The sequence below is a fragment of the Stegostoma tigrinum genome, chromosome 4 (genome assembly GCF_030684315.1).
Source record: "Stegostoma tigrinum isolate sSteTig4 chromosome 4, sSteTig4.hap1, whole genome shotgun sequence".
Lineage (NCBI taxonomy): Eukaryota > Metazoa > Chordata > Chondrichthyes > Orectolobiformes > Stegostomatidae > Stegostoma > Stegostoma tigrinum.
Genome location: NC_081357.1, coordinates 77,840,254 through 77,984,432, shown reverse-complemented (window position 1 = coordinate 77,984,432; position 144,179 = coordinate 77,840,254). Strand labels below are relative to the sequence as shown.

The 144,179-nt window shown below is 43.0% G+C and overlaps 1 protein-coding gene across 5 annotated transcripts; it reads left to right on the top strand.

Annotated features, from left to right (window-relative positions):
- Positions 1-34,128: 34,128 nt before the first annotated feature.
- On the top strand, positions 34,129-143,750 carry ccm2 (CCM2 scaffold protein). 5 transcript variants are annotated; one of them, XM_059645444.1, is made up of 11 exons: positions 34,129-34,560; positions 67,620-67,688; positions 83,761-83,937; positions 90,239-90,322; positions 93,039-93,222; positions 100,060-100,187; positions 108,717-108,852; positions 112,686-112,740; positions 119,146-119,275; positions 130,156-130,294; positions 140,382-143,750. In XM_059645444.1, the coding sequence occupies exons 1-11, from the start codon at positions 34,546-34,548 to the stop codon at positions 140,660-140,662; spliced, it is 1,398 nt and encodes a 465-aa protein (XP_059501427.1). In that variant the 5' UTR covers positions 34,129-34,545; the 3' UTR covers positions 140,663-143,750. The 5 variants fall into 5 exon arrangements, with proteins under 5 accessions (XP_059501427.1, XP_059501426.1, XP_059501429.1 ...); XM_059645443.1 differs by having other exon boundaries at positions 34,129-34,568; XM_059645446.1 differs by lacking the exon at positions 67,620-67,688 and having other exon boundaries at positions 34,131-34,560.
- Positions 143,751-144,179: the final 429 nt, after the last annotated feature.

The window sequence follows — 144,179 nt, the reverse complement described above, 5'->3', positions numbered from 1 at the left end:
GGGTAAGCCAAGCGGCGGCTTGGGGACCGCTTTGCAGAACACCTCCGCTCGGTTCGCAATAAACAGCTGCACCTCCCAGTCTCAAACCATTTGCACTCCCCCTCCCATTCTTTAGATAACATGTCCATCATGGGCCTCCTGCAGTGCCACAATGATGCCACCTGAAGGTTGCAGGAACAGCAACACATATTCCGCTTGGGAACCCTGCAGCCCAATGGTATCAATGTGGACTTTACCAGCTTCAAAATCTCCCCTTCCCCCACCGCATCCCCAAAGCAGCCCAGTTCGTCCCCTCCCCCCACCGCACCACACAACCAGCCCAGCTCTTCCCCTCCAACCACTGCATCGCAAAACTAGTCCAACCTGTCTCTACCTCCCTAACCTGTTCTTCCTCTCACCCATCCCTTCCTCCCACCCCAAGCCGCACCTCCATCTCCTACCTACTAACCTCATCCCACCTCCTTGACCTGTCCGTCTTCCCTGGACTGACCTATCCCCTCCCTACCTCCCCACCTATACTCTCCTCTCCACCTATCTTCTTTTCTCTCCATCTTCGGTCCGCCTCCCCCTCCCTCCCTATTTATTCCAGAACCCTCACCCCATCCCCCTCTCTGAAGGGTCTAGGCCCGAAACATCAGCTTTTGTGCTCCTGAGATGCTGCTGGGCCTGCTGTGTTCATCCAGCCTCACATTTCATTATCTTGGATTCTCCAGCATCTGCAGTTGCCATTATCATATTACATTCGTTTTCTTAATTATGGACTCTACCTGCAAGTTAACCTTTAGAGAATACTGGACCAACACTCCCAGATCCCTTTGCACTTCTGATTTGTGAATTTTCTCACCATTTTAAAAAATAGTCCATGCCTGTATTCTTTTTTCCAAAGTGCAAAACCTCACTTTTACTCACATTTGAATTTCATCAGCCACTTCCTGGACCACTCTCCCAAACTGTCTAAATCTTTCTGCAGCTTCCCCATCTCCTCAGTACTACCTGCCTGTCCACCTATCTTCGTAGCATCGGCAAACTTCGCCAGAATGTCCCCAGTCCCTTCATCCAGATCATTAATATATAACGTGAACAGCTGCGGCCCCAACACTGAACCCTGCGGGACACCACTCATCACTGATTGCCATTCCGAAAAAGAGCCTTTTATCCCAACTCTCTGCCTTCTGTCAGACAGCCAATCCTCAATCCAAGCCAGTAGCTCACCTCGAACACCATGGGCCCTCACCTTGCTCAGCAGCCTCCCGTCAGGCACCATATCAAGGGCCTTTTGGAACTCTAGATAGATAACATCTACTGGGTTTCCCTGGTCTAACATACTTGTTACCTCTTCAAAGAATTCTAACAGATTTGTCAGGCACGACCTCCCCTTACTACACACCATGCTGACTTGTTTTAATCTGACCCTGCACTTCCAGGAATTTAGAAATCTCCTCCTTGACGATGGATTCTAGAATTTTACCAACTATCGAGGTTAGGCTAATCGGCCTATAATTTTCCATCTTTTGCCTTGATCCTTTCTTAAACAAGGGAGTTAAAACAGCAATTTTCCAATCATCTGGGACTTTCCCTGACTCCAGTGACTTTTGAAAGATCACAACAAAAGCCTCTGCTATTTCCTCAGCCACCTCCCTCAGAACTCTAGAGGATGTAGCCCATCGGGGCCAGGAGATTTATCAATTTTTTTAGACCCTTTAGCTTTTCTAGCACTTTCTCTTTTGTAATGCCTACCGTACTCAACTCTGCCCCCTGGCTCTCCCTAATTGTTGACATACTACTCAATTCTTCCACTGTGAAGACTGACGCAAAGTACTTATTAAGTTCTTCAGCTATTTCCTTATCTCCCATCACTAGCCTTCCAGCATCAATTTGGAGCGGCCCAATATCTACTTTTGCCTCTCGTTTGTTTCTTATGTATTGAAAGAAGCTTTTACTATCATTTCTAATATTACTAGCTAGCCTACCTTAATATTTGATCTTCTCCTTCCTTATTGCTCTCTTTGTTATCCTCTGTTTGTTTTTGTAGCCTTCCCAATCTTCTGATTTCCCAGTGCTCTTGGCCACTTTATAGGCTGCCTCTTTTTCTTTGATATATTTCCTGACTTCCTTTGTCAGCCATGGCTGTCTAATCCCACCCCGGATAATCTTTCTTTTCTTTTGGAATGAACCTCTGTACTGTGTCCTCAATTACACCCAGAAACTCCTGCCATTGTTGGTCTACTGTCTTCCCCGCTAGGCTCTGCTTCCAGTCGATTTTCGTCAATTCCTCTCTCATGCCCCTGTAATTACCTTTCATTTAACTGTAACACCATGACATCCGATTTTGCATTCTCTCTTAGTCTCACAAACCACTCTGTTACGTATACACAGCAGTATTGGTGGCAATAAACCAGACTAATATGGGCAATATGAATTCGGTTCTGTTTGAGATTACAAATGTGTTAAATGAATTCTAATATAGCAAATGTTTATTCCTGGGAATGTGAAATGTGCTGATATTTTCCTCACATCATAGCAGAACATATCAATTAAATAACTGATCACAAGAGATCAACTTAACTTTGGATGGAAAACAGACAGCATGTGTAAGCAACCCATTGTAACATGAAAGGACCTGAATATTGATAAAGTCTGGGCTTCATGTCACTAGATCAGGCAAGCCGTCGATGCCATGATCACATGTGGGAATGCACTGGATCTAGGATGGTGCAATGGTCTGTGGGCCTGCAGCTGCCCAACCAGTACTTAGGAGGCAGGGCAGGTGTGCCAATCACAGATCATGGTCCTTTTGAACGTGGAGATGTATTTAAAAATTACTCCATTGGGACTTCTTCCGCTGAATAGTAAGTAAAAATAGGCAAAGATTTCATGGCACACACTCTGACTTTTCAATAAAATGGCAATCAGTATCAGTTGTAGGATTCTGCAGAAATAGCAGTGGTCAGAAGTTTGACATTAGCTAGGTTGTCAATTTCAAAGCTATTGCTACATCATTGACACCAATTTTGTCAAATTGAAATTCAAATTTCAAGAGCTGGTTTTATCTGCTGAAAATAAAGTCCTTCATTTCTTGATGAATGCATTATTGATTTATACACTTAAGCCGACTCCCAATGCCATTTGATATCACACATTAGATTTAATTTAAAGTTTGTCAATTTCCTGTTATAATCACAAATGCTGAGAAACATTGTGATTTTCAGTGAGGTCACACGACTAAGTCTTATATTGTGACAGGACAGATGAGAAAAATGAGGAGAATTTGTTTTCATCTATTCACCAGTTTCGGAGGAAGGACATTACAGTCTTTGCCAGGCTGATTTCAGCATAATAGTTGGAGATGATACCCTACCCTACCTTCGATGTCTCTTTATTTGAGGACTATGTAGCATCAAGGAAGTCAGCACAAACCTACAGAGAATGCTAAGTGGTATCTGGAGAAAACTATATACCATATAAGTATTCAGAAACCAACACAGGTGCTGTGTATCAGGAAGCTCTGGAGAGATGGGAGCTGGGAAATAAATGGAGGGAGGAGGAAGGAGGATCAGGGATTCCCATCCCCTACCTGCACCCACTTCTAGCTGGCGGATCCCCACCATTCCCTTACCTGCACTCACTTCCAGCTGGCCGATCCCCACCACCCCTCTACCTGCATCCAATCTAACACAACCTTACTATTTTCTCTCCCACCTATCCACCCCACCCGTCCCACTGACCAATTCCCAACGCCTCCCTACTTGCACCCACCTATCACCTATCTTCCCCAGCCACATCCCTCCTCCTTCTATTTATTTCACAGCTCGCCCCCCCACCCCTCCGCCAGTTCTGAAGTTAGGCCCTGATCTGAAACAACAACTTGCCTACTCTTCTGATGCTGCCTGACCTGCTGTGTTCCTCCAGCTCCATGCCATGTTAGACTCTGACTCCAGCATCTGCAGTTCTTGCCAGCTCAACTCAGTAATGCTTTTAGACATGCATGAGGTTTTCACATGGTTTTTATGCTCACTGCACAATCTAGAGGTGCAGAACCTTTACATTTTAGTCATATACAAAATTTTTGTGCATAAGCCAAGTCCTGCAAAATAATTGTGATCAAATTAGCATCTTTATTGCAAGAATACCTTAAACACTAGAATTGTTATTACTCATGCAACAAAGACTTTAACAAAATCAAAACTGTCACCCAGGAACGATCAACATAAAGCCATACATGCAAAACCAGGCCAGGGAACATAATACAAATTTTGCAACCTGTTTATGGGCATAGAACACTATTTTTTTTAATCAACTTGTTCAAAGCTGTCAGTGCAGGACTCACAAACAAGTAGTACTTGAACCTGAGCCTCCTGGCTCAGAGGTAACTACACTATGACTAAGCCACAACACTTCTTTCACATTCAAACATTTTCCATTGAACAATTTCAAACCCAAGTCCCCAGAATTTTGCCTGGATCTCTGGATTTTAGCCTAGCAATAAAATCACCAGGCCATCACTTCCCCTAGTGGACAGTCATAGAATGTGACATTTTATGATCAACCTGTTCAGACATGTTACTGTACACCCCTGGAGCAAATAGGACTTTACCCAGGGCTTCTGGTCCAGAGATAGGGGGACCACAAGAGATCTTAGTCATGGAATGTGATTTTTTTTTTGAAAAACCAACCTATTTTTCTAATCAATCTATTTAGAAATGTTATTACACACTTCTGGAGCAGATGAGACTTAAACCTAGGCCTCTGGGTGCAGGGCTAGGCACACTACCACTGTACAAAAGTGCCCAGTCATTGAAAGTCATATTTTCCTAATTAACCTATCCAGAGACATTATTACACACAATTAGGAGCAGGTAGAACTTGAACCCAGACGGATCAATTCAGGGGTAGGGACGACACAATTGTTCCACAAGAGTCTTGGTCATAGAATGTGAAACGATTCTCACCTGAATAGAAAAGGTAGGTTTTACCTGATAGACTCAACATAATTCAAAGAATTAAGAATTCAGTTCCTTGAAATCTGCCTGTTGTAATTTCAATATTTGTTATTGAAAAAAAAACAGCTTCCTAACTATCAATCTTGTTCCTTAGCAAACTCATTGTTTTGGATTCAAATTTTGTAGCAATATTTTAACAGGTTCTTCCTTGAGGGTGAGTTTGTGCAGAAGATTTCCCACAAAAGTTAGACAATGCAGAAGGCCTGTTGGATATAGACTTATCATCTCTATTGTCTACAAAATCAAATTGATGTACTCTTTTTTCGATTTACCTGGCAACAGCTTTTCTGGTGCATTTTATTCAAATGTACTGACCCTTCACTTTTTTTACAAGAATAGTTTCCAAACAATAAATTGTGGTAAAAATTTGTCCATGTCACTTTGCTGCATTTAACCAACTCCATCAATTAATCCACCCATCTCTCCAATGCCACCCATTCCACGTTATCCCCTCTTTCCGGTACCATCCCATATTGTGTTATTCCCATCCCATTCCTTCCATTCCCACTATACTTTTTATCTTCAACATTACTTTCAATCCCATCCATCCCTCATGAAATCAATCTCCTTAGCTAGGTATGGTAAATTTGTAACATTGTTGTTGGGATACATTTACCTCACGCTCTTTTAATTTCCAACAAACCAACCCTCTGCCCACTGACCCTATCACCCCACTGCACTCTCCCCAACAACTGACAGCCATGTGCACTTGACCATCTGCCACATGGCACATCTGTGGTGGCTTATTGGCAGGCACCACCCATGAAACAAAGCAACCAACAAATGTGCCTCTTAACCTGCCTGATAGAAATAGTCTAGATATTAAATATTGTTAATATTATTATAGATGAGAGAATACAAAACAATGACAACATATGGCAAACACAATAGCACTATGTATACAGGAGATGGGAAGATGAGAGGCGGAAGGGAAGAATTGACAAAACGGAGAAAAGAAAGGGGAGGAATGATGGGAGATGGCAGAGTAGCTAAAGGAAGGGAGTCAAAGAAGTAAAATAGTGAGAGGAAAAAGAGGACATAAGGAAGGAGGTACATCTTAAATCTGAGAGAAATATTTTTAGTGAAACCTCTGCAAAATCCCAACGTTAGACCAAGGTGCTTCAATATCAGTGTCCTTTCTCAATTCTCAGCACAAAAACACCAGTCATGATCAATCAGCCATAACACATAACTGTATTGCCCACATGGTAAATAGCCCCAAAGCTGAATGCTCTGTACTCAGCAAAGGTCTCAGGTTTATTTCTCTGCGTCCCCAACTTAACGAATTTCGGGCATGATATGACATTGAACTCTTCTTCTACTGTCTTCAACTCTGTGCCCATTTCTTAGGACATGAGTCCTCTCCCCATCCCACAGTCCCCTTTACCCAGTTCCAATACTCTCCCTCCATCTGGACCCTTACTTCTGGCCTTTTACCTGTACTCGATCTGTTCATTGAGAACTGTTGACGTGATAATGTTTGCTTCAATTTCTCTGTCCCTCTGACCAAATCCAACACATCTCTTTCCAAACTGATTGCACTCTGTGCACTTAGATATAACCACGACTTTATTACTAAGCTGCCAATAAGGGTGGTGCTGTTGTCGTCTGCCGTACTGACCTCCATATTGCAGAGGCTGAGTGCCAGCTTTCAGATACCTCCTCCTACTTTCCAACCTGATAGTCACCCAGCCCTCCACAAACAGGACTGCCAGGGCAGGTGCATTGTTTCAGCCTGCTCCTGCCCCACAGAACTCATCTCTACCTACCATGACACAGTTGTCGTGCCCCTGATCCAAACCCTGCACACATACACCCGTGAGTCCTCTGAATCTTTACGCAAGTTTCAAAACTTCCTGTTTGCAGGTTCCAGCCGCCTCCTCTTTGCAATGGAAGTCCAAACCCTTTACACGTCCATTCCTCACCAGGAGGGTCTTAGGGCTCTCCATTTTTTCCTGGAGCAAAGACTTGAAACATACCCACTCACCACCACCCTCCTCCATTTGGCCGAGCTCACCCTCACCCCAACAACTTCTCTTTTAACCCATCTCATTTTCTTCAGGTCAGAGGGGTACCTATGAGTATATACGTACCAGTTATTCCTGTCTCTTTGTGGGGTATGTGGAGCATTGCTTGCTCCAGTCCTATTCTGGCCCCCATCCACAACTCCTTCTCCGATACATCAATGATACCATCAGTGCTGCTTTCCTGTCTTGTCCGGAATTGGAAAAGTTCATTGATTTCGCTTCCAATTCCCATCCTGCCCTCACTTTCACCTGGTCTGTCTCTGACTCCTCCCTTCCATTCCTCGACATTTCTGGGGATAGACTGGCCAATAATATCCAGTGTAAATCCACTGACTCCCACAGCTACCAGGACTATACATCCTCATACCCTACATCCTGTAAAGACTCCATCCCAATCTCTCAGTTCCTCTGTCTTTGTTGCATATGTTCAGATGAGGCCAACTTCGACCTGGGAGCTTCGGAAATGTCCACCACCTTCCTCAACCAAGGATTCCCTAGCACCGTTGTTGACAGGGCCTCAACCGGGTCCGATCCATCTCCTGCGCTACCACCCTCACCCCTTGTCTTCCATCCTGAAACAGCAATATGGTTCCCTTTGTCCTGACCTACCATCCCACCAACATCCATGTCCAGAAGTTCATCAGATGCCATTTCCATCACCTCCAGCAAGATGCCACCACCTGTCATATATTTCCCTCCCCTCCCTTGTCCACCTCCCGCAGGGACCATACCGTCCAGATCACCCTGGTCCACTCTTCTTTCACCCTCAACAAGCCCCCACAGCCTTATAGCAACTTCTCCTGTAACAGCAAAGTTGGAACACTTGTCCATTCACCACCTCCCTCCCCACTACCCACGGGCCCCAACATACCTTCCAGGTGAAGCAACACTTCACCTGCACTTCCCAGAATCTAGACAACTGCATTTGCTACTCACAATATGGTCTCCTCTACTTTGGGGAAACGAAGCATAGACTGCTTCGCAGAATATCTATGTTCTGCTCACAAAAAAAACCCTGCGCTACCTGTTGTCTGCCACTTTAACACACCATCCTGTTCCCTGGCTAACATCACTGTCTCTGGCTTGCTGCAGTGTTCCAGCGAAGCTCAATACAAGCTGGAAGAACAGCACCTCATTTTCCGCTTGGGGACCTTGCAGCCCTCCAGACTTGAGTAGTACAATAATTTTAAGGCCTAAACTCTCCCATGACCTAGCCCCCTACCCCACACACAAGGCCTTGTTATCACATAGCCTGCCATTACACACTACCAATTGTTAAGATCTAACAGGCCCCATTAAGAACTATTCGCCCTCCTAGCCAGATCATTATCAACTCTCCAATTGCTCTTCTCTCTGTTCGGGCTGTATCCTATTGTTTACTCTCAACTCCATCCCCCTCCCTATTTTCAGCATATAAACCAATATTTTCCCAGCTACCATCAGTTCTAAGGAAGGGTCATTGGGCCCAAAACATTAACTCTGACTTTTTCTTCACAGATGCTGACAGACCGGCTGAGCTTTTCCAGCAAATTCCATTTTTGTTCCTGATTTACAGCATCCACAATTCTTTTGGTTTTTAATATTGCCCACATGCTTCACATAAGGCTTCCAAATACAAGCTCTCTTAATCTGAGCTTTGTGACAGCAAACAGTTACCTGGAGAGCAGAAAAAAATTCTTCAAGGACATTCTCAAAGCTACCGTAAAAATCCAACATCCCCACCAACTCACAAAAATCTCTTGCCAAAAATTATGCAAACTGCAGAAAAAGCATCCGTGAAGATGCTAATTATCTTGCACATCTCCAGTATGCCCAGGTAGAGTCCAAGAGCAAACAACAAACAAAGGAACACGCAAAAACCCAAACACCCTACACATACATTGTTATCACAATTGTCCTGCCTATGACAGGACCTGCAGGCCCAACAATGGACTGTTCAGTTACCTCAGGACCTACAATGCTAGAGTGGAAGGGAGTCACAAGGGATGTCTGAAGAAGAAGAGAAGAAAAAAGGAAACGGGAAAAAGGACAGTGGTAACAATGGAAGAAAGATAGCAGTTGGCAGATTACAGAAACATACAGTAGGAATGATAAAGCAAGCAGAAGGTGAGATCATTGGCCTGGAGGAAATAGAATAATGAAGGAAAAAGGTTTAAGAGATAAGGAAGAGGGGAAGGGGAGAAGATGAGAGACAGATGAGGAAAGGCAAAAAGCAGAAATATAAAGTAGAAAGAAGTCGAAAGAGAAAGTAAAGTGAGGCATGAAAAGAAGAAATGGAAATTGTGAGTAGAGATAGAAAGGAAAGGGTCAGAAGGGGGAGAAATGAAAGAAAGGAGAAGGCCGAAGACAGAATAAGTTGGAAAGGAAAAAGAGAAAAATGTAGGGAGATAGGAAACATAGAGTAAGAAAAGCAGGGACAGTGGGGACAATGACTAGATGGGATATTGAGGAAATAGATGAAAAGAGGAGAAGGATGACTAAAAGAAAAGAGGAGGAGAGAGGGAGGAAACTGTAGCGAAAACTGAGAAATTTGGCAGAATAATGGAAACAGAGAAGGAAAAAGAAGGAGAAATGGAAAAGTTAAACAATGCCCGGGAAAGGATACTATAAAACTATTAGAATTAAAGGTTGACAAATCACCGAGCTTGATTGACTTTATCTTGGGGTTTTATAAGAAGTGGCTGTTGAGATTGTAAATACTTTTGATGTAATTTTCCAAATTTCCTTTGATTCTTAAAGTTCCCAGCAGATTGTAGAAGGTCAAATGTAACTCTTCTATTCAACAGTGCCGAGACACAGAAAGCAGGGAAAAATAGATCAGTTCACCTCATATTTGTTATTGGTAAAATTTCAGAAATCATATTGATTAATTTTATTAGAGTTATTTCAGAAAGTAACAAATACCATGGTTAACAGGAAACTGTTGATGTGGGGAGCAATTTTATCTTCCATGAAGTGGTAAGACAGTGGAGAGTATTAGGACTTAATTCATTGGGAAACCAAAACTTTGATTTGAGAGTGACTCTCAAAATTAAGTTTATACTTCTTAGGTTCTCACCATCAGGTGGCAAAATACAGGTATTTGCATTTCATTATTTTCACTACATGCCTATTAACATCCCTTTCCCAACTATTTTTTTCCACAATTGAAAAATTCAATGCCTCCAAAACTGGCCAAAAGTACTAATCGGGTGCCTGCTGTGTTGAATCTTTTGAGTTGAGTTTGGTGAATTAACAGCTAAGTCAACCATCTACTTCTTCATGATGCCATTTCAGTCATGATCAATTAAAACAGTCTCTCTGAACCTTGAATTCATGAAGAAAGCAATGGCATACAACAGTTTCAAAACATTAAGCTATTTCTTTTCTGTCAGGCTCAGGTAGCAATTGTTGGCTTAGAGTTGCATTTGCAGGCAGGGAAACCACTGTCTATTGGCTTAGAGATAATATTTATGGGCAGGAGCAGCCAGGCATTTTGTAGCTTACAACTAGTGCGTCAGCACAGAGGGACAGGAAGGCAGCTCGTAGCTGTAGGAAACTGTACAGGTTAAATTCCTAGTGAGTGGGACAATTTGCGAATATGACACAGCGATGTGCCAACAGTTTGCACACCAGACACAATATTTGTCCATGAGTAGAATGGTAGAGTGTGAAAGTCAAAGTGGAGGAGTGTTTAGTGGGGTGATGGTGGACAGCAATTAGTCAGAGTCAACCACAATCAGTCTAGAGGCTGGCCCAGTTTTATACTGGTTCTTGGCTACTGTCAGGCAATCAGTCTTACAAAAGTATACGGAACCATACTCTTGTAATCCAGCTATTGGGCCAAGATGAATCTTTGTAGTTAACTAAAAACAGTCTGTGGCTGGCAGCTTGGTCACTTGTCAAACTATAATAAAATCAGACCTGAGGGTGGATCACAGTTAGTTGGGGCTATCCTGCCAAGTCAGTCCAGGATATGGGCCATGGTCCATCAGGAGGGGTAAATTGCACATAATCTGCGGTCTTTTCAAGAACCACTCCATCATCAATTCTGTGGACATGATCCAGTCTGGAAATAGCATCAATATACTGAGTTTCGTCGTGAATAGGAGCAAATGGGCAGAGTAGCTTGGTACCTGGTAGTAAACTGGAGGGTCTGCATGGTCTCAAGTGGGCAGGATCCAGATAATTCATGATGATTCTGACCTTACATCCAAAGGGTGCCGAAAGAGTAAGGATTCTTGGAAGCCATTGACTTTAGGAGTAAAGCAACATTACATTATAAGTAACAACAACGTTAATTGTCACATAAAGGACCTCAAACAAAATGGAGGGAGGGTGAACAGCCATACAGGCCACAGGAATCACAACACAATAGATGAGGTGAAGAATGGGGAAGTGTCAATTCAAGGATGACAATTGGAACCTGCAAATCACCCATACAAATGCAAAATCAGAATGTCACTGCATTGATCTGAATATCATCAAGTCTTAATCTGAAAACACTACGATCAACGTGGAAAGAGTAAGTAACTGCATTTTCAAGGTGGCACAGTAAAGCGATACAGACTTGACTGCCGGAAGGGCCTCTTCTGTACCGTGTGATTCTATGAGCATTGAAATGTCAGCCTGACTAAACTCCTTTGCAGCCATCAAGATTCTAATGACTAAACGATGTAATTTTTCTACTTCGAAAGATAGTTTATTTGGATGTCAACATTCTTCAAATACTCCAATTCAGACAGACACTCATGAAGGACTTACACGGAGTACATTATGCCCACTAATTGCTCCTTTGTGATCTCTGAGCACAACAATATTAATTGTAATAACAAGGTATGGTGCTGCATGAACACATCAGGCCAGGCAGCCTCAGAGGAGCAAGAAAGCTGACGTTTCAGGTCTGGACCCTTCTTTAGAAATGGGGGAAGGGAAGGGGGCTCTGAAATAAATAGAAAGAGGGGGAGGTGGTATAAGAAGGTGGATAATGGAGCAGATAGATGGAGAGAAGATGGATAGGTCAAGGGGGTTGGGATGAAGCTAGTAAAGGTGAGTGTAGGTAGAGAGTTGGGATGGGGTTGGTCAGTGAGGAGGGAGGGGCGAGTAGGTGGGAGGGAAGACGGACAGGACAAGGAGGCAGGGATGAGATAATTAAAGGTGAGTGTGGAAGAGCTCTGCAGCTACACTGGCGCTATCTCCCATCTTTTCCTCTGTTACATCGATGACTGTATCGGCGCCAACTCATGCTCCCACGAGGAACTCGAACAGTTCATTCACTTTACTTCCACCCCAACCCTAAGTTCACCTGGACCATCTCTGATACCTCTTCTCCTTCCTGGGCGTCTCTGTCTCCAACTCTGGTAACCACCTGGAAACTGATATTTATTTCAAGCCCACCAACTTCCACAGCTATGTAGACTACATCTCCTCTCACCCATCTTCTTGCAAGAATGCTATCACCTATTCCCAATTCCTTCACCTCCGCAGCATCTGCTCCCAAGATGAGGCATTCTACTCCTAGATATCCCAGCTGTCCTCGTTTTTCAAGGGCTGCGACTTCCCCTCCACAGTGGTCAAAAACACCCTCAACTGCATCTCTTGCTTTTCCTGCACATCAGCCCCATACCCTCTTCCCACAATAACAACAAAGACAGAATTGCCCTTGTACTCACATATTACCCCTTCAACCTCTGGATTCAACGCATCATTCTCCTCCACTTCCGCCATCTGCAATCTGACCCCACTACCAAAGACATTTTTCCCTCCCCACCCTTACCTGCTTTCCAGAGGGACCACTCTCTCCATGACTCCCTCGTCCACTCCACGCTCCCTACTAGCCCCATCACCCCCAGCACCTTTCCCTGCAACCACAGAAGGTGCTATACCTGCCCCTATACCTCCCCCCTCACCTTCATCCCAGGCCCTAAGAAAACCTTCCACATTAAACAGATGTTCACCTGCACATCTGCTAATGTGGTATATTGTATCACTGTTCCCGATGTGGCCTCCTCTATGTCGGGAAAAACAAGCGAAGGCTTAGAGACCACTTTGTGGAGCACCTACGCTGGGTCCATGACAAATAACAACACCTCCCAGTTGCAAACCACTTTAACTCCCCCTCCCACTCCCTAGGTGACATGTCCATCCTGGGCCTCCTCCAGTGTCACAACGACGCCACTCAAAAACTGGAGGAACAGCACCTCATTTTCTGCCTGGGAACCCTACAGCCTAATGGTCTCAATGTGGACTTTACAAGCTTCAAAATCTCCCCATCCCCCGACCTCATCCTAAGACCAGCACCCCCTCTCATCCCCGTCTCCTTGACCTGTCTGTCTTCCCTCCCAGCTATCCGCCCCTTCCTCCTCACTGACCAACCCCCATCCCTACTCCCTACCTACACCCACTTTTACTAGCTGCATCCCTGCCTCCTTGACCTGTCCACCTTCTCTCCACCTATCTGCTCCACTATCCACCTTCTGTCACCGCCTCCCCCTCTCTGTATTTATTTCAGAGCCTCCTTCCCCGGCCCCATTTCTGAGGAAGGGTCCAGACCCAAAATGTCAGCTTTCCTGTTCCTCTGATGCTGCCTGGTCTGCTGTGTTCATCCAGCTCTACACCTTGTTATCTCAGACTCTAGCATTGGCAGTTCTTTCGATCTCAATATTAATTGTAAGCTATTTATAATTTACCTGTTCAAATATGTCTTGACGCACCTCTGTAGCAGTGGGACTTGAACCTTAACCTTTTTGTCTAAAGGAAGAACACTACCACTGCATAACAGGAGTGGTAATACTTAATTTAACGATATATTTGTCATCACATTCTCATTTTCTCAATTGGTCAAGTCACACAGTACTAGGGATAGCAAGTCTACATGTTATATGTTACAATTTTCAAGTCCAGACACAGAACTGTAAGCTTACTAGGATATGCCTACTGACATTGAATGGAGGGTGGACGTGCTTTACGGCACAGTCTCCTGGCAAGTACCTTGTGCCAAGAACAAGCCAACAGTTTGAGGAAGTGTTACTGGGCCGGAAAAGTTAACTCCAATTTTTTTCTTCACAGATGCTGTTAGAACTGATTAATTTTTCCAGCAACTTCTGTTTTTGTTCCTGAGTTACAGCATCTGCACTTCTTTCAGGTTTTATTAAGAGGACAGTTTGTTGGACAACCTGAAATGGGTGAAGTACACTTAATACTAAATATTTGATCAATATGATATAGTCGTATTTGCACAGTTTGAATACTACCAGCTATTAAGAGCATAACATTCAGCTTCATCTCAAAGATTTCTCATAATGGAGAAATGGTCCATCCTCTTCCAATTGTCCGGTTATGATGTGGATGTGCCGGCTTTGGACTGGGGTGTGTAAAGTCAGAAGTCACATGACATCAGGTTATAATCCAACAGGTATATTTGAAATCACAAGTTTTTGGAGCATAGCCCTTTTGTCAGGTGAAGTGAAAGAGAAATACACAGAAAAATTTACAAAAAATTAATAATAAGGTGGTGCTAGAGACAAACCAATTGACTGGAATAACATGATAGGTATAAGAGTCACATGCTGAGGGTCTAACCAAAGTAATAAGTAATCCAGATCTGTACAAACTAGTTAAAGCAGAGAGATCATAACAATTTATCAAGGTGATAGTGTCAAAACAGAACAGTAAGGAAGATTTTACAAATACAGAGCAGTATGGTGGATTTATATTGTATCAGTGATAATGGGAACTGCAGATGCTGGAGAATCCAAGATAACAAAGTGTGAAGCTGGATGAACACAGCAGGCCAAGCTTTTGTGCTCCTGAGATGCTGCTTGGCCTGCTGTGTTCATCCAGCTTCACACTTTGTTGTCTTGGTGGATTTACATGTAGTGCAACATGAGCCCAAGATCATGGTTGAGGCCGTCTTCGTGGGGAAGGAACTTGACTATTAGTTTCTGCGCAGTGATTCTGTGTTGTTCAGTAACTCAAAGATGACCTTGGAGGATGCTTACCCAAAGATCGTAGGCTGAACGTTCTTAGCTACTGAATTGTTCCCCAGCTGGGAGAGAACATTTCTGTCTGGCCATGATTGCACAGTGTTTGTTCATCCATTATTGTAGTGTCTGCATGGTCTCGCCAATATACCATGCCTTGGGGCATTTTTGCCTGCGGTATATGGGATAGACAACATTGGCTGAGTCACATGAGTATCTGACGTGTACATGATGGGTGGTTTTCCCACATGTGATAGTGGTATCTGTGTCGATGATCTGACATGTCTTACAGAGGTTACCATGGCAGGGCTGTGTGATGTTGTGGTTGATGTTGCCCTGAAGGCTGGATAGGTTGCTGCAAATGATGGACTGTTTAAGTTTTGGCAGTTTCTTGAAGGCGAGAAATGAATGTATAGGGATGATCTTGGCAAGATGCTCATCGTCATTGATGACATCCTCACCTGTGTCTTCTGAAGACACAGGATACAACTGATAGAGCCTTTATCGTCCAGCACTTCCCTGGACTGGAGAAACTATCCCATGTTCTTTGCAGCCTTTAACATGTCATCGATAATGATGAGCATCTCGCCAAGATCATCCCTACGCTTCCACATCTTACCTTCAAACAACCACCAAACCTAAAATAGACTGTTGTTCACAGCAAACCACCCAGCCTTTGGGACAACATCAACCACAACCCTGTCATGGCAACCTCTGCAAGACATGTCAGATCATCGACATGGATACTTCCATCACACATGGGAACGCCACCCGCCACGTACACAGCAGATACTTGTGACTGAGCCAATGTTGTTCAGCTAATACACTGCAGGCAAGGATGCCCTGAAGCATAACATATTGATGAGGTCATGCACATGCTACAACAATAGATGAATGGACACTGCACGACTATCGTCAGACAGAAATGATCCCCCCCAGTCGGGGAACACTTCAGAGGTCAAGGACATTCAGCCTCTGATCTTTGGATAAGCATCCTCCAAAGTCGCCTTATAGATACTGAACAACACAGAATCACTGAGCAGAAACTGATACCCAAGTTCCATACCCATGAAGATGGCCACAATTATGATCTTGTTGCACCTCATGTGATCCCACAACACCATTCCATATCTGTCTTCCTTACTGTCCTGTTTTAAAACCATCACCTTGATAAATTGTTATGAACTCTCTACCTTAACTAGTTTATACAGTTTTGGATAACTTATTGCCTTAGCACGTGACTCTTATACCTATCACGTTCAATAGAATCGTAGAATCACTACAGTGTGGAAATAGTCCCTTCAGCCCAACAAGTCCACACTGACCCTCAGAGCATCCCACCCAGACTCATTCCCCTATAACCCACCTAACCTACACACCCCTGAACACCATGGGCAATTTCGCGTGGGCAATCCACCCAGCCTGCACATCATTAGACTGTGGGAAGAAACCAGAGCACCTAGGGGAAACTCACGCAGACACAGGGAGAATGTGTAAACTCCACACAGACAGTCACCCAAGGGTGGAATTGAACCTGGCTCCCTGTCACTGTGAGGTTGCAGTCACAACCACGAAGCCACTGTGCCGCCTCAGTTATTCCAGTCATTTAGTATGTCCCCAGCACCACCTCAATTTTAGTTCTTTATAATTATCTCTGCCTTACTTAGATTATAGGTCCATCCCTTCACTTATTATTCAGCTGTCAACACTTTACTCACACTGTCTGACACATTTGATCACCTACAGAGACTTATTATTCGACACTCCACTCACATCTATTGTATGATCTTTGATTTCTCTACCCTTGATCTCCCTGTTTATAAATTCTTTGTGTGTTCTTCTCTCTCACTTCATCTGCCTTAGGGACTATGCTCTGAAAGCTTGTAATTTCAAATAAACTTATAACTGAACTATAACCTGATCTCATGCAACTTCTGACTTTGTTGTCTGGATAAGAGGACCATGCCATCAGACATGTGCAGTCTGGTCAGTGTTTGCAGCACATGCTGAGACATCATAAAAACTGACAGGCAAATGGTGTCGCAAAAAAATCTCCCGAGTTTCACTAGAGCTAGTGAGAACATTCCATTGTGTCTGTTACTTCACACTCACAGGTACATCATTTATTCTAACTGCACACTGTACATACACCTCAGGGTGATGGACTGTGATCTTCAGCATTACGTGTATCATGTGGACTCATCCTCTAAATCTATTAACCCTGTCTGCTCTTCACACTTCACTGGAGTCATCTCACCACCTTGTATAGTTATGTATATCCTGTACCCATTTCAATCACACTAAAGCCTTCTTTTTATCGCAATGCTGGAAAGATTGTTCCACAATGGGACAAAGAGGCCAAGACCAATGGGATAAGTTGGGGAGGACCATCATGCTCCTCACTCTATTTGAGAAATTAATCTTAGAACTGGAAAGAGAAAACCACTACTGCTCATGTGGTGATATGGAGACAACAATGGGGCAACCCAATAAACAACATTGTGCTCTTTTCTTCTTGGATGAGCACCAAAGCTAACATTTTGCTTTGCGTACGTTTTTTCTCGATCTTTACCAAATAGTTGTCTCTCTTTTCTTATGCAGGCACTAATTTAAATCAGGAAACCTCAGTGAGGAAGAGATCACAGCCTGAGTCCTATTTCACCAGCACCAACTTGGAGGAAGAAGAACATGAAGCCTTAGAGGATGCACTGGCACAGCTCTACCCTACACAAACACCTGGCACATTGTGGTGAACACAGCACCAAAACGTGTCTGCAGCTGGTGAAGAAAGGAACATCCCAGGTCTCTGCCTGTCAGCCAACTGCTAGCGACCGGTGTCACAGCAGGTGTGTCTCTTACCAATGAGTGATATAGTCAATCTGCGATGGCAGGTGTGGAACATCAAGCAGATCTATAAAGGGGGCCTCCATTATCTGAAGTGAAAGTTGGAAGAGTCATTCTATGTTTTCACTGATGTGGTGGCCTGGATATGCACATTTCCGAGGTGGTGGCTAGCAGAATGCTCGTTGGCTGTCTAATATGTTCTGATGCTTTCATTTCATTATTGTATCCATGCTTGCATGGTAGCAATGGCAAGGCAAGATGTGGATGTGCCTATAACCCCAATGCCTATAACAGATACAGCCAAGGAGAATGAGCCTTCACCTGAACTAGAGACACTCCACTACCTACAAATGCTATCAATCAACATCAGCTCAGCAATTCATGCTCAGTGACATTGAGTTTGGGTTCTACCAGGGCCTCTCAGCTACTGACCTCATCACGGCCTTGATTCAAACATGGACAAAAGCACTATATTCCAGCGGAAATGTGGGAGAGAACAGCCTTTGATATCAAGGCTGTGTGTGGCATCAAGGAGCCCTAGAAAACCTGAAGTCAATGGGAATCGTGGGAAAACTTTCTGCTGGTTGAAGTCATATCTGACACATAGGAAGGTGACTGTGGTTGTTGGATCTCAGTCATCCCAGCTCCAGGACATCGCTACAAGAGTTCCTCAAAGTAGTATCCTTGACCCAACTATCTTCAGCTGTTTTAACAATGACCTTCCTCTGTCGCAGGGATGGAAGTATAGACGTTCACTGATAATTACACAATGTTCAGCACCATTTGTGATTCCTCAAATACTGAAGCAGTCCATGTCCAAATGCAGCAAGAAATGATCAATATCCAGCTTTGGGCTTACCAGTGGTAGGTAACATTTGCACAACACAAGGGCCAGCCAATGAGCATCCCCAACAAGAGAGAATCTAACTGTTACAATAAATAACACGTCATTAAATTCCCTGCTATCAACATCCTGGGGTTATCATTGACCAGAAACTGAACTGGACTAAGCATATAAATACTATCACCGCAGGAGCCATCAGAGGTCAGGAATCCTGTAGCAAGTAATTCAACTCCTGACCCCCTAGAGCTTTTCTGCAATTTTCAATGTATAAGTCAGGAGTGTGATGGAATACTCCCCAATTGTCTGGATGAGGGCAGCTCCAACAACACTCAAGAAGTTTGACTTCATTCAAGGCAAAACTGTTGGCTTGATTTGCACAACATCCACAAATGTTAAGCTGCACCATTGCTATGCACAGTAGTAATATTTTGTATCATTTACTAGATCCATTGCAATAAGTCGCCAAAAGTTCCATGAACATCAACTTCCAATCTCATGACCATCACCATCTTGAAGGGCAGTGGATACATGAGAATATGAACACATTCAAGTTCATCTCCAAGCCACTCACTATCCTTAGAAATATATTTCTGTTCCTTCAGTGTCATGGGATTAAAATTCTAAAACTCCCTTCCTAATGGCATTCCGTGTGCACATATATCAAATGATCCGCAGCTGTTCAAAACGACAGGCCACCACCATCTTCTCAGGGGCAATCAGGGATGGGAAATAAATGCTGACCAACCAGTGATGGTCACATTCCATGAATTTTTGTATAGATCAAAGAAATTTTGGTATATTTGTGCATAAACCATTGAAGCTGGCAGTGTAGATTGACAAAGTGGTAAATAATATATTAACAATGTTAAAAATAGGTTAATAAACATACAGAAATCTGTGAGAACCTGTGAAGAAATTATGATGAACTCATTTTAAATACTAGGTTGGCTTCAACTGAATTCTGAACACTGCATCTTGAAACGAATGTTTTGAAATCATTACGGTAGGTATAGAAAGGGTTCATGAGAATGGTTTTGAGGAGGAGAAACTTCACTTGTACAGATATATTAAAGGGGTGGGGCCAATTTCTTTGGAGAAAATTATAGGGAGAGATGAGAGGCTTTTTGAACTTGCATTGATAGAGAGAAACTTTTCAATTCATGGATAGCTTGAGAACTGGAGGACATCATGCTCGGGTAGTTGTCAATAGTAACACTGGGACATGATGTTATAATCTAGTAGTGCCTTTTGTAGCCTGAGACTGTTTGGAACAGGGGATCAAGTATTCGTGTATTAAAGCAAAATACTGCAGATGCTGAAGATATGAAATAAGAAGTAAAAGTGTTGGTAAAACTTAGCAGTTCTGGCAGTATATGTAGAGAGAATAACAGAGTCAAAAACACACTTAATGTTTCGAGTACAATGATTTTTCTTGGGTCCTCTCTAAAAATAGTCAGTAATAAGAGATAAGAAACATAATAAATTTATGGAAGAGATAAATGACAGATGTGAGATTTGTAAGAAATACTGAAGGACACTGTCATGGCCTGTAGTGAGTCTGTCTTTGGCAAGAGATTTCAGTGATGTAGCAGCTGTAGGTTTAAAGTTGTTGGATAAAGAAAAAAAAATGTTGTAGATTTTGCAATATTTTAGTCAGTTAACAATAATACATAGGACAGAATCTTATAAGCAAATGTGTAGCGGAAACAAATGCCAAGATTATCCAGCTTGTGTGCTTTTCAAAATAGTGTCATGAGATTCTCACTGAGTAGCAGCGAGTTGCCAATTGACAGGGATCATCATTTATTATGTTTCTTGTTGATGGCCCACCTCACTTCCTTAATACTCTGCTTATGACCTTACCAAACTTGCCCAACAAACTTGTCATTGGGAAAACCCTTCATAAAAAGTAGAGTGGGTGCTTGGTGGTTTCAGCTTGCTGCTTCCTCTGAATGCCCTCTATGCTCACCATGATGAAAGTGTGCATAATCCACGGTCACCTGCCATAGACATCTTTTCTCCATGAACGTTGGCATCAACATTCAGTGAATTCTAGCCACCATTCTAACACCTTTCCAATACACTGATAGTGAGCTCTAGAAGCACAGAGTCGCATTGCCAGGCATACCATTACCAGAAATGTTCATTTGCATCAGGTACAGTTACCTCATAGGGAAAGGCACAAAGCCCACAGTTTGGTCCAGACTGCCTACCCAGGCTGCACACTTCCTCACTGAGCACAATATCACCTGCCGTTTAATAGCATGTCTACGATCTGCCTTGCCTTGCTGCACCTTGACGTGATGCTTAGCACAGCCACACAGCCAGACGCTAACTATGATGCTCAGCAGTCCTCAGACAAGACTATGCACTTGTTGTCATATGGTGGTGTAACATGTCAGTGCCACACCTGTACAATGTGGCAGCAGTTGTTCATGCTAAACACATTGCATCTGCAGCAAACAGTCAGCCATGTCCAAAAGCCTGTGTGCTTCTGGGAGCAGTTCGTGATCAATCCTTTTTCTCCATGGAGGCTCAGGATAGGTAAACAAGAGTAAGGTTTATAAACAGGTTGTGTAGGGTATTGAGGATATGTAAGGCCTGTAGCATGAGCATTGAGAGAGTAGATGGTGATGTCTGCGGACTCATCAGCTCGCGCAGGCTGAGATCTGGCCTAGAACCACTGTCACCTTTCATCGTGAAGTGAATAGATATATGCAATTGGAAAGAAAACAGTCAGGACCACACTCATCATGGGTATGGTTAAGTGAGCTGATTTGTAAGGAAAAGGATAGCCGCTTTTGGCTTATAAGGGGGAGGAACATAGGTCATGCACTGGCTACAGCACAGTTTTGCAGACTGCCTACTGCCTGGTCATTCTGCAAACCTGACCCTATCTGTGCATTGCTGCTCCCTGACAGAGTCACTGGTGGGGAATTCCTTGAAAGCTACACCTCTGTGTGCATACCCAGTTAAACAGTTGGAAATATCGAATGGTTGTGGGGTGGGAGGGAATGGTGTGCGTAAGGCGTTAAAATGGCCCAATGCCATGGATACATATTGCTCCCCCCCCGTTCCAACATGATGCATTAGGCATTCAGCACACATCCCTATCTGTTGCGCCTCACTGTGCCAATGTGGTGTTGCCAGAGGATGCAACAAATTGTCTGGGCCTTACACAGATATGTGAGCAACCAGATAAATGGAAAAAGAAACATTTCTAATTAATTTCCCAACTCTTTACAGGACAGTTTCACCTGTGACATCAATGTGCCCTCCACCTCTCCCTCTTGCTGTGTCATAGGGAGCTCTCCTGTTCTGCAGCTGGGATGGAGGCTGTCTGCTTGGAAGTGGAGCCTTTTGTCTCCAGAGATTTGTTTTGGCAAGCCCAGAATGTTTGTGTCTGAACTGTCCAGACATGCTGGGGTCTGCGCATTGACTCTTGTCCACCTGATCTTCTAAGGGTCAGAGGTTGGAGGTAGATGATCAGCCACCTCTGCTATATACTGAGTGGAAATTGATGAGGAGCCTGAATGTGTGGCTCTTCCACTGGCAGGACATCTCCTGGCACGGCCTAACTGCATGTGAAAATGGGGTACTTGGACTGAGGTCAAATGCTCCACACCCCGAGGTCACTTTGCTTTCAGTCCTGAGGACTAATGGCTGGTGTGCATCCGTGTATTTATTGGGGAAGAATAGTGGAACAGAGTAGAATAACATCACTTCATCAAAGGCTCCACTGATGATGTCACCAAGATGTGAGAATAGATTCAACAATGGCAGGAAAAGCAATTTTGAAGATTTTCTTTGATAACAAGGTGTAGAGCTGGATGAACACAGCACGACAAGCAGCTTCAGAGGGGCAGGAAAGCTAACATTTTGGGTTTGGACACTTCTTCAGAAATGGATGAGGGGAAGGGGATTCTGAAATAAATAGAGAAAGAGGATCCCCTTCCCCTCCCCCATTTCTGAAAAAGGGTCCAGACCCGAAAAGTCAGCTTTCCTGCTCCTCTAACGCTACTTGGCCTGCTGGGTTCATCCAGCTCTACACCTTGTTATCGCAGATTTTCCAGAGTCAGCAGTTCTTACTATCTTTGAAGTTTTTCTTTGCTTTGTTCGCAAGTAATACTTGGGAATTCGGATAAATTGGCAATAAAACTGCATTTCTGAGGTGAGTTAGCCTCAAAAGGAATGTTACTTCGCACTCCAAATGAAGATCCAGATATAGTGGGGGTCTCAGGATCTAGATAAATGCATATGTGGTCTAAATGATACTTCTAGCATTTAGTATTTCTCACTGAAGTCCATTTTATTAGTAATGGGCTGCGATCAGTTGAAAGTAGACCCTGTCATTCTTCATTGGCACCGGTTTTCGGGCATTGTTGTGCTGCATATAGATGATTTATTTTGTATGGACGGGGGCAGTGAACTTGAAAACATTGTCATAAGTATACTAAAAATGAAGAAAAAAACTACTAAGAAAAATTAAAATTCCCAACAACGATTGCCCTATAAAATAATAAAATAAAATAATCAGAGGGTTAGATAGGGTGGATAGGGAGAGCCTTTTCTCTCGGATAGTGACGGCGAGCATGAGGAGGCATAGCTTTAAATTGAGGGGTGAAAGATATAGGACAGATGTCAGAGGTAGTTTCTTTACTCAGAGTAGTAATGGAATGGAATGCTTTGCCTGCAATGGTAGTAGATTCACCAACTTTAAGTACATTTAAGTCGTCATTGGACAAGCATATGGATGTACATGGAATAGTGTAGGTTAGATGGGCTTCAAATTGGTATGACAGGTCGGCACAACATCGAAGGCCGAAGGGCCTGTACTGTGCTGTTATGTTCTATGTTCTATTCTGTTTGCAGTCAGAAATTTGCTGGCATATCATTTGTATAGCATCACTTCTCATAGATATAACTTGTTATTTAAACAATAATGCCACACCCTGCTTTTCTATTCTGCCTGAAACCAAAATGTTTAGGGATGTAAAGTGCCATCCTTGTCTCTCCAAAAGCCAAATCTTTATAATAATAATGTCATCATGTTGCAATGTGTCCATTTGTGCCCTTATCTCATTGGCTTCATTTTCTTTACTCCTTGTGTTTACAAGTATACCGTTTATTACCTCCATGTGCCTGTACCGTGCATTTTTAACCTTTGTTTTCTCTGTCTATCCAAGTCACTCATTAAATTTCTGCCTCTCATTCCTTACTCTCAATTTGCCTCAGGTTTCCATTTCCCTGCAGACCTAGTTTAAACCCGCCCAACATCTTGAGCAAATTTTCTTGCAAGGATATTTATTCCAGTCCTGTTCAGGTACAGACCATACAGCCTCTTCATGTTCTCAACTGCTGCAGAAATAGGTCCAATGCTCCAGACATCTAACTTCCACTGTCTCACACCAACTTTCCAACTATTTACTCAATCACTCGATCCTCCTGTTTCTCGGCTGTCTAGCAAATGGGACTGGGATAATCCTGAGATAACTGCTTTAGAGGTGCTGCCTTTCAATCTTCTAATTCCCTAAAATCTGCTTTCAGGATTTGATCTTTATTCCCACCTGAGTCATTTGTACTAATGTGGAATCACAGTCTCTGGCTGATCACCCTCCCCTGAGGAATTTCTTTAGCCATTCCATGACATCCTTATCATGACTCTAGGGAAGTAACATACAGTCCTGGAGTGATGTCAATTGTACAGAAATCCCTGTCTAATCCCCTGACATTGGAATCACCAATCACTATTGGTTTATACCATTTTTCACTATTTTATCATGATCATTTTCCTCCCCCATCCCCTGTACCATTGTGCTGCTCATGGTGCCAACTGCTCTGGCTGCACTCTTCTGGTGTTATCCAAAATGGAATACCTATTAGTTAGCAAGATAGATTCAGTGGACTCCTGAAAAACTTGACTAGTTTTCTTTGACATCCTAGTGGTTACCCATTCCATCACTTAAGTGACCAATCTTCCGGCCCCAGGTGGTAGTACCCATTGGTAATTGAGCTCTCCAGATTAACATGAATGCTCTGCCAGTAAGCTTCAGTGTGCTCCTTTTGGCATATTATTTGGCCCACAGAAGGATCCATTGAAAATGATCTGCTCTCATTAAGACCCTTCTCACTCACTGGAACCTGTCTGACTGGTCCTATTGTTCACAGAAAGACTTATCAGAATTTGAGGGTACATGCTCACTAATGCGCCCTCTGCTGCCAGAAGTGGAACCACTCTCTGATTGGATGGCAGGTCTTGGCAACTTGACTAGTCAAGTTCTGGGTGATTATCAAAGCAGGTTTTCCACCCCCACACCCACTGCCCATACTTTTGGGCTCTTTGGAATATTTTTTGTCCTATTATGAAATCCAATCCTATAATTCAAGGAGAAAGACATGTGTAAGAGTAGATGAGAAAAGATAGAAAAGAGAAAAAAAGAATAAATTTCTAAGAGATGACAATGAACATAAAAACAAATGGTCAAGAAGGTGAGAAAGAAATAGAAAGATGCGAGGATTGTGCCGTTGGATCAAGGTTAAAAAGTGAGGGGAGAGAGATGACAGAGAGATAATGAAGTAGAGAGGAAGGAAGACAAAAGTGAGAATAGAAGGACGACAAGGTGGCAAGAAAATGCAATGAAGATGAAGGGTGGAAATGATAGGCCAGAAGAGATATGGAGGTGATAAATGAAGGGGAGGAAAAACATGGCAAGGAGAAAAGAAAAAAAAGCAAGCGTGCGGCAAACACTTTCAAAACACACCAGTATTGATATTTTGTGGACAATGGAAAGCCGGGAGCTTTTGCGGACTTGACCAATTGTAAAATACTTAGCATACAATGAATATCACTGAGAGGTCCACAAGTATTATGATAAAGATTAAACAAAACAGAAATTAGACACAGACAAATTGACAAAATAAAATGCATGGTAATGTAGCAGTGGCAGAGTTAATCAGAAATACAAGCTGTTAAAGAGGAAGAGTGACTCAAGATGTAACTATCATGTGTGCTAAAGGAAATGAAAGTTGTTTGTTTCGTTGGTAGTCCAGCAAAGAAGTTCAATTACTTGGTGAACTCCAAAGAACTGAACTTTTCAGTGTCGTTGACAGTAAAGGAAAAACATTTTGCTCCTTCGAAGATGTATATAGCTTGAAACGTGCCATGAAGTAAATTCAATGTATGCTCAAGAAAATGGAAGAACTTTAGAGGTCAGTAAATAAGAAACAATTTAATTTGAAAGCTCTTTCAGTAGCTCATTGATGTTGCCTTTGAGTTAAAAAACATAAGGCCATGCAGTGCTCAAGAGGATGTGCTTAAGAACATTTTCCTGTGATTACATACAAATTGAGATTACAATTTTGTTATGAGACTGGCATTTAGAACATAGAACATTACAGCACAGTACAGGCCCTTCAGCCCTCGATGTTGTGCCGACCTGTCATACCGATCTCAAGCCCATCTAACCTACACTATTCCATGTACGTCCATATGCTTATCCAATGACTACTTAAATGTACCTAAAGTTGGCGAATCTACTACCGTTGCAGGCAAAACGTTCCATTCCCTTACTACTCTCTGAGTAAAGAAACTACCTCTGACATCTGTCCAATATCTTTCGCCCCTCAATTTAAAGCTATGCCCCGTCGTGCTCGCCGTCACCATCCTAGGAAAAAGGCTCTCCCTATCCACCCTATCTAATCCTCTAATTATTTTATATGTTTCAATAATGCTGTTAAATTAGAAGTAAAAGCAATTTGGCCTACTTCATTTTGTACTTCACATGCCAGTTATATGCCAGTGATGTGAAATTGCTTGGATTTGAGAAATTCAGTGGCAGGTAGAGTATTCTGAAAATGAAACTTGAAAATAATTTGGGATTGTGCTGGAGTTACCAAGATTCTAATAATCTAAAATTATGATATACCGTTTTTGTTGCTTCCGATTGTTATGATTTTAAAGTTGGTGTTTAAAGGATGGGGTGTTGGTGTAATGTGCATAGCCTGGCATACATATTGCATATGGAGTGCAGTAAAGAACAAAGCTTTTTTAAAATCACTCCTGTGATATTGATGTCACTGACTAGGTCAGCATTTATTGCCCATCCCCTGTTGCCCTGAAGAAGGTGGTGGCGAGCTGCCTTTTTGAACCAGGGCAGTCCATATGCTGTAGATAGACCCACTATGATGTTAGGAAAGGAGTTTTGTGGGAGTTTTTGGGATTTTGTCCCAGAAGAAATGGCAATATATTTTCAAGTTAGGACGGTGAGTAGCTTGGAGGGGTACATACAAGTGGTAGTGTTCCTATGTATCTTCTGCCTTCTGAATAGAAGTGTTGAGAGTTTGCAAGGCTTCCGACGGAAGGTGACAATGGTGAGTAATGACACTGATCAGGTAAGCAGGGGAGCTTGAGCTATTGACCAGGCACCCTCTGGACGTCTGGGTGTCTTTGTGAGAAAGAAGCCCCATGGAGAGAGGGAGAAACAGACATTGGATTTCCTCAATCATGATCTGAACTATGGGCTAAAGTCCATGTAAATGCTATATTTTATTTGTTTAACCTTAATTTCCCTTAATTTGCAAAGACCTGATGTCAGTGGAACAAAGAATCCCTGTTTCATGATATTTAGTTGTCCACATTCTTGAATCTCACATTACGTTACAAATTTGTGTGCAATTGTTCCCGATAACAATGAAGGTTATTTCTTAGGTTTAGGGGCGGAAGGGGGCAGAATCAGACAAAAGTGCTCGAATATGTCCTTGCCTCTCACATTCCTCCAACGTTGTTAATGTACAATATGTAGGAGATTATCTCGAATCACCTCAGCAATGAACACTGGTTCATTCAGCAGGCCCTGCACTAGCCAGAGTCAGCAGTCAGGATCACAACGGCACTGACCCAGGAAGGTGTGTCAAACCCTACCAACATGTTACAGAGTGAAGTTGACATTCTATACCACTTTGTGAGTCTGTGCTGTTGTGTGTTCAGATCAGTTATAACCAATTTTATTCAACTTTAATTGGATGATCACCAAAACATCAGCTGAAGAATTGCTACTCACAGGCTTTGAGAGAAGAGAAAAGATCAGAGTAATGACATACATAGGAGCAAATTACTGCAGATGCTAGAATCAGTACAGAAAACAAAAAATGCTGGAGATCACGGCAGGTCAGGCAGTATCCACAGAGAGAAAGCAAGCTAACGTTTTGAATCTAGATGGCTCTTCATCAGAACTTATTATCCTAAACTAATTCTTCATCCTAAAGTTGAAGATTCACTAGATGCTAATAAGAAAATTTTAGAAAAGTTGTCAGATGAATTAAAAGGGTACATATATTAATTCTTTAAGTAAATAATAGTTGATACCCTGCAAACCCTCGCACAGTGTAACACATGCCACTGCCCAAACCTATACTGAAGGAATTGCACTGGCCTGTAGGCTCTCAAGACAGAATATGAGGTGCTGCTCTTCCAGTTTTCGGGTGGCATCGTTGTTGACACTGGAGGAGGCGTAGGATGGACGTGTCACCCAGGGAGTGGGAGGGGGAGTTGAAATGGTTCGCAATAGGTAGGTGTTATTAGAGATAATGGGAACTGCAGATGCTGGAGAATTCCAAGATAATAAAATGTGAGGCTGGATGAACACAGCAGGCCAAGCAGCATCTCAGGAGCACAAAAGCTGACGTTTCGGGCCTAGACCCTTCATCAGAGAAGGGGAGGGGGAGAGGGAACTGGAATAAATAGGGAGAGAGGGGGAGGCGGACCGAAGATGCAGAGTAAAGAAGATAGGTGGAGAGAGTATAGGTGGGGAGGTAGGGAGGGGATAGGTCAGTCCAGGGAAGACGGACAGGTCAAGGAGGTGGGATGAGGTTAGTAGGTAGATGGGGGTGCGGCTTGGGGTGGGAGGAAGGGATGGGTGAGAGGAAGAACCGGTTTTATTGTTTGTTCCGAACAGAGCACAAGTGCTCTACAAAGCGGTCTCTGAGTCTCTGCTTGGTCTCACCGATGTAGAGGAGATCACATCGGGAACAGTGACTGCAATAGATCACTTTGTTGGATGTACAGGTGAACCTCTGTCTGATGTGAAAGGTTTTTGATTCCTTGGATGGAGGTGAGAAGGGAGGTCGAGGGGCAGATGTAGCATTTCCTGCGGATGCAGGGAAAGGTGCCGGGGGTGGGGCTAGTGGGGAGTGTAGACCCGACATGGGAGTCGCAGAGACCGGTCCCTGCTGAAGGCAGATAGGGGTGAGGGGATATATATCTTTGGTTGTGGAGTCAGTTTGCAGGTGGTGGAAGTGGTGGAGAATGGTACGTTGAATCCAGAGGTTAGTGGGGTGACACGTGAATAGAAGGGGAATTTCTGTCTTTGTTTTTGTTGTGGGGAGGGGATGTGCGGGAAGAGGTGCGGGAAATGCAAGAAATGCAGTCGAGGGCATTTTCGGCCACTGACAAGGGTATGTTGTGGTCCTTGAAATAAGAGGCCATCCGGGAGGTTCGGGAGTGGAACACCCCATCTTGGGAGCAGACACAGCAGAGGCAGAGGAAGTTATTTTCTTTAAAGGATCTTGGAGAAATTACAACAGGCAGATTTCAAGTAAATAATATATTTATTCCTCATATAACAGAGTCCATCAGATGCTAGCCTAACTTTTCAACTCAAGAGAAAACAGTTCTCAATAAGACTTAGATAACAAGGTGTGGAGCTGGATGAACACAGCAGGCCAAGCAGCTGTGTTCATCCAGCTCCACATCTTGCTATCTCAGATTCTCCAGCATCTGCAGTTCCTATTATCTCTCAGTAAGACTTGCATATTCTATGAATATAAACAGATTATAAGGTCAGTCTCCACAAAACTTGTATTTATTTTCCTTTGTTTGCTTTGGCATATTGTCAGTTCAATGTACTTTCCAAGTGTTTCCTAAGTGAAGAGTTTCATTCTGTTAAAGACTTTGTTGAAAAACACCAGTAATACTGTAAATGTTGTTGTAATAAAATGCTAATTTGACTGTAAATGTTTTGTGGCTGGTTAAAAACTAATTTCAAGTGATGCAAAAATGGTGGGACAAAATTCAGACACACACACACAAATAATTTGTATGTTTGCAGAATTGCCTTTGAATAATTTATTTTGTTAATTATTAAAGTGCAAAAATGCCTGTTGAATAATCAAGAACTATCCAAACTACGGAGGAAGTCATTTCTTTTGTCATACTGTGGAGGAGATAATGCAGCGGTTAATGCTTCTGGGCTGGTAATCATAATGGCCAGGTTCTGGGCATTTGTGTTTAGATCACACCATGACACCATAGAATTAATAAATTTGGAGTTAAAAGTTAGCCTTGTGTACTGTTTCTGTGGTGTAGTGGGTGTCACATTTGCTTTACATGTGAAAAGGGTGCTGGTTTGAAACGAGCAGAAATGTTTATGTGAATTACTGGTGTCCCAGTGGAGAGCTGTTGCCTCATTTACTCTCGATGTTCCTTATTACGGCCTTCTTGTGGCACAGTGGGAGCGTCTCTGCCAGAGGTCTGGGTTCAAGTCCCACCTACTCCAAGGGTGTATAACAACATCTCTGAATGGGTTGATTAGAAATATAAGTTGCAAGTTCACCTTATTTTTGCATTGCTCTTAATGGGCTCAGCTCATAAACTGAACAACTGGAAACATTGGTGACATATTGCTGGTGGTTAATATGCAAAATTTGTAGAGGTGATTTGGTAGCAGAAAAATCCTTTTAGTTGTGTGATAGAGGATTGAGAGGCTTGGGTTCAAGACCTATCGGCTCTAGAAGTATGCAATAATGTCTCCAAGCAGGTTTAATAAGAAAAAATAGGCTAAATTTAAAAAAAAATCAGTTGTGTGATCATACTTCTTGATGTAAAGTAAATATGGAACCTAGTTGCTCTATAATAGTGATTTTAAGGAAGTAAATCTGCTTTCCTTATCAATCTGAGATAATGGGAACTGCAGATGCTGGAGAATTCCAAGATAATAAAATGTGAGGCTGGATGAACACAGCAGGCCAAGCAGCATCTCAGGAGCACAAAAGCTGACGTTTCTGGCCTAGACCCTTCATCAGAGAGGGGGATGGGGAGAGGGAACTGGAATAAATAGGGAGAGAAGGGGAGGCGGACCGAAGATGGAGAGTAAAGAAGATAGGTGGAGAGAGTATAGGTGGGGAGGTAGGGAGGGGATAGGTCAGTCCAGGGAAGACGGACAGGTCAAGGAGGTGGGATGAGGTTAGTAGGTAGACGGGGGTGCGGCTTGGGGTGGGAGGAAGGGATGGGTGAGAGGAAGAACCGGTTAGGGAGGCAGAGACAGGTTGGACTGGTTTTGGGATGCAGTGGGTGGGGGTGGAAGAGCTGGGCTGGTTGTGTGGTGCAGTGGGGGGAGGGGACGAACTGGGCTGGTTTAGGGATGCAGTAGGGGAAGGGGAGATTTTGAAACTGGTGAAGTCCACATTGATACCATTAGGCTGCAGGGTTCCCAGGCGGAATATGAGTTGCTGTTCCTGCAACCTTCGGGTGGCATCATTGTGGCAGTGCAGGAGGCCCATATTGGACATGGCATCTAGAGAATGGGAGGGGGAGTGGAAATGGTTTGCGACTGGGAGGTGCAGTTGTTTGTTGCGAACTGAGCGGAGGTGTTCTGCAAAGCAGTCTCCAAGCCTCCGCTTGGTTTCCCCAATGTAGAGGAAGCCGCACCGGGTACAGTGGATGCAGTATACCACATTGGCAGATGTGCAGGTGAACCTCTGCTTAATGTGGAATGTCATCTTGGGGCCTGGGATAGGGGTGAGGGAGGAGGTGTGGGGGCAAGTGTAGCATTTCCTGCGGTTGCAGGGGAAGGTGCCGGGTGTGGTGGGGTTGGAGGGCAGTGTGGAGCGAACAAGGGAGTCACGGAGAGAGTGGTCCCTCCGGAAAGCAGACAGGGGTGGGGATGGAAAAATGTCTTGGGTGGTGGGGTCGGATTGTAAATGGCGAAAGTGTCGGAGGATGATGCGTTGTATCCGGAGGTTGGTAGGGTGATGCGTGAGAACGAGAGGGATCCTCTTAGGGCGGTTGTGGCGGGGGCGGGGTGTGAGGGATGTGTTGCGGGAAATACGGGAGACGCGGTCAAGGGCGTTCTCGATCACTGTGGGGGGAAAGTTGCGGTCCTTGAAGAACTTGGACATCTGGGATGTGCGGGAGTGGAATGTCTTATCGTGGGAGCAGATGCGGCGGAGGCAGAGGAATTGGGAATAGGGGATGGAATTTTTGCAGGAGGGTGGGTGGGAGGAGGTGTATTCTAGGTAGCTGTGGGAGTCGGTGGGCTTGAAATGGACATCAGTTACAAGCTGGTTGCCTGAGATGGAGACTGAGAGGTCCAGGAAGGTGAGGGATGTGCTGGAGATGGCCCAGGTGAACTGAAGGTTGGGGTGGAAGGTGTTGGTGAAGTGGATGAACTGTTCGAGCTCCTCTGGGGAGCAAGAGGCGGCGCCGATACAGTCATCAATGTAACGGAGGAAGAGGTGCGGTTTGGGGCCTGTGTAGGTGCGGAAGAGGGACTGTTCCACGTAACCTACGAAGAGACAGGCATAGCTGGGGCCCATGGCCACCCCCTTAGTCTGTAGGAAGTGGGAGGAGTCAAAAGAGTTGTTGAGGGTGAGGACGAGTTCAGCTAGGCGGACGAGAGTGTCGGTGGAGGGGGACTGGTTGGGCCTGCGGGACAGGAAGAAGCGGAGGGACTTGAGGCCATCTGCATGCGGAATGCAGGTGTATAGGGACTGGACGTCCATGGTGAATATGAGGTGTTGGGGGCCAGGGAATTGGAAGTCCTGGAGGAGGTGGAGGGCGTGGGTGGTGTCACGGACGTAGGTGGGGAGTTCCTGGACCAAAGGGGAGAAAATGGAGTCCAGATAGGTGGAGATGAGTTCGGTGGGGCAGGAGCAGGCTGAGACGATGGGTCGACCAGGGAAGGCAGGTTTGTGGATTTTGGGAAGGAGATAGAAACGGGCCGTGCGGGGTTGGGGAACAATGAGGTTGGAGGCTGTGGGTGGGAGGTCCCCTGAGGTGATGAGGTGAATGGTGTTGGAGATGATGGTTTGGTGCTCGGGTGTGGGGTTATGATCGAGGGGGCGGTAGGAGTTGGTGTCGGAGAGTTGGCGTCTGGCCTCGGCGATGTAGAGGTCAGTGCGCCATACTACCACTGCGCCACCCTTGTCTGCGGGTTTGATGGTGAGGTTGGGGTTGGAGCGGAGGGAGCGGAGGGCTGCCTGTTCTGCAGGGGAGAGGTTGGAGTGGGTGAGAGGGGTGGAGAGGTTGAGGTGGTTAATGTCTCGACGGCAGTTGGAGATGAAGAGGTCGAGGGAGGGTAGGAGGCCTGGGGGTGGTGTCCAGGAGGAGGACTTGTGTTGGAAGCGGGTGAAGGGGTCAGTGGAAGGAGGGTTAGGTTCCCGGTTGAAGAAGTAGGCATGGAGGCGAAGACGGCGGAAAAACTGCTCTATGTCCAAACGTGACTGGTATTCGTTGATGTGTGGTTGTCGGGGGACAAAGGTGAGCCCCTTACTAAGGACTGACCGTTCGTCCTCAGTCAGTGGGAGGTCTGGGGGGATGGACTTCCTTCCTTATCAATCTATATATTTTGGAAGCATAAATTCCTGCAACTTTCTGAAATAAGTCAAAACAGATAAAGTTTACAGAAGTGGATATCAGTTGGAAAAATTCAAATGTCAGTTATTTGTATTATTGGTCTTTTATTCTTAAAAAAATCTAGAATTTGATACAAAATGCTTACGATTAACTAGATTGCACGTAAAATGGAAAAGTTCAACATTTGCTCGCCAACCATCACTTTATTTTTCCTCCTGAAGTAACTGCAAAAAGTGCTAGATGAACTTCACGCAAAATCTTACTGGATTCAAACATGGACTCAGTTTCCCTCTTTACATGTGCCGCAAGCTCTGCTGATCTCCAGCATGCACAGTATTTTGTTGATATTTTTATTTCCTCCTTTTAAGGCCTTTCTTTTGAGACCTATCCCTTTTCGCCAATACAAATGAAACAACGTTTAGTTTTGTGAAAAAGATACACAATTTGCATTCAGATCTGGGTTGTTTTGAAGCTAGAAGTAGAATCTAAATAGTAACTGAGACTGAGTGGGAACGTTCGCTTCTTTTCATCATGGCATAGGGAGACAAGTCTAAATTGTACCATTGTCTTCCTGAAGATGGCGCCCTGAAGACGTTTGGCCACTGCCGGCCTGTAGAAAAACCACGATAACAAAGTGTGAAGCTAGATGAACACAGCAGGCCAAGCAGCATCTCAGGAGCACAAAAGCTGACGTTTCGGACCGAAAAACCACGGCGGGCGTGAAACACACGCTCCCTGCAAGCCGGGGGCGGACCTATCCGCAGCGGATGCCCCCTTGCGGCTGGAAGAAGGAGCGTCGCGCCTTCGTGACGTTTGGAGGAGGCGAAGCGGCGGAAGCCTCATGGCGCCCTGAAAAAGGAGGAAGGTTGGCCGCGGAGGCCCCCTGGCGGTTAGGAGCAGGACCGACGGTTAGGGGCCCCTGGTGGACGGGAGGATGTGTTGCGGCGGAGGCGATAGTCCTCCAGAGCTGACCCAATGTGCGCCGGGAAGACACGCCCAAGATGGCGGCAGGATTGAAAAGTTGCTTTCGGCGGTGTGCGATCTGACCGGGGTGGGTAGGGAGAGTGTGGTTGAGGGAAGTTTGTGTCCAGCCCACACAACGAATGGGCGGCTAGGCCCGGGATTGGAGTGGTTGTCCGATGTCGCTGCCGTAATGTCATTGTGGGCGGGAGTCGGTTCTTTTTCCGCCGTTACCCTGGTTGTAAGGAGTTACCGCTGGTTCTTCAGCTAGAAATGGAGGATGATGCGAAGAAAGGTAAAAAGGTGAGAGTTGTGCGCGGTTTAGTTTGGGGTGATGAAAGATCGGGGGAGACATCCCCCCCAGGGTCGGATCTGGATATCGCTGGTATTGGGTGTGGGTCTGTTGAGCGGCCGGAGGGGTGCTCTAGAGCCTGGGCTTCCTTAGGATTGGGGGCCGAAGTGGCCTGTCATCGCGGGGCTGAGGGAGAAAAGGTAAATATAGCTCCAGCTGACAACGAAATTTGCTGTTTGGCCCAAAAACGGAGGGGGCGGGGTTGCTATGGCTTGTAATTTTGGGGCCGCCTTGTCTTAAAATAGACGAGATTTGTCAAAGGATTTACGTTTCCTCAGTTTTTTTTGGAAACAAATGTATTTCAGATGTAGTTCATTAAACTTCGAGATCGTTGAAGGGCGTTTTGTTACTCCTGTTTGGGTTGGGCTGTTTTTCACCGGTGACTTTTTCTGATGTCCGCTGGGAGCTGGAGGCGGAGGCACTTCAGCGGCTGCTGCTGTTGAAACTACTCGAAAGCCACTCCACGGTGTCTTCCCACCCAGCCCGAAATGTAAACAAATTTTCAGCACGCCCTGCTTCACTTTCCAGTGTCTGCAGTACACTACTTAATAAGAGACAGATATTTGACACCCGATTTTCTTTTTGCCGGGAAGAGTTAGTGTACAGCTGCTGAAATAGCAGCTTGACGGAAAATATTGTGGTCAATGTGTTCTTGTTTCATTTCAGTTGATAACGGTGGCGTTGTAAGTTATAATACAAGTCTACAATCTCATGCGAGAGAAATTTTTGTTTTGTGCAACTTGCTTAGGCAGATGTCCAAAACGTAGTGACTCTGCAAACTTTTTGATCCGAATTGTTATTTCACAGCACTTGCCTGTCAGTGTGGTATGTTATGCTCAATTTTTGTTCTGTGTTTTTAGGAGTTTCTATACGCTATAGAAACAAGCTTTTCCATCAGATCTGGTTATGTTCTCATGTGAGAGCTTTCACTGTATTTGCTTTCCAAGCACTGATAATTCTGTTAGAATCCTAGAAGCCCCACAGTCCTCATCAAATCTGCACCAACCCTCCAAAGAGCGTCCCACGCCAAACCTTCTAGTTTGCCGAACCTGTACATCTTTGGACTGTACGCGGAACCCGCAGCACTCAGTTTGAAAATCCGTAGACACCGAGAACGTGCAAACACCACATGGTTGCCCAAGGCCGAAATAGAATCGAATCTCTGGCATTGAGGCAGTAATGCTAACCACTGAGCCACCAGAGCATTCTAAATCACCAGTTATGTAACTGAACATTTTGCATTCTAGTTAATATATATTTTCACTCGCCTACCCTAAACCTTTGCAACCTTTTTGATTTGTACTTTGCTGTGGTCAGCAGTCTTTTTCTTCCATTGTCAGACTTTCAGATAATACAGTGAAAAATGTCCTAATTTTTCAAGTCATGCTATTTATTTTTGTTCAGATCTAAACTGTGCTCTGTATTGAGTAACTTGGGTGCCCAAAGATGGATGCTGGGTTTCTCACTTGTTAGTTATTTAGTGAATTGCTTCTATGCTTTTGTTATTATGCTCTTGAGATACAAAATCAAGAATTCTGTGAAAGATATCAATTTAAAACAAGAAGTTTTTTTTCTTTCCACTGATGCTGTCTGACAAGTGTTTCCAACACTGGTTGGCCCCAACTGCAGTGTTGTGTGTTTGTCAGATTTTTTTATCCACTCATTGATATGTTTTTAATTACAGTTCTGTGCATCAAGGTCATTCTACTCTAACATTTCACTGGAAACTTTGCTGTGTCAGTTTTTTTTTTGAAAGATATCCGCCTCAATTCTGCAAACTTGGAATCTTATCTCTTTGCTGAATTGCATTACTTACAGCATTCTAAAATCCAAGCAGGTTAGTTTAAGCTTTGCAGTTCATGATGTAACAGCAGTTATCGAGATGTACAGCATGGAAACAGACCCTTCAGTCCAACTTGATCATGCCAACTAATATCCTAAATTAATCCAGTTCCATTTGCCAGCATGTGACCTGTATTCCTCTAAACCTTTCCTATTCATGCATCCATCCAGATGCCTCTTAAATGTTGTAATCATTACTAGCTGCTGCCTCCACCCTGGCACCTCGTTCCACGGTCATGCCACCCTTTATGTGAAAAGGTTGCCCCTTAGGCCCCTTAAATCCTTCCCCTCCCACCTTAAACCTGTGCCCCTCTAGTTTTGGACTCCCTACTCTGGAGAAAAGGCCATGACTATCCTCCTTATGCAAGCCCCTCATGATCTTTTAAACGTGGTATAAGGTCACTGCTCAGCTTTGGCTCCAGCCTATTCAGCCTCTCCCTATAGCTCAAACACCCCAATTCTACCAACCTCCTTTTGAAATCTTTTTCCAACTAACAATTGATAATTTTGTATAGACCAATTAATTAAGCCACAATGCATTTGAACTTTGTCTTAAATTCTTCATGCAGAGGCGTCTTAAAATTTGTAATGGCTGGTCTGCTAGTTTTTATGATTCTTTCAACAGATTCAAACAGAATTGTATGTTCCTAGTAGGTGGCTCTAAATCCTCCATAAGAAGCAGGGGGTGGTGAAATCTGAAGTTCAGCTGTGGTTGTAACTCCTAGTTCTGCATTAACCATCATGGACTTTGCCCTGCGCTGCTGTATGTGATGATACTTTGTAGGTATGCCATTATGGGGAAAACGTTCAATGGAAAATACACCGACGTGAAGCATTTCTTTTGACCCTTAGGTCATTGAGTATGACATTTGGAAGCTAATACTGTCACATTTTAAGGCTTCACAATCATTTAACAGGAATCTCATATGATGTTACACTCTGTCTTCATTGCAAAAACTGCAATTGCAGATGCAATGTTCCATGCTCACTCAGGATAGACAACTGTGTATCTTGACTGAGAGAACCCAAACTGCAGATCTACCAAACTTGCATCTTCTGTGAACCCTTCTATATTTGTAAGACAACATATGCTGGGCAGGAAGAAAGGGTTGCATTGTTTCTGACTCTGCTGTTTCAGGTGTATCCTCAACATCTTGAAAGAGGCAGTCACTGACTCTATTCCTGGAGTATGCAGATGACATTAACATGTTGTTATCACCAGGCCAAGGATGTCTACACGTTTCATCAGGTAGCAAGGCTGTGTACCTAATAGTTTTCTATTGTGACGTGGTCACCTGAGTCATGAAAATGGCAGTCATTACCAGTGACTGACTCTTAAGTGTTTGAATCAATAAACCCCTGTGTTCTGAACTCTGGAGGAGCATTAGAAGAGTTGACCGCCTGAAGTATAAACCATCCTTTAAGGGAAGGAAGACCTGGCATCCACTTGTGGTTTGTAGTCAAGGCTGACCTGAAATGCCCACCGTTTTAAAAATTGACAAGGCTGAATCTATTTGTCTTCAGTTCTCCATTATGAACTTTGATCCATATCCATCAAATTTCATCTCCAACCCTAGCCTCTATCCCAGGCTAAACTAAACAGTTTGTAGCTTGTCCTGTTTTGACCTTGAGCTGGCCTAATTCTGTACCAAACCATGAATTCCCCCTGAGATAATAGGAACTGCAGATGCTCGAGAATCTGAGATAACAAGGTGTTGAGCTGGATGAACATAGCAAGCCAAACAGCATCTTTGGAGCAGACAAACTGACCTTTTGGGCCTAGACCCTTCATCAGAAATGGGCTGGGCCCAAAATGTCAGCTTTCCTGCTCCTAAGATGCTGCTTGGCCTGCTGTGTTCACCCAGCTCTACACTTTGTTATCATGAATTCCCTCTCTTGGGATTTCATCATCGCATAAACGTATTGGCTGTTCTTTAAATTGTACAAAATAGTGGTTTGCTAGTATAGAATTAATTGTCAATCTGATCTGTTTGTTATAGTAAACATCTTTCCACTTAATCTTGGCAAGCAAGTCCCTTTTTAAGTCATCACTAGGAATAGTGGTCTCCACGGAGATCCTATTGCTTTGAATAGTAAGAGATTTACTGGGAAATCAAAGGGAAGAAATGTACTGGGGTGGTGAGATGTGAAAAACGGCAGTAGAACCTTAAAGCTTTAATACAGAATGAAGCCATTCAGCCTGTTTATAGAATTTTTAGCTTTTCCCTCTTGACAATTTTTACTGTCTTCAGAAGATTTTCAGCAATGCAAATAAGCAAAATTGAGCTTGCCTTTACTTGTTCAGACAGTACATTCCAGTCTTAATTACTTGCACTTAGATTATTTAACTTATGCTTTTTGTCTTTTTTTTTAAATCAATCTTTTTGCATCCTTGATTTTTCTTCCCCAGAGGGAACAGTTTCACTCTGTCTTCTTCCCCCACCTTGGCCTGGAATGTACCCTCAATATTGAGCTTTGTTTTGAAAAATCAAATTTTTGATCTTTATGGAAAAAGCTTGAGCTAGCAGTTAATCCATACAGAGATAATGGGAACTGCAGATGCTGGAGAATTCCAAGATAATAAAATGTGAGGCTGGATGAACACAGCAGGCCAAGCAGCATCTCAGGAGCACAAAAGCTGACGTTTCGGGCCTAGACTCCTCATCAGAGAGGGGGATGGGGAGAGGGAACTGGAATAAACAGGGAGAGAAGGGGAGGCGGACCGAAGATGGAGAGTAAAGAGTATAGGTGGGGAGGTAGGGATGGGATAGGTCAGTCCAGGGAAGATGGACAGGTCAAGGAGGTGGGTTGAGGTTAGTAGGTAGATGGGGGTGCGGCTTGGGGTGGGAGGAAGGGATGGGTGAGAGGAAGAACCGGTTAGGGAGGCAGAGACAGGTTGGACCGTTTTTGGGATGCAGTGGGTGGGAGGGGAAGAGCTGGGCTGGTTGTGTGGTGCAGTGGGGGGCGGGGGGGGACGAACTGGGCTGGTTTAGGGATGCAGTTGGGGAAGGGGAGATCTTGAAACTGGTGAAGTCCACATTGATACCATTAGGCTGCAGGGTTCCCAGGCGGAATATGAGTTGCTGTTCCTGCAACCTTCGGGTGGCATCATTGTGGCAGTGCAGGAGGCCCATGATGGACATATCATCTAGAGAATGGGAGGGGGAGTGGAAATGGTTCGTAACTGGGAGGTGCAGTTGTTTGTTGCGAACTGAGTGGAGGTGTTCAGCAAAGCGGTCTCCAAGCCTCCGCTTGGTTTCCCCAATGTAGAGGAAGCCACACCGGGTACAGTGGATGCAGTATATCACATTGGCAGATGTGCAGGTGAACCTCTGCTTAATGTGGAATGTCATCTTGGGGCCTGGGATAGGGGTGAGGGAGGAGGTGTGGGGGCAAGTGTAGCATTTCCTGCGGTTGCAGGGGAAGGTGCCGGGTGTGGTGGGGTTGGAGGGCAGTGTGGAGCGAACAAGGGAGTCACGGAGAGAATGGCCTCTCCGGAAAGCAGACAGGGATGGGGATGGAAAAATGTGGTGGGGTCGGATTGTAAATGGCGGAAGTGTCGGAGGACGATGCGTTGTATCTGGAGGTTGGTAGGGTGGTGTGTGAGAACGAGGGAGATCCTCTACAGTTGACTTCTCCTGCTAAAGTTTTTATCCTTCCTCTCATCTTTCAATACCTGGACATTATTATCTGAATCACTACACAAATGTTTTTGTGCATGCCATTGGTTATTATCTTAAATAATGGTTGTGGTGTACAGGTTCCTTGGGATAGTGCCCTATGCCAAAATGTCTTCAGCTGGTTGATCACTTACTTTTATTTGTGTATTATGAAGTCAGAGCTGGGGGTATGCAGTCTTCAAACACAATTCAGTGCCGTCAGTACTCAATCTGAAGCAATCTGTGTGCAAATGCAGAAAGGTCTGGACCGCATCTAGGCTTTGGTTTGTCATATCTTTGGGTCCGGACTCCAACGTGCTGAATATATTTTTAATTTGTAATCCCGGGCTGCCTTTTAAATAGGGAAGATAGTCAAAATTCCTGCAGCTGTAAATTCTGACTATGTGAAGAAAGACCCATAGAATGACTTATCTGTGGATGCAAAGTACGTTTGCAACACCTTAGCACTGGTACATTAACATGAAGGGTTTACAGGGATATGGGCCATATGCAGGCAAATGGGACTAGTTCTGTTTAGGAAATCTGGTAGACATGGATGAGTTGGGCTGTCTGCTCTGTTTCCATATTGTATAACTCTAAAGGTGGTCCTTAAATGCCAGTCCTGCCTGTCCCATATGTATCCAATAAATTTTTTTGAGAATATTGACCTAGGATATCTCTTTACTACACAACTGTGTAGCATAGCATGGGACCCTTCTGCCCAACAGTTCCAGTGCTTTGGGATATTTTTAAAATACTGCATCAGCCTTGACCAACTTCTGGGAACTATATTTCTCTGCTTCGTGTTTATCTACTTTCTTCCCCCAAATGTTTACCTCAGTTATTCCATGTCAATCTCTGCTCCACAGATTCTGTATAACTAAATGCATCTTGACCTTTTTCTCAACTGCAAGCAGAATCCCTGGGGATGGATGACAATCGGTGTGGAAATCTTGTCTTAGGTCATGAATCAGCATACTACATCACTTTTCAAAAACTGATTAGATATTACCGAATGTAAAGATATTCATGCTGCTTTGAAGACTGTCATCATCCCTTAAAGTTTAGGATATTTATATTCATGGACTTTAATGGTCTAAACCATTATAAAATGCTTATACCAGTATATATGCCTTCATTAATTTTTCAGACCTGACTCCTCCAACACTGCTTTGCTAATTGATTTAATATTCTTCTGTTTTATTCAACTAATTTATTTTTCATACTTACATTAGAGCAACACAACTTCTGCCCTAAGGTAGAATGAAGCACTACACATTTAAAAACTATAGTACACTTTCTATAGTTTAAATTATAATTTCTTAAAAGTGAACTTTAGATAAAATCTTGAAGCACCTCACACCCTTGCAACTAGTTTTTAAAAACTCCATTTTCTGATGGCCTGCATTGTTGACTCTGTGGCATGGAATGAGATCAGAAAACATGAATTTTGTTTTTAATGTATTTTGGAACGCTAAGGCAAATATGTTTGTAGAAAGTCAGCCAACTGTTATGCATGTTTCTTTTAACAGGCTCAGAAGCTCCATATAACAACAGAAAAAAGAAAACAATTTTTTGTCATGGGATGTGAATTTTACAAGCTGGTCTACCCTTGGCAATGTAAGGGAGGGAATTTCAGGAATTTGGAATGACAATACCAAATCAGGATGGGATCTGGCTTTTGGGGGAATAACTTGGGTACTGATGTCTCATGTTAGCTGCACTTACTGTCTTTAGTTGGACAAGTCTGTTGAATTCTATGAAGATTGTAACTAGTAGTGTTTACAAAGGGGAGCCAGTCGATGTGGTATGTTTGGACTTTCGGAAAGCATTTGACAAAATCCTGCATGTGAGATTAAGATGGATAAAGCATGTGGGATTGGGGGGCAGGGTGGGGGAGTGTAATGAGATGGATAGAAAAAGGGTTGGCAGAGAGGAAAGTGTAGGAATTAATGAGCTCTTATCAAATTTGGCCACAGGTAACTAGTAGGGCCCCACAGGGATCGGTGCTGGGATCCCCTATATTTATATTTATTTAATGATTTGGATGAGGGAACAAAATGTAATATTTCGGAGTTTGCAGATGATCCCAAGCTGGGTGGGAAGATGAATTGTAAGGACGCAGAGATCCTTCAGCATGATCTGGACAGATTGGGTGAGTAGGCAATTCGATGGTGGATGCCGTATAATTTGGATAAATCTGAGGTTATTCACTTCAGAAGCAAAAATGAGAAGGTATATTAGTAGCTCACCAGGTGTAGCGCTGGATGAACACAGCAGGCTAAGCAGCATCAGAAGAATGGAAAGGCTGATGTTTTGGGCCTAGACCCTTCTTCACAAATGGACACATTACTACATGGATGGCTGTAACTTGAGAGAGGGGAGTGCACAGTGGGACCTGGGTGTTCTTCAACACGAGTTGCTAGTGCAGCAGGTGATAAAGAAGGCAAATGGTATGTTAGCCTTCATTTGTGGAAGGTTGCGTATTGGAGCAGGGATGTGCTGCTGCAGTTATACAAAGCCGTGGTGAGGCCACACTTAGAATAGTGTGCAGTTTTGGCCTCCTTTTTCTGAGGAAGAATGCTCGTGCTCTTGAGGGAGTGCACAAAAGTTTAACAGGGCAATTCTGCGGATGGTGGGACTGACATATGAGAAGAGATTGACCATTGTTTTTGCTGGCGTTCAGACGAATGAAGGGACATCACAGACTTATAAAATGCTAACAGGGCTAGATGAAGTTTGTGCAGGGAGGATGTTCCGGATGGTGGGTATGTTCGAAAACAGGGGTCACAATCTGAGAATACAGGGTAGACTGTTTAGGACTGAGATCAGATGTTTCTTCATTCAGAGTGGTGAGCCTGTGGAATTCATTACCACAGGAGGTAGTTGATGCCAAAACATTGAAGTAGTCAAGAAGTGATGAGATGTAGCACATGGAGTGAACTGGATCAAAGGTTATGAACAGAAAGCAGGATTAAGGCTATTGAGTTGAACAATCAGCCATGATTGTGATGAATGGTGGAGCAGGCTTGAAGGGCTGAATGGCCGCTTCCTGCTCCTATCTTCTGTGTATGTTTCTATGTATGTAGGTTTTTTTCAGGTTGTTGTCAAGGTTTTGGCAAGTTTGTGGTGAAGTCGGCCTGAGTGCTAATCAAGTGCCCCAAATGGTCTAAAATCTGTCAGTATTGGTGAAACTGCCTGCACTCGAGTGGCAAGTATTCCGAAACCTTTCTAATGTGTGCTTTGTTGCATACTTTGGGGAGTCAGGAGTTAAGTTACTTAATGCAGAATTTCCAGCTTCTGACTTGCTGATCAGCCACAGTAGCAATGTGGCTGGGTGTAGGTTGTTTCTAGTCAGTGGCAAACCCCAGTGTCAATTTTAGTGACTGGGGGGTCGCTGTGGTGTTGCTCTTAATGCATGTCAAAAGGTGATGGTTAGTTTCCTTTCAGAGCTGGTCATTTTGTCATTTCTAACAATTGGCACTCTACTTGTCATGCTTCATTAACCCTAATCTGAATTTAGACTGCTGCATGCAGGAATGGGCTGCCTCAGTTTCTGCTGATTGCCTAAGTTATTGAACACTCGTTCTTCATAAACATCCCCGCTTCTGAAATCCCTATGGAAGGAAGGTCATTGAAGTAGGTAAGAGGACTGGATGTGAGAGAGATCCAAGAGCAATGTCCTAGGATGATTATGATTAGCCTTCAATAAATGCTTACTGTGTCTAAATCCCAACCATCCTCGCTAACAGCACTGAATGTACCTACTCATCATGGACTGCACTGGTTCAAAAAGGCAGTAATTCTGGGGTAGGGAAATAAGTACTGGCTGAGGCAATGATGCACTCTCACTGCATTCTCAATTTTGTTTTAAAGGCAGTGTAACTATTTAAATTTACTCTGCTTTCTGTGGACCAAACATGCCTGAGCGTGGGCATTTATTCAATAGATGCTCAACAAAGAGCAGTACTCATTCTGGACCATAACTGTTCAGTGCTTTTCTATCCTTGATGCACGTCAAATTGGCTGAAGAATGATGCCTGGCGGCTGCAAGAGTCTAATCTCTCAATCCATCTTCAGCTGGATGTAATGTTTTTGATGTTTTGGGTTGAGACCCTTCTTCAGAAATGCAATCCATTTTTGAAGAAGGGTCTTAACCTGAAATGTCAAACTTCCCTGCTCCTCTGCTGCTTGGCCTGCTGTGTTCATCCAGCTTCACACCGTGTTGTCTCAGATTCTTCAGCATCGGCTGTTCCTACTATCTCTAATGTTTCAGTCTTTGTCTTTTGTACTGGGGTGCTAGGCTTCACCCACAATGAGGATGGGGATATTTATAGAGCTCCTTCCTCCTACAATGAGTGGTTCAGTTAATCACACCTAGATGTGGCAGGACTGCAAGGCTTTGATCAGATCCATTTAGTTATGGGATTGTTTTTAGCTCTTCATGCCATTTCATCTTTGACATACAGCTAGTTCCATATTGTACCTTTCAAATTGACCCTTTATTTTTAATTATGTCAGGCTTATTTTTGGCGTGGTGTTCTGTATTTCTGAATGAAACAAGGTTAATCCATGGCTTGGTGATTGTCAAGTGATGCATATGCCAAATTCTTAGCCTCCAGCACTTTCTAGTTACTGCATTGAGAAGACCATAGAATCCCTACAGTGTGGAAACAGGCCATTCAGCCCACAAGTTTACACTGACTCTCAAAGCATCCCATGCTGACCCATCCCCCTCTCACCCACCTCATCTACACACCCCTGGACACTATGGGCAATTTAGTATGGCCAATCCACCTCACCTGCGCATCCTTGAACTGTGGGAGGAAACCCACAAACATGGGAAGAATGTGCAAACTTCACACAGATGGTCAGCGAGGGTTGAATCGAACCCAGGTTCCTGGTGCTGTGAAGCAGCAATGCTAACCACTAAGCTGCCTTGCTGCCCTTTCGAAGATGACTGACTGTTTGACACTGCTGTTGGATCCACAGCTTTGACACAAAGTTTAAAAATGAAATCCTGTTACTGTTTCAGAAAGTAAGTTATTATTTCTACGCATTATTAGATATGGGATAAGCTAATTGCCCTGGAATCAGTCATGCAACCTTTGGAACAAAGCATCTCGCGCTGTACGCCGTAACCCATGTGAGCTAGGGTTTTTAGTTGCAAAGTCAGACATTGTTGGCTGCTGTGGACGTGTGATGAGTGTTAAAATTTAAGGAACTCTTTTAGCCGCCTTTTTCCCCAAAAAAGTCTGCTTGCGGCCTGAATAGCTGATCATTGAGACCAGAATCATTTTCCCGATAAGTGATTGTGTCATCATGGAGGAGTCTAGAAGTTATTGAGACTGCAGTATTAATTAAAAACAAAGGGTTCTCTGCTCCCTCACTCTGGGATCAGTCTGTGTGGTGCTAGTATTATTCTGGATTACTCATTAGCCTTGTGATTTGGCCCCTGAAAGCAGCTTAAGTATTATAAACATACAAAACTTAAGATAACATATGAAATGCACAAAAACTTAATGATTTAAGAATGTTTCATGCTGTGGGAATGATTAAAAGTGAAGTTGACAGAAGAATTGGGTTTTAAGCTGGACTGTTTGACATTAGGTTTTTTTAATCATTCAAACAAAGCGCTTATGCTCAAATAGCCAGAGCATGACCTTTAAACCACTGTTTTGGGTCCTAAATTTTCATTCTTGTATACCTGGAAACATGCAAATATATAGAAAGCATTACAAGTTGGAAAAGTTGATTTGGCATAAGAAAAATGAAGGATGTGACAAATAGGGAAACACTAGGAAAATAAAATTAAAATAAAATCGACAGGAGATTTTGTGGGCAAGATCGGGATTCCCGGAAGGTATGTTGCCTCCCTGGTGCCAGGGTCCGGGACGTCTCCGATCGGGTGTATAAAGTTCTAAAAGGGGAGGGTGAACAGTCAGAAATCGTGTTACATATTGGCACAAATGATATAGCCAGAAATAGGTTTGAGGATATAAAAAGTGATTTCAGGGAGTTAGGATGGAAGCTGCAGAGCAGGACGAACAGAGTAGTGTTCTCTGGTTTACTACCGGTGCCACGAGATAGCGAGGTGAGGAACAGGGAGCGGGCGCAGCTGAACACGTGGCTACGCAGCTGGTGTAGGAGGGAGGGCTTCAGATATGTTGATAATTGGGATGCCTTCTGGGGAAGGTGGGACCTGTACAAGCAGGACGGGTTGCATCTGAACTGGAAGGGGACCAATGTCCTGGGTGGAAGGTTTGCTCGAGTAGTTCAAGAGGGTTTAAACTAGTATGGCAGGGGGGTGGGAACCTGAGCTGTATACCAGAGGTGAGCGTTGATGCAGGTGAGGCAGTAGCAAGAGGTAGACCAGCTAGTGGGAAGGATTTTCCTGGGAAGGAACCAAGGGATCGGTTAAAGTGTGTTTGCTTTAATGCAAGGAGTATCAGGAATAAAAGTGATGAACTTAGAGCATGGATCAGTACCTGGTGCTATGATGTTGTGGCCATAACAGAGACATGGGTTTCTCATGGGCAGGAATGGTTGCTGGATGTTCCAGGGTTTAGAACATTTAAAAAGAATAGGGAGGGGGGGAAAAAGAGGAGGGGGTGTAGCACTACTAATCAGAGAGGGTATCACAGCTACAGAAGCTTCCTTTGTCGAGGAAGATCTGCCTACTGAGTCAGTATGGGTGGAAATTAGGAACAGCAAGGGAGTAGTCACCTCGTTAGGGGTTTACTACAGGCCCCCCAATAGCAGCAGGGAGATTGAAGAAAGCATAGGTCGACAGATTTTGGAAAAGTGTGCACGCAGTAGGGTTGTTGTAATGGGTGACTTTAACTTTCCTAATATTGATTGGAACCTCCTTCGAGCAGAAGATTTGAATGGAGCTGTTTTTGTAAGGTGTGTTCAGGAGGGTTTCCTAACGCAGTACGTTGACAGGCCGACGAGGGGAGAGGCCATTCTAGACTTGGTGCTCGGAAACGAGCCGGGGCAGGTATCAGATCTTGTGGTGGGAGAGCATTTTGGTGATAGTGACCATAACTGCCTCACATTCTACATAGCTATGGAGAAGGAGAGGATTAGGCAGAATGGGAGGATATTTAATTGGGGAAGAGGAAACTATGATGCGATTAGACATGAGTTAGGAAGCATGGACTGGGAGCAGTTGTTCCATGGTAAGGGAACTATAGACATGTGGAGACGGTTTAAGGAACAGTTGTTGGGAGTGATGAGTAAATATGTCCCTCTGAGACAGGCAAGAAGGGGTAAGATTAAGGAACCTTGGATGACGAGAGCGGTGGAGCTTCTAGTGAAAAGGAAGAAGGTAGCTTACATAAGGTGGAGGAAGCTAGGGTCAAGTTCAGCTAGAGAGGATTACATGCAGGCAAGGAAGGAGCTCAAAAATGGTCTGAGGAGAGCCAGGAGGGGGCATGAGAAAGGCTTGGCAGAAGGAATCCGGGAAAACAAAGGCATTTTACACTTATGTGAGGAATAAGAGAATGGTCAAAGAAAGAGTAGGGCCGATCAGGGATAGCATAGGGAACTTGTGTGTGGAGCCTGAGGAGGTAGGGGAAGCCCTAAATGAGTTTTTTGCTTCTGTCTTTACGAAAGAAACCAACTTTGTAGTGAATGAAACCTTTGAAGAGCAGGTGTGCATGCTGGAATGGATAGAGATAGACGAAGCTGATGTGCTGAAAATTTTGTCAAACATTAAGATTGACAAGTCGCCAGGCCCGGATCAGATTTGTCCTCGGCTGCTTTGGGAAGCGAGTAATGCAATTGCTTCGCCACTTGCGAAGATCTTTGCATCCTCGCTCTCCACTGGAGTCGTACCTGAGGACTGGAGAGAGGCAAATGTAATTCCTCTCTTCAAGAAAGGAAATAGGGAAATCCCTGGCAATTATAGACCGGTAAGTCTCACGTCTGTCGTCTGCAAGGTGTTAGAAAGGATTCTGAGGGATAAGATTTATGACCATCTGGAAGAGCATGGCTTGATCAAATACAGTCAACACGGCTTTGTGAGGGGTAGGTCATGCCTTACAAACCTTATCGAGTTTTTTGAGGATGTGACTAGAAAGGTTGATGAGGGCCGAGCTGTGGATGTGGTGTATATGGACTTCAGTAAGGCATTTGATAAGGTTCCCCATGGTAGGCTCATTCAGAAGGTCAGGAGGAATGGGATACAGGGGAACTTAGCTGCTTGGATACAGAATTGGCTGGCCAACAGAAGACAGCGAGTGGTAGTAGAAGGAAAATATTCTGCCTGGAAGTCAGTGGTGAGTGGAGTTCCACAGGGCTCTGTCCTTGGGCCTCTACTGTTTGTAATTTTTATTAATGACTTGGACGAGGGAATTGAAGGATGGGTCAGCAAGTTTGCAGACGACACAAAGGTCGGAGGTGTCGTTGACAGTGTAGAGGGCTGTTGTAGGCTGCAGCGGGACATTGACAGGATGCAGAGATGGGCTGAGAGGTGGCAGATGGAGTTCAACCTGGATAAATGCGAGGTGATGCATTTTGGAAGGTCGAATTTGAAAGCTGAGTACAGGATTAAGGATAGGATTCTTGGCAGCGTGGAGGAACAGAGGGATCTTGGTGTGCAGATACATAGATCCCTTAAAATGGCCACCCAAGTGGACAGGGTTGTTAAGAAAGCATATGGTGTTTTGGCTTTCATTAACAGGGGGATTGAGTTTAAGAGTCGTCAGATCTTGTTGCAGCTCTATAAAACTTTGGTTAGACCGCACTTGGAATACTGCGTCCAGTTCTGGGCGCCCTATTACAGGAAAGATGTGGATGCTTTGGAGAGGGTTCAGAGGAGGTTTACCAGGATGCTGCCTGGACTGGAGGGCTTATCTTATGAAGAGAGGTTGACTGAGCTCGGTCTCTTTTCATTGGAGAAAAGGAGGAGGAGAGGGGACCTAATTGAGGTATACAAGATAATGAGAGGCATAGATAGAGTTGATAGCCAGAGACTATTTCCCAGGGCAGAAATGGCTAGCACGAGGGGTCATAGTTTTAAGCTGGTTGGTGGAAAGTATAGAGGGGATGTCAGAGGCAGGTTCTTTACGCAGAGAGTTGTGAGAGCATGGAATGCGTTGCCAGCAGCAGTTGTGGAAGCAAGGTCATTGGGGTCATTTAAGAGACTGCTGGACATGTATATGGTCACAGAAATTTGAGGGTGCATACATGAGGATCAATGGTCGGCACAACATTGTGGGCTGAAGGGCCTGTTCTGTGCCGTACTGTTCTATGTTCTATGTTCTAATTCACAATAAAATTATCAACCTAGGCTTCAAAACTGCCATTTTAACTCACCAGAAAGGTCACTGGACCCAAAACGTTAACTGTTTTCCTCTTCACAGATGCTACCAGACCTGAGCTCTTCCAGCAACTTTGTTTTTGTTCCGGTCTACTTTATCCTCTGGACATCTGCACCTTTTGCAACCTTTTTTGTTTGTCAACGCCTTTGTGATGTTATCGCCTTCATTTGAGCTCACCTTTCCTGTAACTCCCCATGTAAATCTTCTCAATAACAGTTCCATTGTTAAAGTTCGTGTTACGTTGCCCTCTGGCATCGACCATGGTTTATTTTTCTCCCTGGTCCTCCAGATTGCTTTGCTGGTGAAACTAAACTTTTGAAGATGATAGCGATCAGAATGGACAGAAGTGGCAGCAGGAATTCAGGTCAAGGCTAAGGTGATTCATTTTTGGCAGAAAAGATCATAGGATAAACTTAATGAGCAGGAGCCAAGGGACCTTGGGCTTCGTGGACCTCGCACTCTGAATGCAGCAGGATTTTTTTTTGTGTAGTTGTTAGCAAATCATGTGGGATCATGGATTTACTAAATTGTGTATTTTAAAAAAAGGCTGCAAAGAATCCTTCATTAAGTGTCTATGACACAATTGGAGCATTGTGTACAGTTCTGATCACCATACTTTTAATGATATGAGTCTCCTTTTTTAAAGATATGCAGTGCTTGAAGATTGAGAAAGCTGCGTTTTCCTTTGATAAAAGAATGTATAGGGAAGATTTGATTTTGATTTTGATTTCATACATGCAGGATTGATTTTGTGTAAGATCGACACAAGTTGTTCCTATTTCCTCACATATTAAGAGGACACATTCTTTCATAGGATCCCTACAGCGTGGAAAGAGGCCATTTGGCCCATCGAGTTGGAATTGAACCTCCAAAGACCATCCCACCCTATCCCCATAAACCCACATTTACCATGGTTAACCCACATAGCCGCATAGTTTCTGGGCACTATGGGGCCATTTAGGATGGCCACTTCACTTAACCAGCACATCTTTGGACCGTAGGAGGAAACCAGACCACCTGGCAGAAACCCATGCCGGCATGAGAAGAATGTGCAGACTCCAACCAGGCACCGTCCTAAGGCTGAAAGCATTTTCTGCAAGGTAGAGTGAGAGGTTGTGTAGGACTTTGTGATCTGAATCCAAGTTGAATGTTGAGATTCAAAACCAACCATGTGGCGAATGCCTATACCACTTGAAATAAACTTACAGGGCTGAAGAAAGAAGCTGGGAAAGAACTGCCCTAGGACTCAATGGGCTTGATATCATCTATGCTGTATTGATACTTGACTGGATAAGAGGTCATGAGGCTGGAAGTGGTCCTGAAGTAAAGTTGGGCCAGTGCATACTTTAAAATGACCTTGACTGTAGTGATGAAACTGTTTGCTGGGTTTGATATCTAACATGAGCATTTCATGTCATTGCAGCTAGTTCTTTAAATTGCAACACATGAGGCAGGTTACCTTCTCCCTTACAGGCACCAAGGGATCGTTGTAGCATACTGTTTGTGCAGTTGGCCACTACAGGCGTTGGTGGTGAATGCATAGAATAGATGGCAGCTGCAGAGGCCATATCCTAAATGCCTGTTTCTGCCCTTTTGTGTAATAATCTATTCCATTGGTTCCTATGTTAGATGGTATAGACTGTTGCAACGCTTGACTGCACTTATTACGTCCAGTCTTGGCTCAATTTTATTTTAAACAGACAATGTACTTCAAGATTACATTACTATACGCTAAGCAATTTAATGTTCACTGCCAACAGCTACACATAGTCACATTTTGACTTTGACAGAAGTTCTTGTTGGTTATGATGATGAACAATGTAAAAAGAATGGTGATGGCCTAATGGTGTTATCAGTACAGTATTATTCCAGAAACATGCTAATATTCTAATTATATTGAATGCAACAGAAAAAATCTGTCATTACCTGATTCTTAATTCTAATGAAACCATTATTGATTTTTTGGGGGGAATAACCCACCTGGCTCACTGTCCTTCAGGGAATGAAATCTGTCCTCACCGGGGCTGATGCAGACCCACAACGGTTGACGCTCAACTGCCCTTTGAAATGGCCTCGCAAGCCGCTCGGTTGTACCAATTGCTACAGATTCTCAACAAAGAAATGAAACTGGACAGACCTCCTGTCATTGACTTCGGCAGCAGAAGCTGCAGTACTAGCCCTGTTGGCCCTGCAGCGCCCTCCCGACTAACATCTGGGGGCTAGCGGTAAGTAACAGTCTGATTCCCTGAGCATGACTGTCCCAGACACCACCTCTACTATCTCCATGCTCTGGATACATACAGTATTATTGACAGGACAGACTCCACCAGTGGCAAGGAGTCAGGAAAGAGTTGCCCTGTCCTCAGTGTTGGGACCAGGATCAATGAAGTCTCATGGATTCAGGTTTAACATGGGCCAGGAAATCTGCTGATTACCATATACCATCTTTTCTCGGCTGGTGAATTGCTGCTTCATGTTGAACAGTACTTGAATGAAGCTCTGACAGTGACAAAAATGAAAAATGTATTGAGTAGAGGATTTCCATGTCCACCATCAAGAGCAGTTTGGTGGCAGCACTGCTGACAGGTGGTGTGGGAATCAACAAGAGGTAAAACATGCTTCACCTCGTTCTCACTAATTTGCCAACTGCAAATTTGTCTGTAAGACTGAGAACCAGAGTTCTTGTGAAGGCGGGACTCCATGCTGAGAATACCCTCCATGAAGTGTGGCATTACTACCATGCTAAATGGAACAGACTTTGAACACATCCAGCAGCGAGAGACTTGGCATCTGAGGTATTGTGGGTCATTAACAGCAGCTGAATTGGACTTCAATGCAATCTGCAACATCGGCTTGACATATTCCACCACTGGACCATTGCTATTCAAACTGAGGCTGAACCTTGGTTCAGCAGAGTGCAGGAGGGTGTGCCAAGAGCAGCAGCAGGCATAACTAAAAATTTCAATGTGGTGAAGCTACCCAAGAGACAACTTGCGTACCAAACAGCATAAGCAGCAAGTGAGAGACTGAGATTAGATCTAAGATCTGCACCCCTGTCATGTCATGAATGGTGGTGGACTGTTAAAGAACTCATCAAGGAGGCACAAATTTCCCCATTCTCAAGGATGGAAAAGCCCAGCAAATCAGTGCAAAAGATGAGGCTGAAAGATTCACAGACTTCAGCCGGATGTGCAAAGTGGATGATCCATCTCAGCCTCTTTCAATGGATCCTAGCATTACAGGTGCCAGTCTTCAGATTTGTTTGACTGCATGTGATGTCAAGAAATATTTTGGAGGTAGTAGATACCGCTAAAGCTATTGGTCCTGACAACATTTTTCAGCAGTAGTACTCAAGGCTTGTGATCCAGAACTTGCTGCTCCTCAGGCCTAGCTGATCCAATATAGTTATAACATTGGTATCCACCTGATTTTAATATAGAAAATTTCCTGGGTATGTTTTGTACATTAAAAAGCAGGAAGAATCGATTCACCAATTATTGCCCCTTCAGTCTGCTCTGTAAACAGTAAATTAATGGAAGGTGTCATCAAGAAGCACCTGCTCAATGGCACTCAGGACTGCAAAGGTTCTCATTACAGACTTGGGTGCAAACATGGACAAAAGCAATGAAGTTGAGTGAGTTACAGCCCTGGATGTCAAGGCTGCATTTGACCAAAAGTACAGTCAAGGACCCCTAGCAAAATTGGAAACAATAGGAATGACTGGCACCTTGTGTTGGTGGTGTCGTGATCAAACTTTGACTGGAGTGGCAACCCAACCACGTTGAATTTGTCCTCCCTTTTTATGTACACTATGATACATGGGGAAACTTTCTACATTTTAATCTCCGGATGTCAGTATTAGAACAATTGACTAATCAGCTTTGATTGAGGAGCTGCAAGTTCTGAACATCTTATTTCAGGTATTATTGCCAAAGAAATGTTGTGATTGGTCAGCTTCCTGAGCTGGTTTGTTTGTTGTTCTGCAGATGTTTCATTACCCTGCTGGTTTTCCTGCGCAATGGAGTGTATGGGGTCAAGTTCCGTGTTTGTTGATGGCTCACCAGGAACTCCCGTGCCTACAAATCTACTCCAAAACCTTGTAGAACTATGGGCGAAGCACCCACAAATTGGCACGAAAATGGGAGAACTACACCAAGCAACAGCGCAACCAGTGAACAACTCTACTTCCTACATGGATGCCTCGGGAACGAGGTCTTAATATACAATGTGAGATACGAACCACCTATCAACGGCCTGCAGAATGGCTGCAGAGATGGTAAAACTAATAAGTGACACATGCAACAGGCTCCACAGATACAACAGAAATTATGTGCCAAAAACTTCATTCCTGGAAGCTACCAACCAGGACTGGATTACGACCTGCAACAAACCAACAGACCACAAGAGCCAAGAGAAGACCGACTCTTCAGGACAAGCATGCCATACTGGCCTTTCAAAACAACAATAGAGCAAACACCCTGAATAAGAAACTTCTCAGACAGGAAGCTGACAGACACAGAAAAAAGCTGCTCTCATCCATGGACTTAACTGTACAGAGGTGCCAACAAAACAGAATTCCTAGCCATGCTGAGGACCAATGACATCAGTGAAGAAACACAACAAATCATTAAGACAGACAGTAATCCCAACACTGACCAGAAGGACTGAACTCGACACCCTCAACACATTGGAAAGTCAAGCCCTAGAAGGGCTGAAGAAGGACAAGAACATCACAATACTACCTGTTGGCAAAAGGCACATGACAGTAATACTAAATTTTTTTTTGTTTTTAAAAAACTACATCTCCAAGGCACAGGCACTTCTAGGTGACGAGAACACATACCAACCCAGTACAGACTGTCCTGACACTGCAACAAGGTAACAAAATCCTCTACATCCTTAAAAAGATTCAAACAGACCGGACAGATCAAAAAGACAGACTTAAGAATGAAACTCAAAGGAACTAACACACCCCAATTCCATGACCTCCCGGAAATACCTGTTTAGACCCATTGTCTCCCCACCAGGCATGCCATCACACAGATTGGCCAAGGAACTACAATAAGTCTCTAAGGCAACTTGTCAACAAATCACCCCACTCAATCCACTCAGCTCAAGAGCTCCTCAATTCCATCAAGGACAGACATTTTTATAGATGATTAGACCATGGTATCACTTGATGTCCCTGCCTTAGTCACATCAATAGACATACCAGTAGCCGGGGAAACAATAACCGCACTACTAGAACAAGATCCCAGTGAAACCATCTCCACAGACAACATACTGAACATACTGAAGCTACTGGACCTATAACCTCACCACCCACTTCACTTTCAAGGGCCAAACATACAAACACATCAATAGGCAATCCCAGGGGTGTCCCATTTCCGAACTAATAACCATGATGGTGATGCAGAGTCTGGAAAGTACAGCCCTTCCACTAATCCAACCAAAACTATGGATACAATATGTGGACAATACCTTTTGTCGTCATTAAACAGACCAAACTAGAGGAGATACACACAAATTAATAAACAACACCCTCACCAGAATCAAGTTCACCAGAGGAAGAGAAGAACAAACGGCTCCCATTCCTGGTCCTACGCTCCACAATGATGTCCAATGAGGAATTCCTTACAAAGGTACACAGGAAAGCTACACACTGACCAAGTACTGGATTTCAACAGTAACCATCCTAACACAAACGGAGGTATGCGAATGCTATTTAAATAGGCAACAATACACTGCGGCAGCACAACTATGCTGAGAGGAAGAAGAGTACCTCCTCCAGGTATTCCAGGACAATGGATATCCAAAAAACTGGGTCAGAAGATGCCTATTACACAAATGACACCAGGAAGGTACTACACGCCCCGACACACTCCATCACACTACCTTTACTTTTAGTCATGGATACATTGGAACTAACCACAAGACTCTTGCCGCTGGGGATCAGAGTAACACAAACCCACATCAACCCTATGATAACTGCTCACCTGAATCAAAGATTCACTACTCATTATGGAGAGGACCAGTGTCATATACAAGATTCCCTGTAGAGGCTGTGATAAACTCTACGACAAACAGGAAATTAACCACTAAGGTACACCTAACATCAATTGTCTACAAAAAGATGCAACCAATACACTGCCCTCTTCCCTCTGTCCACATGGATAAGGAGAACCATCGATTTTGATTGGGACCAGTAAAGCAAAGGCAGGCACAGGATTTCCGAGAAGCCTAGTACCCCACAAAGAAAGCCATCAATAAACACATAGAGCTCGAGCCCCCATATACGCTCCACTGCGAAGGAAAACCAGAAGTGAGTTAATCCAGCTCGATGGACCTCGAGTTTTAAAAACCAGGCGGGAAAACACAATGGCATTTCCTTGGAGGCTGCACTGATGTTACCCAGCATGGTAATGAAACATTTGCAGAACAGCAATAAACCAGCTCGGCAAGCCAACCAACCACAGCATCCACAACCTGAGGTACAAATCTACTCGCCCCTTAAGGTTGGGGGGTGTGGTGTGCAGGGTAGGGAGGAGGACGAGAAGGAGGAGGAGCAGTGTTGTTAAGGCATGTGCCACTGACTTCATGTGATGCCAAGAAATGGTTAGAGGCAATTCAATTGCCAGTTATCCTGTGTCAGGTATGACTCCGACCAGCCAGTTTTGAGGTCTGTCATCTTGGGCCACAGGGCATCTCTCCAGGAGTTCCTCCCAAACTGATCCATCTGCAGCTGCTTCATCAATGATCACCCTCTGTGGGAAGTGGGGTGGGGTTGTTTTTGTGGAATGTTCATATGTAATAAGGTCTGAATAATAGGCTTGGCCTGACAAATGTCAGTTAACACTAGCACCACACAAATGCCAGGCAATTACAGTCTCCAACTAGAGACTATCTAACTACTCCTTGACATTCAGTGGTGTTACTATCGCTGAATTTCCCCCCCCCCCACTGGGAACATCCTGCTTGGCTGGTGGGGGGAAAAAGACTTGGAACATTAAACCTAAGTGGCTACAAGAGCAGGTCCAAGTCTAGGAATACTGAAGGCTGTCTGCCAACCATTTACAAGGCACAAGTCAGCAGTGCGATTGGAATATCCACCCACTTACCAGAATAGATGCTGCTCCAACAACACTGTAGAAGCTTGACGTACTCTAGGACAGGTCATTCCACTTGATTGGAACGCATCCACTTCCCCTCCACTGCTCAGTAGTAGCAGTGTGTACGATCTGCACTGTAGAAATTTGCCAAAGATCCCCTCATCACCTTTCAAACTCATGACCACTTCCAAATTGAAGGGCAAGGCGAGCAGATGTGCAGAAAGACTGCCTGCAAATTCCCCTCCAAGCCACCTGCCATCCTGACTTGGAAATATATTACCTTGCCTTCATTGTTGCTGTGTCAAAAATCCTGGAATTCTGTCTAAGGGTGTTTTGGTCTACTTGCAGCTAACTGCCACTTGCACTGTTGTACTAAAGTCCTGGAAGGTTGCTTATATGCAGGTGCTGCAGATTAACAATTCAAATACCTGGGCTCTTAAGCATGATAACAATAAATGTTATTTAACACTATTTTCATGTATTGTATCCATTGGTTGTGTGGCATGGACATCAGACAGGAATACTTTTTTACTATTGTGTTGTTTTTATAATCTCAATGAAATCAATAACTTAAAGTTGCAGTCAGTGACTGTGATCACTTTACATTCAAAGAAAGGCTTATGTTGGTGACTGTTTTAGTACTCCTTTTTTTGTTTTTTTTTGTTGAGAAACCTGATGGCGCAAATCAGGTGAGAGGCTGGCATTTGTGTTGACTCCTGACAAAATTTGGGGATGCCTCGGAGTATTTATTTTCATCCTTCACAAGATAGGGAGAATACTTGCCCATCCATGGTTGTCCTGGAGACGATGGCAGTGGATTGCCTTGAACCATGACAGTTCTCTTTACTTCAGGGTATCCACATTGCTGCTAGGAAGGGAGTTCCAGGAAATTGTTCCTTCTTTGCCACAGGTCAAGTAGTCAGAATGGTGCCACTTGCAAGTGGTGGTCCAATGCAATGACTGCTTCTGGGTGGTAGAAGTCATGAATTTGGAAGATGATGTCAGAGGAGCCTTGGTGAATTGCTGTAGTGCCACTGTACAGTTGGCAGATGTTTGTTTTCTGGACGAAGTTCCTTTTTTTTAAAATAACTTCTCCTTTTGTAACTGTGTCCCTTTTTTTTTTGCTTTTTGAGATTTCTCCACTGGTGGAGATGTCATTTCAACATCTGCCATGTCAAGACCATCAGTCAGATTCTAATAAGATCACCCATCATTCTTCTGTCCTTGGTTTTGGAACACTAGTCGATGAAAGACAGGCTAGTGCAGCAAGAATTTGGGAAGGCCAATGATACATTGGTCCTCGTTGCAGGAGAATTTGAGTCCAGCAGTAAGGATAATGACTGCTGTTTATGCAGGACTTTGGTGAGCCTGCACCTGGAGGATTGCATGCTACTTTCCTCTTCCTGCTGAAGACAGAATATACTTAGAGTTGTACGGCACAGAAACGGACTCTTCGATCCGACTCGTCCATGCCAACCTGATATCATGGCATCATAGAATCCCTACCATGTGGAAACAGGCCCAATTAAGCTAGTCTCATTTGGTCCATATCCCTCAACCCTTCCTATTTATATACCTATCCAAATGCCTCTTTAAACATTGTAAATTGTACCAGCCTCCACTTTTTTTTTTCTGGAAGCTCATTTCCATACATGCACCACCTTCTGCATGGAAAAAGTTGCCGCTTAGGCCCCTTTTTATAAATCTTCTCCTCTCTCCTTTTTAACCTGTACCTTTTTCTAGTTTTGGACTCCTCCACCATTAGAAAATACCTTTTTTCTCTTTTTTTACCCTATCCATGCACCTAATGATTTTATAAACATTCATAAGGTTCCCCCCTCAGCCTCACTCCAACCTATTCAATAGCTCCAACCTATTCAGCCTCTCCCTATAGCTCAGACCCTCCAACCCTGGCAACGTCCTTGTAAATCTTTTCTCGACCCTTTTCAAGTTTCACAACATCCTTTTCTATAGCAGGAAGACCAGAACTATGCACACTGTTCCAAAAATGGCCTAACCAATGGCCTGTACAGCCACAACATGACCTCCCAACTCCCCTCTTCAGTGCACTGACCAATAAAGGCAAACATGCCAAATGCCACCTTCACTATGCTGTCCACCTGCAACCTCACTTTCAAGAAACTAATGAGCTTGCACTCCTCCAAGGTCTTTTCGGCAACACTCCCCAGGACCTTACCATTAGCTGTACAAGTCCTACCCTGACTTGCATTTCCAAAATGCAGCACCTCCACGTTTATTTAAATTGAACTCCACCTACCACTTCTCTACCCATTGACCTATCTGATCAAGGTCCTGTTGTGCTCTGAGATAACATTCTTAGCTACCCAATAGAACTCCAATTTTTCTGAACCCTTAACTTAGTAACCATATGTCCTATGTTGGCATCCAGTTCATTTGCATAAATGACAAAAAGCAGCACTGATCCTTTGATAATGAAATGTGAGGCTGGATGAACAGAGCAGGCCCAGCAGCATCGCAGGAGCTCAAAAGCTGACGTTTCGGGCCTAGACCCTTCATCAGAGAGGGGGAATGGGGTGAGGGTTGTGGAATAAATAGGGGGAGAGGGGGAGGTGGACCGAAGATGGAGAGTAAAGAAGATAGGTGGGGTGGGGAGGTAGGGAGGGGATAGGTCAGTCTGGGGAAGACGGACAGGTCAAGGAGGTGGGATAAGGTTAGTAGGTAGGAGATGGAGGTGTGGCTTGGGGTGGAAGGAAGGGATGGGTGACAGGAAGAACAGGTTAGGGAGGCAGAGACAGGTTGGACTGGTTTTGGGATGCAGTGGGGGGAGGGGAAGAGCTGGGCTGGTTTTGGGATGCGGTGGGGGAAGGGGGGATCTTGAAGCTGGTAAAGTCCACATTGATACCATTGGGCTGCAGGGTTCCCAAGCGGAATATGAGTTGCTGTTCCTGCAACCTTTGGGTGGCATCATCGTGGCACTGCAGGAGGCCCATGATTGACATGTCATCTAAAGAATGGGAGGGGGAGTTGAAATGGTTTGCGACTGGGAGGTGCAGTTGTTTATTGCGAACGGAGAGGAGGTGTTCTGCAAAGCGGTCCCCAAGCCTCCGCTTGGTTTCCCCAACGTAGAGGAAGCCACACCGGGTACAGTGGATGCAGTAAACCACGTTGGCAGATGTGCAGGTGAACCTCTGCTTAATGTGGAAAGTCATCTTGGAGCCTGGGATGGGGGTGAGGGAGGAGGTGTGGGGGCAAGTGTAGCATTTCCTGCGGTTGCAGGGGAAGGTGCCGGGTGTGGTGGGGTTGGAGGGCAGTGTGGAGCGAACAAGGGAGTCATGGAGAGAGTGGTCTCTCCGGAAAGCAGACAGGGGTGGGGATGGAAAAATGTCTTGGGTGGTGGGGTCGGATTATAGATGGCGGAAGTGTCGGAGGATGATGCGTTGTATCTGGAGGTTGGTGGGGTGGTATGTGAGAACGAGCGGGATCCTCTTAGGGCGGTTCTGGCGGGGGCGGGGTGTGAGGGATATGTTGCGGGAAATGCGGGAGACGCGGTCAAGGGTGTTCTCGACCACTGTGGGGGGGGATGTTGCGGTCCTTGAAGAACTTGGACACTGATCCTTTGCCCACAGTTGGTCACAGCCCTCTGAAAAGCACCCCTCCTCCACCACTCCTACCTTCAAGCTAGTTCATTCTGTTATCCATGTAATCTAACCTTGTTCGCCATGAAGAACCTTGTCAAACGCCTTAATGAAGTCCACATAGATCATATCTACCAATCTCCTGTCCATTAGCACACTTTCTTTTTTTTATTACTTCAGATCAAGTTAGTGAGGCGCTATTTCCCATGCACAAACCCATGTTGGCCGTCTCTCGTCAGCCCTTCCTTTTCCAAGTATATGTAAATCCTGTCCCTCAGGATTCCCTCCAACAACGTTGTCCACCACCGATGTCAAGCTCAGGTTTGTTGTTCCCTGGCTTTTCCTTATCACTGTTGTTTAAGTAGTGGCACCATTTTAGCTGACCTTCAGTCTTCCGGTACCTCCAACAGTGGCATTTGATTGATACACTTATCTCAGTAAGGGGCCTGGCAATCATTTCCCTAGCTTCCCACAGTTCTAGGGTACACCTGATCAGGTGCTGGGGCTTTATCTACCTTCATTCACTTTAGGACATCCATCACCACCATCTCTGTAATATGAACATTTTTGAAGATATCATTATTTCCCCATGTTCTCTATCTTCCGTATCCTTCTCTTTAGTAAACACTGCAACATAAGGCCTCCCATTGTCCAGCTGGCCTCTTATTTGATCCTACAAACATCTGCCCTAATCTACTTTTGAAAGTTATTGCCTCATACTGTCAAAATTGGCCCCTTCCCTAATTTAATCTTTAGATTTGGTCTATTTTTGCAGCATCAGTATTGTAAAACTAATAGGATTATGGTTGCTGGCCCCAAAAATGCTCCCCCACTGATAACTCAGTCAGTTGCCCTGCCTTCATTTCCCATGAGTCGGTCAAGTTTTGCACTTCTCTCGCAGTTACAACCACTTACTGAATCAGAAAATTTCTTTGTGTACGCTTACCAGTTTGCTCTCCATCCAAGCCTTAACACTATGGCAGTCCCAGTCTGTTTGGAAAGCTCAAATCCCTTACCCTGTTATTCTTGTAGATAAGTGAAATCTCCTTACAAATTGTTTTCTGAATTTCTGACTTCCTATTTGGGGCAGTATAGTACAATGCCAACAAGGTGATCATCCCTTCCTTATTTCTCAGTTCCACCCAGATACCTTCCCTGGATGTATTAACAGGAATATCCTCCCTAAATACTGCTGTAATGTTATTCCTAAACAAAAATGCCATTCCACCCTTTTTTGCCCTCCTTTCAATCATCTTCTAGCATCTATACGCTGGAACATTAAGCTGCCAGTCCTGTCCATTCCTGAGCCATGTCTCTAATGGCAATGATATGGCAGTCCCATGTTTCCCAATCATGCCCTGAATTCATCTGCCTTGCCTATTGGGCCTCTTGCATTGAAATAAATGCCGTTTAGTTTCAGCCCTGCTTCCTTCTCTACTTTGTTCCTGACTTTGTTTGTTTTTGATTTGTTCCCCTTGCCATATGTACTAGTGTCTGATTTTGATCTCTCTTCTCGCTAAATCCTTGGGCTCCCTCCCACCAACTAGTTTAACTCTTTGCTGTGAAGAGTGCAGCAGAGGTTTGCCACGCTGGTGACGGTGGATCTGTCATGAGGGAAGAGTGGTTTGGTTTGACTGGGCTTGTATTCAGTAGCGTTTACAAAGATAAGGGGATCCGTTTGAAACAAAATTTTACCACAGCTGGAGAGATGAAACACACAAATGGTTTTTGGAGTATAGAAGCAGGAGTCACAGTCTCAGGATAAGGGGAGTAGGCCGTTTCGGACGGAGGTGAGAAAGTGTTCGTACAATTGTGAACCTGTAAAGTTCTCTGCCTTGGGCTGAGGCCATGTCACTGAATATATTCAAAGATATATCTTTTCGATATTAAAGGCATCAAGGGATATGCAGAGAAAACCGGAATATGACTTTGAGGTAAGGATCAGCCACGATCTTGATGGAACAGGCTCAGCTGAATGGCCTCTTCCTGTTGCTAGTTTCTCTTTCTAAATTGTAATGAACAAAGGTGTAACCTGTTTTGCCTTTCTTCATAAGTCAGCCTCTTCATTCCAAGAATCAGCCTGGTGAATTTTGTTTTGAGTAAGCCCCAAAACTCATCAGTTTTCAAAATATGGGACCAAAACAGTAGACAGCAGTCCACGTGTGGCCTTCCCAAAGCCCTTTACAGTTGTAGCATGGCTTTCCTTTCGTTAATTCCAACACCTCCATCTAAAGTCAAAATTCCATTTTCCCCCTTAATTGCTTACTGCACTTGTATGTTAATGTTTTCTTTCATGCACAAGAACGCAGTTTCTCTTTTAATAGTTTACCTTTGATTCTTCCTACCAAAGTGCATGACCTCCCATTTCTTAAACTTCATCTGCAAAACTTTGACTTTTCATTGGCTCAACCTTTTTATATCCCATTGCAGATTCCTCCTGTCCTTGATCAAAGCATCTTCTCTTCTCTATGTTGACTCTGCTGTCCACTAGTTGTCTTTCGAACCTGAAAGAGACCCATTTATCCCTGCCCCCTTGCGCCCCCGTTAAGGAATATTAAGCTTGAGAGTTTTTAGAAGAAAGGCTGGATAGGCAGGGTCTTTTTTTCATTGGAGCATATGAGATTTGAAAGGACACCTTTCTTATAGAAGTTTATAAGATAGTGAGTGGTATGGATAGCTAATGGTTGGTATCTTCCCCCTAATGGGGGATTTCAAGGCTTGGGGGAAACATTTTAAGTTGAGAGGAGAGATTTTTAAAAAGACATGAACAACTTTTAGAGGGTGGTTTGCTTGTGCAGTGAACTTACTGAGAAAGTGGTGGATATGGTTACAGTATTTAAAAGACATTATGATATGTACATGAATAGACCTGTTATGAGCCAGGAACAGTCAGTTGGACTAATTTAGCGTGGGGTTACATTTGGCATTGACTGTGGACCAAAAAGCCTGTTCCCATACTGTAATGCTATATGATTATGTTCTATTTTAAATCACTCGGTCAGTCAAAAGACAGGAGAAATACCCACCAATCAACTACCAATTTTCCTGTGATGTCTCACTGTAGCTCTTGTAAGAACAAACGAGTTGAAGGAATTCAACAGATTTTTTAATCACATGCCAACACTGCTGTTTTGTGTAAGTCTTCTGTTATCTTTCTGAAGTTGCTGTCCCTGCTCTCTTGTGCTCTGTAAAGCTGCTGCTTCACAAGCATGGGCTCCTCATGTCTTTTAGTTTCCACTGCTTCATAGTGGCACTGATATGCTGTGCACAGCTCCCAATCAAGGGTAAAATGTATTAATTCAGTGGAAAATATTGGCAAACTGAGCAGATACTAGCCTGGGATTTAGGAAAATCGTTCAGAACAGGAGGATCTGGGTGTCCTTCTACACCAGTCACTGGAATTAAGTACTCTGATGTATTTTGGTACTGAGGAAGACAGATACTGTTGGCTTTCATGGCTGAACAATTTGAGTATAGGAGTGAGACTATCTTGCTGCAATTATACAGAGCCTTGATTATACCACACCTAGAATATTGAATGTAGTTTTGGCCTCCATCACAGAGGCAGGGTGTTCTGGCCATGAAGCAAGTGATTCCTGGGATGGCAGGACTGATGTATGAAGAGAGACTGCATTAGCCAGGATTATATTCCCTGGTGTTGAGAGAGCGAGAGAATGTGACATGCTAACAGGTCAGAACAGGGTAAATGCAGGAAGGACGTTCCTAATGACCAGAGAGTACAGAACCGGGGTACACAGATCTAAAGGTAGAGGGTCAACCATTTAGGACTGAAAAATTTTTCCGCAGAGATTCTCTGCCACGTAGTGGTTGAAGGCCACTTCAGGAATTGGGTGTAGGTCTTTGGGTCAAAGGATCAAAGTAGGATGATCAAGTACGATAATAGTGAGTAGCAGAGCAAGCCCGGCTGAATGGCCTACTGCTTTTTTTCAATGTTCCTTGGATTTTATAAAGGAATGAGAGGAGAGAAATACATGCAGAAACTTGGCAGTAATGTGCTGAAGAAAATTTCATTCATCATCTGAAGTGATAATGAGATGAGAGATGTCATAACTTTTTGAGATGATAGTAGAAGTAGAAGGCAGGTTGAGGTTTCGGGAGGTAGTACAGTCCTTTTTCTAAAAAAAAGTGTGAAACCGGTTCCTTGAAAAGAGAAGATAACTACTAAAAGGTTTTAAGAATGCAAACTGATCCTTTGAACGTCAGGGCTAAAAGTCTCACATATGAAGAGGCACTGTTCCTTGAGTGTTTCACTCTTTTGAAAATCAAAAATGCACCCGGAGTGATGGGGAAATTAAAGTGAAAGTTAAAAGTAATTAAAAGTTGCCGGACCTGTTTAACCTCTAGAGAAAATTTACACTGAGTAGCAAATTCTAGGTGGTAATGAGTTTGTTTTCAGTGGGATAAATGTGTGAGGACCTGATGAAGAAAGATATAATTGAAGGACCTGATGGTGGAAGTGGACAGAATCACAAACTGGATGCTGGAGAAGCTCAGTGGGTCTGACAGTATCTTCAGAACAGCTGAGGAAGAGTCATACTGGGGTCCAAATGCTAACTGTTTTTCTTTCCACATGTTCTGTCAAACATATTGAGTTTTTCCAGAATTGTTTTCAGCATCTGCAGTATTTACTTTTATCTAAATAACTGCCAGTATGGTCTGTCTTTTTGATGCAGTCTTCTATCTCTACCCTAGTTGTCAGATTACCACTCAGCCAGACAATGAATGATTTTGTGCCTTTAATTCTGAATGTGCAGCATGATAGATCTCCTATTGCATGTTCTACCTCATTTTTCCTGAATCCTTTTGCAAGTTGTGCAGTAGCATTTCTTCTAAAGAAATGCAAATTTCACCAATGACAGTCTCTACTAATTCGGAACAGATTTAAGTTGCCTACATTTCAAAATCTAAATACAGCCATTCAGCATTAGAAATGATCCTTTTTTTAAAAAAACCTTTCTTTGCCCCCTTCCTTTGTTCTTCTATTACTCCCCACCCCAAAAACAAATGCAAAAGTGTCGCCATCCAATGGATCGAAGGTTTCTGGGAAGTGAAATTCTCGTAAATTTGCCTACCTCATTTTACAAGTTACTTCCCTGCACCTACCTTTGTTTTTGGGCTGACTTGCGGTGTGGCCTCCTTTTGAGTCGAATTTGGAGAGAATAGTTGCAATACTCATCACTGCACTCGCATTTTCTACCTTTTAAGTGAACTGCAAAGAAAAAAGACCAGTAAAGATTTATCATATTAACATTTTTTTAAAAATTGTAAATGCAGTACAGTCTGGATATAGTTACAACATTAGTAATTTGAGTAGTAGAAATTTTAAAGTAACCACTACAAGGTTCTTTGTGTTCAGTTACCTAAACTTTCACTGAAAGGCTGTTCTTTTTTCATAACTAGCACAGTCCAAAACACTTCACTTCAAAAACACCATATTACATGTAAAGCCCCTGTTTTGTAGGTAAATATGAAAGCCACTTTCTGTACCACAAACCCACAGCAATGACAACCAGTTTTTTGGAAGTCATTGATGGCACAAACGCGATAAAATGCTTTTAAATTTGGAAAAAAAATAGTATTTGAAAGTCTGTCTCAATATAGAACAATACAGCGCAGAACAGGCCCATCGGCCCTCCATGTTGTGTCGACCTGTGAACTAATCTAAGCCCATCCCCCTACACGATCCCATCGTCATCCATATGTTTATCCAAGGACTGTTTTAAATGCCCCTAATGTGGCTGAGTTAACTACGTTGGCAGGCAGGGTGTTCCACACCCTTACCACGCTCTCGGAGTAAAGAACCTGCCTCTGACATCTGTCTTAAATCTATCAATGTATAAACGCTTTTTTTAATATTTGAAGTCAGTCAATACGTGGGTTTGCTAAGCTAATTTATGAATGATCTATTCTAACTACAATGAATTAAGAGCCTATGAAAATGCAAAACTTTTAAGTTTTTTTTTAAATTTTGAAACATTTGCATATCCGAGTGAAACGTTTTTAACTTATGCTAAGGTTACCTGGGTTTATTTGATCACTTAGTATGTTATTTGCAAATGTTGAGCAACCTGTCAGCCAAACATGTAGGTCTGCCTGCCCTCACTACCGGGTGACATCATTCCTGATAGAAAATTATGGAATTGTTATCTTGTTTCAACTCTGAGACCTCCACTGCACTGTCCCTTTCTCATCTGACTCTCTAACAGTGCCAACACTTGACTATAGGAGTTGGGTGGTGAAACATGCCAACTAATGAGCTCTCTTAAATATCAATAGCGTCCTCAAAATACTCTAGTTATTAAGGCATACATGTTAAATTGGACATGACTGTGTTTGTTTGTTTTTAAATAACCCTTATCAAAATGACAGAAGTAAGCTTTAAAATCTAGCTTTTCGTACAGTTCCTCCACTGGAATTTCCAATAGACTTTGAATATCAGTGCCAGTTTGGGACCTGCTTATTCTTGGGTACAATATTGCTAACTGGAAATGCAACTTTTTTTCTGGAAAGGCAATAAGAGCCAAGGAAAATATAAATTTGTTGCTACTGCCAAGATAAATGTAACTTGACTGCCTCCCATTCCGTTTTAGTGTTAAGTTGTTAAATACTATTCAACTCAATTACTTGAGTTCATGAGCCTCACAGTGCTGCAACATACAGCTCTGAGAAAGTGTCACCAGACCTGAAACATTAACTCTTTTTTCTCCTTCACAGATGCTGCCAGACCTGATGAGCTTTTCCAGCAACTTTGTTTTTGTGCTGCAACATATTTGTTTTGTTAAAGCTTTGTGTTTTGGTGTATATCAATAATTTGGCCAAGATAGACTTTGACATATCTACAAAATTTCTATTACAAAATAGCCCATTTTAGAGTTTATGAAATGAAACAAAAAGAAATGGGTGAGGGGCTGAAATGTCTTTAGTTTCCCTTAAATCTTAGCTATGGTTTTGGTTTCTCTCTTGGCTTTTTGATTTTAATATTTTTAACTACCTTTTTGGCATTTCAACAATTCTTTGCTCTAACGCAGTGTTATTTTAAACACTTGGTAAAAGTCCACAAAGTGCTTAATTCTCCCTTTCATTTTTGTCCTCTGCCTGTGAAAGACTAAACTAGATTTCCATTGAGGGTATGTATCTAGTTAGGTGTGGTGGGTATGTCATTAATCCAATAAGGTAACTGGTCTTCTCACATCTTAAGTGGTGACAATGTGCCATTCAGTGTTAAATGGGGTGTTTGAGATGATGTTTGAATCCATGTAAATTAGGAGCTACACAAGAATGTGAAAAATGGAGTAGAATGTATTTTAATAGGGAGATGAAGCAAGATCACTGTAAATGTTCATTCCAATCTCTAACCAAATGACAGTTATCTCCTTGCTGTAAAATTCTGTGCAGCTCTACCTATAACTTTATTTTTTTTCCAACTAGGACACGCTTGGAATCCATGTTGAGGGCTGGAAGAGAAACACACTTTTCTGGCTGAAAATAACTACAGTGGTAAATAATTTTGGAAAAATACAGTAGATCTGACAGTATCTGTGGACAGACAATTAACATTGAGTTCAGTATGATACTTCAGAATTGCTGTAGCTTCAGGATCAGTTCAGTCTTTGCATTTGAATGCTCCTTCTCTGGGAAAGGATACTGACAGGATAATATTGGCAGCTGCACAAGTTTGAAACTATCACTAAATCCAGCGTTATTTCTGCTGGGTTCAAATATTGCCTTTCTCACTGAACTTAATGTCATATGACCCCGGAAGCATATCTGAAGATAGTGCCATGTTTACTCCTGCACTGATACACACGGGTCTGATACCTTCATGAGGTCTTCAGGAGCTACCCTTGGCTGTACACTCATGCAGTTCTGCCACCTGAGAGGCAACTTCCTTATCTAAAGCTATCTTCCTGTGCAATTACATTCCTCATATTTCTCAGTTGGTAGGGTTTTTGGTTTCACACTAGATCTAAAGATGTCAGTAAATTCTACAAATCTTGAATTGTGTAATACCAACTTGGCAGGTGGCTAATGGCTCTTTCTTTAAAGGTGGGGTGCCATCGTTCAGATCTTCAAAATGCAGAAGCAAAATTGCCAGTAGAGCTTTCAGGTTCAAATTAGTTTTCTTGGGCAAAGTAGCTGTTTCTAATCCATTGCTGTATTTCCTCCACAGGAAAAGAATGTTTGTTTTGTTTTTTCAGGCTATTGTCCACCAGGTTAATGTATCTTCAAGGCCCAGTGTCCTTGTTTGGATGATCTATTAGTTTGTATTTGGGGGGGAAAAATGATGCTCTGAGAAAGGGAAACCAAACATGTAGGCCTGCCTTGCCCTCGCCAATGCTAGACACCTAAGAAATTGGTGCGTGGTTTAATTGATATTTTAGAATGTTGTAAAAAATTTTTGTAAATCTTTTGTGTCTCTAATTATATTAGAAAGTCTTGGCACAGCAAAATGAAAATCTGAAAAGGTGTGGCAGTCTCTACAAAGAGAATGAATTTTCTTTTGCATTCCCAGCACCCCTTTTATTTTTGATTTATTTTAATCAACTTAATTATTATACCAGTCTGCCCTAGACATCACATGCTTGTTTCAGATCAACATGATACTGCCATTCTTTTATTTTAAGGAGGAAAAAGTTGAGTTTTCAGTAATCTGTCTTTTTTCTTTTTCTTTTGCCTTTTGTTATGAAATGCTTTCAACCATCGTGTTAGCCCTAAAATGTTTAATAAAAATTCAAGATAGTCCTGTGTCGTTGAATGAATGCCTGTAGCTTTAACTTAAATAAGACACTGGACTTTGTCTGATTTTTTTTTTTCCAATCAAGTTTTCTTTTTTGACAATAAAGGTACCTTTTACACTAGCTGTGAGAGGTTACTCATTTGCAGTTGTCTATATAGCTAATGAAGTGTTATAAAGTAGTACAAATATTTAAAGATTTTTCTCTCTTCTTTCCCTCTTTTTGATACTGTTTGATCCAAAGCCATGTTATTGTTTCATATGCTCTGTTAACTTAAGTTATTTCATTTTGGACGTGGCAAAATCATGTAAAAGATGATTTTGAAGTATGTGAATTTTTAGCAAGAATTGCTAAACTGATTAGCAGTCAGAGCCTTGGATGATTTTTCCACTCCACTCCTTCCAGTCAATGCTAAATTAAACTGAAACAAATCAGCAAACATGTATTTCATGTGTATTCAGGGAATTTTTTTTATGGGAAATGTTGGATCATTGATATCTGGTAGCTTGCCAAAGAGGCTTTGTTTTCATTCTAGGGATATTGACGCATCTTGCTGCATCTGCCTAATTTCTTTATTTGGCATTGGTTTTCTAATAATTGAGATAAAATAACCTGCAATTTTTAATGGAAATTATCAAAATTGAGGCCCTTGTTTGTTTAGCTTATGTTAGTGACCTTTAGCCTAACGAGATGTTTTAGGCTGTATTGCCTGCAGAAGTAGAAATCTGTAAGATTGAGATAAGTGGTCTTAAAATTGTTTGCTAAACATCAAAAATTGCAGGTAATGCATAAATTCATATAATATGGGTCACGCCACATCCTAAATACTATGCAGTTTTGGTTTGCTTATTCAAGTATATGTATGAGATTCTCAAGAAATTACTGGGCTCCCTACTAGTCTGTCACTTGTTCCTCACTGGTTGTGGCAGCTGTTTTTGTCATTCGTTTGGATATTGCAATTCCATTGCTAGCCACTACCTCTGGAAACCTTTTTGGCTATTGCAGGGCTTTGGCTGGCCTCTTCCGTCTTTTTTTTTTTACCTTTTTTGTGGTGAATCCTGGTGCTGAATCGATGATAGTGAGTGAGCAACTGGACTTGGGTTTGTGGGTGGATGATGTTAGCTTTCCTGGCCCATTTGGAATTCAGTAGCTCTCCTGCATTGGTCAACTAGATGTGGACTGCATCAGCCCTCTGGTTTCAGCTGCTATTAGTGAGTGCACATCCTTGTGGCTGGCTGAGAAGTGCTAGTGTCAACGAGAGCACTGTTGGACTGCAGTGGAACAGGTGGTGGGATGTTCAGGAACCTAGCCAGTAGGGGCTTCCTGGTGTCTCACTGGGGTGGATCCATAGTCAACAGGCTAGACGTTGGGAGCTCCTTCAGGTTAGATTTGCAGAAGTTAGTCAAAAATGGTGGCAATCAGGCCAAGCCTTAAAGGAAGCGGTGTTAAGACTAACCCCTTGACATTTGACAGCCAGCTCCAATTACTGAAGAACAGTAAAGCAGAATGACATCAAAGGGGCAATAAAATGAGGATTCACTCTGCAGAAACTGAGGATAAAATTGTTTCCCTTAAGGCTCTAGTCGATTTTAAGATTCCATCCATTTTGAATTCTGAAACAACTTCATTTTTGAAATCTTCACAAAGAGAGAGAAGAGGAGCAGCCAGAGAGCTATGAATCAGGTAATTTAGTACCTGTTGGGAAGTTGGTAGAATTCATTATCATGGATGTAATGGGACACTTGGAAAGTGTAAGCACAATGCATCAGAGCCAGTGTGGTCTTAAGGGCATATTTGATTTATTTGTTGGAGTTCTTCAAAGATAGCTAAGTGGATAATGGGGATCTTGCAAATCTCTAGTAAATCTAAACATCCAGAATCATGCATTTGAAAACTTTTACGCATAAAAGTTAAGATCACAGGTTATCCAAGTTAATCAATACCCTTAGAGTCAAGATGCACAGCACAGGAAAAAAACCACCTTTTTTGGGCCAATTCATCCATGCCAACCACTTATCCTAAATTTAATCTAGTCCTCATTTGTCAGCATTTGGTCCATATCCTCCTTTTAAACCCTTTTCTACTCTTCTATGCATCCAGACAGCTTTTTAACTGTTGTAATTGAGCCGTTCTTCACATCCTCTGGCAGCTTGTTCCATAAACACCACTCTGCTGTGTGAAAAAAATTGCCCCTTGGGTCTTCTTTTAAATCACCCCCTTCCCCCAAAACAAGGTTAAAACTATGCCACGGGAAAATGACCATGGCTTTTCACTCACACTCTCTATTTGTCTTTCTTGACTTTATAAACCCCTATATGTTCACCCCTCAGCCTCCTCTGCAGGGAAAACAGCCCCTACCTATTCAGCCTCTCCCTACAACTCAACCTTTCAACCACGGCGACATCCTTTGTGCATCCTTATCGAGTTGAACAGCATCTTCCCTATAGCAGGGAGACCAGAATTGCATGCAGTATTCAAAAAGTGGTCTAACCAATGTCCTGTACAACTGCAACATGTCCTCAATTCCTTACTTAATACACTGATCATTAAAAGCAAGTGTACCAAACACCACCTTCACTACCCTGTCAACCTATTACTCCACTTTCAAGGAACTATGAACCTGTACCTTCAAGGTCCTTTTGTTTGGCAACACTTCTTTTCCAGGACCCTACTGTTAACTGTATAAGTCTTGCCACTCCTTGATCTATGGACCCATCTTATCAAGATCTCATTATACTGAGGTAACCTTCTTCACTGTCTACTGTGGTTTTTTTGTGTCATTTGCAAACTTACTAACCAAACCACCTATTCCTATCCAAATCATTCATGTAAATACCAAAGTGCCTTGGATCCAGCACTGATCCTTACAGAACACTAGGATGGTCTAACTAGTGGAAAGCAGAGTTGAGATAATGGATCTTTTCCTGGTTTGCTAAGTATAACTAATAGGGTGCCACAAGGTTCTGTCCTCAGGGATCTGGCTAATTCTGATCCATGTTAATGCCTTGGATGCAGTATCAGAAAATACTACAGCGAAATTTGTAGATGATGTGAAAATAGATGGAAAAGTAAATTGCAGCAAAGATGCTTCAAAAAAAATTACAAGTAGATAGATGAGGTAAATTTGACAGATGGACTTTAATGTATGTAAGTGTGAGATTATCTATTTTAATTGGAAGAATGAAAAGATAGGTTATGTAAATGGTGAGAAATTGAGTACTCCAGTGCAGAGGGATCTAGATGTCCTTGTGCATGAATTGCAGAACATTCATGTGCAGTACATTGGGTAATAAAGAAGACAAGTGGAATTTTGACACTCTATTCCTTTAGCAAAGTGTATAAAAATGGGGAAGTGTTGCTGTAACTGCATATGGCATTGGTGAGACTGCACCTGGAGAATTGTGTACTGTTTTGCCTCTCTATTTGAGGGGTATAGCTACATTAGAGGCAGTTCTGGGGAGGTTTATTGGATTAGATTCCAGAGGTGAGGGATTTGGTTTGAAGGAGATTAGCAGTCTTGACTTCACTCTCGTTTGGAAGAATGTTAAGCTAGGTCTAACTGAAATACAGATGATGATGATAAAGGGAATTGACAAAGTAGACATAAAACAATGTAGTGAATTTCTATACTTAAAAGCAAAACATGCTCAATCTGAAATAGAAACTGAAAAGGCTCACGGCACTTAGGACAGGCAGCGTTTAGTGACTGAAATATTTAACATTTCGGGCAGATGCCACATTTAAATGTAAACAGATTTCCAGACACCCCTATTACACAACTCAAATGAAACTAAGTCCTTCCCTCCTTAACCCCACAAGATAGAAAATCAAATCAAGCTTAAAACCTACCACCCCAGCCTTAAGTTCACCTGGTCCATCTCCGATACCTGTATCTATCTCTCCCTCCTGGACCCCTCTGTTTCCATCTCTGGCAACCACGTGGAAACTGATATCTATTTCAAGCCCACTGACTCCCACAGCTACTAGAATACACCACCTCTCACCCACCTTCCTGCAAAAACACCATCCCAATTCCTCTGCCTCTGCCGCATTTGCTCCTGAGATGAGGCATTCCACTCCTGGACATCCCAGATGACCTCGTCCACGTTTTTTCATTGATCGCAATTTCCCTTTCACAGTGGTCGAAAATACCTTCGTCCGCATCTATCTCATTTCCCGCAACTCATCCTTCATGGCCCCTCCCGGCAATAATAGCAAGAACAGAATCCCTCTTGTACTCACCTACCATTCCACCAACCTCTGGACTCAGCACCACCTTCTCTGTTAGTTCCACCATCTGCAATCTGACCCCACTACCAAAGACATGTTCCCCTTCCCCGCTCTAATCTGCTTTCTGGAGGGTCCATGCTCTGAGTCCCTTGTCTGCTCCACACTACCCACCACCCCTGGCACTTTCCTGCAACCACAGGAACCGCTACACTCCTTCCTTCCCACCCCCATCTCAGGCCCCACGAAAACCTTTCTCGTCAAGCAGATGCTCATCTGCACTCTGCTAGTGTGGTACACTGTATCTGCTGTTCCCAATGTGGCTGCCTCTACTTCGGGGAGACTGTGTTTTGTGGAACACCTACACTCGGTTCGTGACAATCGACTACATCTCCCAGTCGTGAGCCACTTCAACACCCCTCCCACTCCTTAGAAGACATGTCCATCCTGGGCCGCCTCCAGTGCCACAATGATGCCACCCGAAGGTTGCAGGAACAGCCCCTCATTTTTTCGCTTGGAACCCTGCAGCTCAATGGCATCAGTGTGGACTTCATAAGCTTCAAAATTCCCTGCCCCTGACTGCACCCCAAAACCAGCTCAGCTCACCCTGTCTCCCTAACCTGTCCGTTCTTTCTCCCACCTATCTACTTCTCCCACCTCAATCCCTACTCTCACCTCCTACCTACCAGCCTCACCCCTGCCTCCTTGACCTGTCAGTCCTCCCTGGACTGACCAATGCTACCCTAACTCCCCAGCTACACTCACCTTTTACTGGCTCCATCTCGGCCTCCTTGACCTGTCCACTTCCTCTCCACCTATCTGGTCCTTCATCCACCTTCCATCTGTCTCACTCACCCCCCGCCCCCCCAGTTTATTTTAGAATCCCCTTCCCTTTCCCCATTTCTGAAGAAGGGCCCAGACCCGACATGTCAGCTTTCCTGCTCCTCGGCTGCTTGACCTGCTGTGTTCATCCTGCTCTCCGCTTTGTTGTCTGTAAACTTAAAACTATATCTGTTTCTGTCCAGTTTAGTTTTGAACCCAATTTAGCTCCTTGATGTAGCATTTTGAGTGCAGATTCAAATTAATGCTGGTAAGACTTGAGATGACGCATCTGGTGCCAAAACTAACATTGATGCTTGGATTCAAAGCATTTGCTAGGATGATAATGGCAGTCACCCTGGAACATGCAGAGGTTCTTTTTTGTTGCAATGAAGTCTCCAGGTAAACCACTTATTCAAAGTTTTCCCTTGGATATTAGAAACAAGGGAAGTTACAGTCTTTGGAAGGAGTGTGACAGTAAATTGAGTCTTAGACTTTTCTGGTTTGTAATCACTGGATGGAATGGCCAGCTTTTATGCTCGCAAGTTTCCTGGAATCTGGTAGTTGTGTAGTGATTCAGCTGACTTTTTAAAAAAAATCTGTCATATCACAAATGATGTGCTTTTGCGCAGTGACCTTGTTGCTTTCCATATTAGATTGTGTAGAAGTTGTTTCTTTGGGTGGAAAACCATTTTGACTTGAGGTACAAAACTGGGGTTTTGTGCTTGTGAAAATTTTGGCCAGCTTCTGTTAATTCAATTTTTGTAACTTTTGAGTTGCAGTAAATTGCTGATTTTGGTCGGGATTTTGCTTCAGTTCATCAAGAAAGTCACGTGAGACTTATTTATTATAGTCATGACCTGAACTGTACCAGATGCAAGGCCAATATGAATTTGGTACCACCTTTCCTTGACTCCAGGGAAAGTATTAAAGCTCATGGTTTCACTGAAATCCAATTGTAGTAAGTTCAATATTAAGTAATTTTCACAGACATTTAGACAGTTTCTAGATATCAGTTTCATGTCTTCAGTTGCAATGGTGTCTTCTTTAAAAGGTATATGAATCCATTGTAATGAAGTTTTTATATTAATGCATTGGGTTTAACCAGCACCTACTTTGGCTCAGAGATGAACCTGTGTTTTATTGTTACATGTAAAGAGCATGTTGTGAACACTATAAGAAGAGTGTTGTTTTCTTTGTGCCTCTTACTAATTTGAGGAGGAAACTGCGGTCTCGGTATTTCCTGTTCTCTGCTGCTGTTACCACTTTTAAGATGGTTTGACGCTTGATCTGCAGTTTACAAAGTTGTTAGTCATTTTTGCATTTGTAACACTTCAAATGCATAAATTATGCTGCTTTATTTGTAAAGAGTTCATTTTATTTTTAATCCTCCTAGTTTCAAATTGGTTTTATGGCAAAAGTTACCATCATAGTTACAAGCCAATCGCAAGACATCAGTTGTCCCTCACTTGAGGATATCACTCCAAGATTCTGTTGTAGATCATCACAAAACTGAACAGGCTAATCTTGCATATCTTTGTGACATGGTATTCTGAGCTGCAACTCTTCCTTTAACTTGCATGCAACATTTATGTAAGGTTTTGCAATCCAAAACATGGGCATGGTATTGCCATTCTAATTGGCTATGTTGCCATGCTTCATAGAGCTCAAGTGTTTTGTCTCTTTCAGTTCCTAGAATGCTGGTGATTTGAGAACTGCGGGAGCAGGGGAGAGAAATGTTTTTTGGCCTTCTGGGCATCCTGTCCAGATACTAAGCAAGATTTGTAGCAGTTATACCCAAGTGTCTATAGAGTCAGCTGAAGGATTGTTTGCTCGTAGAATTTGATGTTTCTGATTCATTTTAAGAATCATGGTTTTCTTGCTGTTGACATTTGCCATAATTTTGACACTAATGCGTGCAAGTGACAAAAATTGAAAATGTAAGCTCAAAGCAAGTAATTACAGTCTAACCATGGTTTGTTTTTCTTTGCTCAGCAGTGTTTGTGGTATCCCAAGATTGAAGGATCTAATGATTTAGGAAAGTTCAGAAAGCTAGCAAATTGATTTGTCTGAAGGATTAAAAAGTAATGTATCCACTCCATGCTGCTGATCTATTATTAAATGGTAGTCAGTACAATGGGTTAATGTTGACAATTCCTCTGTACTTGAATGATAATTCCTTGGGAATGCTGTGATTTTCTGAAATTAATTAAATAACTTGTATTTCTAAATGTCAGGGTACACTTGACACTCAACTGAAAAGCCCTGACTGACATTTTTGAGGGTCTATGGCTTTGGGAGCCAAAGGAGCAGGAAACCATGATTGTGATTTTACATAGTGCATTTCATGACCACAGGAGTACTTTGCAGCCAGTGAAACATTTTGAGGTGCAATCGCTGTTATGCAAGATGTGCATTTGCCTGTTTGTGCACAACAAACTGTTAACACCAAAATAATAATGACCAAATTGAATTGTTTGTGACATTTATCCTGCAAGTCACCAAACTAATTCCTGCTCTTCAGAAATCTGCCTTCGCTGAAGGAGTTTGTGGGTCTCTAATTTTAACATACTTTTGAAAAGAGAGCACATCAATGTAGCATTCCCTGAAGACTGGACTGGCAGCCTGGATTGTTCTCAAGTGAAATATGACCTCAACCATGTGGCTCAGTCTAAATGTTTGTTTTTTTGGTAATAGGAGTATGAGTGTTTGAATCTGACGCTGGTTAAATATCATGTAAACATCCAGACATGAAGCTCTTATGACAGAGGCAGGGATACAGCACTGGACTGTGAGGCCTGCATTCATATCCAACTTGCTTCAGAGATGTCATAATGCCTATGAACGGTTGTTTAGGAAATGTCCAGCCACCCAGGCAAGTGGGCAGAAGGAGCATTCAGGTGGACATGTAGCCTTATTGTGGAGGACGAAAGGGTCTTCACCGTCCTATTTTGCTGAAATTTTGAGTTGAAGTGTCAAAGTTGAGGAACACACCTTTGTAGTTGTGGGTGACTTTGCGTCATTCTGGACGACTATCAGTTTCCCTAGATTGAGGCCCTTCCTTCTCAATGTTCAGTATGTTGTAATGTGCATGTTTTGTGATGTTACAACTCCTGATTTACCAAACCTCATTCAAATAACTCCAGTCCTCTCCCACAAATGTTTCTGTTGTGTAGTGTAGCTCAGAATATTGAGCACCCTCTCAATTAAGATTGTACTTCTAAACAAGACCACAAGTTAATTTTCAGTTGGAGTGTCCTGGACATGCTTGTTGTTTCAAACAATATTTGTGTGTGCTGCCTGTACTGTTATCTAGGTGTACAAGGTCTTTTATATAATTACATAAATTGTTGTAAGTATCTGTCTGGGGTCCACGAAATATAAAGAATTTTTTGGTGAGATTTGGGCATTGCTGGTAAGGCTACTGTGTTTGCCGATTCCTAACTGTCTTGAGCTGAGAATCTTCCCAGGTGACTTGAGGCAGTTGAGCGTCAACTGAATTGATGTGGGTCTGGAGTCACGTGTAGGCTAGACTAGGTAAGGGTGGCAGATTTCCTACCCTAAAGTAAATTGATGAACAACACTGGTTTTAACAGCAATAGATATTGGTGTCATGGTTAATTGGTCTAACTATATAAAAATAAGAATCTGGAGCTGGAATGGGCAATTCAACCCTTTTTAGTCTGTTGCAGTAATCAATAGGATCATGGCTGACCCCACCTTGGCCTGCACTCTGTTTCCTACCTGCTAACCTTTCAACCCATAATTAATTTTAAAAATCTATATTCTTTGAGTTTACTGTGTCCCAACACCACCATACTCCGTGGGTTTGAGACTTTTACAGATTTACAAACCTGAGAGAAATAATTTCTTATCACTTTTTTTGAAAAATTATCACCCCCTCAGCGTTCAAACTATGCCCTCTCATTTTAGATCCCAGACGAATTGATTTTTAGTTGTATTAAACTGTAACATGATTTGGATTTGACTTCTTCCAAAATGTTAGAATGAGGCTTCACAAATAACCTCACCCTTGGTGGTGGAGCTCTGTACATCAGTGCCAAAGATAAAGCTGAAGTATCTATAGAACATAGAACAGTACAGCACAGAACAGGCCCTTCAGCCCACGATGTTGTGCCGACCATTGATCCTCATGTATGCACCCTCAAATTTCTGTGACCATATGCATGTCCAGCAGTCTCTTAAATGTCCCCAATGATGTTGCTTCCACAACTACTGCTGGCAACGCATTCCATGCTCTTTCAACTCTGTGTAAAGAACCCGCCTCTGACATCCCCTCTATACTTTCCTCCAACCAGCTTAAAACTATGGCCCCTCATGTTAGCCATTTCTGCCCTGGGAAATAGTCTCTGGCTATCAACTCTATCTATGCCTCTCATTATCTTGTATACCTCAATTAGGTCCCCTCTCCTCCTCCTTTTCTCCAATGAAAAAAGTCTGAGCTCAGTCAACCTCTCTTTGTTAGATGAGCCCTCCAGTCCAGGCAGCATCCTGGTAAACCTCCTCTGAACCCTCTCCAAAGCATCCACATCTTTCCTATAATAGGGTGACCAGAACTGGACGCAGTATTCCAAGTGCGGTCTAACCAAAGTTTTATAGAGCTGCAACAAGATCTCACGACTCTTAAACTCAGTCCCCCTGTTAATGAAAGCCAAAACACCATATGCTTTCTTAACAACCCTGTCCACTTGGGTGGCCATTTTAAGGGATCTATGTATCTGCACACCAAGATCCCTCTGTTCCTCCACACTGCCAAGAATCCTATCCTTAATCCTGTACTCAGCTTTCAAATTCGACCTTCCAAAATGCATCACCTCGCATTTATCCAGGTTGAACACCATCTGCCACCTCTCAGCCCATCTCTGCATCCTGTCAATGTCCCACTGCAGCCTACAACAGCCCTCTATACTGTCAATGACACCTCCAACTTTTGTGTCGTCTGCAAACTTGCTGACCCATCCTTCAATCCCCTCATCCAAGTCATTAATAAAAGTTACAAACAGTAGAGGCCCAAGGACAGAGCCCTGTGGAACACCACTCACCACTGACTTCCAGGCAGAATATTTTCCTTCTACTACCACTCGCTGTCTTCTGTTGGCCAGCCAATTCTGTATCCAGACAGCTAAGTTCCCCTGTATCCCATTCCTCCTGACCTTCTGAATGAGCCTACCGTGGGGAACCTTATCAAATGCCTTGACGTCCGTATACACCACATCCACAGCTCGACCCTCATCAACTTTTCTAGTCACATCCTCGAAGAACTCTAAGGTTTGTGAGGCATGACCTGCCCCCCTCAAAGCCGTGTGGACTGCATTTAATCAAGCCATGCTCTTCCAGATGGTCTTAAATCCTAACCCTCAGAATCCTGTCTAACACCTTGCAGACGACAGACATGAGACTTACTGGTCTGTAATTGCCGGGGATTTCCCTATTTCCTTTCTTGAAGAGAGGAATTACATTTGCCTCTCTCCAGTCCTCCGGTACGACTCCAGTGGAGAATGAGGATGCAAAGATCTTCGCAAGTGGCAAAGCAATTGCATTTCTCGTTTCCCACAGCAGCCGAGGACAAATCTGGTCCAGGCCTGGCGACTTGTCAATCTTAATGTTTGACAAAATTTTCAGCCAATCAGCTTCCTCTATCTCTATGCATTCCAGCATGCACACTGCTCTTAAAAGGTTTCATTCACTACAAAGTTCATTTCTTTCTTAAAGACAGAAGCAATAAACTCATTTAGGGCTTCCCCTATCACCTCAGACTCAACACACACGTTCCCTTTGCTATCCCTGATCGGCCCTTCTCTTTCTTTGACCATTCTCTTATTCCTCACATAAGTGTAAAATGCCTTTGTGTTCTCCCTAATCCGTTCTGCCAAGCCTTTCTCGTGCCCCCTCCTGGCTCTCCTCAGACCATTTTTTGAGCTCCTTCCTCGCCTGCCTGGAATCCTCTAGAGCTGAGCTTGACCCTAGCTTCCTCCACCTTATGTAAGCTACCTTCTTCCTTTTGACGAGAAGCTCCACCGCTCTCTTCCTCCAAGGTTCCTTTATCTTACCCCTTCTTGCCTGTCTCAGAGGGACATATTTATTCATCACTCACAACAACTGTTCCTTAAACAGTCTCCACATGTCTATAGTGCCTTTACCATGGAACAATTGCTCCCAGTCCATGCTTCCTAACTCATGTCTAATTGCATCATGGTTTCCTCTTCCCCAATTAAATATCCTCCCATTTTGCCTAATCCTCTCCTTCTCCATAGCTATGTAGAATGTGAGGCAGTTATGGTCACTATCACCAAAATGGTCTCCCACTACAAGATATGATACCTGCCCCGGCTCGTTTCCGAGCACCAAGTCTAGAATGGCCTCTCCCCTCGTCGGCCTGTCAACGTACTGCGTTAGGAAACCCTCCTGAACACACCTTACAAAAACAGCTCCAATCAAATCTTCTGTTCGAAGGACGTTCCAATCAATATTGGGAAAGTTAGTCACCCATTACAACAAACCTACTACGTCCACACTTTTCCAAAATCTGCCGACTTATGCTTTCTTCAATCTCCCTGCTGCTATTGTGGGGCCTGTAGTAAACCCCTAACGAGGTGACTACTCCCTTGCTGTTCCTAATTTCCACCCATACTGACTCAGTAGGCAGATCTTCCTCGACAAAGGAAGCTTCTGTAGCTGTGATACCCTCTCTGATTAGTAGTGCTACACCCCCTCCTCTTTTTTTTTCCCCCCCTCTCCCTATTCTTTTTAAATGTTCTAAACCCTGGAACATCCAGCAACCATTCCTGCCCCTGAGAAACCCATGTCTCTGTTATGGCCACAACATCATAGCACCAGGTACTGATCCATGCTCTTGAGTTCATCACTTTTATTCCTGATACTCCTTGCATTAAAGCAAACACACTTTAACCGATCCCTTGGTTCCTTCCCAGGAAAATTCTTCCCACTAGCTGGTCTACCTCTTGCTATTGCCTCACCTGCATCAACTCTCACCTCTGGTATACAGCTCAGGTTCCCAACCCCTGCCATACTAGTTTAAACCCTCTCAAACTACTCGAGCAAACCTTCCACCCAGGACATTGGTCCCCTTCCAGTTCAGATGCAACCCGTCCTTCTTGTACAGTTCCCACCTTCCCCAGAAGGCATCCCAATTATCTACATATCTGAAGCCCTCCCTCCTACACCAGCTGCACAGCCACGTGTTAAGCTACACCTGTTCCTCGCCTCGCTATCTCGTGGCACTGGTAGTAAACTAGAGAACACTACTCTGTTCGTCCTGCTTTGCAGCTTCCATCCTAACTCCCTGAAATCACTTTTCTGGCTATATCATTAGTGCCAATATGTAACACGATTTCTGGCTGTTCGCCCTCCCGTTTTAAAACCTTATACACCCGATCGACGACGTCCCGGACCCTGGCACCAGGGAGGCAACATACCTTCCGGGAATCCCGATCCTGACCACAAAATCTCCTGTCGATTTCCCCTAACTATCGAGTCCCCTACCACGAGTACTTTTCTATTCTTTCCCCCTTCCCTCCTTTGCCACAGTGTCAGAATTTAGTCAGAATTGCCAAGTGGTTGATCCACCTCAGCTTTCTCTTGAGTTCCTCAGCTTCACAGATGTCGTCATACTTTAGATTCAACTTATTCTGCATGGTATCAAAAAACAGCTGAGGACACTGAATACTGCTAAAACCATGTAGGCCCTGTAAACATTTGGCAATAGTACTGCAAAACACTTCTAAAATTAGCCATGCTCTGCCATTAGCTGTTCTCGTGTAGTCACAACTCTGACGTCTACCTGACAATGTGGAAAATAGCCCAGGTATGTCCTGTACACATACTACAGGGCCCAAGCTAGTCAGCTATTGTCCTATTGTCCTACAGTCTATTCTTGCTCCTCACTTCAACAGGGCTGTCAAATGGTCCTTGCAGTAGAATAATCTGTTCGCCGACCTTCCAGTTTGATATCAGCAAGGGCTGCTAGACTCCTGATCTCCTTACGGTATTGGTCCAATCATGGACACAAGAACTCAACTCCAGAAGTGAGGTGGGAGTGCTTGATATCAAGGCAGCATTCATCAGTATAGCACCAAGGAGCTGAAGCAAAACTGGAGTTGATGGCAGTTGGGGTGGGGAATTTCTACTGTTTGAGTAATTGTGAACACTGAGGAAGATGATCTGTGGCTGAGACAACCAGATCCAAGTTAGGATAGTGTTCTAGGCTTGAAATGTCATCAGCTACTTCGATAGTAACCCACCCTCCATGTCAGAAGTGGGATGTTTCGCTGCACAAAATGCACCATTTAACTCCTCAGATGTTGAAGCCATTGTGTCACTATTCAGCAAGATCTCCACACTTAGGCTTGGGGTCCTGACAAAAGCACATCTATCCTTTTCTGCCTCTAGGGTCAGTTGTTTTAACCTTTTTTGAATTCCCCACCATCAAATCCTAGGGAATACCATTTTACAAACACTCAACTGGACCATCTGAATACCTACTGTGGCTATAAGAATAAGTCCGAATCTAGTAGTTCTTTAGTTAGGCAACAAGTTACTAACTTGCCACAGTTTGCACACAGCCTACAAATTTCAAGTTGGATGAGTGGAATACCGTATACTTGGATGTGTAGCTGCAGCAGTATTTCAAGCTCAACACCATCTGGGATAAAGCTGCTTGATGAGTAGCCATGTACCATCTTCAGCATTCACTCCCCTGCGGCAGTGTGTGCCATCTCCAAAGATGCAGTGCAGAAATTCAGTTAGGTTCCTAACTTCACCTCTGCCACCTCTACGGCAAGGGTAGCAGATGCAAGGGAGTACCACCACCTGCAGTGTACCATTCAAACTACTGTTTATTGTCATTGCTTCACTATTTACTGGGTGAAAATCCTGGAACTTTGACTTAAGCTGTGTTGTTAGCATTCATACAATCCAAAGGTGGCAGTCATTCAAAAATGTGGCTCATTATTGCTTCCTGCAGGGCATTTTGATGTGGTTAGTAAGTTCTGAGCTAGGCACTGACACTGCTGCCATCTTATGGGGGTAAAAAAGGAAAATCGCATGGGCCTCTGAATATCTAATCCAGTACATCACCATCTCCCCTGATTCTTACTACTAATGAGGTTCCTGTCACTACGTAACAATTCAGTAATGACATTTTGGCATCTGAGCTTGGTTTTACATTTTAATGTCCCACTTTTCTTGGCTATTATGACTAGCTGAAGCATTTGCTCGACCAAAACTCCTCCTGTTCAAATTTTTAATTTTCTGCTTATGTTATTTTGTTTTTAAAACTCCATTCTCTACTGCAGGCAGTTCCCGTTCCAGGCTATGCAGTGCCTTTTGAGCATGAACTGTATTCTACTTTGTAACTTCCTATCATGATTCTAGTCACATGATAACTAATTGTTACATTTACTTTTAGGAAGGCTTTGGAGGCAAATGTAATTATCAGAGAAGTGTGATGTTCTAGACAAATGCTAATACTTTCCATAAAGCAGAATTACGCTGGAATTTGGAATAGTCTGCTTGTGTTTAACTGCATTTTGCAATTCATTTTATTTGATACAAAATGAAAATATCAGTGCTTTAGTGACACTACAATAAACTTGTAGGTTATGTCAAAATACTTAAATCTGTTAACTTCTGATGTAACGCCAGGCAGCCTTGGCTTCATGCAGACTCAATGTATTTTTATGTAGTGGTTTTTACAACAAATTTGCCAGACTTATGTTAAACTGAAACTCCTGTACCTGTATTTGTAGCCTGGAATCGTGTCACCATTTAAGCGTGTTTTCCTGAAAGGAGAGAAGGGGCGTGATAAGAAGGCACAAGAAAAGGTTACAGAACGAAGACCATTGCATACGGTTACCCTGGCCTTACCGGATCATAGAGTTGACCCAGAGATTCTGTTAAACGATTACATTGAAAAAGAAGTAAAGGTAGAACTGAAGATGTAAAAGTTACCCTTGTTGCTATCTTATAAGCTGGTACTTCTTTAATTTGGTATCCATTTTATATAAATCTGCATAATACACCTTTATATTATGCTTTGGATGCATATGTTGCCTTCTAAATTATTGCCACCCATTGTTTCTACACATCCTGTTTTTGTGCACTGTTGCATGAATGGATTTATTTTTGGGTGGGGCTGAGAAAGAGGAACTGTAATTTATCTGGGTCTGCATCCAATTTATTAATTTTCTTCTGAATTAGAGCCTTTTTTAAAATAACAAGCAGTGTCTTTTATTGTTCTGTCTATTCTGTCTGTCTTTTGCACCTGGAGCCTTTAGGCTGATTGGGTTTTATTTTGTAATTTGTCCTGTTGTATTTTCACTTACACTAGTGGTCATCATTGAAGTGTCCCTAATTTGCTGGCATTGCAGAGACTAAATGCCCCATTTTTTAAACTCCTGAGCAGGAAGTTATTCACTTTATGTTTGCCATTGGCACTAGAATAAGGAAATGCAAATAAATCAGTGAGAATAATCTAACCTTTGAACTAACTCCTCAGATTTGAGGATGACCTGGTCTCATTAGGCAGCTGCTTCAGTCACATTTTCTGGACTGAAGGGAGATTACCTCTCAAAATTTCATCTCTCTTAAGCAAAGATATGGTTTTGTGACTAAAGTAAACCTGTTTGAATGGGCGGTGAAAGAAAGCTTTGCATTTTTTTCAATTGGATATGTTTGAGGTGGAATATTAGGGAAAAACTCAGCAGCAATATACCTGTACTCCTTTATAATCAGCCTAAGTGAGTGTGCACAATTCTCATAAAGGATGTCCGTGTAGGAGTGTGGGATCAAACACTGGTCATTCAGTGCAGTGCTGGAGAATGGAAGTTAAGAGTAGATTAAAACAGGATCCAGCGTTAGGTAGAGAGTGCTTGAGTTGAAATTTAAACACTGGTCTAAAGTACTGAAATGTGTGACATATGGGATGATAAAACTGTTGGGGAGTTTGAAGACTTTAACTACTTGACAGATTAGGATCTGGTGACAGAATTTCTTGGATGGGTTTCTACCTAGTAAGAAGGCATGTTCAATGACATAGTAGACAAATAGGAGGCTGGAAAAACACAGCAAGCCAAGCAGCGTGTGGAGGAAAGAAGGCAACGTTTCGGGTATTTGCCCTTTGGGACTAGATGTGGAACAACACCTTTTTTATCCTCCGTCTGGGCACTCTATACCCTGGAGGGCTTAACATTTTGAGTGCTCTAATCTCAAATGACTGTCTGTCTCTCCCCCCCCCCCCCACAAACCCGGGTCCTTCTCCAGCCCCGCCTCCTCCCCTTCATTCCACCTACTGACCTTCCCTTCTAGCTACCAAACTGGTCATGCCTACTACTGGTGTCCTCCTATCACCATTATTCTGTTACCCTCCTGCACTCCCCATCGCTAACTACAGCCACCCCTACTCCCATATCCAGCCCCAAAGAAGGATAGAACCAGAAACGTTGACCTCCTTTTCTCCAGATGCTGCCTGGCTTCCTGTGTTCTTCCAACCTCCCTGTTTGTCTACTGTGGATTCCAGCATCTGCAGTTTTTTGTCTCCAACCATGTTTCAATGGCATTTTCAAGTCCAGCTGACTCAAGTGGCTACTTACCAATAAACAATTTAAATATTCTTCTCTGCAACTTCTCATTCAAGTTATTCCGTTTGAGTAATTAATTGACTTTTGCAGATTATTAATGTACTGCCTAAAGTGTAGTGGGGTAGAACTTAAAACAAGATGGATGTGTGACTCCTCCCCAACTGTTGGAAGATCATACTGCGAGGAGACAACAGTTTGCACTTCTGCATAAAACATTTTGCTGACATTAGGAAGGTAGCTTATGATGTGGGTAGAGCCATGAAAACTCAAAACTAATGGGAATCTGGGTGGAAAAAATGCATGCAGACTGTGTATCAGGAATCTTCAGCTGAAGTGGCAGACTGGCAGGGATGAGTTCTACCCAGATTGACAACCGCCGTGCTTTACTTGCCACACCTGACTAGAGGCATCCATTCCAGAAAGGAGTTCTTGGCTACCAAACACTCTTACCTCATGGAATCTTTTTATTATGTCCCTGGTGAGATAAAGTATACACTGTCATCCCACATTCCTGACCTTTTTTATGTGAATTGGTGTATGTCTCAAAATGTATTTCACCTGATGAATATCACCCATCTTCAGTTAAAAGCATTTCACAAGTACCAATGATCCAACTCCTCTGCTGGAAGCCCAGTTTTGCTACCTACATTTTGAAGTGAAATTTTGTCTTTTTTTTTGTTTAAATGATATGATAAATTTGTATCAGAGATAATGTGAACTGCAGATGCTGGAGAATCCAAGATAAAAAACTGTGAAGTTGGATGAACACCGCAGGCCAAGCAGCATCTCGGGAGCACAAAAGCTGACGTTTCAGGCCTAGACCCTTCTTCAGAGAGGGATGTAGAGGTGGTCACGGTTGGGGCCAAATTGGGAAGGCTTGAATGTAGACTGTAGTCCATTGGGGATGATCCGGTTCCGTAGGCATGTGCTGAGGAAGGTGATGTGGCTGTGGTACCTGGTTTGCTTCAGGACATGGTCGAGCAGTTTCAAGGCCGAGGAGATTACAAGAGGGTTGCAGTGGGAGAGATTCCCTGAGGTTGGTCCGGAGGGAGGAGGGTAACTTCTTCAGGTTAGGCATCCCTGGAAGAGGCTTCGCAGTGAGGTTAAAATTGTGAGCTGCACCTCTCTGATGAAGGGTCTAGGCCCGAAACGTCAGCTTTTGTGCTCCTGAGATGCTGCTTGGCCTGCTGTGTTCATCCAGCTTCACACTTGGTTATCTATGATAAATTTGTATTGCCACTTCCTTAGCTCTGGATTTTGACCACAAGATTCAATGGAGAAGAAAAAATTTCTGAATGAACAAAACATGATTATGAACATAGTACTTCAAATCCTATTAACTTATCTGAAGCTTTTTTAGATTGTGGATTAATCCATATGCATTCTGTTTGGAGTTCTTTGAAACCGGTGTCTTAGTATTCTAGTTTTAGAGATGTAAAATGACTAAACAGGTAAACATCAGCTATTCCATTAACTCTGCCCACTCTCTGCCTGTCTGTTGTTTTTTATTGTCTTTATTTTTATTTTTGTTCCCCGTAAACTTGTAGAATCATAAAAGCGGCCTTTGGCCCATCAAGTCTTTTGGACTGCCAAGAATGCACTCCCGCTTACACTAGTTCCACATTCCTGTACTAGGCCCATAGCCTTGAATGTGTGACACTTCAAGTACTTGCTCAGATACCTTTTTTTATAAAAAGTTGAGGGGTTTCCCACCTGGACTACCGTCCTAAACAGTGCATTCTAAACCCTTATCACACTGAGTGAAAAAGCCGTTCATCAAATCCCATGTGAACCTCATGATTTTCATTTTAAAAGTGTGCCCCCTTTGTTCTTAGGTGAATAACAAAGATTTGAGGGACTCTGTGCTGCAAGGAGAAGGAAATCTCCATCTGATTTGAAACAACATCACCTTGTTACCAGCCTTGCTGGTTGTTGCTGTGTCAGTGAGTTTGGCTCCGTTCTCCGACATTAAGGACTATCATGCAGTTTGTGCCTAGGTAGATGTACTTTGTGTTACAGGGTTCAGTTTTAAAACCTACGATTCACCCTTGCCAAAAACAGCAGGTCACTGAAGAACTGGTGGTACAGCACCTGTATCAACCTTTGCTCCTGAAGTGCTAACCCTCCTGGTGTGATCTGGTTCCACCCTCTCTCAGTGAAGATGAGAAACACCTTGTGATCTACTGAGAAGAGTATTGTCTCCAAACACCCAAGATCCTACCCCACTGCTGGCTAAAGACCAGTGACTTCTGTCAAAGATAAGGAAGCTATAAAACTATGGGGGAAGCACTTCAGACTCAACCTCTGCCAGGCTCTGTAGTTCATCTGAGAGTCTTTGACCACGCTACACACCACAAGCTGAGCAATGCCCCAGCTTTGAGGTAGAGAAGGCATCTGCCAGCTCAAGAGCAACGGCTGTTGGAGCAGTTGGTATCCCTGCTAAGGCATTGAGGTGCAGAGGCAAAGAGCTTTTGCTGCAGCTAAACACTCTTGTCTGCCTTATCTGGAAGTAGAGCATCCCAGGAGAGCTCAGTTGTGAGCACTTTCAAAAAAAGAACAAGTCTGAGCGTGATTAACTAGAGGGGTATCTCCCGACTGGTGGAAAAATCATTGCCAAGGTTCTCAACTATCTCATCCTTATGGCTGAGGAACACCCTAGAATCGCGGAGGGGCACAACTGACCATGATTTGTATCTCATGAGCCGCAGGGGAAATGCAGAGAAAAGAACCTACCCCTGTACGTAGCTGTCTTGCAAAGGCCTTTGACTCCATTGACCAGGAAATGTTATGGAGCATCCTTCTTTCTCTGCTTTAGTCGCACCATGAAGCTTGTCACTATCCCTCACCTGCTCCATGATCACATTGAAGTCGTAATGGCAAATAGCTCCATCACTGGCCCACTCTGGACCTGTGTCAGGCAGGACTGCATCATTAATCTACCCTGCTACAATACTTCATATCACTGCTACCAAACTACCCACTCGAGTGGAGCAAATGTGCAAAACCAGTGGAAAACTATTCAATGCCTGCTGCCTTCAAGCCAAAATCAAAGTCATTCCCACTACTGTATGCAAGCATCACCAGCATACTGCAGATTATGTGCAAATTCAGGATGAACTCCAAACCACCACCAGCTCTCTTATGGGGGCATATAAGAGTGTGGATCCTGCCCTGAGCACCTGTAAGGTGGAGGCCCTCCACCAACATTACAAATTCAACCCTTGACCATCAAGGTCCACAAGGAAGCTTTGAACGTTGGCCACATCTAATACCCTGAAAATATCCTGTCGACCAAAGTAGATATTGAAGTGATCCAACACAGCCTCTACTGTGCCTAGCACCACCTTCAGCTACTTGAGGCAGAGGGTGTTTGAGGGTAACAAATCAGATCTGACATCGAATCTATGGTATGCAAAGCTGTGGTGGTTCCCATGCTCCTCTTTGGCTCTGAGACACGAATTGTCTACAGGTATCTCAAGGAGCTGAAACAGTACCATCAAAGCTGCCTGTGTAAGATCCTGCAAATCTGCTGAGAAGACAGCTGCATCAACGCTGAGGTCCTCAACCAGGCTAACATCCCCAGCATTGAAGTACTGACCACCCCAATCAGCTGTGAATGGCCTGGGCACATCGTCTGCATGACTGACACGACTCCCCAAGCACGTACTCCATTCGCAGCTCTGAAATGGCAGGCAAGCCCCAGGTAGACAAAGAAAATACTAGAGGGACACATTCAAGGCCTCACTGGTGATGTGTGGCATCCCCACTGATACCTGAGAATCACTACCTCCAAGATTGATCCAAAGTGGAGGAGGAATTTCCAGGAAAGCACCAAGCATCTCCTAGACTTGCTGTCGGCGGGGGGAGAAAAGTGGAAGTCAGGTGAAAATCGCATGGGTGTGCAGCCCCATCCACCCTCTCCCACAGCTACCTTTTTTTTGTCCCAAGTGTAGCAGAGCCTGCGGCAGCCTTGTTGGACTGTACAGCCACTTAAAAGTCTCACTGAGTGGGAGAGAGCTGTCCCTGTCTGTGAGGGGTCACCAATGATGATCTGTATGTGGTGGGGAAGGGTGATAGATCAAACATTTTTCAGCTGTCTTTAATTGCTATTTGATATCTTCTGTTGAAGATTTGACTGCGTTGGCCATTACCCATATTTGCCTTGTTAGGTTTGGGATGTTAACATATACAACTGTCTTTGCGCAGTCTAAATCCTTTTGTCAAAAATGTTTTCATTGAGTATTTTGTTATTTGTCAGAAACAATTCAGCCAGAATTTCTTTCTAGTAAATTATACACAGTCTAAACCTATACAATTGACTATATCAACCTGGTTAAATTTTAAAACTTATGATCAGTGGAGGAATGGGGCTAGACAAGAATCAGCATTCTCTCTGACCTCTAACACACATTTAAGGAATTGCTGTGTAAAGAACTGAGTTAATTTCCACCTTGTTTCATGTCTTTCAAGTGTAAACTGTAATTTAGTCTGCTATTAAAATTGTTACTTAGTGACTTATATGTAGAGATCGCTGTGATTATTCAGTATTGTTGTGTACTTCAGTAACTTGCATTTTATGCACCTGCATTCAACACATTTTTATGCATTTATTAATTGGATTAAAGAGCACACTCTCTCTTTATTTTAGTATTTAGGGCAACTGACTTCAGTGCCTGGGTACCTGAATCCATCCAGTCGAACTGAGATATTGCACTTGTTAGATGATGCAAGGGTGAGTAATGCTTGGTCACTTTTTTTTAATTTGGGAAAGTCAATGCATATAAAACCAGGTCTACCTTTCACCAGAAAGACAACCTGGAATTATTAAACCCTTAATAGATAACAGTCCATATAATTAAACTGCCAAAGCATCTAAGTGAAACTGCTTAACTCTGGACTAAATGGGTGATCAGAAATTTAGTTGTAAATCTAGGCATTAGAATGCTTTTGCCAATGGATAGAATACTGGCAATTATAAAGCCACATTAAATTTTAACCTTGATGCACTTAAAGATTACAATTATCTTACACCATTGTATCAATGTGTGTTTTGAAATCAATGCCCTTGGTCTAGATTTGTCTCAAATTCGGTTTTGCTTCGCGTTGAAAAATTTATATTTCTGTCTTGAATCCAAAGTGATCTCCTATACTGCTTTCCCCTTGATGAACTCCATTTTCCACACTTTTATAACACAAAACAGACATTTAACTTTTTTCACTTAATGTTATCTTCCTATTTTATCTGGATCACAGATGTGTAATTCTATCCCTTTCATTATCCAAGTCACTTGAATGTGGTTAAGATGAAACCTTAGTACAAATCCTTGGGAAAGATCATTTGGCACTCTGCAAATCATCTGATTGATTATAGTCACTTTAATTTGAATTGGGTCCCAGTTCCGAAATAATCGCAGCTGTCTCAAGGTTGCCTCCAATTTTCTGTACTTATGTTAATAATCTTGAACATAACTATGACGTGCTTTCCGGGAATTCCATATGGTTGCTTCCCTGGTCACTTAATATTGTATCTTCAAAAATAATTCATTTGGAGGTAACCATAACCTGCATTGCAGTTCACACTGATTCTGATCACACTTTTTTTAGTGCTCAATCAATGTGATGTAAATTCACAAAACAACATTTTGAAACTGATTCTTGATATCTTCTCTGCTGGCTTAAATAATGAACTGATGTCCAGTTTTCCTAAATAGGTAAAATTCCCAGATTTGCAATTTTTGGAGGGCTATGAAAAACGCTTGTGCAATATCCCCTGTCTGAGTAATACTCTGGAATCATGAAGGGCTCTTGGTGCAATGTAGTGTCCCTATCTCTGAGCTAGGAGACCTGGTCCACATTTTGCCTGCTTGAGGCGTGTCATAATCTCTGGACAGGCTCATTGATATCTTCTATGCAGCCATAAGCTAGAGACTAGTCTGCAGTCTTAGTGATGTTAAAATAAATAATAAATTCCTTCCCTCACTGCTGTATGGGGCTGATTTTATATTGTCCTCTTTTCTACTGCCAACAAAGGGGATACAATTATACCATCCCTTATTACCAATGTGGTATCTTGTGAATTTGTTATAGTAAACCCACATTGCCCTCTCTAGTACCTTTTCTTAATAAATTAATGTTCTTATGTTGGCATTGTGTCTCTTGCAGGCATTTGATCTAATGTTTTTGTGCCTTTTCATTGCTTGTATTTTGTTTTTGGTTTTTCCAAATCTGGCTATTTTTTAAATTTGCTTTTTGTGCAAACCTTTTTTGTTTTTGGTTAATCTTGCTCCTTAACTACACCAGTGGAAGATTTTTGCTGATTTGATACTATGCCAAAAGCATCCTTCGGTATCCCACTGCCATCCATATGAACTTGGCCCTCATTTACTCCGATTGACCTATTTCTAATGGCTTTGAATTTTCCTTTTAATTTTTAAACTTTTTTTCTTCTAACTTTTGACATCATTTTCTGTCATCAGATATGTATGACTCTTAAAATAGGTTATTTGAATAAATCTCCTAGTCTGTTGTAAATATATCGTGTTCAGGAGTGTTTTCTGGGATAAAGTTTTCACTAGTATTTTGTAGTCTGAAAATTAAAACCTCCCTTCAAAGAGACAACTGTTACTGGAGCATTTGTTTGCTATCTCTGTGTACATATGGTCATCACACTCATAGCATTTTGCAGCATTATCACAAGCTTAGATTGGTAAAATTATTACTGATTCAATCCTTGATAAATTTGCTGATTCCTTGGGGAGACTGTATTTAGTGATCATTTAAGTGTCTCCGAGTCAAGTAAGTCGTTTGAGCTGTCCAGTGTAGACATGTGAATGTAATCTCATTCATTGTAATTTTGTTCGGGTCAGTGCTGAGGGCATCAGCTCTAGTGGAGATTGAACAAATGCCCTGACTGTCTACACAAGTGGATGTAACAGATAGTGTAATGTTGTTCAGTAATTTGAGAAAAGCTCTCTATGTCCTAGCTAGCACCTTCCTTGACTAGCATCACAGTAACTGATTACTTGTTCATTTGATCTCATTGTTTTTATGGTGTATTGCTATCTGCAATTGGCTGATGCATTCCTACTCCTTTGATATTGCCAATATTTTAAACATAGCCTATGACGTTTCTTTAAAATGCTTCAGGACATCTTAAGGTTGATTTAAAGCATTGGAGAAATGGCAAGTTCTTTAAAAACGATGATTATGTAGGCCTTATTTGAATCTAAGCACCTTCTGTGTACAATCTTTTAAATGATGAAATTATACTCCCTATTTGATGAAATTGTGAGAACAAACTATCTTCAGCTAGCTGCTCACATGGTAGTTTGGTTAAACTAGTTCTTGAGTTATTGTTTTCATGTCCAATAAGGGGAATAGTACATTTATTCTTGGAGAATTAAAGTATTAAGCTGACATATTTACAAGTGCTGTATCTTAATGTTCAGAGGGCACGTCAGCTTCCAGGACCACTCTCAACAGAACAAGATGCTGTGATTAGTGTGTCCGCATATAATGTTAAATTGGTGTGGCGAGATGGCGAAGACATTATCCTCAGAGTTCCAATCCATGACATTGCAGCAGTCTCTTACATCAGAGATGATTCCCTTCACCTGGTCATTTTTAAAACTGGTAAGTTTTTTTTTTAAATGCTTCATGAGAATGTTCTCCCAGTTCATCCTAGCATGTAAGACAGTAGCATGTGCGTTGTAAAAAGTATTTTACTTCTGTACAGCATGGTGGCTCATTGGTTAGCACTGTTGCCTCACCGCGCCAGGGACCTGGGTTCTTTTCCACCCTCGAGCGATTGTCTGTGTGGAGTTTGCACATTCTCCCTGTGTCTGCGTGGGTTTCCTCTTGGTGCTCCAGTTTCATCCCACAGTCCCAAGATGTACAAGTTAGGTGGATTGACCATGCGAAATTGCCTGTGGTGTGTTCGATTCTCTGAAGGTCGATGTGGACTTGTTGGGCCAAAGGGCCTGTTTCCACACTGTAGGGATTCTGTGAAGTATGATCTATGTATCTGCTACACAGATGTGTACCAGATCACCATTGTCTGCTTTTACACAACACCAGTCCTGCTGTTTTGTCACACAGCAGCCATATTAGAGACCCTGTTAAGGCTGTATCAGTTCACACATGCAATCTTGGCCTAATTCACAATTGTCATCTTACTAAAGAACGAAGGAACTATATTTTGTTCCGCTGGCAATGATAGGCATCATTGGAATTCCCATCCCTGGATTATTCCTCAGTTTTAAAGAGTTCCTTGCTGTGGTGTTCTGTTGAAATGCTACCTTATCAAAGACATTTATCCTCTCCTCATCTCTCTGCATGCAACTACTTAATCTGTTTTAAACAAGGCTTTGATGGGGTTGGGACCCAGATGGTCCTGGCAGAACCAAACTGGACATCTGTGAAAGTTATTGGTATGTTGTGCTATAGGTAGTTACTCCCTAGTGCTGTGGGCAAGGACATTAGAGTGTTTTGTAGCAAATACTCCAAGGGAAGTCATTTGTACCGATGACGTAGGTAGAAAAATGGGTGACGTCCTGCAGAGTGAAAATAGGGAGGAGGTTTAAAAAGCAGAACATCAGAAACTTAATCTCTGGATTACTACTGGTACCATGTGCTAGTTCCTGTCGGAATAGGAGGATAGGGCAGATGAAGGATGGGTTGCACCTGAAATGGAGGGGTATCCAGTGTTCTGTGGGGAGATTTCCTAGATGTACTCGGGATTTAAAGTAAACTAGTAGGGGAATGGAACCCTGAATGGTAGTCAGACGAGGAAGTTGAGATTAGTGTAGGAGTTTAAAGCAAACCAGTTAAATGGACAAGGCAAACAGGAGCATGGCAGAGAACAAGGGAAGGCTTAATTGTACCCAGTGTGGCTTTCTTTACATTGGGGAAACCAAGTGGAGGCTTGGGGACCGTTTTTTTGCAGACCGCCTCCGCTCAATTCGTAATAAACAACTGCACCTCCCAGTTGCGAACCATTTTAACTCCCCCCTCCCATTCCTTAGACGACATGCCCATCATGGGCCTCCTGCAGTGCTACAATGATACTATCTGAAGGCTGCAGGAACAGCAACTCATTCTGCTTGGGAACCCTTCAGCCCAACGGTATCAATGTGGACGTCACAAGCTTCAAAATTCTCCCTTCCTCCACTGCATCCCAAAACCAGCCCAGCTTGTCCCTGCCTCCCTAACCTGTTCTTCCTCTCACCTATCCCCTCCTCCCACCTCAAGCCGCACCTCCATTTCCTATCTACTAACCTCATCCCGCCTCCTTGACCTCTCCATCCTCCCTGGACTGACCTATCCCCTCCCTACCTCCCCACCCATACTCTCCTCTCCACCTATCTTCTTTTCTCTCCATCCTCAGTCACCCTCCCCCTCTCTCCCTATTTATTTCAGAACCCTCTCCCCATCCCCCTCTCTGAAGGGTTTAGGCCCGAAACGTCAGCCTTTGTGCTCCTGAGATGCTGCTTGGCCTGCTGTGTTCATCCAGCCTCACACTTTGTTATCAAGGCTTAAGTAAGCTGCATTTTTTTCAATGCAAGAGGCCTGACGGGTAAGGCAAATAAACTCTGGGCATGGATTGAAACAAGGGTTGGGATATCACAGCATTTACAGAAACATGGCTGAGGGAGGGTTAGGACTGGCAGCTGTAAGTTCCAGGGCACAGATGCAATAGGAATGATAGAAGGAGAGGTAAGAGAGGGGGGTGAGTAGCATTTTTTTTTGACCAAGGAAAGCATTCCTCAGGGATTGCATAGTGAAGCTGCATAGGTGGAACTGAGCGAAGTAAGGGGGTGATTACTTTGGGATTGTGTTGCAGACCCCAGTAATCAGGAAATGGAGCAAATATGTAGGGAGGTTGCAGGTAGCTGTAAGAAAGTGTTTTGATAATTGAGGATTGTAACTTTTGCAAACGTAGGCTGGGACTGCCAAGTGTTAAGGGGAGGAATTGAGTGTTCAAGCAAATTTTCTCATTCAGCATGTAGATGGCCTTATTTTTTTAAAATAGGGGGCAAACTCAATCTCTTCTTGGGAAATTTTAAATAAGTGAACTTTTAACTAGTTTGGCAGGAACCTGAGGGATAATCTTTTTCTCGAGTGGTGCATATATGGAACGAGCTACCAGAGGAAATGTTAAAATGGATACAATTGCAGCATTTTGAAAGAGGTTTGTACAGGTACATGAATAGGAAAATTTTAGAGGGATATGGAAGAGCAGGCAAATAGGACTAGTTTGGTTTAGGAAACTTGGTTGGCATTGATAAGTTGAGCCAAAGTTGTTTCTGTTATGTATGATTCTCTGATTCTGACTTGTTGCATTTGAAGAATTGTTCCGCTGACTTTGCTTTTGAGGTTTTTTCTTCTAATTCATTCATGGATTGTAGGTGTTACTGGCTAAGCCAATATTGATCCTTGTCCCTAAATGCGTAGAGGATAGTGAACAGTCACCCACATTGCTGTGGGTCTGGAGTCATGTAGGCCAGACCAGGTAGGAATGGTAGTTTGCTTCTCTAAAAGGACATTAAAGAACCAGATGAGCTTTCTGACAATCAGCAATGGATTTGGGATCATTAGACAGTTCATTCCAGATTTTAATTGAATTCTGATTCCACCATTAGGATTTGAATCCAGGTACTTAGAATATTAACTGGGTCTCTGGATTAACAACAGTCCAGCGACTTTAATACCACCAAACCATCACATCCCCAGGGCTTCAGAATATCTGGACAATTTTTCACTTTGCCAGTATCGTAACTAGCTGTACTGGAATGGTTTGGCTAGAGTTCCAGTTAGTTTTGGAGTACAATCTTCAATATGCCTGGAATGTTGTCTACCCTTGTAGCCTTCACCGTAACCAGTGCAGATAGCTGTCCATTATGGAAAGACTTATGTTTAGACAACACCTTTTTTCTGTTCACCTTTTAATCATTCATTGTTCATGACGTGACAGGACTGTAACATTTTGAATTAACCTCTTTGATCCATTTGTGGGATGTGGAAATTGCTAGCTGGCCTGCACGTTTTTTTTTCCCCCCATCTCCAGTTGCCCTTGAGAACGTGGTCCATATTCCATGTCCCACAGTGAAGTGATCCAAAAAGTGTTCATGTATGTGCACTGACAACACCTTGTCCCAATTCCTAGTGATGCTTCACAGTTGCTCATTATGTTGAATTGGCACCCAGTGTTGGATGAGGGTAGTGAGGACATGGAAACGTTAATGAAATGGGCGGATACATGATAGATGACATTTGATGCAGAAGTGAGTTTTGGTAAGATTTTGATTGGAGCTAATGTTAAAGACAACAGGGACCGGCATCAGTGTGTCCGAAAGTTGTGTTGATCGTTTTTGGATTATAATTGGAAATTCCTGCACTTTCACTTTGTTTCTTCTTTGGACCTGTACCCAAGGTGGTTATGGATGTTTCATTGTTGAATATAATTATAGCTAAGACATACTTTTGACCTCCCAGGAATCAAACGGTAAGGAGAAATGGGTGGGAAAGTGGAGTTGAGGTAGTTGAGCCATTGTCATGTTGTATGAAATAAGATTTTGGCTTGTGTGGTCTACTCCTGTTTATGAATGAAGGGTATAGCGATGTGGGGACTTGAGGGATACATGTTCAATCATAGGTGAATGGCATCCTGGGCCTTCTACATGGAGGTATCAGGCACAAGAAAGGAAATTTTAATTAAACTTGTTAAACCTCAGAGCATTAAAATTCTAAATCAAGTTCTGGCCACCGTATTTCAAGGGTGCAGAAAAGTTTTTAATTTTAAAAATTGGGTTTAGGAATGTGAGAGCACTTTGGAGAAGAGATGGTGGAGAGGAGATTTGGATAAAGGTACTAAAAGAGCCTCAGACTTGAGCAGAAGTAGGTCATTGGGCGCAAAAATTTTGATCCATCATTCAGTGCGATCATGGCTAACATGATAATCCTCACTCCACTTTCCTGTTTTTACCCATAATCTCTTGGTTCCCCTACTGATTAAAAATCTGTCCTGGCCATGAATAAATTTAACAACAACCTTCTAGCCCTCTGGAATAAAGAATGGGCGGCACAGTGGTCCACTGGTTAACACTGCAGTCTCTCAGCGCCAGGGACCCGGATTTGATTCCACCCTCGAGCGACTGTGTATCTGTGTAGCGTTTGCACATTCTCCCTGTGTCTTTGGGAGTTTCCTCCCACTGTCCAAAGATGTGCGAGCTAGGTGGATTGGCCATGTTAAATTGCCCATCCTGTTTAGGGATGTGTAGATTAGGTGGGTTATAGAAGGATGGGTCTGCGTGGGGTACGCTGAAGTTTGACGTGGACTTGTTGGGCCAAAGGGTCTGTTTTCATACTGTAGGGATTCTGTGAATTTCACAGATTCACTAGGATCTGAGAAAACTCCTCCTCACCTGTCTCTGCATTGGCACCCTTTCTATTCCACCCTCGCCCTCACATCCTAGAGTCTCTCACACGAGGGAACAACTTCTCCTCTGCATCTATACTGCCAAATCCCCTAAATCCTGTATGCTTCAAAAAGTTTGCCATTTATTCTTCAAAATTTCAATGAGTACAAACTCAACCTACTTTACCTATCTTCTCAAAATGGTTCTTCCAAGCCTGCAATTCGCCTAGTGAACCTTTTTACTATCAACCTCCGATGCCAATATATATTTCACAGGTAAGGGATCCAGAACTGTTAACAGTATTCTGAATGTGGCCTAACAAGTGCCTTGTATACTTTTAGTGGGGTTTACAATTTTTTGCTCCATTGCTTGTTGAAATGAAGACTAACATTCCGTTTGCTTTGCCTATTACTTGTTGAAAAGGTACTCAAAGTTGTTAGTCCTGACCAAGATTTGATGTAGACACTTTGGATTTGGCCAAGTGAGAGAGACTAGAGGGCACAGGTTTTGTGATTACTAAAAGAACCGGACGCAGCATGCAAATATTTGTTTTTGACACAGCAAATAGTTAGGATCTGAAATGCACTGGAGGAGAGGCTGGTAATCACATGCAGCTGGTTTTCAAACAGAAGCTGGCTGGATTGCTCCTTTTTTTGAGTTGGCCTGGTTTTGACAGGCTGTGTCTGTCTCTGTGTCTGTCTCTGTGTCTGTCTCTGTGTCTGTCTCTGTGTCTGTCTCTGTGTCTGTCTCTGTGTCTGTCTCTGTGTCTGTCTCTGTGTCTGTCTCTGTGTCTGTCTCTGTGTCTGTCTCTGTGTCTGTCTCTGTGTCTGTCTCTGTGTCTGTCTCTGTGTCTGTCTCTGTGTCTGTCTCTGTGTCTGTGTTGCAACTGTTTGATTAGACTGAAATGGAAATCTTTGTTAGAGTAATGTGAATTAATTAAATTTAACCAATCTAACCGAGACTTGCAGTATTTTCTCCTTTGAAGAGAACTGCTAACACCTGAACTAATTCGTCTGCTCTGGTTCGTATTTGACTCTGCTCAACTAGAAATGTACATTTCGATATTTTGGGAATGGCTCAGTAGTTAACACTGTGGCCTGTCGGTGCCAATGACCCAGGTTCATTTCCATCCTAAGGCAACTGTGAGGAGTTTGCACATTCTCTTGTCTGCAAGGGTTTCCTCCCAGGTGCTCCAGTTTCCTCCCATTATACAAAAATGTGCAGGTTAGATGGATTGGCCATGCTTAATTGTTCATTGTCTCCAGGAAAGTGCAAGCTAGAATTAACAATGGGAAATGCAGGGTTTCATCAATAGTGTAGGACCCGTGGGTCTGGTTGAGATGCTTTATTTTGGAAGATTGGTGTGGGCTGAATGGCCTGCTTACCCACTAGGGATTCTGTGAACTTCTATGATTTGACTAAAGAAAATTTTGTAGCTTTTGACAAATGTGAAATATTACCTACAGATTACTGTAAGATTGTCCTATTCTTGCTCACTTGAGTAGCAACACTGGATTTTCATATTCGGCATGACTTGTGAATTTAAATTTAAATCTGGCAGATTATCGTAATGTTCTCTGTCAAGAGAATTTGTCATTTTTAACTGTTCCAGTTCACTAATAATTAGCTGCTCTAGTCGCTAACTTATTTTCCACCCATAGTTGTGCACAGGCAAGGCAAACTGGTAACTACATCTCAAACAACACCATTGAGTCACAAAGAACACTGCACCCAAATATCAACTAAGGTACTGGTAATTAAATTTAAGCACACTGTGGAAATTAAACCCTGCTATTTTGTTTGTTTCTAGTGGAAATTCTTTAATTATGGAGTGCACCTGTGAGTTTGTACTGAAATACCAAGGCAACTGATATCACAAAATAGATTTGCTGGAGCAACTCTGCAATACTGATAACTTCTTTCTAAAAAAGTTAACATTTTGAGTCCAATAACCCTCCCATAGTAAATAGTTACCAGATAGATAAATGTCATTCTAACAGAACAAACTGTTCAAAGTAACGAAAGTATTAACAAATTTTTGTTTTACTATCAGCCAATGAATCCGGGAATTCAACCAATCAAAGCACTGAAGGTTCAACTAAAATACAGATGTCTGTGTCAGAAAGTGGAGCAGGAACCATGGAAGCGTGTAGTCTGGTGGTTGTCGTTGTTGAGAATAAAGTAAGTTTTTTTTTGTTTCAAAGAGTATTTTTGTACAAATATTCAGAAGTGTGCCCACATTAACTGATCCAAAATTGTTTGAGGTGGTCACAATACCTGGAAATGTTCAAAGGATTTTTTTAGCTGAGACCTGTGAGGCTTAAAAACTAGGCGCTAGGAAGCAAGATTAGAGTGAGTGACTGGTTATTCAGGCACTGCGCTTGTGGACTGAATGGCTGCTTTCTGACCTATAACTGTTTTCTGTGGTGCCAACAAGATGTGGAAAGTATCTGAGAAAAAGGTATTATTTTAAAGGAGTTGAAGCATTTTCTTTTTACATGATCTTCAGCAGTATGGGAATCCCTGTTGTGCTAGGTAGCTTGATTTTAATTGTTTACACATTCGCACTATAGCTTAAAAGTTATTTCACTGTAAATCCTTGTACTGCATGTGGCAACATCCATAAAGTCATAATTATTTATAGCATAGGTTATTTGGACAAATAACTCTGCCCGCTCCTGTGGAGCAATCGAGTCATTGCTACAACGCCATTCCACCCTCTAACCATGCAAATTTATTTCTTCAAGTCCCCATCCAATTTCTTTGGAAACCATTTTGTTTCTGCATCCACAATCCTTGTGAACAGCAAGTTCCAGATCATTGCCACTTGCTGCACAGAACAGAGTTCTTACACTGCCTCTGCTCTTCTTCCCTGAAATAAATGTACTCTTAGTCTTTGTGCTATCAGTTAGTAAGAAGAGTTTATCTTCAGCATTCTACCAGATCTCACTTACTAAGAAGAATCCAGCTTCATTTGTATTCCCCCCAGAAATATGAAACTAGGAGCAGTGATAGGCTATTCCGCTACTAGAAATAATGCAACTATGTCTTGGGAGTTTGGCAATGGCTTTGCAAGAATACCACTAAACTGTTAATCTAAGGACCTAGGTTCAAGTCCTGCTGTAACAGATGATGGAATTTGAATTCATTTGCCAATAATTAGGAAAATCACATCACCTTACGTGGTCTGGTTTACATGTGACTCCAGACGTACTGCAATGCATTGACTCTTACCCATCCCTGATTGCCCCAAAGGTAGTTAACAAATGCTGGCCTGGCTAATAACAAACACATTCCATGAATGAATCAATCAATATTTTTAAAATTTGGCCCTTTTTGGCTCCTCTTAACCAAATTGCTCAAACACACCAACCCATGGAACGATTCTGGCAAATCTCTTCTGCATCCTTTTGATTATCACAGCCTTTCCGAGGTGTGGTGAGCAAAGCTGATTCAACATTCTAGTTTTAATCATCTCCTTCGAAGTCCAACTCTCATTCAGTAAATGGACAAATTGCATCTCCATTATTTACAATGCAGTCCAGCGTTGCCTTTCTGGAGTTTAGGGAGACTGTGTCTACTCATTTCTAATGCCTTAGATTTCTTGCATTGTCTCATTGTGATCGTTGCATGCTTTATTGATTTTAAAAACTTGATGTGAAGGTGTAGTCCCACAGATTTATTTGAAAGCACAAGCTTTAGGAGCATGGTTCCTTCGTCAGGTGAAGAGAAGCACACGGGCATAGAATTTATAGACCGATTTAGAAGATTGTACAAATGGTGTGGGGAAGTCTGTGCCTGCGTTCCTCACTTCACCTGCTGAAAGAGCAGTGCTATGAAAGCTTGTGATTTCCAGTAAACCTGTTTGAATGTAACCTGGTGTCATTTGACATCTTACCGCAACAAAATAATGCAAGCCGTCTTTTTTCATCCCTAACAATAATACTATCCAGGCTAATTTGTCTAAGGAAGAGTCCCCTGGCTTATTATCAGGCAGATTTAAAATAGATCAATTTGCTCCATTTTAATTACCCTAAATTTGAAGTTACGTTCCCAAAACAATTGTTTTACACATAAAAAGTTTAGATTGGTATTTAATACAATTAAGTTGAGTAGTATCCAGATGTAACCTCACCAGTATATGGTTCACCTTGGCCTACTTCAAGGCACAGCACCAGATCCAGTGACACATTCATTCTAGGGCTGAGAGCGTGCTGATTCAGCAAATTCTGAACAAAACAGTTTAGAAATCCTTGCCTATCTTTACCATTGCTCTAAGAGTTGGGTAACTTTTAAATTGTCCCTGTCCCCTGCTCATCCTCCTGTCCTTTTTGCTCTTATGGGCTCCTTCCCATCCCCTTCTTCCCTTGCCCCACAACCCGCTCCCCACAAGCTCTGCTCTCAGGTTCTCTTCCCTTTTTATTACGTTTCATTTCTCGCTGTTTGTTAAAACCATGTTTGTTATTGCAGACATATCATTCCCTGCTGGTAGCACATCAACTTAATTCAACATGTGTGTTTACATACATGCATTGTAATCCTGTCATTTCATTCCTTATCCTTTCTAGTCTGCGACATGGGCGTAGACTCAAGACATTCAGCCCATCAAGCCTGCACTGCCATTCAGTGCAATCATGTCTGATCTGGTGACCCTCAACTCTACGATCCTGTCTTTCATCCATAACCTGCTGGTTTAAAAACCTGTGTCTCAGCCTTGAATATGCTTTAATGGCCCAGCCTCAACACTCCTCCTGTGTGGTTAAAAAAAATTCTATATATTCATTATCCTCAGAAGAAATTCCTCGATTGTCTTTAAACGTGTGATCCCTTATTTTATTTTAAGGTTGTCTGCTGCTCCTCCATTCTCCCACATGGGAAACAATCTTTCTGTACTTAGCCCGTCAAGTCCCTTAAGAATTTTGTGTATTTCTGTATAGTCACTTTTTTAATTCTTCTGAATTCCAGTGAGTACAGGCTGAATCCACTCACTCTCCTTGTAAGACTTTCCCTCCACACCCAGTATCTGCATAATGAGCCTTCTCTGCACTGTCTCCAATGTCAGTATGTCTTCCCTTGGGTCAGGGGCCAAAGCTCTTCCACCTTTGACTGAGTAGTTCCTTGTACAGCTTTAATAAAACCTCATTTTTAAACTCCATTCACTTTTTAAAATAAAGGTCAACATCTCATTTGCATTTATTACACTTTGAACCTGGTTGGTAGCCTTTTGTGACTTGTGTAGCAGCACCCACAAACTCCTGTTTGGTAGCTTTCTACAGTTTTTCATGTAAGGGCCTGTACTTTGCTGTAATGTTCTATGTTAATATTCATGTCCTCAATTTTTCCTGCCAAAATGCATAAACTTCTTTCACCACGATATATTTCATCTGCCAAGCTTTTGTCTACTCGCAGCATTTGCCAGCTATCACCCTTGCTGCCTGCCTTCCCACTTATTTATTTTTGCCACCTGCAAACTTGGCTGTATTACGTTCACTTTCCTCCTCCAAGTTGCTTTATATAATTTTGATCCCAGCACTGATCTGTGTTGCAGCCTCCCAGTTACACATCATTCCTTTCTACTATAGTACTGCTGCCTTTTCTAGCCCTGTCAACACTTGGCCAGTGTGGCTGTCAACACTTGGCCAGTGTGGCTACCTCCACTAATTTAGATTAAATCCTTGCTAATCACTCTATTGAACCTTTCTTGGAGGATACGTTCTGTTGAAGTGAAATCCATCTCTTTAATTAAAAATTCTTTCTGCCCCTTTTTTGAACTGGTCTAGTATCCCAAGAATGTTCACCATGCATCAAGCTATTCGTTTTTATTTTCTTCTCCCTTTATTCACCTTGCTGTACTGGCTAGCATCTGTCCCTTGGGTTATTTCAAAGAATAATTGCCCTTTGATGTCCTCCCTTTAAACTTTCTCTGTATGTCCTGAAAATTGATTTTTGAGGACCTCCATACCTGCCCTCTCTCATCGGTGCCAACATGCACTACAATTTTTGACACTTCCTTCTGAATATTGTACACCCTCTGTTCCTTTTTGCCCTGAGGCTCAGAACCTCATATGGGGTTTGTGATGACCATTAAAGGAATGCCTCACTATCTTCATTAATTGTGGAATCTTCTTCCATAAATGCATTTCTATACTTGAACATTCCATCTGTGCAAAACCTTGCCCATTGCGGCCGTGGGTCAAGATTGATTTGAGTGAATGCAATCTTCTGAATACCTATTTGAGAATGCCACACTACCTGCCTCTTCCTTCTCTTCCACTTAGCCAGCGACTAGCTTGACCTCTCACTGCCTGTGGAAGTGAATCAATGATCAAAAAAACTTCTGTCTTTTCTGAAGTCCCATAATGTTTTCAGCAGTGTCTCCCCTTTACTTCAAATCCTGAAGTCCAGCAAAGCGCTTCCTATGTATTATATCCAGAAAAGTCAAGTCTTTAATCTCCATGGAACAAGAGTTGTAAACAATGGGACATTGCCAATCCAGGACTTTTTATTTAAAAAAAAATTCCTCCACTTAATAAATCTTTGCTGCTTTATTTATAAATGATTAATAATCTGGACCTACTCTGTGCTCATACTTTTGTAATTCACTTAATTTGAAATGAATGACTTATTTAGAGAGGAAAAAAGAAACTTGGCCAATTATTTGTAGCATTACCAGCTTGAATTTTCTTTTAGAACCTAGTCAGACAGACCACCTCACTCTATATTCTTTCCCAGAGTTAATAAATATAGAGCTGGAAAAGCACAGCTGGTCAGACAGCACCTGTGGAGCAGAAAAATCTACGTTTCAGGCTGAAACCCTTTTGTCAGGACTGGGGAGAGGGAGAGGTGGGGCTGGTGGAGGATAGGTCAGATGGAGATAGGTGGATGCAGTTAGGGGATTATTGTGGTTGGTAAGTGGGAAGCGTGGAGTGGATAAGTGAGTTACAAGATGGGCAGGTTGGGGGAGGAGAGATTTTTGAAGCTGGTGAAATCGATATTTAGCCCATAAGCTTCCAAAGTGAAAGGACTATGTTCCTCTAGATTGCATTTGGCCTCGCTCTGACAGTGGGGAAGGCCACGAATGGACATGTTACAAGGGCAGTGGGAGGGTGAGTTAAAGTGGATGGCACCTGGAAGTTTGGTTTAGCTGGTGCATGCAGAGTGAAGGTGCTCCACAGACCAGTCCCCGAGTCTGTGTTTGGCCTCCCTGATATGAAGGAGACTACATTGGGAGCAATGGATACTGTGAATGAAATGCAGGTGAATCTCTGCTGGATTTGGGAGGCTTGTTTGGGGCCTGAGTGGGGAGGCATAGAGGCAGGTGTAGCACCTCCTGCAGTTGCAGGGCAAGCTACCAGATATGGTGGAGAAGTTGGGGAGTGTGGCACTGATAAGGGAGTCACAGAGTGAACGGTCCCCACAGAAAGCGGACGGGATGGGGAGGGAAATATCGCTTTGCTGGTAGAGTCTGATTGTAGGTGGTGGAAGTGTCAAGAGGATGATGCATTATATTTGGAGGTTGGTGGGGTAGTTTGAGAGGACCAAAGGTGCTGTACCCCTATTGTGTGGGGAAAGAGGGTGTGAGGGCAGAAATATGGGAAGTGGAGGAGATGCGGTTGAGGCCAATTTAATAACGAGCGGAAACAACAGTCTCTAAAGTAGGAGGATATCTGGGAAGTCCTAGAGTAGAATACCTCATCTTGGGAGCAGATGCAGTGGAGGAATTGAAATAATGGGATGGAATTTTTGCCGGAGGGTGGGTGAGAGGAGGTGTAGTCAAGGTAATTGTTGGAATCAGGTGGGTTTGAAATGGACATCCTTAGTGAATCAGCTGCTGGAGATGGAGACAGATCCCCAGAATGGGGAGGGAGATGTCAGAAATGGTCTAGGTGAATTTGAGGGTGCAGTGGAATTTTTGACGAAGTTGAACTGTTTGAACTCCTTGCAGGAGCATGAGGCAGCACCGGCACAATCTCTAATACTGTGAAGAAAGAGGTGGGGGATGTTGCCGGTGTAGTTGCTGAAGGACTGCTCCACGAATCCTACAAAGAGGCAGGCATAGTTCATGCCGATATGGGTGCCCATAACCACCCCTTTTGGTTTATAGGAAGTGGGAGGAGTCAAAGGTAACATTGAGGGTGACGACCAGTTCTGCCAAGTGAGTGAGCATGTCAGTGGAGGGTGCCTACAGGACAGGAAAAGGGCAGAGGGCTTTTAGGCCATCCTCGTGGGGGATACAGGCGTACAGGGATTGAACTTCCATGGTGAAGATGAAGTGTTGGTGTTGGGGAATTGAAAGTTTTAGAAGATAGCTCCCCAAGCCTACATCAGCTATTTCTATCAGGTTGGAGGCTGTGGACGGAGCATCTCCTGAAGGTGATTGTGTTCGTCTGGGTGATGATATGGTGATCTGAGGTGGGGTCATGATTTGAGGGGACGGTAGGAGGTGTCAAGGGTTTGCATCTCGCCTCTGCACTGTAGAGGTCAGTTTGCTGTACTACCACCATGCCCTCATTGTTAGCAGGTTTATTGTTAAGGTTGCTGTTGGACCAAAGGGAGTGGAGGGCTGCATGGAATGTTTGAGGTGGTGTAGGGATTTGGGGGATTGATTTCATGCAGCATTGGCCGTGACGAGGCTGGGAGGATATGTCCAGGAAGACAGAGTTCACTGGAGGCAGGAGAAAGGGTTGTCAGAGGGTGGGTTGGATTCATCTTCAAAGAAAAAGGTGTGGAGGTGACAGAAAAAGAAATTGCTTCGAGATGTGCAGATTAACTTCTCTTTTCCAGGCCTGCTAACTTAGCGCACTTCCTTTTTTTTCTGTCTTCCTGTATTTATTCCCAGCGAGCTCCTTTTGTACCTCCGTCCAGTCTCCCTGTTTTTAATCTGTTTAACTTGCACATTTTAGTTCATTTATTTTGAAAAATCTTTGCATGTTCATTTTTCTTTGATTTGGGCTAGGATGAATGGCCTTTAATCATTTACGCCCATCAGCTTGCTGGTTAACCTTAATGTGTTTTATTTAAGACATCCTGTGTTCTAGTCAGAATTCCTTTTGGTCACCATTTGGCTCAAACAAATGCTTTGAGCTGATTACATTCAGCAAGTTTCAAATTAAATGACTGCATTTCAGAAGTAAATCATTAGCTGTAAAGCACTTTGTGGCTTCTAGGACACCTTTTGAAAGAGCCCTTTAAATGCATGTTTTTATTAGACCTTGTGTACAAGCGATTCTTTAAGATTGCTCGAAAATATTGCACATTTTCCAATGGCCCTGACATCTGCATACAGTAAAATTTCACTTCTGTTGGTTTGAGATTTAAAACAATAATTTAGGAGCCTCCATCTACCCTGAATTTGCAATTTTAGAATGATGCTGTGGCATTATTCTGCGGCACTGTAACTAAACCTGATGAAATCAAAAGATGCTATTTTTAAAATAATGTATTTGAGAAGCTCAGCAGGTTAACTGGCATTAATGAAGAGTGAATTAGTTAACTTTGAGTTCAGTATTTCTCTTTGGAACTAAAAGGGAAAGGCAAAATGATGGACTGCTCCATGACTTTTCCTCACAATTCAAAGATTCTATTAATCTGTCCAGGTACATGCAGACCTGTGGAGTTTCTGCACTTTTTGAATGCTGGAAATCTGAAATAAAAACAGTTTTGTTTTTGTTGAAGGTTGTTTAAAATCTTTCTTTTATCTTTGATTTGAGGATAGGTCCAATTTAAAACAGGCTACAAAAATAGCCAGGAGAGATGAACTTCATGAGTAACTTGCAGAAGAGGTTTGCAATCAGCAAGTGGTTGTTTATTAGTTGAAGTCATTGTATTGACAAAGTCAAACTGTAATGCTTCCTGATTTAATTTTCTGCTGAATCTGAGAGAATTGGTATTAAAGTATTTGTTTCATCCACAAAAGACTGTGGAAGATACTTTTCTGTATTAAATGGACATTTTAGTAAAACTTACTTAAAATGTGGGTTCAGATAATGGCCTTTATCCGTAGGTAAGGGTTTTAATTCAGCCTACTGATGATCAGTGAGCTCAGTTTTGGCTGCATTGCTATATGAAATTTAATCTCAACAGGCTTCAATCTATTTTCTGCTGCCAGAGGTAACTTTTTTTGAGGTCAGTGCATTGTGAAGTAGATTACTCTTCACGGAAGCAACACGGAGCATATATTCTTGATGCTGGTACAAGATTTGTGAGATAGAAAGAGAAAGTTCTGTTTCCCACTATTAATGTGCATCCTTTCAAGTAATGAATGCCATCATAACATTTTAAAATTTGAATGTTTAAGCTGACAGAAGTGTAGATGGGCATCCTGAAACTGAAACCAGCAAAATTAATATAAGGGTGTAAATATTAGCAGTGATATGTCTTTCAGCCCTTAACTCGCTCTGCTATTCATAAAGATCATGACAGCTCCACATCAACTCAACCTTCCTGTACTGTATCCAAATCTTTTGACTACCTTTTTTTAATATTCAAAAATCAAGCAATCAGTCTTGAACAACTCCTTGTTGCCTGATCCAAACATTTGGATATTTAATGTGAAAGGTCAGTGTTTCTCCATAGAAGAAAATTTGTTCTAAGCGCAATGGCATATTAAGAATGAAGCTATGTTATGCTGCAAGAAAACAATTTGTTGTCATCTTTTTTTAATCAGTTGCTTTTAAAAAGTCCATTCATCTATTTTTGCTTTTCCTCTAGGCAGCTGCAGAAGAACTCTGTTCTCTTCTTAGTCAAGTCTTCCAAGTTGTTTACACAGAGTCCACAATAGACTTTTTGGACAGAGCAATATTTGATGGTGCTTCTACCCCAACTAAGCACATGTCTATATACAGTGGTAAGTATTGCTTGTATATTAAACTGAATCTCCTTATTCCAGAACACCAATTAGTGACATTTTAGCAAATTATTAGAATTTTAGATCGGTTTTATTGAACATAATTTAAAATTCTGCATCCCGGAACTTTTTGGTTTGAGATGATGTATGCATGCTGAGCATTTCATAATGTCAAAATAGTATTTTTGAATATCAAATTCCAAGTTCATTAATTTCAAAAATCTAATACTGGTTGCTTTGCACAGTTAATGAAATCTGTGCTCTAGTTTTTTGTGGCTGGATGAATTCGAGTTCAGTTGGGGTGCTGGATTTAACTATTGAATTCACTTAACTTGTGGAAATGTGGATGAGGAAAAAATACCAAAAAACATGCTCTTTGGGAAACCATGCAAACTTGTGCCACCCAGCCATTTTATAATGGCAGCATCTGGGATGAAAAAGAAGCCATTTTTGGGGTATGTCGCCCTGACAAGCAGTTGGGATTTAGATTGTGCTTTCCAAAAATGATACATCAGTAGACTTAATTTATCCCCAGTCTGATATTTTACAGCAATTCATTCATCTGGCCTCCAGAAATAATATACTAGTGTTGGCCCAAACAAAAACATGTATAACAAGCGTTTTTGGGCACTCTTTCAGCATTCTTTCCTTTTGCATTATTCTCACTGCTGTCTCTGAGTAATGTAGTCTCCTCACCAGTGCAGTCACAGTTTAGCATGGTCCAGCAGTCGGTTAGAACTGGAAATCTTTAACAAAACCATTACTGGAGTCAGAATAAGCAGGTTTTGAAGAGAATGCTGTTTTTCTGTTTTAATGTAGCCATACTTCGTAAACTTGAACAAAGTTGTTAAGACTTTCACTCATTTAAAATTTAAGCCTCGCTGGCCATCTCCTGTTTCATTGGATTGACAGAGCATAATTTTAGAATTTTGCAGGAGGAGGTAGTCATTTGGCCTATGATATTTCTGTCAGCTCAACAAAAGCCAGCCTTAATCCTGTCTTCCGCTTGTTCTTTTCCCCATTTTGGTTTTGTTTTCTTAATTTTTATTAAAATAGTTTCAAGGAATGACCCGTTCATTACTTAACACACATGCAGATATAGTAGTCCTAATCCCTTTGCATTGAGGTTCAAGCCTGTTTATCTCTCTCTAGTTAAAAATATTTTTAATCTTTCAATGAAGAAATTAGTTTCTTAAAGCTAAACTCTTGCATTTTAGTTCCAGTAAATGTAGAGTCATAGAGTTGTACAGCGCAGAAACAGACCCTTTTGGTCCCACTCATCCGTTCTGACCAGATATCCTAAATAAATCTAGTCCCACTTGCCAACACATGGCCTATATCCCTCCTAAACACTTCCTACTCATACCTGCTCGCATGCTTTTTCAAATGTTATTTTACCAGCTGCTGCCTCTTCCTCTGGCAGCTCGTTCCATACATTCTCCACCCTCTGCATGAAAACATTGCTCCTTAGGTCTCTTTTAAATCTTCCTCCGCTCACCCTCAAACTGCCATTTTAGTTTTGGACACCCCCAGCCTGGGGAAAAGACCTTGTTTATTCATCTTAACCATGTCCCTCATGACTTTATAAACCACTAAGGTCACCCCTCAGCCTCTGCTCCAGGGAAAATAGCCCCAGTCTATTCCATCTCTTCCTATACCTCAAACCCTCCAAGCCTGGCAACATCCTTAAATCATTTCTCAACCTTTTTCAAATTTCACAACATCCCTACAGTAGGGAGACCAGAATTGCACGTGATATTCCAAAAGTGGCCTAACCAATGTTCTGGACAGCTGCAGCATGACCTCCCAACTCCTATACTTCATACACTGGTCAAGAAAAGCAAGCTTACCAAATGCCACCTTCGCTGTCCTGTGTACCTTTGACTCCACTTGAAGGAACTTTGAGCCTAACATTCCAAGGTCTCCTTGTTCAGCAACACTCTTCTAGGACCTTACCGCTAAATGCAGAAGTTCTTCCCTGATATGCCTTTCTAAAATGCAGCACCTCACATTTAGACTCCATCTGCCTCCTCGGTCCGTTGGCCCAAATGATCAAGATCCTGTTGTACTTGAAGGTAACCTTGCTATCCACTACACTCCAATTTTGGTGACATCTGCAGACGTATGAATCGTACCTCCTATGTTCACAGTCAAATCACTTACATAAATGACAAAAAAAAAGTAGACCCAGCACTGATTCTTGACACACTGCTGGTCACAGGTCTCCAGTTTTATCCAAATAGCTAGTTCTCAATGTGACCTAACCTTGCTAACCAGTCTACCATGCTGAATCTCGTTGAATGCCTTACCGAAGCCCATAGATCACGTCCACCACTCTGCCCTCGTCAATCCTCTTTTTGTTACTTCTTCAAAAAAACTCTAGTGAAACAGGATTTCATGTGCACAAAACCATTTTGACTATCTCTAATCAATCCTTACCTTTCTAAATACGTATAAATACTGTTCCTCAGGATTCCCTCCAACTTACTCACTACCGATGTCAAGCTCACCGGTCTGTAACCCGACTCTTCTTTTGGTGGCACCATGTTACCCCAGCCTACAGTCTTCTGGCACATCACCTGTGACTATTGATTGACGCACATATCTCAGCGAGGGGTCGAAAATCGCTTCCCTAGCTTAAGAGTGTTCTAGGGTATACCCGATCAGGTCTCGGGGATTTATCCACATTTATGCATTTTAAGACATCCAACACCACTACCTGTAATGTGGACAGTTTTTGAAAATATTGCTGTTTAGTTCTCCATGTTCTCTGGCTTCCATGTCCTCCACAATAAGCACTGATGCATAACTCATTTAATGTCTTATGCCATCTCCTTGGTTCCACACGTAAGTGGCCTTGCAGACCTTTAAGGTTACCCTGTTGTCCTTAGTATATTTATAGAATCCCTTTGGATTTTCCTTAACCTCGTTTGCCAAAGCTATCTCACCCCCTTTTCCCCCTCCTAATTTCCCTCTATACACCTACCAACATTATGCTCTTGTAGGGATTCATCCAGTCCCCTCTGTCTGTATCTGATGTATGCTTCCTTCTTAATCTTAACCAAAACTTTAATTTCTGTAGTCATCCAGCATTCTGTACAGCTCCCAGCCTTGCCCTTCACCCTAACAGGAACATACTGTCTTCAGACTCTCTCATCATCTCATTTGTAGGCTTCACATTTGTTTTCTAGTCGTCCCTTTACCTGTGAACGTCTGCCCCGAATCACCTTTTGAAAGTTGTTGCCTAATGCTGTCAAAATTGGTGGTCCTCCTTAGACTGGATCTAAAAAGTTACAGGTCTATCTTTCTCTATCACTATCACTATTTTAAACTCCTAGTTCTGGCAAGCAATGGAGTGGTAACTTGAGCTGTTTTATGCTAATATTGTAATCACGACCCCTCTATTTGTCACTGAATCAGCATCCTCCACTGATAACTAATTCAGCAGTCAAACACGGAACAAAAGGCAAGATAAGAAAGATATTTTGCCATTGTCTTCTCACAGTGGCCTAAAGCATTCTGCCATTGTTTTCGTTTTGTTGCAGAGACGTGTAGCGAGGCAAAAGTGATGACCAGTTTAATTGTGAAGTAACTATTTGACTGTAACAAAATAATTAAATCTTTTTACTACTAAAGCATTTTAAGTAATCTTACTAATGTATGCAGTATTCTACAGATCATACGAAACAAAGATGAAAATTTTGTCCTTTAGTTTGGACTTGTTTTGTGGATATTATGGCCAAGTACAAAAGATTAAGCATTAATTAGGTATTTACATCAAGGTTTGAACTTTATTTGATTTACACTCAATTTAATGTGTCTTTTGGAAACAGATGATTCAAGTAAAGCAGATGTTAAAGAGCAGTACGACGCAGAAATTAGTAACTTGTAAGTATTTTCCATGACAGCTCTCTATGACCACCCGCATGTTATGCGAACCTAGTCTTTGTATTAAGTATATCTGTTATTATTGATTAATGGACTACATGGCCTGTGTTCAACCAGACAGAATGAGAAATGGTCAGCTCATGCTGTGTCACTTGTTCCTTTTCCTGAATAGAAGACATGAGGTAATAAAAATTTTAATCAGACACTTGGTGCAACCAGAGTTATTGTCAATTGTTGATCACTATAAAGGTCTGTGTTTTCTCTACAAAATAAGTAAGGCAGTTTGGCTTGCAAGCTAAGTTTGTTGGAATGTAGATTGCCCTTTTTATTTGCCTTTCAAATCTTCCTTAAAACTTGGGTCAGTTACATAGCCTCCCAACTAATGATCTGGGGTTCATTTGCTATTGTGTTCCATAATTTATGGTAGCGGCTCCGGTTCAACTTAATTGAACGTGAATTGTGATTGTTCATCCATACTCTTTTAAAACATATGTGCAAGATAATTCTTTAAATACTGATCTGGACCCCCACAAACGCAGCAGTTACAAGGCCCAAAACTGCTTGCAATACCAAATGCTGTCTGACCAGATCCTTTATGCAGCCTGAGCACATTTTCTGCTGCTGTATTCTAGACCTAGCGAGTTTTGAGAAGATTTGTAGCTCAGATTGAGGTTCTGGATGCAAGTTTGCTTGCTGAGCTGGAAGGTTCGTTTTCAGATGTTTCATCACCAATCTAGGGAACATCATCAGAGGCTCACTGATGTTCCCTAGATTGATGACGAAACGTCTGAAAACAAACCTTCCAGCTCAGCGAGCAAACTTGCATCCAGCATTCTAGACCTCTTTAAGTATGTCCTAACTACCTACTATGGATCTGGTTTGCGTGCTGGGCTATATTACCTCATACATAAAACACCACAAACAGCTTCTTAATGCACCTGCTCAACCCTCTTGAAAGCCTTCAAAATAATCAACTGGCAATACATTTGAAAGTGTGCATGTGCTGGATGGTGATACAATTGCTGTTGCTCCAAAAGAGTGATTTTTTTTTTCCTTTAAATGTTTTTTCACTTCTGGAGCCTGTTCTGCCGTTCAGTGAAATTATAATCAAAAAGTCATCTAACTCCACATAGCACACAAGTAGTTATTTCCGTTTTAAAGCTTGACTTAATAGAAATATAGTGGTCTCCGATTTGAAATCGATAGTCAACCAAACATCAATTGCTGCTCTCTGAGCTCCAGGCTTCCACCAGTCCTTGAATGCCACAGTGTTTGAGCTGGACGAAGACTTGGTTTCCCCCAAGAGTTGACACCAGGTCTGTTCTTGACTGCTAAATAAGATAAAAGCCCATGGTGTTAGCAAGGTATTGGCATGGAGAGAGATCAGCTGACTGGCAGATGGGAGCAAGTAGGAATAAAAGGGTCTTTTTCAGCATGGCAGCCAGCGTCTGGAGTTCCACAAAGGTCACTGTTACGACCACAGCTATTCATGTTTTTCATTTAATTTGGACGAAGGACCTAAGGGCAAATGTTGCTGTGTTGGTGAGTGACATGAAAGTACATGGAGGGACAAATGATGTTGAGGAAGCCAGAGGCTGTCGAAGGACTCTGAAAGGCTAGGAGAGTGGGCAAAGAAGTGGCAAATGGAATATAATGTGGGGATGTGAAGTAATGCACAATAGTAGGAAGAATAGAGGCATAGACTATTTTCTAAACTGAGAAAGGCTTTGTAAATCTGAAAGACAGAGACTTTGGACTCTTAGTGTAGGATTCTCTTAAGGTTGACTTGCAGGTTCAGTTAGCAGTTAGGAAGGCAAATGCAATGTTAACATGCATTCTAGCAATCTTGAAATGAAAGAGTGGATAATTGCTGAGATTGTATAATATTCTGGTTAGACTGCATATTGAATATTGTGGGAAGTTTAGAGCCCGTTTTGAAGGAAACATGCTGGCATTTGAAGGAATCCAGAGGAAGTTTCCAAAAATGATTCCAGGGATGTAGAGCTTGTCATGAGGAGTGATTGAGGACTCTGGGCCTAAACTTAACGTGGATGACGAGGATGGGATGGGGAGATTCTGACTGAAACTTATGGAATTGAGAAGTCTGGATAAAGTGGATATGAAGAAGATATTGCCCCTAGTAGGAGGGGCGAGAACCTGAGGACAAGGCCGCAGAGTGAAGGGATGACGCTTTAGAAATGAAATCGGATGAATTTCTTCAGGATGGTGAATCCTGCTACATTGATTTGACCTCAAGTTCTTTTGAGCCTATTAAAGCTAAATAGCACTTTGCACAGTGAGGGTATCGAGGATTACAGGGAAGAGACAGAAGAGTGGGTTAAGAAATGCATCAGCCATGATCAAATGGTGGAGCAGTCTTGAAGAATTGAATGACCCAAATTTGCTTGTATTTTATGATCTTTGTAGGACCAGAATTTTAAATATTATGTTGCATAGAGGCTCCTTGACCGAGGTTTTGATTGTGTCTTGTTGCTCATTAGCTGACCTAGATTAACTTGCTGCTTGCTTGGCTTGAAAACCTACTGCTCAAGGAAACAGTATGAAACTGGATGAACACAGCAGGCCGAGCAGCATCTTAGGAGCACAAAAGCTGACGTTTCGGGTCTAAACCCTTCAAAAGGGTCCAGGCCCGAAACGTCAGCTTTTGTGCTCCTAAGATGCTGCTTAGCCTGCTGTGTTCATCCAGCTCCACACTTTTTGTTATCTCGGATTATCCAGCATCTGCAGTTCCCATTATCTCTTATCTCTTAAGGAGGAAATTCCTTCTCCAGTGCTTTATTGCATTGTTTATGCTGTCTTAAGGTATAACTACTATTAGGGGACTTGTAAGGTATGCATAATCTTTATTGCCTTTATCTCTTATCTTTAATCTTTTTGTCTGTCTCTGGCGCTGGCTCTGTCTGCCTCGCCCTGTGTGTGCGTGTGTCTGTGTCTCTGTCCATGTCACTGTCTGTCTGTCTGTCCAAGCTGATTCTACATTCATTCCTTCAGGAAGTCAGCACTGAACTGAACCTCCTTTTACATAACCAAACTACCCCACCATGCTTTTCCTAGCTAAACATTCCAATACGTCAAATGCCATTCACTCAGATCCTTGGTCACCTCCGGCCATGAGAGTTGATTCCATCGGGGAATGGAAAATCATGATGGGTGGAATTTGCTAGGGTTGATGTTTTATATTTTGCCACAATCATGAGGGAGAAGAAATGTAGACTTAATGGCACATCATACAGAAACAAGGCAATGTATGTTTTATGTGCATAGGGCTTTTAAACATTGACCGGAAATATTTGAGTAGAGGCATTGAGTGCAAAGCAAGGAATTATACTGAATCCTGATGAAGCACTGAGACGAAAGCTCGAGATTTCCCTCTGACTTTTGTCATGCGTTAGGAAGACTATAAATGATCATGGGAGGAAGCAGGGGAGCTGAAATGAAATTGTTCCAGGGAGAGCGACTTCGGTTGGAGAAATTCACATTTCTTTAAACAAAAGAGGTTGGAGGGAGTTTGTGTGCGCAAGATTGACTGACTTGTTGATACGAAGTAGACAAAAATTGTTCCTATTAGTTCATGCACTAGTTAATCCTATTAGGTGGATGCACTTTGGGGACACAGACTTATGAGCAACAAAAGTAGTGAGGATGTGAATAACTGTGTGGTGAGTTGTAATGACCTTTAGACCTCTGCCTACATCGTGGAGACGGATGCGGTTTCATTAGATTAGATTCCCTACGGTGTGGAAACAGGCCCTTCGGCCCAACAAGTCCACACCACCCCTTGGAGCACCCCACCCAGACCTATTTCCCCCTATAACCCACACATCCCTGAACACTATGGGCAATTTAGCGTGGCCGATCCACCTAACCTGCACATCTTTGGACTGTGGGAGGAAACCCACGCTGACGTGGGGAGAATATGCAAACACCACATAGACAGTTACCCAAAGCTGGAATTGAACACGGGTCCCTGGCGCTGTGAGGCTACAGTGCTAACCACTGAGCCACCATGTAGCCCTCAAGGAAGTAAAATTCCATTGTCAGATTGGGGGAGTAGGACTGGCTGCATTGCTCAACAAAGAACTGGCGTAATATTGATGGATCACAAGATCCCCTTCTCTCTTGTAATAACTGGTCTCCACTGGAGTTTTTGCATTGAATTCGGACACCCTGCATTAAAGTAGAACGTGAAAACAGAAGATTGTAGGAGGGGGGTGTGGGGGAAGCCTTCTAGAGATGAAGAACTTCAATTAAGTAGATTGGAAAGCTGAGCTTGCTTAACTGCAGAGGAAACTTGTTACATGTACTCAAAATCATAGGATGAGGATGAAGCAAAACTCTTCCCACTGTCAGAAATGTTGAACATTCGGAATGTTGATTGTGCTGAAAAGCAAAAGAACCAAAGATGACATGAGGAAAACCATTTCTGTGCAGCCAGTGGAATGCATTGTGTGTGGTGGGAGCAGATTCGCTTATGACTTGAGAATTAATAAACACTTGAAATATGTAGGGCTGTTGTTTTAGTAATAGTGACAGCATGGAAAGGGAAAAGCGGGGACTAAAGTTCCTGCTTAAATTAGAGGGGAGGGCAAACAGTGTCAAAAAGATGCCAAAAAAAATTTTGCTCTTAATTCAGTTGTTCACCTATAAGGTGACTGCAAGTTGGACTAAACGAACATGGGACAAGTTTTTGGCACAAAAACCAAAGGCAATAATGTTTCAAAGCGTTGTTCAGCAGCCACAGAAATCTGTTGATTCTGAGCAAACTAATTGGATTGTTTTTCGTAAAGGCAGTTCTCATTCTTGGCCTTCTGAAACTGAGACTTAAAAATAATTTCGTGAATGAGATTCTCCACAGCCTGTTCTTGTATACACTTGTTTAATCTAGAATTGTCTTCCTTCACAACAATCTCCCTCAAAGGGCTAATAAGGCTGGAGACTGTAGAGTTAGGAACAAGTGACAATGGATGAGATAGCAAGAACTGCAGGTGCTGGAGTCAGAGATTAACATGGTGTGGAGCTGGAAGAACACAGAAGGCCAGGCAGTATCGGAGGAACAGGAAAGCTGACATCTCACTAAAGGTGTGCCATAAGTTAGCAAGGCCATTTGAACAAAAGCAAGCCAAACAATGAGCTTCACTCTGTGCAATTCTAATCACCATACAATAAAAAGAATGTAGAGACCCTGGCATTGATGCAGAGAACACTTTGAATGAAGGGTGTTTTGTATGTGTTAAGACAGGATCATCTGGCTAGATTTGACGGGAGCAGTGGGCTGATCTTGGTTATTTAAAATTGAATGACTTTCTTTGTGCATTTTGTGGGAAATAGTTAGATGGCCTCCTAGTTTTGCCAAGAAAGCCAAAATAACTGTGGATGCTCTACGTCAGGAACAAAGACACAAGTTGCTGAAGGGAAAAATAATCAAAGTTCATATTTCGGGTCTGGTGACCCTTCTTCAGACGTCGTAGTGGCTGGGAAAATGTCAGTTTGTATAGAAAGAAAGGGACTGGGTGTGGGGTGGGGAGTAAACCATGGGATAGAGCCTGAAGACACACGAGCAGTTGGATAGACAAAAAACTTGATAATGATCAGGCTGGGCGGGTGAATAGTGACTAACAGGTGCATAATTGCAGGCTGTGATTACAAGGCCTGGTGTGTGGGTTAGGGGGCTGAGACATGGGAAAGTTTTTTTTAATGCCCTAAAATTAGTGAATTTGATAAAGAGTCTGGAAAGCTGCAGGGTGCCCAAGCGGAAAATGAGGTGGTGTTCTTCGAGCTTGCGTTGAGCTTCACTGGAACATTGCAGCAAGCCAAAGACCCAGATCTTGGCTAGGGAACAGGGTGGTGTGTTAAAGTGGCAGGCACCAGGTGGTTTGGGGTCTTTTTTGCAAGCAGAATGTAGATGTTCCACTAAGCATTCACCTCGTCTATGCTTCGTTTCCCCAATATCGAGGAGACCACATTGTCAGCAGTGACCTGCAGTAGGCTAAGAAAGCCATTGAGGAACCCAAATGGAAATTTGTAACCCACGAGCCAAGTGTAGTGAGAATTTGGAACTTGCTGCCTCATGCTGGTGGGTGTGCATCATATACATGGATGTTTAGGGAAACCTGGTCAAGGATGAAAGAGGCAAGCGTAGTTTGTTATGGTAGATGTGGATCAGGATGATTCATACGGAACATAGGCCTGTTTCTGTACAATTTTGTGAAATTATATGTAATTGTGTACTCTATGGAGATTTGCTTATCATTAAATGTCTAATTTTGATAATTGGATGCATTTCACAAAACCAGACTGAATCCATTGTTTGTAACTTTTGGTTCAAGCTCATTCTGCTTGACTGTTTGGCCTCTCTCTCTCTCTCTCTCTTTTTGGTTCCCTCAGGTCTTACCAGGGTTCAGATACGGGAGGAAATTCACCATCCTCAACTCTACCATCACCTCAGATCAAAAATATTAGTGACAGTGAGCTCAGTACTTCTGCAGCTGAATTGCTTCAGGATTACATGATGACAGTAAGTTACTGCTCATAGTGTCAAAACAAGCATTTCTTAGTTTCTGATTACAGCAAATTAAAATATTTGTACTGTTGTTTTTCTGGTAGTGGTTTATATAATTGCCTGCTATTTTAAGGCCAATGGATTTAAAGTATTCTTGGTTCATCTTGTAAAATGTCCAGCAGAAAAGAGAGCTGTGTACACTAAATTCATGCATGTTTACACAATCCTGAAAACATGAAGATAGAGACCGGTGATGTGAACCCTTTCAGTTTAAAAGAATATAAAATGTGAGGCTGGATGAACACAGCAGGCCAAGCAGCATCTCAGGAGCACAAAAGCTGACGTTTCGGGCCTAGACGCTTCATCTCCTGAGATGCTGCTTGGCCTGCTGTGTTCATCCAGCCTCACATTTTATTATCTTGGAATTCTCCAGCATCTGCAGTTCCCATTATCTCAGTTTAAAAGAATGTTTGTTTTCAAACACACTGTCTCTTTTTTTTTGAAACTACATCCTTTTTGGCAATCATTCTAGATTAAACTTTATTTCTGTTTGGTAGTGCATAAAAATTTGATTGCTTTGCTTTTGTTCTTTACAAGTAGCTTGTATATTTTACTGTGTTTTCCCCCCCCCCAATACCAGGTATAAATGATACACAAAATAATTAACAGTAGACACGTGAGCTGGTTTCACTACTAAAGTGGCTTGAATGCTTGAATTTCCATATTTTGTCATTTGCATATTTTATGGTTTGTGTACTGTGGAACTTAAGCTTTTGGGCTGTTTCTGCTTTAGTACATAAGATCTATAGGTATTTTCTGTAGCAGACTAAATATATCTTTGCTTTGATTTGAATTACGTTCAAAGTAAATTATAACTCTTGCCTTCCACATTAATTGTAAGTCGGCTAAGAAATCGGAGCTCATTTTAAAATTAAAAGGTGATGTTCTAGCAAATTCTGAAATTTGCTTAGTCATGTTCCTGTAACATGCATGCAAATAAGAGATCTGTAAAGTGCTGTTGCCTTAATTCCTAACAATGACAAGTAATATTTATACAGCGTTTTGACTTCTGAATCGTCATTTTTAACCTTAAATTTAGCCTAATCAAGCTCTATTGTATCCTTTTTGTCTATTACTGTTAATATTTCGTAGTTTTGGGAAAGTTTGGAAATGCATGAAACTGCATACATTCGCTCTGTAATAGAACATAGAACATAGAACAGTACAGCACAGAACAGGCCCTTCAGCCCACAATGTTGTGCCGACCATTGATCCTCATGGATGCACCCTCAAATTTCTGTGACCATATGCATGTCCAGCAGTCTCTTAAATGACCCCAATGACCTTGCTTCCACAACTGCTGCTGGCAACGCATTCCATGCTCTCACAACTCTCTGCGTAAAGAACCTGCCTCTGACATCCCCTCTATACTTTCCACCAACCAGCTTAAAACTATGACCCCTCGTGCTAGCCATTTCTGCCCTGGGAAATAGTCTCTGGCTATCGACTCTATCTATGCCTCTCATTATCTTGTATACCTCAATTAGGTCCCCTCTCCTCCTCCTTTTCTCCAATGAAAAGAGACCGAGCTCAGTCAACCTCTCTTCATAAGATAAGCCCTCCAGTCCAGGCAGCATCCTGGTAAACCTCCTCTGAACCCTCTCCAAAGCATCCACATCTTTCCGAAAATAGGGCGCCCAGAACTGGACGCAGTATTCCAAGTGCGGTCTAACCAAAGTTTTATAGAGCTGCAACAAGATCTCACGACTCTTAAACTCAATCCCCCTGTTAATGAAAGCCAAAACACCATATGCTTTCTTAACAACCCTGTCCACTTGGGTGGCCATTTTAAGGGATCTATGTATCTGCACACCAAGATCCCTCTGTTCCTCCACGCTGCCAAGAATCCTATCCTTAATCCTGTACTCAGCTTTCAAATTCGACCTTCCAAAATGCATCACCTCGCATTTATCCAGGTTGAACTCCATCTGCCACCTCTCAGCCCATCTCTGCATCCTGTCAATGTCCCGCTGCAGCCTACAACAGCCCTCTACACTGTCAACGACACCTCCGACCTTTGTGTCGTCTGCAAACTTGCTGACCCATCCTTCAATTCCCTCGTCCAAGTCATTAATAAAAATTACAAACAGTAGAGGCCCAAGGACAGAGCCCTGTGGAACCCCACTCACCACTGACTTCCAGGCAGAATATTTTCCTTCTACTACCACACGCTGTCTTCTGTTGGCCAGCCAATTCTGTATCCAAGCAGCTAAGTTCCCCTGTATCCCATTCCTCCTGACCTTCTGAATGAACCTTCCATGGGGAACCTTATCAAATGCCTTACTGAAGTCCATATACACCACATCCACAGCTCGACCCTCATCAACCTTACTAGTCACATCCTCACAAAACTCGATAAGGTTTGTAAGGCATGACCTACCCCTCACAAAGCCGTGTTGACTGTATTTGATCAAGCCATGCTCTTCCAGATGGTCATAAATCTTATCCCTCAGAATCCTTTCTAACACCTTGCAGACGACAGACGTGAGACTTACCGGTCTATAATTGCCGGGGATTTCCCTATTTCCTTTCTTGAAGAGAGGAATTACATTTGCCTCTCTCCAGTCCTCAGGTACGACTCCAGTGGAGAGCGAGGATGCAAAGATCTTCGCAAGTGGCGAAGCAATTGCATTTCTCGCTTCCCAAAGCAGCCGAGGACAAATCTGATCCGGGCCTGGCGACTTGTCAATCTTAATGTTTGACAAAATTTTCAGTACATCAGCTTCCTCTATCTCTATCCATTCCAGCATGCACACCTGCTCTTCAAAGGTTTCATTCACTACACAGTTCGATTCTTTCGTAAAGACAGAAGCAAAAAACTCATTTAGGGCTTCCCCTACCTCCTCAGGCTCCACACACAAGTTCCCTATGCTATCCCTGATCGGCCCTACTCTTTCTTTGACCATTCTCTTATTCCTCACGTAAGTGTAAAATGCTTTTGTGTTTTCCCGGATTCCTTCTGCCAAGCCTTTCTCGTGCCCCCTCCTGGCTCTCCTCAGACCATTTTTGAGCTCCTTCCTTGCCTGCATGTAATCCTCTCTAGCTGAACTTGACCCTAGCTTCCTCCACCTTATGTAAGCTACCTTCTTCCTTTTCACTAGAAGCTCCACCGCTCTCGTCATCCAAGGTTCCTTTATCTTACCCCTTCTTGCCTGTCTCAGAGGGACATATTTACTCATCACTCCCAACAACTGTTCCTTAAACCATCTCCACATGTCTATAGTTCCCTTACCATGGAACAACTGCTCCCAGTCCATGCTTCCTAACTCGTGTCTAATCGCATCATAGTTTCCTCTTCCCCAATTAAATATCCTCCCATTCTGCCTAATCCTCTCCTTCTCCATAGCTATGTAGAATGAGAGAGTGTTATGGTCACTATCACCAAAATGCTCTCCCACCACAAGATCTGATACCTGCCCCGGCTCGTTTCCGAGCACCAAGTCTAGAATGGCCTCTCCCCTCGTCGGCCTGTCAACGTACTGCGTTAGGAAACCCTCCTGAACACACCTTACAAAAACAGCTCCATTCAAATCTTCTGCTCGAAGGAGGTTCCAATCAATATTAGGAAAGTTAAAGTCACCCATTACAACAACCCTACTGCGTCCACACTTTTCCAAAATCTGTCGACCTATGCTTTCTACAATCTCCCTGCTGCTATTGGGGGGCCTGTAGTAAACCCCTAACGAGGTGACTACTCCCTTGCTGTTCCTAATTTCCACCCATACTGACTCAGTAGGCAGATCTTCCTCGACAATGGAAGCTTCTGTAGCTGTGATACTCTCTCTGATTAGTAGTGCTACACCCCCTCCTCTTTTTCCCCCCTCCCTATTCTTTTTAAATGTTCTAAACCCTGGAACATCCAGCAACCATTCCTGCCCATGAGAAACCCATGTCTCTGTTATGGCCACAACATCATAGCACCAGGTACTGATCCATGCTCTAAGTTCATCACTTTTATTCCTGATACTCCTTGCATTAAAGCAAACACACTTTAACCGATCCCTTGGTTCCTTCCCAGGAAAATCCTTCCCACTAGCTGGTCTACCTCTTGCTACTGCCTCACCTGCATCAACGCTCACCTCTGGTATACAGCTCAGGTTCCCACCCCCCTGCCATACTAGTTTAAACCCTCTCGAACTACTCGAGCAAACCTTCCACCCAGGACATTGGTCCCCTTCCAGTTCAGATGCAACCCGTCCTTCTTGTACAGGTCCCACCTTCCCCAGAAGGCATCCCAATTATCAACATATCTGAAGCCCTCCCTCCTACACCAGCTGCGTAGCCACGTGTTCAGCTGCGCCCGCTCCCTGTTCCTCACCTCGCTATCTCGTGGCACCGGTAGTAAACCAGAGAACACTACTCTGTTCGTCCTGCTCTGCAGCTTCCATCCTAACTCCCTGAAATCACTTTTTATATCCTCAAACCTATTTCTGGCTATATCATTTGTGCCAATATGTAACACGATTTCTGGCTGTTCACCCTCCCCTTTCAGAACTTTATACACCCGATCGGAGACGTCCCGGACCCTGGCACCAGGGAGGCAACATACCTTCCGGGAATCCCGATCTTGCCCACAAAATCTCCTGTCGATTCCCCTAACTATCGAGTCCCCTACCACGAGTACTTTTCTATTCTGCCCCCTTCCCTTCTTTGCCACAGTGTCAGGCTCAGTGCGAGAGAACTGACTACTATGGCTTTCCTCTGGTAGGTCAACCCCCCCAGCAGTATCCAAAACGGTATACTTATTGCTGAGGGGAATGCCCACAGGGGATCTCTGCACTGTCTGTCTGTCCCCTTTCCTCCCCCTAACTGTAACCCATCTATCCTCGTCCTGAGCCTTAGGAGTGACCAACTCCCGATAACTCCTCTCAATTACCCCCTCTGCCTCCCGAATGATCCGTAGTTCATCCAGCTCCAGCTCCATTTCCCTAACACGGTTTTCAAGGAGCTGTAGCTGGGTGCACTTCCCGCAGATGTAGCCAGCGGAGACGTGTGCCACATCTCCCAACTGCCACATTTTGCAGGAGGAGCAAGCAACTGCCCTGGCATCCATACCCCACTTATCTGAACACCCACTCAATACTAAAGCAGAAAGCTCACTTCAAGTAATAATAACAAATTAATAACAAACTTATGTTCAAGAGCCGCCTTGCTGATATATATGGTCACTGCTTTCCTTCCCGGCTGCCCCTCTGCCCCTCGTCACTTCCTCTGATGCTCCCGCTCCTTCTCTGAAAGAGGAAAAAAAAACACCGCTGCCCGCTACCGGTAAGTAATTTAAAAAATAAACTGCTTTACCTTAGCTGCAGTCTTCCGGGTCCGTCTTGCCTCCGCTGCTGCTCGCACTCAAAAAGGCCGTTGGCGTCGAAGGGTGAGTATTTATACTCACTGCTTTCCTTCCCGGCTGCCCCTCTGGTCCTCGTCACTTCCTCTGATGCTCCCGCTCCTTCTCTGAAAGAGGAAAAAAAAACACCGCTGCCCGCCACCGGTAAGTAATTTTAAAAATAAACTGCTTTACCTTAGCTGCAGTCTTCCGGGTCCGTCTTGCCTCCGCTGCTGCTCGCACTCAAAAAGGCCGTTGGCGTCGAAGGGTGAGTATTTATACTCACTGCTTTCCTTCCCGGCTGCCCCTCTGGTCCTCGTCACTTCCTCTGATGCTCCCGCTCCTTCTCTGAAAGAGGAAAAAAAAACACCGCTGCCCGCTACCGGTAAGTAATTTTAAAAATAAACTGCTTTACCTTAGCTGCAGTCTTCCCGGTCCGTCTTGCCTCCGCTGCTGCTCGCACTCAAAAATGAGCAACACTTCTAATTCATTCATTCAATTTTAATTGTATTTTTTCTTTGCCTTGCTTGCTACAACTTAGTCTTTTGTAATACTGTGCAGGATTACTAATAGCTGCAGATAAGATAAGCCCAACAATAGGAAATGCCTCAATCTTTCTAAGATAATTTGTGGAATATTACAGCTCAGGCTTTTTCCCCTAACAACAGCACTTGACTCAATGATTTGATGTTTGTAGTGTAACTTGACTATTACTGCACAATGCAGATTTGATGTTGCGCTTTTATGGAATGCCTTTACTATGACTGTGAATCCAGTTTAAAATGTTAAACTTTTCGACTCCGAGTGTTCTCCTAAAAACTAGTGGAGTTAATTTTAGATTTTGGAAGTTAGGTATACTGTCACTGGAATAAGTATTTAAATTCTAGTACTTGGCAGAGGAGGTCTCCATATGCATATTGCCTATACAGAGAACTTTTTTGGAATAGAATTTATAGTTTTACATGGCAAGTGAAGCCCTCCATAATAGCAAATAAAATGTGAGGCTGGATGAACACAGCAGGCTCAGGAGCACAAACTGACGTTTCGGGCCTAGACCCTTCATCAGAGAGGGGGATGGGGTGAGGGTTCTGGAATAAATAGGGAGAGAGGGGGAGGCGGACCGAAGATGGAGAGAAAAGAAGATAGGTGGAGAGAGTATAGGTGGGGAGGGGATAGGTCAGTTCAGGGAAGACGGACAGGTCAAGGAGGTGGGATGAGGTCGTAGCTCGGAAATGGAGGTGCGGCTTGGGGTGGGAGGAAGGGATGGGTGAGAGGAAGAACAGGTTAGGGAGGCAGAGACAGGTTGGACTGGTTTTGGGATGCAGTGGGGGGAGGGGACGAACTGGGCTGGTTTTGGGATGCGGTGGGGGAAGGGGAGATTTTGAAGCTGGTGAAGTCCCCATTGATACCATTGGGCTGCAGGGTTCCCAAGCGGAATATGAGTTGCTGTTCCTGCAACCTTTGGGTGGCATCATTGTGGCACTGCAGGAGGCCCATGATGGACATGTCATCTAAAGAATGGGAGGGGGAGTGGAAATGGTTTGCAACTGGGAGGTGCAGTTGTTTATTGCGAACCGAGCGGAGGTGTTCTGCAAAGCGGTCCCCAAGCCTCCGCTTGGTTTCCCCAATGTAGACGAAGCCACACCGGGTACAGTGGATGCTGTATACCACGTTAAGCAGAGGTTCACCTGCACATCTGCCAATGTGGAAAGTCATCTTGGGGCCTGGGATAGGGGTGAGGGAGGAGGTGTGGGGGCAAGTGTAGCATTTCCTGCGGTTGCAGGGGAAGGTGCTGGGTGTGGTGGGGTTGGAGGGCAGTGTGGAGCGAACAAGGGAGTCACGGAGAGAGTGGTCTCTCCGGAAAGCAGACAGGGGTGGGGATGGAAAAATGTCTTGGGTGGTGGGGTCGGATTGTAGATGGCGGAAGTGTCGGAGGATGATGCGTTGTATCCGGAGGTTGGTGGGATGGTGTGTGAGAACGAGGGGGATCCTCTTTGGGCGGTTGTGGCGGGGCGGAGTGTGAGGGATGTGTTGCGGGAGACGCGGTCAAGGGCGTTCTCGACCACTGTGGGGGGAAAAGTTGCGGTCCTTGAAGAACTTGGACATCTGGGATGTGCGGGAGTGGAATGCCTCCTCGTGGGAGCAGATGCGGCGGAGGCGGAGGAATTGGGAATAGGGGATGGAATTTTTGCAGGAGGGTGGGTGGGAGGAGGTGTATTCTAGGTAGCTGTGGGAGTCGGTGGGCTTGAAATGGACTTCAGTTACAAGCTGGTTGCCTGAGATGGAGACTGAGAGATCCAGGAAGGTGAGGGATGTGCTGGAGATGGCCCAGGTGAACTGAAGGTTGGGGTGGAAGGTGTTGGTGAAGTGGATGAACTGTTCGAGCTCCTCTGGGGAGCAAGAGGCGGCGCCGATACAGTCATCAATGTACCGGAGGAAGAGGTAGGGTTTGGGGCCTGTGTAGGTGCAGAAGAGGGACTGTTCCACGTAACCTACAAAGAGGCAGACATAGCTGGGGCCCATGCGGGTGCCCATGGCCACCCCCTTAGTCTGTAGGAAGTGGGAGGAGTCAAAAGAGAAGTTGTTGAGGGTGAGGACGAGTTCGGCTAGGCGGATGAGGGTGTCAGTGGAGGGGGACTGGTCGGGCCTGCGGGACAGGAAGAAGCGGAGGGCCTTGAGGCCACCTCCTACCGCCCCCTCGATCATGACCCCACACCCGAGCACCAAACCATTATCTCCAACACCGTTCATGATCTCATCGCCGTAGGGGACCTCCCATCCACAGCATCCGACCTCATTGTTCCCCAACCCCGCACGGCCCGTTTCTATCTCCTTCCCAAAATCCACAAACCTGCCTGCCCTGGTCGACCCATCGTCTCAGCCTGCTCCTGCCCCACCGAACTCATCTCCACCTATCTGGACACCATTTTCTCCCCTTTGGTCCAGGAACTCCCTACCTATGTCCGTGACACCACCCACGCCCTCCACCTCCTCCAGGACTTCCAATTCCCTGGCCACCAACACCTCATTTTCACCATAGACGTCCAGTCCCTATACACCTGCATTCCGCACGCAGATGGCCTCAAGGCCCTCTGCTTCCTGTCCCGCAGGCCCGACTAGTCCCCCTCCACCGACACCCTCATCCGCCTAGCCGAACTCGTCCTCACCCTCAACAACTTCTCTTTTGACTCCTCCCACTTCCTACAGACTAAGGAAGTGGCCATGAGCACCCGCATGGGCCCCAGCTATGTCTGCCTCTTCGTAGGTTACATGAAACAGCCCCTCTTCCGCACCTACACAGGCCTCAAAGCCCACCTCTTCCTCCGTTACATTGATGATTGCATCGGCGCCGCCTCTTGCTCCCCAGAGGAGCTCGAACAGTTCATCCACTTCACCAACACCTTCCACGCCAACCTTCAGTTCACCTGGGCCGTCTCCAGCACATCCCTCACCTTCCTGGATATCTCAGTCTCCATCTCAGGCAACCAGCTTGTAACTGATGTCCATTTCAAGCCCACCGACTCCCACAGCTACCTAGAATACACCTCCTCCCACCCACCCTCCTGCAAAAATTCCATCCCCTATTCCCAATTCCTCCGCCTCCGCCGCATCTGCTCCCACGATGAGGCCTTCCACTCCCGCACATCCCAGATGTCCAAGTTCTTCAAGGACCGCAACTTTCCCCCCACAGTGGTCGAGAACGCCCTTGACCGCGTCTCCCGCAACACATCCCTCACACCCCGCACCGCCACAACCGCCCAAAGAGGATCCCCCTCGTTCTCACACACCACCCCACCAACCTCCGGATACAACGCATCATCCTCCAACACTTCCGCCATCTACAATCCAACCCCACCACCCAAGACATTTTTCCATCCCCACCCCTGTCTGCTTTCCGGAGAGACCACTCTCTCCGTGACTCCCTTTTTCGCTCCACACTGCCCTCCAACCCCACCACACCCGGCACCTTCCCCTGCAACCGCAGGAAATGCTACACTTGCCCCCTCACCCCTATCCCAGGCCCCAAGATGACTTTCCACATTGGCAGATGTGCAGGTGAACCTCTGCTTAATGTGGTATACAGCATCCACTGTATCCGGTGTGGCTTCGTCTACATTGGGGAAACCAAGCGGAGGCTTGGGGACCGCTTTGCAGAACACCTCCGCTCGGTTCGCAATAAACAACTGCACCTCCCAGTTGCAAACCATTTCCACTCCCCCTCCCATTCTTTAGATGACATGTCCATCATGGGCCTCCTGCAGTGCCACAATGATGCCACCCAAAGGTTGCAGGAACAGCAACTCATATTCCGCTTGGGAACCCTGCAGCCCAATGGTATCAATGTGGACTTCACCAGCTTCAAAACCTCCCCTTCCCCCACCGCATCCCAAAACCAGCCCAGTTCGTCCCCTCCCCCCACTGCACCACACAACCAGCCCAGCTCTTCCCCTCCACCCACTGCATCCCAAAACCAGTCCAACCTGTCTCTGCCTCCCTAACCTGTTCTTCCTCTCACCCATCCCTTCCTCCCACCCCAAGCCGCACCTCCATCTCCTACCTACCAACCTCATCCCACCTCCTTGACCTGTCCGTCTTCCCTGGACTGACCTATCCCCTCCCTACCTCCCCACCTCTACTCTCTCCACCTATCTTCTTTTCTCTCCATCTTCGGTCCGCCTCCGCCTCTCTCCCTATTTATTCCAGAACCCTCACCCCTTCCCCCTCTCTGATGAAGGGTCTAGGCCCGAAACGTCAGCTTTTGTGCTCCTGAGATGCTGCTGGGCCTGCTGTGTTCATCCAGCCTCACATTTTATTATCTTGGATTCTCCAGCATCTGCAGTTCCCATTATCACCCTCATAATAGCTGCCTGGCTGAATTCAGTACTGTGGCTACTCGTCCTAGACTGGTACAATGTAAATTCAACTCAGGCAATGACAGTTTTTGTGAAGTGACAAATGGTCAATAAGTGGTACTGGTTATGGTTAACTTGAAAGGCTTTATTTGGAATTAAACTTGTCTTGATGAGGCTCTGCTTATGGACGTTTCCTTGTCTTTAATGTAATAAATTTACTCTTCTGTTGTGAGCAATTATCTAGTTCTGGTTTCTGGCTGAATGTGCTGTAGAAAATTTAATCTTCTAAAAGTTGTCGCTGTTGCTGGAATACTCCAGTACAATAGTGGACCTGTTGCTGGAGCAGGGAATTTGCAAGACCGTAGGAGGTCTCATGACAGTGTCAGCACAAGTGAAATGGAAAGCATTTATTTTACAGAATCTCGATCTCTTTAGCTATCACCACAGCTCCAGTTGCATTGTCAATGTTTCAGTCTACGTGCTGCTAACAGTCCTCTTGCTTTGAGTGCAAACTAGGCGGAACTACTGCAGGTGCCAAAGCAGTGTGTGCGAAATTTGAGGTATGAGCTCTACTGAAAATGTGTAGGGACTGATTTTGATAGGTTCTTGTCACAAATTCTGATCTGTTTATATGGTTAATTGTCAATTCTGTTTTGCAGCTGAGGACAAAGTTGACCTCTGAAGAAATCCAGAAGTTTGCAACACTTTTACATGAATATCGAAATGGTGCCTCAATTCATGAGTTTTGCATCAGTCTTCGACAGTTGTATGGCGACGGTAGGAAGTTTCTTTTGCTTGGTAAGTTACATGTCTGACTTAAGGTTTTAGAGTTAAATAGTAATGTTTCTTGCTTTCTGACATGAAAATTTGTATTTCTCATACACTGACAAAACTAATTCAACTTTAACACAGTCTTTGATATTCCACTGATTTTTTAAAAAATTTGATTTATTATTACATATACCAAGATGTAGTGAAAACTTTTGTATTGCATGCTAACCAGACAAATCCCAACTTAAGTACATCAAGGTAATAAAACAAAGCAGAATATCGTGTTACAGCAACAGAAGGTGCAGAGAAAGATCAACTCTGAGAGGACCATTCATAAGCCTGAGAACAGGGAAGAAGTTATTGGAATGAGAGAGATAATGGGAACTGCAGATGCTGGAGAATCTGAGATAGCAGTGTGGAGCTGGATGAACACAGCCGGCCAAGCAGCATCTTAGGAGCACAAAAGCTGAGTTTCGGGCCTGGACCCTTCCTCGGAAAAACAATGAAGGGTCGTACCTGATGAAGGGTCTAGGCCTGAAATGTCAGCTTATGTGCTCCTAAGATGCTGTTTGGCCAGCTGTGTTCATCCAGCTCCACACTAAGATCTTTGAATGTTTTTGTATCTTCTGCCTGATTTTAGAAGGGGATGGGAGAGTATAGCTTGGATGGAAGGGTCTTTGATTATGTTGGCTGCTTTCCTTAGCCACCAAGATTGTAGACGGTGGAAGGCTGATTTTCATGATGGACTGGGCTGCGTTCACAACAGTCTGTAACTTCCTGGGCAAAGCAGTTTCCTTACCAAGCTGATGTATCTGGATAGGATGCTTTCTATAGTGTATCTTCTTTAAAAATTGGTAAGAGTCATTGTGGACGTGCTGATTTTCCTTGGCTTTCTGAGGATGTAGAGGTGTTGGTGTGTTTTCTTGACTACAGCATCGACTTGGATGAACCAGGATAAATTGATCGTACTCCTAGGAACCTTTTGAGCTCTCAGCCACCTTTTAACTTCAGCACCATTGATATAGACAGGCATGTCCTCCACAGGCGTCTTGAAATCTTGTGACCAGCTCCTTTGTTTTGCTGATGTTGAAGGAGAGATTAATAACAGTGTGCTTGAAATCTGAAACAAAGCATAAATTGCTGGAAAATCTCAGCAGGTCTGGTAGCATCTGTGGAGAGAAATCAGTTATTGTTTTCAGGCCCAGTGTCCCTTTTTCAGACCCCTTCTAGGATGGTATCATCAAGTTGCTAAACTGAGTTAGAGCTGAATTTGTCCTCAGTCGTGAGTGTATAGGAAGCGGAGTACATAGCTTTCGGGGCACTGGTGTTGAGACAACTTGTGGAGAAGGTGTTGTCACCTCTCCTTACTGATTTTGTGGTTTGTAGGTCAGGGAAGTCATGGATCCAGTTGCAGAATGGTGGGCAGAGATCTAGGTCTCGCATTTGCAGATGGGTTTTGTTGGAATGATGGTTTTGAAAGCAGGGCAACAGTCAATAAATAGGATTCTTATAGAGGTGTCCTTGTTATCCAGGGAGATGGTGCCTGCTATGGAACTATTGTGACGGTAGGTGAATTGAAAAGGATCAAGGCAGTCTGGGAGACTGGAGTTGAGGTGTGCCGTCACTGACCTTTCGAAGCACTTTGTAATGACGGATGTAAGAGCCACCAGGCAATAGTCATTAAGGCACTTTGCCTGAATTTTCTTTGGCACTGCAATGATAGTGGTCTTATTGAAGCAGCTGCATACCTTGCATTATGGTAAGAGAAGGTTAAAGCTGTCAAGTGGTGCACATTAGAAACCAAGTGCGTGGTAGAGGTCTCCGTCCAGGCCAGTTGTTTTCCCTGGGTTCACCTACAAGAAGGCCAATCTGACATCGGTGGTGACTGGATGCAGGTGTACTCAAGGCTATTAGGACAGCTGACATCATTTGACTGAACTTCTGTTCAAAACAAGCATAGAATGCACTGAACTAATTGGGCAAGATTGTGTTGTTGGCAGCAATCATTCTCTGCCTGGATTGTACCTGGTTACGTTGACTGTGGCAAGGCTTACATGATATGTTAGCATGGGACTTTTGCCAGTCATGGAATGAGAGGCGTTGCTGGCTGGACAGCTTTTATTGCCTATCCTTAATTGCCCAGAAGGCAGTTCAGAGTCAACCACATTGCTCTGACTGGAGTCACATATAGGCCAGAACAGGTGAGGATGGCAGATTCCTTCCCTAAAAGACATTTAATGAATCAAAAATGTAATTTCCCAACAATCAATGGATTCAAGGTCATCATTAGATTCTTAATTCCAGATATTTATTGAATTCAGATCCCACTATCTGCCATGGCAGGGTTTGAACCCGGATCCCCAGAACATTTACCTGCGCCTCTGGATTAACAGTCCAGTGATAATACCACCAGGCCATCGCCTCCCCAAACTCTGGTTTGGTATTGTCTCTCGAAATACCTGATGGCTTTGTGAAGATCATCTCCTGATGTCCTGTATAGGTCAGGGTCAAACAACTTGAATGCCTCAGACCTGGACATCAGTAGGGAGTGGATCCTCCAGTTCATCCATGATTTCCAGTTGGGGAACACGTGGATTAACTACTTTGACCTGCAGTCCTCTAAACAATTACTGATGAAGTCTGTGACAGTAGTGGCATACTGGTTTAGATTGGCTGCTGAGCCCATTGAATATGGACCAGTCCGTGACTCCAAATAGTCAGTTAACTGCTCATGCTTTACCTCAGACCAGCAGCGTATGACGTTCTGTCCTGAACCTTTGGGTTTCAGGCTCTGCTTTATAAACTGGGAGAAGGAGAATGGAGCAGTGGGCATCTTTTGGTTGTGCAGCAATGATACAGTGTATTTGGGCTTCTGGTAGTACTTCGGTAGCACATTCTTGAAGTGGCCTAGTTGAAATCACTAGCTACTATGAGTGAGGAAGGCTTCAGAATATTCCACCTCAAGGCTATTTGTAGTGGTGTTTATTTGTGTGTTTTTTATTTCTATTCTGACAGCAGCTCACATCCCATCCATGCAAAAATGATTTCCCACAGCAGGTAGTAGGGTTGGTACTTCAGATGTTCTGGATCTAGGGAGCAGTACCTCACCAGGTTTGTACCGTCCAAGCACCAAGAGGTGTTGATCAAGATGCAGACCCCTTTTCTTTGCCCGAGGACACTGTCGTTCATTCAATTGATTGATAAGCCCTCTGGTTGCAAAATATAGTCAAGTGAAGTGGAAGTGAGCCATGTCGCTGTAAAACAGCACACAGTAGTCTCTCAATTCTCTAGATCTATTTAGCGGATAATACATTATAATTCCTCAAGTTGTACAGTAATCTCTTGAAAAGGGGACTGCAAGGTGTTGCTGACACTTTTAGTTTTAATGTAATTTTCACAAAGTAATTTGACTTTTTATTAGAAACAAACTTTCAGTCCTTTTTTTTTGTATTTCTGGTCCGGCTTACCAAAAATACAATGCTGCAGATGTTTGAAATCTGAAGCAGAAACAAAATACTTGAAATAGTTGCTAGATTTAGCAGCTTCTGTTTTCAGGTGGGTCACAAATGGGACGGGAAGAGAGAATGTCTGTCTAGTGATCCCTTAGTTGCATGGAGAAAATTCTGCAACCTAGGAGTTCTTCAGTAAGAAAGGAGATGGTTGAAAGGAAAGGAACCTTTTTAAACAGGATAGATGGTTGGGGAGATGGTAACAGAAGACATTACTACTTCAGCCATCTGAATGTTTCCTACCTTTTGTATTAACACAATGCTCTTCATTTATTCTATCCTTCCAGATTAAAACTGCTGCATCTTTAAGTATTTTCAGTGCTCATGAATGGCCATCAACCTTAAAACACTTCCTATTCTTCACTACAGATGCTGCTAGGTTTGCTAAATGTTTCCAATATTAATGTTTTTATTTCATATCTGTACTACTACTGAAGCTCTACTAGGACATGCCATCACTGGTCATACATAGGAAATATTGTTGGAACAAGTGTCATTTTTAACAATCCACTTGCATAGCTTTTCAATTGTCATTCATTACGTTGACACTAAAAAAAATTTTAATCACATTTCTTTAGTGAAACTATCCATTTGTTTCACTAGCTTTTTGTTTTAACTTTGTTCCATTTTAATTTAATTCTTAAAAGTTATGTTCTGTCTAAATTATCAGTCCTTAGATTTGTGCTGATGAATTTCTGATGGTCTTGATCACCCTTGTCAGTTCTGTTTTTTTAGTTCCAATGAAAATTCAGCTAAAGATTCATCTTTAACTTAAATTTCACTGTTGGGAAAGTGAGTTCTACATTTTGTGAATATCGGGTTTCTGATGTAATTCTTCTTAGCCTAGCTGTACCAAGCTTGCTCAAACACGATGCAATGCATGTTTCAATACAACAGCATTACAAATAATTGAAGCAGACATTGTAAAATGAAACAGAGCATTGTCTTTTTCATTCAGGTGGAAACATTCCTAACCTTTTTGAGTAACCTTGAGCAGCTGAAGGTAAAATGATAGCAAAACAGAAACTGCTGGAGAAACTCTTATCTGAAAGCACCTGTGGAGGGAATGTAATTAACATGTTCAGTGACAACCCCACCCACTTAGAACTGATGGTAGCAAGAAAAAAGTAGTACCTCTGCTAAAGATGAGGTTGTGATTTGAGATGGCAGGGAGAGGGGAAGAAAGAATGACTTGGGGAGACAGACAGATGGGTAATAGTATGCTCAGAAGAAAGAAGCTGATAATAGAGACCAAAAGTATGTGAAAAAGGATTAGTGGTGTTGAAACCACATTGAACAGTCTCCTCTGCACAGGGAGATGCAAGACACCTACGCAACTGCTTTGCAGAACATCTACATTCTATCAGCAAACCAACTTTTTTTTTTGTTCATCTTTTGGTCCACTATCAGTTTTTATTTCTTTCCCCTATACTTTGTAACCTTGATTGTGTCGCGCTCTCCCTGGTGGGCTCCATTCTCATCCCTCCCCTTCTGTTTATTTCTCCAGCCCCACCACCACTATTTCCAAGCTACTATCAATTTAAAAGAAGTTTCACAAAATTTATAACAATAACTTTGTTTTGTATCCATAGATGCTTTCAAACTTAGAGTTACTGTGCTAATTTGTTTTTTATTTTGTTTTTCAGCATCCATAGTTCTTTAATTTTAGAGCTAAAGCAGCACTGAATTTTATGAAATGTTAGATGTATGAACAGCCAGAAATCGTGTTACATATTGGCACTAATGATATAGCCAGAAATAGGATTGAGGATATAAAAAGTGATTTCAGGGAGTTAGGATGGAAGCTGCAAAGCAGGACGAACAGAGTAGTGTTCTCTGGTTTACTACCGGCGCCACGAGATAGCGAGGCGAGGAACAGGGAGCGGGCGCAGCTTAACACTTGGCTACGCAGCTGGTGTAGGAGGGAGGGCTTCAGATATGTAGATAGTTGGGATGCCTTCTGGGGAAGGTGGGACCTGTACAAGAAGGACGGGTTGCATCTGAACTGGAAGGGGACCAATGTCCTGGGTGGAAGGTTTGCTCGAGTAGTTCAAGAGGGTTTAAACTAGTATGGCAGGGGGTAGTCACCTCGTTAGGGGTTTACTACAGGCCCCCTAATAGCAGCAGGGAGATTGAAGAAAGCATAAGTCGGCAGATTTTGGAAAAGTGTGGACGTAGTAGGGTTGTTGTAATGGGTGACTTTAACTTTCCCAATATTGATTGGAACCTCCTTCAAGCAGAAGATTTGATTGGAGCTGTTTTTGTAAGGTGTGTTCAGGAGGGTTTCCTAACGCAGTACGTTGACAGGCCGACAAGGGGACAGGCCATTCTAGACTTGGTGCTCGGAAACGAGCCGGGGCAGGTATCAGATCTTGTGGTGGGAGAACATTTTGGTGATTAGTGACCATAACTGCCTCACATTCTACATAGCTATGGAGAAGGAGAGGATTAGGCAAAATGGGAGGATATTTAATTGGGGAAGAGGAAACCATGATGCAATTAGACATGAGTTAGGAAGCATGGACTGGGAGCAATTGTTCCATGGTAAAGGCACTATAGACATGTGGAGACTGTTTAAGGAACAGTTGTTGAGTGATGAGTAAAAATGTCCCTCTGAGACAGGCAAGAAGGGGTAAGATAAAGGAACCTTGGATGACGAGAGCGGTAGAGCTTCTCGTCAAAAGGAAGAAGGTACTTTACATAAGGTGGAGGAAGCTAGGGTCAAGCTCAGCTCTAGAGGATTACAGGCAGGCGAGGAAGGAGCTCAAAAATGGTCTGAGGAGAGCCAGGAGGGGGCACGAGAAAGGCTTGGCAGAACAGATTAGGGAGAACACAAAGGCATTTTACACTTATGTGAGGAATAAGAGAATGGTCAAAGAAAGAGTAGGGCCGATCAGGGATAGCATAAGGAACTTGTGTGTGGAGTCTGAGGAGGTAGGGGAAGCCCTAAATAAGTTTTTTGCTTCTGTCTTTATGAAAGAAACGAACTTTGTAGTGATTGAAACCTTTTAAGAGCAGGTGTGCATGCTGGAATGCATAGAGATAGAGGAAGCTGATGTGCTGAAAATTTTGTCAAACATTAAGATTGACAAGTCGCCAGGCCCGGACCAGATTTGTCCTCGGCTGCTTTGGGAAACGAGAAATGCAATTGCTTGGCCACTTGTGAAGATCTTTGCATCCTCGCTCTCCACTGGAGTCGTACCTGAGGACTGGAGAGGGGCAAATGTGATTCCTCCCTTCAAGAAAGGAAATAGGGAAATCCCTGGCAATTACAGACCAGTAAGTCTCACGTCTGTCGCCTGCAAGGTGTTAGAAAGGATTCTGAGGGATAGGATTTAAGACCATCTGGAAGAGCATGGCTTGATCAAATGTAGTCAACATGGCTTTGTGAGGGGCAGGTCATGCTTCACAAACCTTTATCAAGTTCTTTGAGGATGTGACTAGAAACGTTGATGAGGGTCGAGCTGTGGATGTGGTGTATGTGGACTTCAGTAAGGCATTTGATAAGGTTCCCCATGGTAGGCTCATTCAGAAGGTCAGGAGGAATGGGATACAGGGGAACTTAGCTGTCTGGATACAGAATTGGCTGGCCAACAGAAGGCAGCGAGTGGTAGTAGAAGGAAAATATTCTGCCTGGAAGTCAGTGGTGAGTGGTGTTCCACAGGGCTCTGTCCTTAGGCCTCTACTGTTTGTAATTTTTATTAATGACTTGGATGTGGGGATTGAAGGATGGGTCAGCAAGTTTGCAGACAACACAAAGGTTGGACTGTCGTTGACAGTATAAGGGCTGTTGTAGTCTGCAGCGGGACATTGACAGGATGCAGAGATGGGCTGAGAGGTGGCAGATGGAGTTCAACCTGGATAAATGCGAGGTAATGCATTTTGGAAGGTCGAATTTGAAAGCTGAGTACAGGATTAAGGATAGGATTCTTGGCAGTGTGGAGGAACAGAGGGATCTTGGTGTGCAGATACATAGATCCCTTAAAATGGCCACCCAAGTGGACAGGGTTGTTAAGAAAGCATATGGTGTTTTGGCTTTCATTAACAGGGGGATTGAGTTTAAAAGTCGTGAGATCTTGTTGCAGCTCTATAAAACTTTGGTTAGACCGCACTTGGAATACTGCGTCCAGTTCTGGGCGCCCTATTATAGGAAAGATGTGGATGCTTTGGAGAGGGTTCAGAGGAGGTTTACCAGGATGCTGCCTGGACCGGAGGGCTTATCTTATGAAGAGAGGTTGACTGAGCTCGGACTTTTTTCATTGGAGAAAAGGAGGAGGAGAGGGGACCTAATTGAGGTATACAAGATAATGAGAGGCATAGACAGAGTTGATAGCCAGAGACTATTTCCCAGGGCAGAAATGGCTAACACGAGGGGTCATAGTTTTAAGCTGGTTGGAGGAAAGTATAGACGGGATGTCAGAGGCAGGTTCTTTACACAGAGTTGTGAGAGCGTGGAATGCGTTGCCAGCAGCAGTTGTGGAAGCAAGATCATTGGGGACATTTAAGAGACTGCTGGACATGCATAAGGTCACAGAAATTTGAGGGTGCATACATGAGGATCAATGGTTGGCACAACATCGTGGGCTGAAGGGCCTGTTCTGTGCTGTACTGTTCTATGTTCTGTGTTATTTACCATCAATTATCTAAGTTTAAGTCAGACATTTCTGCATTTATTACATCCTGAATATTGCATTCAGTTATGAAGTTAGCACTAAATTTCTGTTAAAGTTCATTTGCTACTTAACTGCCTACTCTGCACGTTTTCTAATGTTGACTTTTTTGTATTAAATTTGATTTGATTGCTCCTCAAATAGTTTAACAGTCAGTTTGGTATCACCCTCAATATCTGACTAGGTTAATCCATGCGAACCACTGATTCCTACCTTCCAAGCTAGATAACTAGACTTACACTGCACTTCTCTTACCTTTTCCCACCCAATTTGCTGTTGTTTTCTCCCTCCACTTGCTAAAACCTTTATCCTATGCTTGAAATGAGATATTAACTAACTTTTTTATGGCAATCCAGGCACTGCAATCTACTGCATCACTCTTGCCTGTTTTTTTTTAAAGAAATAAGAAAAGTCTTTTAAAAACCCTCAGATTAGTTAGTTTTGTAAAACTGACTTTTAGAATTTATTGGTCAACATAATTCCAATCAAGACATCCGTATAAATTTCATTTGGATTCTGGTATCTTTTCCTTTTACAGATGATATTGATTTGGCCAAAATTTCAGCTTTTTCTCCCTCCCTTTTTCAGTATCGGAATGATATTGCCTGCCTTTCCTGAAACAATACACTTGACTTGACAGAATACTTTTTTTTCCTTGTATTTGTAAACTCGTGCCTCTGTTGTCTCCAGCTTGTAATTGTAAGGCTCTCGTCTGGACTCTGGGGACTTCACCTTTTTTTCCTTTGTTTAATTATTTTCCCTTTCTCTCTATCCCACTGTTTACCATTTAAACTCATTATCTAACGAAGTGTCTATTCCATTATCCTTAATTACGGAGGTAAAATCATCAGTTTTGTTTTCTTGAGTTTACCTTCTCATCCTTTTAATTGCTGTACCCTACTTTAACATTTGATGAAGAAGATTTTGCAATTTGACTAACTTGTTTCTCTTCCTGAGTTTAACTTCTCCCTCAAATGTTTCATCTATTATTACCTAAGACTTTCTTATTTCTTTGTGAAGTACCATGCAAAACTAGAAATCAATTAGCTTGCTATTAACTGCATTAATTCCTCTTGGACTCTGTTGGTTACTCACCTAAATATTTTCCATGATTTGCTTTTTTTTTCATCAAGATTTCTCTTAATGATGAAGGTAGAACTAAAGCAAAATAAATACCCAAACTTTAATCTCTGTGTGGTCCCATTTTGAGACTTAAATGTTATTAGGGGCCATTAGTAAGAACTGTTAGAGCAGGTGTACAGTTGTTATAACTTGGTCTGAATTCAGTGTAATATTATTGCTTTCGGATCTTATGACCACAAAATTTTAGCCCACTTTGGGTCCCGACTTCCACTTTTGGAAACCCTGACAATACCATTTCAGAGTATTATTTCTTGGTTGGTTGCAAATAATGTTTCACCATTATTTCCCTGGAATTTTAGCCCCACTAATATCATATATTACTGAATGTTGAGGGTCCTGAACCTTATTTTCATTTGAGCTGCTATATTAGGTGATTTGGGTAAGAATTCTCTTGGATTTATTTTGGGATCGTTTTAAAGGGAGAGTGTTGCATGTCTGACTTGAGGTTATTGTGATGAAAAATTACGGCATGATTATGCAGTCACAGTTTGACCCCTTGATTTGTGGGGAAGCATCCAAGTGGAAATCATTGGCAATTGCTGCACTCTAGTGACTTATTTTGCACTACCTTGAACAGTTGGCAATTAGCAATACTAGAAGTATAATTACAGATCTGATAGAAGTTTGCATACTAATTTGAATGCATCCAGCCCATTGTATTTGTAGTTGCCTTCTGCTTCAACATCAGTGTGGTGGGTTGTGAGGTGTTGGGTATATAAAAGAAAAATTAATTTAAAATTCTACTGGCTTCTGTTTATTTGCTTTTGCAACGATGTCATGTTTGTCTTCCAGGACTCCGACCTTTCATTCCAGAAAAAGACAGCTTACATTTTGAAAATTTTCTAGAAACTATTGGTGTCAAGGATGGAAGGGGCATTATAACAGACAGTTTTGGCCGATACAGAAGGACTTTGAGTAATGCGTCCAATTCTACTACAAATGGCAATGGAGCAACTGCAGGCTCAGATGATCAGTCCGTGCCTTCTGAGGGTGATGAATGGGATAGAATGATCTCTGATATTAGTCATGATATAGAGGCCCTTGGTTGCAGTATGGACCACGATTCGTCTTGAAATAAAGTTTGCACATCCTGTTAATAGCCGTCAAACTTCTTTCTTATACCGACGCGTTCTTAAATGAAGTTTACTACAATGTGAATATTTAAATTAATTGTTAAAACATTTCTGCAAATGAAGAACAAGAAGAAATCAGGCCATATCTTTTTTAAATTGTTGAAAAAACTGCTTATTTGTATTCAAACATTTTTGTGACAAAGCAAATACCTGTTAGGCTTGTGTGTTCCAGTTGTGAGCAAGACTTTCCTTGTCATATCACATGGTTTTGTATCTCAACTGCACACTGTTACATATTGCAGTATACTGTGATGTCAGAGATGATTTGATTCAATTCTGGGCACGTTTTTCATTTTCAACCGTTCCACAAAGTTGAAATTTCAGTGTCCCATTTCTGTTCTATGGTGTTGCAACATGAGGTTATGTCTGGTGCTAGCAAATAATACTGCACAGTTTGAATTCCTGTGAATCTTGGCTGCATGTTCAAATGTAGCAGCTGAAATAGACCAAACTAGGCAACACATTTCCATTTTTCTCATCGGAGGTCCAGAAAAGCTGGTATGTGATTGTGAAAGTTAAGTTTGCATATAGTTAGAGTGCATTATTATGATTACAAATGGTGAAGACAATTCAAGTAATTGGCTTTTTTTAAGAACAGAACCACGCTGCAGATTTTGTTCTGCTTTCATCTGGTTGCTTTAAGAATTCCTGCAAATGTCTGCTATTCCTGCAATAGCCATGGTCTGCTTCCATTTTCAGATAAGGGAAAGCATTATCATATCAGTTAAACTTGTAGACTTTTATACAAAGTTTTAATGTTCTGCTGAACTGAACAGTAAGGTGCACCATAATGGTGTGTCTGTATATTGATACTTTTTAAAATGTCCTTTCTATTTCTGCACACCCAATGCAAGTATTTTTAAATTTAAATTCTAATTAACAATAAGGGCTGTTTAATCATGGCCCATTCAAATTTTTCATGTAATGTGCTGTATTTACTCTCCAATTTAATGAGATTAAAAGGAAGAGAGATATTCATGAAACTTGAGATGCAACTTCAAACTTGGATAATTGCCCATTTGAATGCTGTATTTATACTGCATTTAAACAACTCTTAAATAGTGTATTTGCTTATTGGCATGACTCAACATTTTACCAATAGATGTACTGTACTGTATTGTATGTGACCACGTGCAGTGGGTAGAATGTATGAATATGCATAGCATGTGGAAACAAAAAAACCTCAAGATCAATCTAAAAGAATGGATCTGCTATAACTGCCAGTATAATGATCTTTGGAGCCACTAACTTTTTCATGATGATGTATTGTTAGATGCTTCAATGTCCCATTCATTTAGTTTATAGGGAAGTAACTTGGTAACAGTGCTTCAAGTGATTTGATTTTATGCTTGGGTTGTAAACCTAGATGTAATTGTTATACTCTAGCAATATGTGTTAAATCTACTTCAGTATCCCTTAAATATTTGTGTTGTGAATTCAGATATTAATGAGTTGAAAACCACTGGCATTGTACTGGCAGACTGCATGGTGGGTTTCCAGTTCGAATGCTCAGTTAATTGTATGTACCTAAGAAAGTGATCGTGTGTACCATGTCATTGTGGTGATTGTCTTATCCTAAATATTAGGATGGAGGTGGAGTAAAATACAACTATGTATCAGTGAAATATTTTGAGTACAAGATGATGTAAATGTTTGAATTTTTCAGGTACAAGGAGTGGGTGGGATTTTGAGCTGCCCTCTTTGGATATGCATATTAGATATTATTTTCTGCATCACTTGTCATTGATTATGCTTGGGTGTTTTGTTACACTTCCCCATTTGACTGAAGTTAGTTATTCTGTTTTCCTCTGGCCTGTTCAGAAATTTGCCCACTTTGTGTACAAATGTGTACAATTTTTTGCTGTGAGTTATCATTTTACACTGTATAGAATATCTGCAAAAGCAATTCAAGTTTGTGGCACTTAAGGACTTGTGCATGTTTTGTAATGTGTTACCTTTTTCAAACTGCAGACTGAATTCTGGCAGAGAATGAATGGATATCTGTTCTGAACAACTAATTGGGGTGTTACTGAAGTGCAGTCTGCTGTTGTTCCAATGGTCAACTACTTGCAATTATTCTCGATCACAGCCCAGAAGCTCAGAATACAGCACTGCTAAGGCTGAGATTCCAATTCCAGTTTGAATGGATGAAAAAGTAATCTAACCGTGTGAGGTACTACAGTCACTTCTGTCATTTGACTTGGATATCAGTAGTGCAGCATCATTTCAATTTCATTGATTGGCTTGTTCAAACAATGAACCCTTTAGCTTGGGCTATGGTGTAAGAGTTGAATGTCAAGCTTAATACTTTTTTTTGACTCCCAGCATAGGTAATAAATCATTTTCTGTTGGTATCCTGATGTCACTGAAATCGTTTGAACATTTGAGGTGGACAAGGATGACGTGCAAGTTGATAACTTTGAATGCAGGACATGTTAGTCCTTTGATCCATTCTGCATGGGTGTTTTTTTTTTGTAATAAATATAACTAATTAATTTCAGGATGTCTGGAGAGGTGTGTGTGATGGTGAGGTGAGAGTGGAACAACTCTGTCCAGATTTTTATTGTAAGTTTAACTGTTTTGCTTCAAATGTAGCAGTATTATAATTGTGATAAAGTTATAGGATAGCACAGTAAAACAGCACATTTCCTATAATATTTATTCCTGATGCCTGTTAAAAGGCATGATTTCAGAACTGAACTGATCTTTGCAGGGTATTTGGGGACAGCAGTACACTTCACACTTGCAAATATAAAATAGATAATTGGTCAGTGAGGCGTGTTATTGCAATAATTTGAATTTTATTTCGTACAAATTTGCTTTCAATATCCATTATTTGCTTAATACCAATTCTGGCCATGTTTGCCAAAAATATTAATCTGGCCAATGTAATTCCCTGACCATAGGGACTATAACTGTCTTTAACACAAATATCAGAGCTGTAATATTCCACTCTAGGTCAAATGCGTATTTATTTTGGGGTCTATTTATGTCCATTCTGTTTTAATAAAGGAGACTTTGCATCATTGTCGTGTTTCTGTTATAACTATTGGTCAATTTTTCTTTGCTCCAGGTTTTGTTTCATAACTTTGCTTATATCTGTACTGTTAACTTGATACCTTTTTTCAAAATAGTATTTTGTTAAATTTTGTAATAGTTAGAACAACCCTGCAAAATCCGCAGTGCGTGGATAACTCTGGCGTGTGGGTGGAGTTAGCTCTATCAAATATTGAGGTTTCAGTATGTCTTTGTTCAATTTATGAACTGAAGGTACCAATAAATAGTGTACAGTGATAAAGAAGATTAAACAATCTACAAAACTGACATCATTAAACAAACAATTAAACATTCATGAAAGTAGGCATCTGAAAGTAATTGAACATCTTGGGAGATCCACAGGAAACATCTGCATGCAGTCCCCTCTGCTGGTTACAAAACAGGTTGCAACGAAAATATA

Coding starts and splice junctions, on each gene's coding strand:
- ccm2 (XM_059645443.1), top strand. CDS start 34,539: ATGGAGGATGATGCGAAGAAAGGTAAAAAG. Junction 83,938..90,238: donor ACATTGAAAAAGAAGTAAAG/GTAGAACTGAAG, acceptor TCTTTATTTTAG/TATTTAGGGCAACTGACTTC. Junction 130,295..140,381: donor TAGGAAGTTTCTTTTGCTTG/GTAAGTTACATG, acceptor TTTGTCTTCCAG/GACTCCGACCTTTCATTCCA.